Source organism: Cupressus sempervirens, chromosome 5, assembly GCF_028749045.1.
Source record: "Cupressus sempervirens isolate cs-2001-9-10 chromosome 5, ASM2874904v1, whole genome shotgun sequence".
Classification (NCBI taxonomy): Eukaryota; Viridiplantae; Streptophyta; class Pinopsida; order Cupressales; family Cupressaceae; genus Cupressus; species Cupressus sempervirens.
Window position 1 is genome coordinate 512,936,635 of NC_143122.1, and position 121,896 is coordinate 513,058,530.

Here is a 121,896-nt window from a genome sequence, read left to right on the forward strand (position 1 = left end):
GATGACTTTGTATTTAGTAGAGAAGGCTCTTAAATTAAACATTTTGGAGGAAATAAGGCAACATGATTCATGGGAGTTATTGAACCCCCTATTCAACTTAGACAAAATAGGAGAGAGACCCATCATGAATGCTAAGGTAGATAGGGAGGAGGGTGATGGTATTAATCATCAAGCAAGGCACATAGTCAAAATGACAAAGGATTGGATCAAGAAGCCTTTTCAACTTGATCCAATACCTAATACTATGATATTTCATGCTCAAGCCCACCCAGAGAAAGGTAGAGGGAAGAAAGTTACAATTACTACCTTTGTGGCCCAATCTCTCATTAGGCTAGAGACAATATACCAACTTGACCGCTTGGATGGATACTATCATCCTCCAAAAAGGAAAGGAAAGAATAAAAGGAAGAGAACCTCCCCTCAAAGGATTGAAATAGAATGGGGTGAAGCACAAGCACCTTCATAGTAGTAGGAGGAGAATGTACAAGGGTCTAAGGATACTAGAGCTTCTCAAGTCTATGATGAACCTCAATTGCCTCCCTTTGTGTCCAACTAATCAGAAGAGGGAGAGAGTCAGCAGGTTTCTATTCCTCCTATGCAAGAAGAGCCAACATCCCCTTCTGCTTCCACAAAACAAAAGAGGATTAAAATTCAAATCAAGAAAAGGAAAAGGGTGACTAAGAGGATGGTTCCTTTTCCATCTATTCCAAAGACCATACTAGAGGGAGAAGAAGATGAAGAAGAAGAGGAGATAGATAAAGAGGAACAAACTACCCCTACAAAGAAGAACCCAGCTAGATAGAGCCATAGAGCAAGAAATGAGAAGAAGTACCATGGGTGCATCACCATCCACCCCAACAGGACCCTTGGAAGTCTCTTCTTCAAAACATGAAGTACAACAGTGGGTGGATGAGCATAGTGAAGAAGGTGATGACATTTTCAAAATGCCAAATTTTGATTGTATGCCTATCAGAATAGAGTTAATTGGGGATAAGATCAGGGATACCCCTATAGGTGAACCTCAACAAGAATACTAGATGCAGATGCCACCAAACTCACAGGGTCCTAATCTTACTCCCCCATCTCTACCATAAGTCATGGTGGTAGATAAATGCTTGATTACTCCTCCACCCCAAAGTTCAAAATAGGAACAGGTTCAGAAGGAACCATCACAAGGGGAGGAACCAGAACAAATGGTGATTGATGAAGTGTTGAAGGAGGGAAAAATGGTGGAATATTCTCAACCACCTTCCCAAGACCCTAAGGTGCAAGCTATAGGGTCTACTAAAATAGAGACCGTAGAAGGAGAGCCTTCACAAAAGCAAAACTCTGAGGAGGAGCAATAAGGGGAAGGAGGTAGCAAAACATACTCCTGTTTCCTTGAGATGTAGGTCTTCGAATAAGCACATCCCAAGATGTCTCTGAAAGGAAATAATGAGGAGTACCAAACCTCAATTCTGTACCAATGAGGAGGACATTTTTGAAATTGTAGAGATTTTGAATAAACCTGAGTCCCCATTACACGAGGTAAGACCGTTGGCATTTGTCACCAATACATGGGACCAGGAATTGTTTGTATAAGTGGTTGTCCCTCCTGAAGACATAGATGTAGAAAGACTTGGTCTGCAAGATTACCAACTCAAAGAGGTGATGTTGGGAAGACCCACATAGGATACAACCCAATTGATGGTGACCATGGAAATCAAAGAAGTCTTCAGGAGCATGGAGCAAGAAGAGGTTGAACTCTGAACACTTCAAAGGTAGAATGAGATCCTAAGGGGATATTTAGCCAAAGTGGTTGGTCCTCTTGATCTTGAGCACCCCGAGGACACATTGAATATCATACTTAAAGAAGCGGCAGCTATACATGTAGATCCATTTTTGAAAGCTTGTGAATAGTGGTGGGAAAGTTTTGAGGATAAAGGAATTTTGATAATTCAGGGGAACCTAAAGTTATTGCATACTACATAGGAGAACGTGAATAAAATGGTAGCAATTTTGAAGTAGGACTTTAGCATTATGGATGAGGTAAGGGCCTAGAGCAAGGACTTACAAATTTTGTAGACAATAAAGGGGTAAATATACAGAGTTTTGGTAGATGTGTACACTACTGAAGAATTAGATTTGATCGATGATTGGATAGAAAAGATTGCTGATAGTAATAAAGTAATGGAAATATTACATGCAAAGATTCATAGGCTCAAGGACCAAGTCCAAGAGCAAATTTTGGAAGCAGAGAAGCATTACAGTGATGCTAGCCTAAGGATTTTTGAGGATGAAGAATGGGAGAAGTTTTTTCCTATAGAGGTATTAGTGGAAAGTTTTTAGAAGATTTTTGTGGAAGCTACTAATGATGAGGATATTTGGCAAGCCTTCAAGACTAAAGAAGCTTTGTTAGAATTGGATACCAAACTTGAGGATTTTGTTGACACTCAGATTGAGGTAGACAATTTTAGGCAAAAGGTCAAGGACAATTACGAGGCTTTGGATTTAGTAGATGCAGCTAAAATTACTAAGATTATAGAGAAATTCAAGGGCAAACATCCAAACATAACTTTGGGATGAACGGGAACAAAACCTAGATGCCAAAATTTCAATTTTGACACTCACTAAAATTTTGAGATTTTGGACCATTTCGAGGTGTGCAAGTTCGCAGGTGCGCAAGTCCCTAGCTCTGTAGGTCCGTAGGTGCACATTTTTAGAAAGCTCCACCAACAGTTAACTACCAGTTCTAAAACTAGAGCTTTCCATGCATTGAAAGTACATTCTGACGGTAGCTTGACTTTGAGAAATGCCTAGTAAAGAATTAGCTTCCAACTTCCAAACACTTCCACTTCAACTCAGAGCTTTCTCATTCTTTCTTCTCTCATAATTCTTTGTTTTCAAACATGTAAAGGCTCATGCATCTAATTAATGAATAAAATATGGATGGAGTCCTACTTAGCACCAATTAGATTGCAATTTTTATATAATTAGTTTATTTTGTTAATTAAAACCAGTTTATTGCATGAATATATCTCTCACTCTCAACACAAATTGAGGAGATTATTTCTTATAAATACCCCATTGTAATATGTAATGAGGGCCACTATTATTTTGCAATAATATTATGATTTTGGTACTCACATTAGGAGTGTAGTAATTCTTGCCTAAATGTGTCATTGTTTTGTGAAATATGTTCATGGGATTATGATTGAGCCAAAGGTGTATTGCTTTATTTTTGGTTGTGCATTTCATTAGTTCTAGTGTTTGTTATGGTATTGACAATTTTTTTTGCATAACTAGCTTAAGAAGAAATCATCTAATTATACCTGCATAACTTTTCATCTCGCATGAGCACACTTTCTATGGCCTTGTGATTTGATGAAGGGTGAAACATCATATGCTCACTAAGTTTCTCATCAACGATTGCATTAGTGGAATCAGGGAAGCATTGCTCCTCTTTTCATTGGTTATTTATCAATCTCTTTGAAAGCTTAATTCGTAGACATGTTGTTCTCCATAACTTATGTCCATTAGAAATTTTCAATTTTACGTTATTTGCTTTAAAGTTTTGTTATTTGCTTGGCTAACCCCCTTGTTAGAATAGGAATTCATACTAGTTGCATTGTTAGCTTGCATTCATAAGAAAAACATAAAAAATACAAAAACATAGTTCTTTTCTGTGTTATTTTGAAGCAGCGTGTAGATTCTTCATCTCATCTAAAATCAAAACGAATCAGCAAAGGCCTCCTTGTGAACAATCACATTTATCTTCAACTGAATGGATTCTAGTAGATCATGAGATCAACCTAGAACCTTGGAGTTGATTCACAAAAATTAGCTTTTCAAGCAAGAATTCTTGATGTTTAGCATCATGCATAATGACAGCTCAACAAAGTTAATGATTAAAAAAATTGGTATACCTAAATATGATTCATCCAAGCAGGAAAAATATTAGAGCAGATTTGTGTCTTTGACTAACCTCATAATTCTATACCAAATAAGGTTCAAGTTTACAAGGTATTTATATTTTCATTTTGGGTATATATAATTGTAAAATATAGTAATGGGATTAGGTTATAATACCATATTATATATATATATATATCAGAAGATGTTTTGATTAAACAACTTTGAACAAAAATATCTATATATCACAATGATATTTATCACAATGAATATATCATAAAATAAATAAGGATAGATGATAAATTTGTTAAGAATTTTTTTTTTTAATGTCATGATGAATTCCTCAGTTAATATTGATAAAGACATTATATTTTCATGAAATTCCATAGTTTATAATGGTGTCAAGATTTCTCTCTAAATTTGGTTAGTTATGTCTTTTTATCAATATTTTGAATTGAGAATTTTCTCTTTTCTAAGTATCAGCCAAATACTTAGATGGAAATATTGACAAAAGAATTATCAATATTTTTTCTCTATATTGATAGTGTACAATTCTACGCAATGTTGTCAATACTCCTCCTTCATGTTGTTTGGTGGTTTTTCATTTCTTTATTCTTTTGTAACTTGTCAATACTCCTCCTCCATGTTGATTTTTGTAACTTGTGATTGTAGAAAAATATTTCTTGTGGCTCCCTCACTTCCCTTGTCCCTTTCTAAAGCCAAAGAGAAAATTTTCAACTACTATAAATTTTGCATCAGCAGGTAGTGGACTACTATATTCAACAAGACCTAGATAGGTAGTTATACATTATATTTCCATTCCAAATTTGGATTTTCATGATACCTCTATTAAATAGCTAAAGTCGCAAAAAATTATAATACATCACATCACAACAAATTATAATAGCTGAAGTCAGAGAAAAAATTTACATAAGTGTTATATTTTAATCTTCAAACATAATCAAACCCAAAATTCTACATCAAATTTTCTTTGATCTTCAAATGTAGTCACATCCAAAATTTCACATTGAATTTTCTTTGATGTTGGAGTATAACCACATTCAAAAAAATTCATAGATTTTTCTTTTATCTTCAAATAGAGTATGCAAATATTTTCTATTAAGAATATAATCAAACCCAAATTTTTGCAAAAATTTACATAGGAGTTTTTTTCAATCTTCAAATATAATCAGACCCAAAATTCTACATCAAGCTTTCTTTGATCTTTGAATATAATCACATCCAAAATTTCACATCATTTTTTCATTGATGTTGGAATATATAGACATCGAAAATTTAACATAGATTTTTCTTTTATCTTCAAATAAAGTATCCAAAGATTTTTTTCATGAAGAAGTTATCTTTCAGAGCATGTTTGTAGGATTGCTAAGCCAATTGTCACTTAGCAATTTCTTGGCAACATCCATGCTTGGGAAATAAGGAGGCTCAAAATATATCTTAGTGAGAGGATCATAAGTAGCTGAATATGTTGTAAATCCATTCATTAATTCAACCCTACCCATAATATCTTTCAGAGCATGTTTGTAGGATTGCTGAGCCAATAGTCACTTAGCAATGTCTTGGCAACATCCATGCTTGGGAAATAAGGAGGCTCAAAATATATCTCAGTGAGAGGATCATAAGTAGCTAAATATGTTTTAAATCCATTCATTAATTCAACCCTACCCATAACAACAATCACAAGCTGTTGATAAGAGAAGAAGAAACTTCTCACTACAGCTTCAATTTCCAAAAAGACCATCAACAAATGAACTTTTTCGTCATGATGATGAGCACTTTGATGTTTCTATTTTAATTTAAAAACTTCATGAATGATTCTTAAAGCCTAGGTTCACCCTTTGGATTAGCCTCAACATCCACAACTTTTGGCACAAGTTTTCTTATATCCTTACAAGCATCCCTAAGGCTTCTCAAAGCAGTAGAGTTAAGGCAATATGCACCATTGGTGACATTGATTGCACCCCTCTTAGAACCATTCAAAAGGCATAGAAAGTCATGTGGATCAACCAATAGGTATAGACTTTAAATTTTAGCAAGCAACTTCAAAATCCTTTCAATGATCTAGTAGTCTTTGGATGCTCCTATGGGATCTCCATGGTTTATCCTTTGATATATTCTCTTCAATAAAACATTGGCTGAAAATAACCAACCCTCAAAGACCTAATGGATGGTATAAATTATGTGATCCTCCTCTACATTTTGGATTAGTGGAAATGATCATTTCTTGAAGGAATACAGATATCTTGGCTGCAAATCCTATCATACTCAATAGCAAGCTTCAATGTTGGGTTTTCCTCCCTAAGGCCTAATGTGAAAGGAACTCACTACATATGAAATTCAATTTCAAGATGTATTCTCTTTACCTAAAAGGAAAATAATATGACTAAAAAATACATTGAGATGCAAACCTTTGAACCTTTATGAATGATAGAACCTCCTTAACAAAGATGATTGAAGTAAACTATTAATTTAAATGTATACTTTCATTTTGTGAGACCATTATTTCCAATTTTTATTATTAGAGAATATGCAGTTGAGAAATATTGGTGGGTGTTTTATCCAAAGAAACAATTTGTCAAATCTTAAGTTGTATATCCAAAGATTCTCTACAATTAAGAGTGATGTATTAATCACCCAATCACATCAATCACATGCATTATCATAAAATTGTAATTGATTGTTCATATTCAATTATTCTAATAGAGTGCCACTAAAAGAAAACAATCCATTACTTAAACTGAGAGCCCATATTTTCACAATCCAAAATATTTAAACACATGTACCTAAATAAATCCAAAGCATTCTCAATTACTAAGACTTCTAAAAGAAAGATGCAAAACATAAGCTTCCGCCATTGCATCATACAAATAATTCAAATAGGGACACAATTCTTGAAAAAGATTGAATCCGGCCATTACATCATACCCATAATTAAAACATTAAATTCTACCATTACTTCATACCTAGAATTAAAATAGGGATGCAATGCCTGCAATATTTATAAATATTTAAATTCAGTATTATTCTCTTGTCCAAATTTGGATACATGCAAATACAACATTTTAACTATTTGGGATGTACAAGCAGCAATTTGTTTTTATTAATTCAATTATCCATCACAATTGTGATGACATGTTTTGATGGATAGTCATCACTCCTGCAGTATAACTGTTGCAATACCATCACAACTACGATGGATAGTTCTGACATTTAGACATCACTTACACATCACAGTTTTCACACGGATGCCACAATTGCAATAGAGGATTATAAGATTAAGAAATCGTAATTATGACGATGTAGTGTCACAATTGTGATAGTGTTAGCATAACCTCTTGCCCCTTCCTTCCTTCAAGTTATGATAGTTGTACCCATCATAATTGTGATGACACCCCTTTTCATTGCAATTTGCAACAAAAAAGTCCAACGAGAGTCCAATAGGAGTCAATTTTTGGTTATGAAGCTGGGTGAAGGGTGGGTATCACAATTATGATGGCCTTTCATCATAATTCGGGCCCAAATGTAGTAGTGGTGCCTAGAAATTGGCATTAAGATCTCTGAAGGATAAATCAAAAAAGGTTGTCAAAGACAAGTCCTCCTTGATTTTTAAACTCTTCCCCACATAGAATAGTAGCAGAGATGAGGTTTCCCCTCCTCTAGCAATTACCCTTTGTCTTGAAGTTGGCCCAAATAATCCATATTACATTGCTGAAGATACTCCTATCATACCAAAATTTTATTTCCTAAATGAAGGAGAGAGACTTCATGATTATTCCCTCCTTGTTATCCCAAAAAAATTTGATAATCTAATTATGGATAGGAAAGAAGATCTTCCAGCTAGTTTGGAGAATAATGTGCTAGACTCCAATCTAATTCAACAAGAGGATAATTGAATTATAGAGGAGGTACAACCTAGTGCTACTCCTAAGGTTGGATTTGGGGAGTATTCCAAGATGGAAAACATGATAGAGGAGGACTTATATGTCTTTTTTGCAGAAAAAATTAAATATAGGAGGAATAATAATCAAATTTCTTTAGAGAATGGAGAAGTTGCTAAAAAGAAAAGGGGAATACCTCTGAATACTAGTGGAAATACCAAATCTTTCAAGAGGGCCAAATCCAAAATGCTTGAATGCTTTAAGGGGTTTCAAACCCCAATGGACACTGATAAATAAATACTTCTATGGATAAGTTGAAACTAGCTTCCTGGAATGTTAGAGGCTTGGAAAATTTAGATAGAAAGTACATTGTCAAAAGATTCTTAAAGTGAGCCAAGAATATTGATATTCTTTTAATTCAAGAAGTCAAGGCAGTAGGCTTTACCCTTAAAATTTCTTTGAAATGCATTTGGAAGGATGTGACTGTTGATGATAATTATTCAATTTTATATTATCATTGTTGTTACACAAATTTTATACTCTTACTGAGCACTAGTAGTGGGAACTGAGCTTAGAAGACTCCTATATCAGTTGTGCAGAAGACAAGTTTAATAATCTAGTTGAAGCCAAGAAAGGTTGGTCACCAAAGGAGTTCAATTGTAACTGAGTTAGAAGTTTAGTGTAAATCGAGTCAAATCAGTTACCAAGGAACTTAGTGGTAATCGAGTGACTCAATTTTAGTTCAAGCCAACCTGCATCAAAATAATTTTCTTTATTTTTATTTAAATTGTTTTCTGGATTTGATTGTGTGTGTTTTTTTACCATCAACATTCTAGATCATACTACATGATCCATCATCAGGATGAGAAAGTAAATTGTTTTCTGGATTTGATTGTGTGTGTTTTTTTACCATCAATGTTTCAGATCATACTAAATGATCCATCCTCTATTCCTCTACTCTTGCACTTTCTCATCTTGATGATGGATCATGTAGTATGATCTGAAATGTTGATGGTAAAAAAACACACACAATCAAATCTAGAAAACAATTTATTTACAAATGGATTGTGGAAATCTGATAATGTTATTTTTATTTTTTTATGAAAGCTAACTCAATGTATGTTAATTGGTTATTTGTAAGGATATTCAAACTAGATTGACATTGTATTTCATATATATGAAATGTCAAGTTGTGGATTGAATAGGGTGTAAGTGTTGAAGAAGACAATATGTGAATAGAGAAGGATATCTTATTAAGGGAAGAATATCGAAGGAGCTGCAAAGAATATTTTGATTAGGAAGGATCTAGAGGATAAGCTATAATAGTGATTTGAATCTACAATCCATTTGCTTCATAAATCAGGTCAATCATTGTTACTCTCTAACAATTATAGTAGTGAAGAATTTCTTAACAGAGTTGACTTAATAGTCATTTTGTAAATCCTCTAGAAAGGTGGCATTTCTAGATTAAAGCATCTTAAGACCTCTAACAAGGCCACTCCTAATAGGGTGATTTAAATCCTTTAACAGGGTCACACCTAATAGTGTGTTTTGTAACCTTTAACAAGGTTGGCTCCTAACAAGTCTCACTTCAAAACAGTGAAAAGTTGTAACTAGTTGCATTGGTGGTTTTCCTAAATTGGGTTTCCATGTTAAATCTTGGTGTCTCTTATATTCATGTTCTTTTCTTATTTCTTTATCTTTTTGCAACTAAGTTGATAAAGGTTAATGCACATTAATATATCAGATTGCTTTGTTAATCGAGTTACAGTGGATTTCTAGTTCTAACTGAGCTATGAGTTTCAAGGAAGTTTTTGTACTGACATCTAAGGGATTTGGAATTGTTTTAGTGGTAACTCATTCACCCCTTCCCTCTCAATTACTCCTCATAGAAATCTAACAATTGGTATCAAAGTTGTTGGTGCTTGTAGAAAAGGTTTCAAGGACCTAAGCTAAAGATCAAGATGTCTTATAGAAGAGAGATTCCTAAGTTGATCAAAGATAACTTCAAAGCATGGAAGGATCTTGTGAAGATGCTTTTGGGAATAATTAGAGACACATGCCTAAAATTCCTAAACACCAAGTATGTGTCACCTCCTAATATTTGATTGTGGATCAAATGGTATAAAGGAAGAATCACAATACAATGATGATTGAAATTTCTTCTACTCTCAATTATGTTGAATTTGATGAAGTCAATTATTGTCCTACTACTCATGAAATGTGGAACAAGCTGCAAAAGATCTATGGAAGAGATAACAATGTAAGGAGAGCCAAAGCATAAAGTTTAAGAAGTTAATTTGATCAGATGAAGATAAGAGAAGATGAAAATATTACAAAATATAGTAAAGGAATCAAAGCAATTGTAAGTGCAATTAGAGCCTCAGAAGGAAAAATAGAAGATAAAATTGTAGTCAGCAAGGTGTTAAAAAGTCTTCTTCCTATTTATGCAATTAGAGTTTTAGCTATTCAAGAGATGAGATGTGATCCCAAGAATGATATAACTTTGGATGCACTAGTGGGAAGGTTAACATATTTTGAGTTTTGATAACTATCACCCTAAATATCAGAACATGGAATCAGCTTTTAAGGCCAAACTAACCCTTGATAGAAAGGGAGGAAACTCAAAAGGAAAATAGTCTGATAGTGAAGAAGAAGATGAAGAATTGGATGATGATCTTGAAGCCATTGAAACCCTACTTTCAATGAGGTTACCAAAAGGAAAAGGTAAATACAAAGGCAAAATTCCATTGCTTTGTTTCTTTTGTGAAGAAGTTGGTCACATTGTTGCAAGATATCAAAACAATTCACTACATTGCTTGGTCTCTACACTCTAATTTTCCTCTAAAAAAATTTCTCTTCACCTATTCATGTGCATAGATCTCATGAAATAGAATTAGGTCATAGATCCTCCTTAAATAGATAATTGGGTGAACCATCTAGATCCAAAAAAATGATCTAGAATCAATTCTTATGTCATTTAGTCCTTACATTTTCTGATTAGTAAATTGTCTTGCCTAGGGATTAATAATCTCCCTTTAAATGCATAATCACCTCCTTGATTACCCCATCAATCTTAAAAACAAGCTTCCATCTTGATAGAAATGATTAACATAGGATTCAGTGTCATTCCTAACAAAAATGTGAAACTATGTTACTCAACACCTACATCACATTGATATTTAGCATAAATTGTTTCTTCATGTTGTCCCTCGGCCTTAACTATGCTTCACATGAACTGAACAATTGGACCTCTATATCACTCAACATCCACTATTATCTTTGACTAACTCACTAATCACTTTTATGTTTGATAAGCTCGATAATCATTTGAGTACTTGATGACCATTAACTTTCTTGGTAATAACTACTAATCAGAGTGTTACTTGAAATATGTACAAGTCTTCATTCCTTAGCTCAGCCTATGTAGGATGACTTGCAGTGATGAAAAAATAATCCTACCTTATGAATGACTAAGTTTTTGACACTAATAGACAACATGGCTTAGGGATCAATAGTTCTCTCTAAGGAAAATAAAATTGATGTTGCAAAGACCTATAGTAGATCTTATCAGAAGGGGGCAGTTCAAAGATAAAATCATTACAGATAATCCCATTTTATGTTAATTCTGAAAATTGTGAGGAAAGAGAGCTTCATCATGAATAAGAAACTTCAGACAAGAGTATGGAAATACAACCTTGTTGATAAATTCCTAAATTTTGAAAACAATCTACCAATACAATTACAACCTTTGAACATGGCCAAAACAATTTATTGCCCCTTGTACATCCTGAGCTTATAGATTGTGATTCACCTCCTATTCTTGAATTAGATAATTTTCACAATGATGATGCAATAATTGACTATCTTGGTATTGAAGATCACTTATCATTAAGAGATCACAAAGCATGATTCTCTATTGAACTCAATGACATGGCTTACTTCAATAAGGGTGCTAGTCCTTTTAGTCATAAAAATATGAAAATAATTAGTAGATCTAATGGTGAAAACTACTTTGTAGCAATATTAGATCCAAAAATAGTAAAAAATTGAAGACATGTCTGAGGGTGAAAACCTTTGTGAGGCTCCTAAGGATGAAAATATTGATACTCTTCTTGATTATTTCTATTGAAAACAATCAACAATACTCATTGAAAGAATAATGCCCATTAACATTAGAAATGGGAAATCTCAATGTATTCTAAAAGTAGCTACATCTTTGACAGAATAAGAAAGGGAAGAAATTCTGTAGTTTTTTATAGGTAAACAAATCAAATTTCCATGGTCATATCCTGATATGCCCTATTTTGACTCAAATCTAAATATAAGTCATTTATTTATAGCTCTAGGGGTTAAACCAATGAAACAAAATAAAATTGGAATGACACATCCACATATTGCACTTCTACTAAAAACATAAATGAAGATATTATTGGATACATTCTTTATTAGAGAAATTGATTATGCATAATGGATATTGAATATTGTTTCAGTATCAAAACCATACAAGTCTATCAAAGTATGTACAGATTTCAAAGAGCTTAAGAAGGCTTGTCCTAAAGATGACTTTCCTTTATCAAACATTGGTATCATTGTAGATCTTATTGAAAGACATGAAATTTTATCTTTAATGGATAGATTCATTGGTTATAATCATATAAAGATTGTACCTAAAGACCAAGAAAGTATTGCTTTCACATTTTTTTTGGGAACCTGTTGTTGGAATGTCATGCCTTTTGGACTAAAAAATGCAAGTGATACTTATCAAAGGGCTATGACTATGATCTTTTATGACATGATGCATACTATAATGAAATATTACATAGATGACATTCTAGGTAAGTTAAAAATAAGGTACAATCATTTGCAAGGGCTAGACAACATATTCACAAGAATGGAAAAGTACCATGTTAGGTTGAATCCCACAAGCTGTCTATTTGGTGCTACATTTGGAAAATTATTGGGATATATAGTTTATGTAAAAGGGATAGAAGTTGATCTTACAAAAGTAAAATCAATAATGGAGATGCCATGCCTAAAAAATATAAGTCATTTAAGATCACTATAAGGGAGATTGTAATCTACAAGATGTTTTCTCTCACATTTTGCTGACAAAAGACATCCTTTTATGCACCTATTGCATAAGAATTTACCATATGAATACAACACTATTTGTGAAGAAACCTTTGATAAAACCAAGTAGTATTTGACAAATCTAGTGACTTTGATGTTTCCTATTCTAGGAAAACCACTTCTATTATACATATTTGTGATTAAATATTCTTTGAAAGCCTTATTAGAAAAGCAAGATCAAGAAGGAAAAAAGAAGGCTATATATTATAGTAGTCATACCCTAGTGGGATATGAGCTTAATTATTCAAAAATTAAGAAATCATGCCTTATAGTAGTTTTTTCCTAACAAAATCTATGAGATTACATGTTATCTCATACTTTCAAGCTCATTGCAAAGATTGATTCCCTAAAGTATCTATGCAATAAATAAGCATTGAAAGGAAGAATAGCAAACTAGGTTATGGTATTGAGTGAATTAAAAAAGAGCATGTGGATCAAAAATCCATAAAGGAAAAATTCATTGTGGATCAACTAGAAGACATGCCATTATTAGATGAACTTCTTATACATGATGAATTCTCAGATGCAAAGATCTTGACATTATCTACAAAAATATAAAAAATTATGCTTTGATGGATCACATACCTAAAATGGTTCAAGATTTGGAGTATTATATATTACACCACAAGGATGCAAAATACCAAAGTTGTACAAGTTTTTATTTCCATGCACAAATAATATGGTAGAAAATGAACCATTAACTGTAGGAATTAAGATGGCAGTGAAATGAAAAATAGCATAGTTGAATTTGTTTGGAAATTCCTAGCTAATCATTAATACAATTAATGATGAGCGTCAAACTAAAGATGATAAGTTATTACCATATAAATGTATGGTGGATGAATTCAAATAGCATTTCATAGTGATCACCTTTGAGTAGATTCTAAGATAGGATAACAAAGCTATAGATGCCATAGAAACTATTGCTTCTCTTCTCTATGTGAATGATGCACGAGACCATTTTGAGTTCTCAATAAAACCAATTTGTCTTATGCTTCTTATGATGATCCTAATTCTATAATTATATGTAATATTTTGTGTCAAGATCCATCCCTCTATAGAAACATATATTCCTATCTAAAAGATAGTGAACTACCAAAAAATCTATATTGAAACCAAAGGTATAAATTTGTCCTCCAAATATCTCATTATATCTTAATTGTTAATACCTTGTATTGACGAGATTTTGGAAGTACTCTCCTATATTGTCTTGAATATGATGAGTCTCAAACTACTTTATGAGAGGTACATGAGGGTATATCTGAGTCACATTTGAGTGGTCCTTCTTTACCTAATAAGCTCGTGTGTATAGGATATTGTTGGCCTACTATGGAGTTAGATTCCTTTAAATTTGTTAGAAAATACAAAAAAGTATCTAATACATGGGAATCTTATACATGCACCTTCTTAGGAAATCTATATTTTTATAACAATGTGTCCATTTAGTGAGTGGGGATTTGACCTTGTGGGGGAAATTCATCTATCCTCTTCCAAAAGCCACATATTTATCATAACCACAATAGTTTATTTTTACCAAATGGGTATAGGCTATTCCATTGATAAATGCCACTTGAAAGCAAGTTTTCGTGTTCATCCTTAAATATATCAGCTCTCGATATGGTATTCCTATGTCCATAGTCATAGATCATGGAAAAAAAATTCAAAATAAGGATATCAAAAATAAGTCAAACTCTCAAGCTCATTGTCACATGAAAAATTAAACACATTTGCCTATGATTTTCAAAGCAAAACTTTTTGGACAACCTCAATTCACCCTTAGTTTTAAAAAAATGTTTAGGAGAGGGATGACATTCACCCCCCAAAAATGCAAACATGTGTCACACACTAATTCAATTTTTCCAAGTATAAATATGCATGGCCATATAATGGAAAAACCGTATTCACCTTGGAAATTTTAGAATACATGTTTTCATTATGCGGGCTTAGCCAAATATTTTGTATGCACTATAATATTCCCATAGAATTCACCAAAAAAGAGTGGTATAAATGCATTCATAGATTAGTAGGTTATCTCAATTACAATCAATAACGAAGTCTCAAATTCTCAAATTTTTGAGATCATTGTCAAGTGAGTCAAGAGTATGATGACTAGATTTTAGAAAAGTTGACTAACTCAAACCCCTATCTTTATGTTCTTTGTAATTTTAGTTCATTCTTATTTAGTAGATACAAGTTATATTATTAGTCATCAGCTATCAACTAGGACCAGTGACCAGGGAGACCAAGGATATCTATATTTTATAGTGTAGGTCATACAACTAATTAATACTATTTAGATAAATATATAGAATAGACTATTGTTGATTGTCACTTTTTGAATAGCTTGAATTTTATGGTAGCCTATATTTCTTGGGAGATGTTTGAAATGAACAAGGTAAGAGTCCTACATGTGGTGGAAGTCAAGAAAGGCCAGCCACGTACACTCATAGAACCTTGTCATCAAATTTTAGGGGCCAAAATAAGGAAGCTACAACATCACAAGTACATTTACAAGATTCCTAACCACTACCACTGCCAGTTCCACTAACACATGTTGAAGAAGTTGGCTAACCTGATATCTTTTATCATGATGAACTTGGAGAAGATATTTAGTTAAATACCCAAAGTATCAAATATCTTCAAGTCAATATCCAAAGTAGCCAAAATAATATAATAGGCTTGGACGAGAATTCCAAAGATGTCAATGGCACATGACTAGGAAATGGAAAAAGGAAATACAATACAAAAAATGATGCAAAATCCAAAAAGATTGGAATTCGGATCTATTGATCAGGAATTTTCAAATAGAATAGGCTTTAAATTATCCATTCATTAAACATGTATACAACCCAAAAGAAGGTAAGCCTCTGATAGAATGCAATTGTACAATATGCACAAGGACAAATAAAAGGGAAAAGAGGTTGAAACTAAAAATTGACACCATAGAAAAGCATATGGGTAAAATTTATGAGAAGAAAATCATAGATGGAGTAGAAAAATCAATGACAAGATGGAAAACCAAGGAGGAATGTCAATATGTTAAGAATGCAAAAATCTTAGAATTTTAGGAGAAAATATACATGAAACATACTGAAATAAAAGGATCCATTGAATCTCTTCTTGGAAAAGCAATGGAAGTTGAAGAAATGTGTAAAGTTCTTCAGTTAAGTGTTATCTTCTATATTTTGAGAAAAGGGTGTAGCTTTACAAACTACCCATCATTGAGTAGTTTATTATACTTTGTGAAAGTTTGTTATTATTTGAGGAATCACTGGTTAATAAACAATGAATGGGAATGGGAAAGTTTTTTTACTAAGGTTGAAAAGGAAAATATCAAAGAAAAAGTTATAGAGTCAAATTTCATTGCATTATCTTTAAATGAGATAACAATAATAGACAATACTTCTTGGGTATGCATTCATGTTTATACTATACACAATTTTTTCCGCCAACCCATTCTTCTAACTGTTGTTAAAATGAAGGATAATTCAACATGTGAAAACATATTTGAACTAGTAAAGAGTTCTATAATTGAATATGGAGGTATAGATGAAATGAAAATTTCCCAAAAGTTGGTGTACATTGGAGTAGATGGAGCTTAGTAATACAAGGTCACAAGAACAGTCTTGTCAAAAAGTTAAAATATTTTCTTGCACCTTATGTTGTTGGCATTCATTGCATGGCCCACATAATGAATCTAGCTTTTGGAATTATCAGCAACTCTCTAGAAATATACAGAGTCAATTTTTTAATCAAAGAGATCTATAGGAACTTATGTTGAAATCCTAAATGATTCAGGGAGTTTCAATAGTTTTTCAAGGGACTAAACTAATGGGAGAAGGCTTCTTAAGGATAATTATACCTAATGGATCTCTTTTGATGGACCAACTCATCAATTTTTTTCTAAATATACATTAGTTCTTGGTATAATGGAGTCAACTTGCAATGATTAGGGTGGTTAATAGAAATATGGTGAGCTACTTGAAAGGTTAAGTAATGTAGAGACACACTTAACGTTAGCAATCATTCTCCCCATTCTAGAGGAAATGAGAAATATAATGAAGTGCACAAACTATTCTAAATGAAAAAAGTCATGAAAAAATCTTCCAAGTGGTGAAAACCTATAAATAGGTTCTACTTGAGACCCTTGCACCTATGTCTATCAGTCTTACTATTTCACAACACATTTCCTAGCTTGGAATTGTCTCTTGTCCTCATCTAGGGAAGATGACTTCTTAACTTATCAAGGTCTTCTTGTGCATTAGGATTTCTTTGGAAACTTGTCTAATAGTGTTTCTCAATACTTCTTGAATACTTTACCTATAGTATAGGATGCTATGATGTTTCTCACTATCAAATATGAGTCCTGAAGAAATGGCCATGTGACATGCACACACATACTTAAACATTAAACTTGCTAAGATATTATGAACTTTATCTTTTCTTTGTGTGTTGTTTATGAAAATTTCCTTGCTAAGTGTTTTCCCCCTTATAGTCTTTCAAGGATGTCATGGACTAGAAGACTGGGGGCATGGGGCATGTTTTACTTTTTTTCTAATTGTGGGTATACTTTGTTAGTCTAAGGTGTTGAGAGCATTCGTGCTTGTCCTACTTGACACTTTGGACCTACAATATATAATCCTTGTCTATTTTTGTAAGACTGCACTCAAGGGTTATCATGACACTCATGCCTTGATACAAATGTAATCTTGCTATACAAAACTTAGGGAATCTAACTACATTAGTCATCTTGAACTACATTTCTTTGATGCTTAGGTTGGATTCCCATATTTCTATCTGACATAGATCATATGCATATCCTCATAGTTATACTAGTGATGATTGTATGAACTTTTGATGTACCTAATAATGCTCAATGATGAAATAAGAGTCTAAATTTTTTGTTTCCCTTGCAAGTAAACCATTTTTGTGTACTATTTTGAATTAAAGGCTCATTCTACCTTAGTCTTTTATTTTGCATACAGAGAGAGCTCTCTCTTCATCTTTCATGGACACATCAACTAATCATATTCATCTATTCTTAAATTTTTCTCTCAATCATGTCTTGCATTCCTTGTCGATCATATCCACTTTCTTGCTTCTTCTATACCTGTCATCACAAGGGGTTAATCTAATCATCACATCTCATCTATCCAAATATCACATTTTCAAAACATGATTCTACATCATATACATGAGAGCTAAAACTATCTATGGGATAGATCCATGAGCATGTAAACATGAACATAAAACTGAGCATACATAAACATGAGCAAGAGTTGAAACATTAAATGGAAATGAAAACAAAAGTGCTTAAACATCCATTGCATCGGCATAAAATGAGACAAGTACACAAGGAAGATCGATTGAATCTAGTATCTCATATATATAATGATTAATTGAATACAATATGGAATCCAAAATTTGGATAATTGTCTCAAAATACATATGATAAACCAAAAGGTGTCACATGGACATCAACCTAGATCTTCTCCTAGACCTGAGGCTAACTCCCACCCTCTGGGTTTGGTGGAGGTCATGGTGGTGGAGCCTATCTCCCATCTAGTGGTTGTACAACACCCTCTTATCTAGCTTCTCCCTATGAATAGTCTAGGAGTCTTTGTCCAAGTGACACCACACTTATATATGCAGCATAGTAACAAGCCATGCATGCCCTATGATGCTCTAACTCTCACTGCACAACATCTCGCTCCCTACATAGCTCCTCACTTTGTGCCAACTCATCAATGAGATGTTGATCTCACATGGCTATGGTGATCTATTTTTCTTGTATCTCAACCTTTAAGGCCCAAATCTAAGAATCTCAACCATCCTCTAGTCCATCCCCTCTTGCAGGTTGCTCTTGTTGTGGCTCTATCCTCTCCACCTTTTTGTGTCTTCATGGACACTCCTCCTCATCCTCCTCCTCACTCTCCTCCTCTCTCATGGCTTGGGCCCACATCTATCTCATCCCAAGTCCTCAAGAAATACTCCCAACCTCCATCTATCTCCCATCTCTACCTCTATCTCCACCTCTACCATCATCCTTGTCATCTCCTCCCTACCTTGTTGCAAGAGGTAGTGTATCTAGTCATATAAATTGAGAATGGATGCCTTTGCATCTCATAGAGATATGTCAGATCGTCCCTTGCATCTGCTAAGTCTAGTCAGTAGTTCTAGAGCTCTTGCATCAATGTCATTATGTCCCTCAAGACCATTTGGTAATCCAGCATGGGTAGTCATCCCCAATCATCCTCTTCACAAAAGTGGGCATATGTAGTGGTCTCCATCAAAATCACCTACCTCTTCCATAAATATATCTAGACTCAAGTGATGGGGAGCCAAAAATATGCACTAAGTTTGTGCACTTCTCTAAACCCTTCTATCCAAGGTATCCCATAGATTGGAACACTTGAATGGAGGCTTAGAGCTCACTATCCATGGAGTGCAAAGGTGTGTTCTTGTGCATATGATGATCTCTAAGTTAACCCTTGAGACATAACCCTTTCTAGTAAACCATGCAATGGGAGAATCCTTAGACAAGAGAAAGAGTGCAATGTCAAAGGGATTCTCAAACATGTAATGCAAGAAATGAGCTAAGCTAGAATGTAATGCAAGAGTGCAACTAGACTAAGCCAAATGAGAGTGTTACAACCATTGTTAATTACGCTATATGATCTAAGCTATTGCAAAGGAAATTAATTATTCTAAATGAATATAAGCTACAATGAAGGATTCAAGAATGAGATAAGAGGAATTTGTCAATAAGCTTGCAGCATAATATTACCTCAACATGAGATTCTTAGAGAGGAAGAGAGCTTTCTCTTTTAAAGGTAGACAGATGGTTGAGATCAAGATCAAGAAATAGATCATCAATGGTGGGGATTGACTTTTTACATGATCCATGTGCAAGATCAAGTCAACCAATGAGAGAGAGTTGAATTTTCATGTAAGACAAAAGGCTTTCTTTTAATTTGTAAATAGGAAAAAACTTTATGTGTGCACATTAGATTGGGTTAAAAGAATGGGGTCTTTTATTTACTTAAAAGGGGAAATGTTATTTTAATCAAATATGAACTTAGGATATTATAGTAAAACTATAGGTTAAATCAAATAAATTTATTTTGTAGTAATTTGACCTAGGAAAATGATTAAATAATTTAACCAAAATGCTGAGAAAGGGGCTAATAGTCTAGATGACCATTTTTAGGTGATTAAATTTTCCCTTCTTTGACTAATGTGTGATCAATCTGGGAACACATGGCATCAAATAATAAAAAAGCCAATTAGGTATCAATAGATAGAGAGATCTTACTAAATAATGAAATATGGAATGAGATAGCAAGTTCAAAATGTGTAGCCTGATAGCGATAGTACTAGACACTAGGAGAGAGAAGTGATATTAGGAATCAAGAAGAGTACTAACACTAAGAAAAAGTAGATAGATTGAGAGTGGATGAAATAATCAAGCATATTCTCCTAATAAATAGATAGTTGTAGAAAGCAATGATAGATTATTTCTACCCCCTCAAGATCAAAATCAAAATAAGGTAAAGGGAATGTAAAAATGAGAAAGATATGAGAAAACTGAGATATAGAAAAGTTCATGATGATAGATATGTGATTAGAACCAAAGTGTGACCATAAGGAAATGATAGAATGCCCCAGTTTGACTAGAGCTTACCAAGAAGGATAAAGTATGTGAATTAGGTCAAATCAAGCAAAAAGATGGTTTAGAAGTGAAAGATGTGAATTGAAAATGGTATGTAGTGTAGAAATGATGAAGACATGGAGAAATGAAGATGCATAGACTTCAAAAGGTCAGCTAATTGCATAGAAGGGAGAATTTTGAGATGTAATTTTGACCATCAAGATGAACTCAAATTTTGATTCTGATCCACAAAATGGATCCAAGATGTTGAAATTAGCCAGGAGTACAATTTTCATGGAATTATGAGGATTTTGAAAAATGGGTCAAACTGAGGCCAGAGGACTATATAAGGGGTCCCAAGGTCATTTTCAATTTATTTTCCTTTTGTGTTTTTTTTGAGATCTTTTGAGTGATTTTGAGAGAGAAAAATGACTCCATGAGGTATTATGACCCACGAGCATCATTTTGAGCATAGCAGATTGCACAACTAAGCAATGAGTATGAGGCCCTCATGAGTGTTAAAACATTTCACACTTTTTGAGCTATTTAACATGTTAATGTGTATTCATGATTTTTTTGAAAAATATCATGTGATACTTTAAAAGTATTGCACGAAAACTCTAAGAAGTATCGTGGGATACTTTTGCTACCCAAATTGTATCACATACTTTGAGAAGTTTCATCATATCAGGCATACCAAACTATCACATCACATGGTGCAAACTCTCGCATGAAAGACAAGTATCGCATGGGTATTGTAAAAAGTATCACCTGACTATTATGAAAGTGTCACATAGTTATATGTTGAGATTTTTTACATTTTAAGAAGTAGATTTTTGGGTGTGAGATTATTGTTTTGATCTACATATGATGTGACTTGAACTATCATGACTGGTATTGATGCTTTGATGTTTTCTTGACTTGATTATGTAGATGATTTTTCTAGCATTATTGATCAAAGCCCCCAAGGTGGTGGTGCTACATGTCCTCTATCATATAGAGAGAGATGACAATGTCACTATAGATGCTATGGGATTCAGGTGGTTACTGTGCATGCCCCATATTTGAGCAAACCACAGATTATTGATTGCATTAGCTGAGTGGTGGCATAGTGAGCATAATACTTTTGATTTTCCCATTGGTAAGGTCACCATTACTCTTGAGGATGTGTATCACATCCTTCGTGTATCATGCCACCGAGATCTTGTAAGTATGATTGTTATGTTTTGATGTTTGTTCATTTTAAGTTTTTGATTTCTGTATGAGGTGTGTTGATGTGAACTTTTGCATGTCATAGGTTTATTACAATTAGACCCCGACAGAGGGTCTATGTAGTGCCTCTTATGTTTGTAGTCTATACCTTGTTATATTTTGATTCGAGAGATACTTGTACTCATGTTATTATTTTTGCATTTGAGATGACCTAAGGGTCGAATGTTATACTTTGATTTTAGTATCATAGATGCCATACTACTATGTTGTTTAGTTGATCATATTTTCATGTTGATGCCATTTTAAGATGACAATATGTTATGTGATGTTATCTAGTTTCCCAGTATTTGGACATATCTCTAATTATGTATGTGATGGATTTAATGCTATGGTTATTTACTTTATCCTTACTTTGTCATGTTTTATGTGAATGTGAGTATGTAAATGGATTATTTCAGTATATTAGAATAAATGGTAAAATCAAGTATTTAATGCATTTATTACTTTGGCTATGTCATTATATGCAATTGTACTTGATCATGTGTTTTAGTGTGCAAGATTTATATCCCTAGCAGTGATACATGGAGTTAGTGATTTGGCTATTCATATTTACCAATGTCTGTGCAAGATTTATATCCCTAGCAGTGACACATGGAGTTAGTGATTTGGCTATTCATATTTACCAGTGTCGTCCATGTATAGTCAACATATCTTATTTTAATGTTTTCATTAAGCCCTCCAATGATTTGATAAATCCAAACTCATTTGTATTATGTGATTAGACCTATGAACATGTCTGTGCATTTAGAGGTTCACATTGTCACGAAGGTTGTTAAGGAATTTTTGTGATATTTGGGTTTTCAGGCTTTATTTAATTATTTTTTAATTTTTGGAAGCTTTGCCATAGATGAATTCCAATTACTTGGAATAGCCTATTTTTTTTTGGGTTAATGTGGGGTCTAACTAATTTAACTGGTTATTTACACTAATTGATTATTCATTCCAAAAGTGAATAAGTATTGAAAGAGGAAATTAATTCTTCACTTCTCACTTTTAGAAATGGAGAATTTGAGAGCTTTTTCCAAAACACTCTTTTGGAGGATTACATTTCTATTTTTTGTGAGAGCTATGGGTATGGGATCTTCATGAGGTCAGTATCATTGGATACAACTTGGGGAGACCTTGCTTTGCCATAATTTTTGGTAGCTTCTACAGGTTATTTACTTTATTGGATTATTTCTTGTTTCTGCCAATTTTTCTATTAGGTAGGGCTCTCCCATTTTCATGTTTCAACTCAATTTCTTGTTATGTTTCTAGTAGTTGTTTGTTAGGAGGCTGAGAACTATGTTTCCCTCCATTTTTATTTGTTGGTTCTGCCCGGCTGGTTGAGTATGAACATTTTCCCTATTTTTGGGATGGGGGTTTGGGTTTTTTGCATGTGTTGGTCATTTTTGCATATGGACTCCAAACCCAAATTTTATTGGATTTTCGTGGCTTTCATTGCCTAAGACCAAATGAGTTCTATTTTTTAAGTTTTCTAGTTTTGGGGTTTTTACCTCAATTTGTGTGTTGCCCAATTTTCTTGAGTTTTCTTGGCATGATGTTGGTCATGGACTTGGATCATCCATTGGGATGCTAGTTAGATTATTGTTGCACTTTTATGTCGCATTGGGATGTGTGTCACATCCATCGTCCTAAGCCAATTTTTGGTTGAGCAATATTTTTATTATGTTCTCATCATGTCCTTGTCTTAAGATCTTTGTGATGGTGGTGTGCCACACACAAGCATGTGTGAGTGCATTTGTCGGGTGATTTATGAGGCCCAATCTTCTGTGGTATTTCTTGGAGTTATGATCATTTGGGGTTGGGTTGGGAATATGCATTACTATGGGCACTCATTGTTGGATGAGCATGGGTAGGGTAGGGTAGCACCATGGAGGGGGCTTCTATCTCTATAGCTTGGTGACTATTTCCTAAGGGTTGGCATGTAGAAGTTTTAATCAAGTGATAACTAAATAAAAAATTGGGTGGTAATAAAACTTAAGATAATAAAATGTTTAGTGCAAGATCCCTCTATTGGGGAGTTGAGTCACATGATCTGAGCATGGGCTTTTTGATGCTAAGAAACTCTCCATGTTGTCAGCCCCTACATAGTAACCCATTGAGTGTCTGACCAGGACCTATAGTACTTTCATTCTCTCATAATCTTGGTTTCAGTCATCATTACTATCTAGCGTGAGTGTTAACCATGGACATTTTATGTATATGTGTTTATAGTTGGATCATCATCTCCATCAATTCAGTAGGAGTGGACCTATGACTTTCACATGGTTGGGAGGCATAGCTACCTATACTACTGCTAGGGACCGATGTATAGAGATGGTCTATTTTTCCAGTGCGATTGTTGCTTGATGTTTTCACTTGATTCTTCGAGTTCCAAAGTATGCTTTCTTGTGATTTATGCTTTAGTTTGGAATGCTTGGATATCATGTTTAGATGAAGTTAATTTATTTTACATATTCCCTTATTATGTTGTTTAGCATGTGATTGGATGATTCTATTTTCTTAGTTGGAGTATCTATTTCTTATTGGATTAGCATGTTAGATTTCATGTTCTTATGATGTTATTACACTTTAGGAGTGATATCCTCATAAGATACCTTTGAATATCAAGTTGGCAATTTTGGATGTTACGTATAGGGGAAGGCTAGGACCTTCAAGGTCTCATGATGCTATTATGGTTGGGAGGAAATGTTCATTTAGTTTGTTGTTTCAGTACATTGCAATGTTGCTTTCAATTCTTTCCCTTCTCTACTATGTTTAGATGGTTAGATGTAGTTTTCATCTTCTTGTTATATTGTTTGAGTGTCTATGCTTGTGGATCTGGTACTCCCTGGTGTAGAGGTTTTGACTTCTTGTTTTATCCCTTTGTTTTTCCTTGGAGTATTTGTTTCTTTTCTTGGGTGACTATGTATTAGCATTGGGTGATACATATAAAGTATCGCATGCCCAAAGAAGAAGAATCGTCCAATAATAGAAAGTATCACATGCCAATAGGGAAACTATAATGAAATACTTTAAAGTATCACACACCCTTTGAGGAACCATTGTGCAATACTGGTAAAGTATCACATGACATTAGGAGAAGTGTCACCAAGACTTTAAAAGTATCACACAGCTTCTTGAGAAATGGCGTACGATATTGGAAAGTATCACACAGTGTTGCATGAAAGTGTCACCTAGGTCCTTGGGAAAACCTATTTGGGTGGACAGCAGGAACTTTTTGGTTTGTCAAAAATTTTTCTAGAGGTGATTTGACTACCCTCTATGACGTTCTTGAATCTCTTGATTTTGGATTTTGAATTCAAAATGTTTCAAATTCGAAATCATTTGCATTCTTTTGTGGTTAGTCATTTTGGTCAGTAGTGGTATTTTGGAGATCCATTGGTGTTTTTTTTGTTTAGTCTTCCATTTTTATCTTTTTGATTTGTGTATGTTGTATGTCATGTACATCCATACTTGTTTTTTTTTTTAAATCTTTCCTTATAGTTATCCTTATCTCAAGGATCTCTAGGTGAGGCATTACAATATATTGGTAGTACAATAATTGTTTGAGGATGTGACTATATTGGATTAGAATATTTGTTGGGAGAGACTCATAGATGAGTATAGGTACCAAAATCCCTTAGCCTATCTCATTTTTTCACTAGTTGTCCAGGCTTTGATCAATGATAGGGGCTAGAAGGTCTTCCCTCTAGGATGGGGTTGATTGGTTTCTAATTTGATAGGTTGACCAAGATGGATGGCATGAGGACCCACTATTTTAGTACATATGTACCATGAATTACATTAAATAGTGTACCAAGATGGTTGGACTTGGGTATATGGCACAATTCTAGCATGAAAATGTGTTTGGGAGAACATAGCAGTTATACAACCATAGGTGCAACCATGGGAGCATAGCCACCCGTTCATCTATAGATACATAGGGTTCATCCCTTAGTCTTACAATGGGGATGTGATGTACTACTAGTGTTTTCTTGATGAGATTATATCTATTGTCTAGAGTCCATATTGACAGTCTGCCCAATGGTCAAATGTTTGGGAGCTTGAGTACATGCATAATAGAAGCTCATTGGTGGGGAGGCACTCTAAGATCATCGAGTAGTTTGTCACCAATTGAGTCTAAAGTTAGTTTGGGTAGAGACAAGTGATTTTGATGGAGACCACTACATATTCCCTCTTTCATGGAGAGGAGAATTGGGGATGGCTGCCCATGTTGGACCACCAAACATCCCTAAGGGACACAACGATGTTGATACAAGAGCCATAGGACTACCAGCAAGACTTAATAGATGTAGGGGCTGATCTAACATATCTTTATGAGATGCAGAGGCATCTATTCCCTTGATTCACATGACCAGATGCACTAAATGTGGTAGTAAGGCAAGGAGGAGATGGCAAGGATAATGATGGAGGTGGAGGTAGAGGTGGGAGATGGATGGAGGTTGGGATTAGTTCCTAAGGACCTAGGGTGAGATGGGATAAGAGTCTAAATTTTTTAAACCAAAAATGTACACTAGGTTTGTGCACTTATCTAAACCCTTCTATCCAAGGTATCCCATAGATTGGAACACTTGCATGGAGGATTAGATCTCCCTATCCATGGAGTGAAAAGGTGTGTGCTTGTGCATATGAGGAGCTCTTAGCTAAGCCTTAAGACACAACCCTTGCTAGTAAACCATGAATTGGGAGATTCCTTAGACAAGACAAAGAGTGCAATGTCAAAAGGATTCTCAAACATGCAATGCAAGAAATGAACAAAGCTAGAATGAAATGTAAGAGTGCAACTAGACTAAGCCAAATGAAAGTGTTACAACCATTATTAATTAAGCTATGTGATCTAAGCTATTGTAAAGGAAATTAAACTATTCTATGTGAATCTAAGCTAAGATGAAGGATGCAAGAATGCGATGAGAGGAATAGAAGTTCTCCACAAAAGCTCCAAGGAATCTGTCAATAAACCTATAGCATAACATTAGCTCAAAACAAGATCCTTAGAGAGGGAGAGAGAGATCTCTTTTAAAAGAAGAAATATGGTTGAGAACAAGATCAAGAAATGGATGATCAAGGGTGGGGGTTAACTTTTTGGCATGATCCATGTGCAAGAGAAAGTCAACCAATGAGAGAGAGTTTACTTTTCATGTGAGACAAAAGACTTTCTTTTAATTTGTAAATAGGAAAAATACTTTATGTGTGCACATCAGAGTGGGTTAGAAGAATGGGGTCTTTTATTTAATTAAAAGGGGATGTGTTCTTTTAATCATATATGAACTTCAGATATTATAGTAAAACTATAGGTTAAATTAAATAAATTGATCTTGTAGCAATTTGACCTAGGAAAATGATAAAATATTTTAGCCGAAATGTTGAGAAGGGGGATAATAGTCTAGATGACCATTTTTAGGTGATTAGAAATGATACTAGATGGATCTCTTTGGATGGACCAGCTCATCAATTCTTTTCTGAATATCCATCATTGTTTGGTACAATGGAGTCAACTCATGATGATTAGGGCAGTCATCAAAAATTCGGTGAGGTACTTGAAAGGTTAAGTAATTTAGAGACACTCTTAACATTAGTAGTCATTCTCCCTATGCTAGAGGAAATGAAAAATATAATGAAGAAGATCCAACAAAGATTTATATATATTTTAAAATATAATATATTGTGTAAAATCACATACATGGCCCTCGATAATATCTTTAGAAATCAAGATTCATTTTCTATGGATGAAAAACTTTCAGGGTCGATGAGAATCACACATTTGGATAATCCTAACAACTTTTTAAAGATTGATGAAAAGGGGGAATTATGTGCCAATATATGGGGTGTTGAGATACCAATGCACTACTATGGAAGGCATGTATCCACGAGGGAAAAAAAAAAAAAAAAAAACCCATGTAGCCAAAATAAACTATTACAAGGTAAGTATTTGAACATGTTTTTGAGTCTATAATGAATTCTATTAAGGATATTTCTTATAACCTTTCCTTAGAAAATAGAGAAAGACTACCTCAATGCAAATTACTTGAATCAATGTGTATTATGTTTCCCCATTATTGGAGTTTAAGAAGTCCTAAATATTTTAGAGATAAGTTATCAGTTTTGATAGATCAATTTTGTAAAAATAAACAAATCAATGGGGTAACTGTAAATGGATTTTTAGATGAATCTCATTTGAGAGAGAACTCTCATCATTTTTCCATTACAATGAACAAACAATATGATCTTATGTGGAACCCTAAAGAAGAAGGGTCAGTAACCAACCTTTGGATAAATCTAGCTTAGAGAAAAGTGTTGTGGAATTCAATATCAAAATTTTTCAAGCTTGTTGAATTATGTTTGACCATAATATTGGGGTCTATGGAGGATGAGAGAGTTTTCAGTGCTTTAGGATTCCTAAAGTCAAAGGTAAGAAATAAACTAGACAAGAATTTTGAAAATTTTCTAAGGCTATATACATCCATATACGAGGTCAATAATTTTCCTTACAAGAGGACATTCAAATTGTGGAGGAAGAAATGCCAAAGAAGAGGTTTGGGGAACATGTCAAATAATAAGATCACTAACTCAAGTAGTGGTACTGGTATTGGTAGCATTTATGTTGATGTTGAGGATCAATCAAACGAAGGAATGTAGACTGGAGAAAACATGGAGCATGATGAAGGACTGTTTGAACTTGATGGCAAGGAATTCGAAGACTCAAATGATGAGCTATTGTCGAAAGTTTAACAGTTATGGTATAATGTGTCAATTTTGAATTTATTACTTATTGGTAATTACTACAGTCTACATTCTGAATTTTGGATAGTATTCTCTAAATCTAATCATGATTCATCTATCATGATAGTAAGTTATATCATTTTCTAAATATCTACTATCAAACAAACATGTACATTTAATGTTAGGTGATTCCATGAATCAAGATTCATTCAAATTTTACCATTACTATTATTTTTTATTTGCATGATTATGCTCATATGATACATTGTTATGATACAATCCTTGATGATTTTTATGAAAATATAGCAATTCAAATGATAAAATTTATATTCATTCTCATTAATTTTTAACACATTATAATTGATAAAATTCAATGAATTCAATTTACAAAAGTTAAATTTGAATACCCAATTTCACAATCATGAGTTAAAATTACTAAATTCACAACCATTACATTTAGAAAATGACCTTGAATTCCCTTATATATAAATATAGAAATAAAGGAGCAACAATAGCTTCAAGTCATTTTGCCTCATGGGGAGATTCTTAAAGTAGCATCAAATTAAATTTCAAAAACATTTTTTGCCTTTGCATTTGATAGGCCTATTAAGAAAAATAGCATTTGGATTCTACTATATTTATGATGTTCAAGAAACAAAGTTAAAACTTTAAAATAATATCAAACAATTACAAATAGAAATAAATTACATAACACATAGATGATTAAAATTGCTTTCCAAGTTTTGCACACTTTGATGGATGTCTTATGATATGATTGAAGATTTAGTCAAATTTTTTAGGATGTTGAATTATGCTTTGTTTGGAGTTTGAACATTTTTTATGTTATAGTAGATGACCTTTAACTTTGTCATACTTCCATATTTGGAAGATTTACTTGAAAGAAATACTACATCAAATAGTGCATTCAGATTCAACAATGGTTTGATGCAATTTAAAATGTCTTTAGGATTTGAATCTAGAGGAAACTTGACTACTTCAGACATCATTTTGAACTCCAACTCTTTTTGGTAAGCTTCCCTTCCAATAAATTTCGTTGATGAATTACTAGGGAAAGGATTAGGAAAACCAAGACTTATCATTAATTTTTCTCTGTCATCCATCTTGGTGAGCATTCAAGGCTATGTTAGTGTCATCCATTTTTGAATGATAGCTAATGATTTTACTAATCCACTAATGCAACCATGAACTCCTTGGCTGGCCAAATACCTATCACTATGTGTGTTGATTATGTGTATAATCCATCTTGTAGTCTTTGCAAGCTCAAGAAGATCTTTTTTTTCTCAATCTTCTCTTTGATACTCCCACAAATAGTTCTAAATCTTTGATGCAATTCAAACCAATCACATGGCCTATTGGTATTTTCCATAATTTCCCCCTACATTTTTTCTTTAATTAGCTTGACTAAAGTTTTAATTCTCCATTTGACTCAAACAAGTTGTTCTCGTAGGTTGTGATTATTTTATTTTCCTTTTGTACCTCTTGTAACATGTGTGACAATTAATTTTCAAGTTGTTTCTTTATTTCCTCGACTTTCTCTTCCCCTTGTTTTGTTTTTTCCCTCTCATTGTCCAGTTCCTTATTTATGTTATTGATTGTATGTCAACCAAACTCCAACTTCTTGAAAAATATCTACTGCAGATGCTCTTTCATCCTCAAGTTGCTTATTTGATTCTTGCAATTTATCCCTAAGTTCTTTAAATTTTACATTTGCATCCATATTAACATGATTCAGAGTATTACTCAATTTCTTGTTTATCTATTTCAATTGTTCCTTCAACTTCTTGACCTTTTCTTCTCTCTATATATTTATATCACATAGATTTGTATTACTTTCTTCTAATTGTTCCTTCAGAATTTTCATTTCTACCTCCATATTTTCTAGTTGAGCTTGTACACTTGCTTCTTGAGAGGAAGCACTTGTAATCCTTTTCTCTATTTCTTTGCACCTACTATCTATTGATTTCTCATTTTTCTTTGCATTTTCCAAGTCTTCTTTTAACTTTTCAATTACCTTCTCCAACCCTTTGTTCTCTTTGTCCATCTTGAATAGTGAATTGTAGACCATAGAGTTGGTCTTTTTTGCCACACTGACTTTGTCCGCATTTTTTATTTTAGAGAAATCCATAAATAGTGTGCTAACATGAAAATTGGATGGATTTATCTCACTCTTTGGTGGATTATTGTCTAGTTGTGGGGGAGAAACAATCATAAACTCCATCATTTCTATATTTGTGTAATATGTTGGAAATATCCTACTCAATGTAGGTTCATGAGAATGAGCCACCTCAAGTACATCCTTCTTGAATGCCTTATTAAATTTTCTATTATTTTTGTGGTTTCTTGAAAATATGTTACAAAATTATTGAATTTAAAATTTGGGTTTGTTGATACAACACAATTTTTGAAAGGAGAAAGAGAACTTACAACATTGTACTTGTCTCCACCAATGCTCAAGGTTGTAATAATTGCATTTTGAGGATTACCAATGACATCACCCCTTCCTAATCCTACCCTACTACCACTAAGAAGTGGAGATTTTGGATTGTTCTAAAGGTTTCATCGTGATAGAATTGTGGATGGCATTGTATCAGTATGAGTCTAAAACCTTTTGCTTCTTTGCACAGTGACCTTCAACTACAATATTCTGGTCCAATTTCAGTTGTATCATTCTTTTTGAAGATAAAACAATAGGGAGGTTAGAATTCCACCATGGATGAATAATGGCATGGGTTCATCTTTTTTTGAATAACCTAATGGATCATCTAACTCATCCCCAATGATTGGTTTATGAATAGGTTTTGGTGGCTCTGGTATTGGGAGTGGATAACAAATTCCCTAACCTATTGTGCCCAGCCCACCATCACCTGTATAACCAAATTTCTCTATCATATTTTCCCCAATGCTATATTTTTCCCTTGTCTATTAATTAAGTACAATATATTGTCTAGTTGAATCAAATGCACTCCTACTAGTAGTAGTTGGAGCAGTGGATTCAGTAAAACTAGTGTCAATGCCTGTGGTAGTGGATGTAGAATCCTTACAAACCTCATACACATTTTCTTCATCATCTGCATCATGTTGTTTTGATGGTGTATCTGGATGCTCATGATCCCATGATTTTCTAAATGTTTCATCATTAGGCAAGGCTTTAAAATTTATAGAGGTCTTAGGTTCACTAAGATTCTTCTTCATTTCCCAAAAAGTATTACTTTTTTATTGACACCAATGTGCAGCTACACAATCTTTATTTATGGCATCTAGAAGATGATTTTTACCTGGATAATATACTATCTAGTAGAAATTGTAGGATTTCATGGGCTACACTTTTTCTTTTTATCTGTGCAATTCTTTAATTTGTGCTGACAATTCCTGTATTGAAATATTATTTTCACTAGGGCATTTCTCCATCTTTATTTTGACCTCTTCCCATGAGTCCATGTTTTAAAATTTTCAATCAATGGAATACTCTTTTTTATACATTTACTTGTGGAGTTTCCATTCTATACAATCTTTGTGCCAATTATGTTTAGTGGATCATACTGCCAGTGTTTGCCAACATCAAATTTAAAAGTGTATGAAACTCTTGTACCACATTTAATATTCTTCTCTCAAATGTGAACCCTCCACATCTAACAAGAAAGGAAGGAAAAAAAAATTTCTTTGTGGACTATGAAAGAGTACAACTGTGCTTTCCATCTATTGTGCATATTCTAATGCAAATACCCTCTTTGTCACATGTATTAGAATTTTGTAGGGTTCTATAGATGAATTGTAAAATCTTAATACAATGCATTCTTCCATAGAGTTCCAATAAGCCAATTGAATTTGACTTCCCAATTGAATTAATCATTTACAAGACTTTCAAATGTTGATGATTAGTATGATTTCCTCTAGAATAGAATTCCTTAGTGACTTAAATGCATAAATTTAGGAATGAAATATATGATTTATGGAGGGTCCTCTTGCAAGAGGCATTTTTTATTTGTAGGTTTTTCCCAAGGATGGTTCCATTCATATATTTCAACTTACAATAATGAAAGTCTTTTTTCTAATATTTGGAAATGATTTTTATAAGATAAATCATTTGGATTGTGCTTCCTTATGAATTCCATTGAATATGTTATGGAATCATATTAGAATTTTATGAATAGAGATATAAGTGTAATTTTATGATTTGAAATTACACTTATCTTCTCATTTTGATTGATATTACACTTATCATCGGGCATTGACATATTTTATAGACCAATACAATCTACTAAAACCAACCTCCACCTTTTTAGCTACCTTATAAACATAATAAATTGAATTTTTTTCTTAATCCCTTATGTGTTGAATTTGAAAACTTACACCATTTTTGCAACTTTAACATGCATTTCACTTTAACATGTATTTCTTATTCCATTACATCAAATAGCCTCTTATTACCCTTTTAGACTCAAACATTAACTAAACTGTAATCTATCGTTGAACCCATCTATTAGACCTTGTTATGCCTATTTTTCCCATATTGGTAACCTTGAACATTTTGACACATTTTTTATTCAAACTTCATTCAAATGGCTCTAATGGACATGGTTAATTTGTATCACTTTTGTAAAGTGATAGAGATCCATCACTTTCCCCATAAAAATATTGAAAGCACCATCATTTCACATAATCCTATCTTTAATTGATATATTGAAGGATGTGTGGTGAGTCATGTGTTGCTTCTCAGACCCAATTGCATTTGCAAAGAGATTGCATTTATATGTTGACAATATTGTCAAGCAACATTGAAAATGTTTTACATTTTTCAACAAATTACACCCAAACCATTTCAGACCTCATATAATAGGTGCAATATGACTTGAAAATGTTCGCAACACCTAAGAACACCAAATTCTACCTTTACTCCTTGACCAATTTGACCATGATGGCTTATATATGCAACTCAGGCCAATGGTTTTATAATTTGGGTCATTATTACATATCACATATTCCATAAATCTGTATTTTGGATTAAATCTATATTTTGGATTAATTTCTTTTATCTATCTTGATTTCAAGAAATGTAGAAGGAGGTGCTTGGTTTCAAGCAATGTAGAAGGAGGCCCTAGTTCAATATGAAATCTTAATTGATATGCATAGGACATCAAGTGGAATTGAAGGCAACATGTTTGCATTTTTGATATAGTTCATTAATATAAACGTGTTGCATTTTTTTAGCTCTGCCTATTGTCCATGCATATGGAATGTTGTTGCATGCACATTCCTGATTCAGAGTAGTTGAATCATATTTTGGATGGAAGGGAGGGAACCAAAGACATATGGATGCTTGAGTGGCTACAAACAATGATTCTTCACTATTTACATTCTATTACTAAGTTCCTTTTTTTTACTATTGCTACATTCTACATTTTGATGTTATTAAAAGTAATGTTTTGTTTCTTTTGTTGAAATGTGTCATGCCTTCATTCACTAAAATTGATCTCAATTAATTGCAACCATATTGGTAACATGATGATCTTAGTCTTCTTAAAGTTTTTATTATAACACTAATTGATCATGATTTCGTTGTATTTGGTTACAGGGTACCAAGCAACAAAAATGATAAACTTAAACTGGAGTGCCCAAGTTTGACAATATTGATACTTAACGTTTGTTACTACACTAACAATCCCTTTTATTAATTTATAATATGGTTAAAATATTAGTGGTTTTAATTTCCCTATTAAAAGCATTTAAGTTATAACTTATTTTTGTATCATGTCATTATTGTCTCTCATAGTCATTATTGTCATTATTGTAGATGGGGATGCTCAAACTTTGAAATATCCAACATGGTTGGATCATTTTTGTAAAATGACTGGGATCAATCACTTTTCCCATAAAAATGTTGAAAGCACCTTTATTGCACGTAATCCTATCTTTATTCTAGATATCAAAGAATGTGTGGTGAGTCATGTGTTGTTTCTCAAATGTTTGTTTCACTTATTATTTCATAGCAATCTTTGTTTTCTTTGGTAAAAATAAATTAGATTGCAATATGTGCAGGATTTTTTAAAAATCACAGGGTGAATAGATACTTTTTTACTAACAAGGGCCAAGTCGGAAGAAGTTTCCAGAAGATATTTATTCCTCCTAATTCTTCTCAAGTAGTATTTAATTCAAATTAAATATGATTAGTAATTGATTCTAATCAAGTGCTTGAGTCTAATTTTCCATTGAAAGATTTTTTAAAAAGTAAACAAAAAGGTATTTTTGACCAAATTCATGCATTTTTATGTTTATTAGGAGTCTTCTATGTTTTGACATGCATTTGGAGGCATTTGAAGACATTTAGAGTGAGAATCAATAAAAGTTGCAAAATTGACAATAAATAGTTGGCATGCAACATTTTTTGTTGCTGAGCAACTTTTGCCTTCCCAAAAAATTGCAAAAGTTGCTCAGCAACAAAAATTGTTGCATGACAACTTTTTTTTGTCAATTTTGCGACTTCTATTGATTTTCACTCTAAATGCCTTCAAATGCCTACAAATGCATGTCAAAACATAGAAGACTCCTAAAAAACATAAAAATGCATAATTTTGGTCAAACCCTGGTATTGACCAATGTTGACTGACCTAGATCTTGACCAACAATTATGATTAGGACATTATAACTATTCAATGCTACATATTAGTTAGGTAGATTAATGCAGAGTGCACATAATAGAAACTTATATTAACTTGGTCAATCTTCCAACATACACAAATGTACCATTGAGTGGAACAATGATCACTAAATATGCAACTCCGATATTAATTCGTACTTTCACTTTTCTTTCTTAGTTTTCCCTTTTACTCCTAGGGTCTTCCTTCCTTGATAGTCACAAGAAAACTCAAATGATAACTCAAGTCCTAGGGCACTCGAGAATTTTTCAAATGATGGATTTATCATAAATACCAAAATCAAAACTCTTTGTATATTTTGGATGCACAAATTGCAATTTTGTGGCTCTTAGCCTTCTTTCCAACGAGGTCTCTCCTAGAAAATTTTCCTCTAAAACAAGGGAAAGGTTGTGGACTCAGAAACTTTTGTGGTGGATTCAACCTACTCAAGTGCAACACTTTCACTTCCCCAAATACAAAATGAACCAATCTCACTCTTGCAACACAAATACTTACAAACAACACTTGAGCCTAATTGATCAAATTAAGCTAGGGCTTGATAGAAATGTTTCAAATTGAATGCATGAAATTGATCCAGTGGCTTGGTGATCTTCAATAGACTTAATTTGACCCAATACATCTAAAATATCAAGTGTAATTAAAAAATGACATACCAAATTGTTCAATTATCAACTACTAGTTATCTAGCTGCATTCAAGAAACAAAATAATGCACTGACACGAACCATGAAAATCAACCCAAGCTAGGTTATATGGTAAATGTGTTGTATCTTGATTTAGATCCTTAACTTCCAACTTAGTATCCCACTTCATGAATTCCATTATATCTCTCTCTTTGTGGAATGAAGCCTTCAAGGTATGGGGGGGGGTGTTGGCTTTTAACAGTTTCCAGGGTCTTCTCCTTGTGGGAATGGTCACATGAGTCTTAACAAGGGCCAAGTTGGAAGAAGCTTTTGAAGCATGATTTTTCATGAAGTCTCAAGAAAGGAGGGGTTGTGGTGGACTTCGATAAGAATTTCCTCAGAGAGAGGTACTAGGAGAGGTCCTTCTTTGAAAGTTTTTCATTAATTTTTTTAAACATGGCTATTGTCGACATTTTGATGCCTAATAGTCACTATTTTGATGATGCCTAAAGTCAATAGTATGACAAACTCATGGATAAAAATCTCAATGTTGTTGATATTTTAACACAGCCTGTCTTTGAGGGTATGGCAAGCTCATCGATAAAAATTTCCTAAATGTCAATCTTTTGACCATAACTATCATCGATAATAATTTTGTAATTTTCAAACTTTCAATATTTCCTACTAATAGTTTGACGCTACCCCATGACAAAGATTGGGACAATTTTTGATGGAGTGTTCTTTCAATATATCGACAACCTTGCATTACATCAAAATTTTGACAAAATTATAGTGATGATATTTTTCAACCTTTGAGCATCAAAATATCGACCAATGCTTGTCAAAAAATAGGTCCAAATTTACTAGTGACATTTCATCTTCATATATATACCTAGTATATCAAAAAGAGATTGTGGTTTCCCTCAAAAAGGGAAGTGACAAGCTTCAAACCTTTACATTTCAAATTCATACACTTTTTGATAATATATTTTACAAAATAAACCCTAACTAAATCAATCATTCTTCATGTAACGCTTCTTTTATCCATCAAAAAATCCCAAAAGCATTGAAGTTCGAATTTTTTTATACCACCATATTTGCAATTTGTTCTTCAGAATTAGTAGGGTCGACACCCATTTCAATGAACATTTCTTGGAGGTCTGTCTTTTCCTGCTCTTTTTTGAGATCTTTGATGGCATCCTTGAGATTAGTAGAGAGAACCTACAAAGTTGCAATAAGCCCATTAGTAAGATCACTTTGTTCCTCATCCTCCTCCACAGTCAAATCTAGGATGATAAGAGGGCTTGGATTTTTATTTGATGATCCCTCTTCCATAGGCAGTCCCATTTTTGGCAACCTATGTTTCTAATAATGAAAACCACTGACCAGGATGTCTGTAATTTAAATAATGTTTTTTCAACCAGATTGCACTATGCCATAAATACAATAGGACATTCCACATACGTGTCATCCTATGGAAACCTCACTTTCTTATCACTCTTTGATTGAATACTAAGCATATATTTTGATAATTTGACAATTGATTGGAAAAACATACAATTAATTTCTAGTTGTTGATTCATTTCTAGCACATTTGCCAATGCAATATAGATGTTTTTTCACTAGATAGGAAAATTTTCCTAATCAAACATATTATTTTTCCAATAAATGGGAAAATTTTCCTAATTAAATATATATTTTTTCCAATTGGGAAAAACTGTCTAATCAAATATATATTTTTTCCAATAAATGAGAAAAATTGCCTTATACAATATATATTTTTTCTATCAAAAGGGACGAAATTACCTCAATTTTATGAAATTTTGTAATGGTTAGAGAAAAATAGAATCTAAAATTAAACTTTTCTTGACATCGAAAAAAATTGCCAATAGAAATTATTTTTTTCCCCGAAACTAATGTTGGATTCACCATGAATTTTTTTTTTTTTTTGGAGGGGGTTTCTTAAAGTTACCCCTATCTCGAACTCTCTAGCCTCCACTCTAACTATGACACTCAAGAAACATGTGCTTGTATAGTTGTGAATGATACCTATAATTCAAACTCCTCTTGGTTGTGTTGTTGAATATAGGGGTCATCATGTCCAACATCCATATCCTATAGAAAATAATGTGTCGGGTCCTCCTGTGTTGACCTCTCTACCTCCTCACCAACCATCTACACTACCTCACCCTCACCCTATGGTACCTACACCTAAGAAATTATTGGTCTCTTATCTGATCTATGTCCTTCTGGTTGTGGAGTTGATGTGTACCTATATCATCTTAAATTAAAATTTCTCTAGTTTAATGAAGGTTTAACACCTATTTAATTTGAGATCATCAATCTTCTTGTGTCTTTCATCCCTTCTCTTTTTTGGGCTTTCTTCTAGGTGTAATTGGGATAAATCCTATAATAGATCATCTTTAAAGCTCCTTATTTTACGGAATTAAGCTTGAGGTAGGATCTATACTCCCAGGTCATTCCTTTCATCCATCTATCCACTTAGAATCTACTCTTACCACTGAAATAGGATTTCCTTGGGATCTAGACTAGATTTTTGAATTTTGAGACTTATTTGGAGTCTTGGGATAGTCCTGAGGGTTTGTACACATGATCATTAGGAGAGAAATCCACCCCTAACCAATCAGGGACATAATTTTCCCTTGATGAGGTATTGTCTTCAATCTCCTCTTTGGGTCCTCTGTTCTAGAACATTTGGGGTGGTAATATATAGGAAGGTTAGCCTACGAGAGTTATTCAATTATAAGCTCTATATAAACCCTTTCATTTTCTCCATTTTCATGTCTCATTCTAAAGTATCGAAGCACTCAAGGTGTCTAGCATTCAAGTTTCAAGCCTTCAAGGCTTCAAGCATTCCTCCATTGAATATTAAGGATTCAAGCATCCAAAAAATTGAAGGATTTTATCTTCAAGATCTTCTTCAATCCATTCAATATCCTTTATTGCATATTCTCTTGGTCCAAATCCGTTGGTGAAATAAGCACATTGCATTTGATTCAAGAGACCCATCTTTTGTAAGGTGAATTTGTACATTTTCTTTACATTCATGCTATTAATTATTTCATTCAAGGTTAATACCTAAATTGGGTTTTGACCAAGGCAAACTCCCCATCAACAAAAAAAATCCTTTTTTATTATAGGTTACAAATATTGAATTGATGAACATGTTGTAGATTTGAGTACCCCTTTTAGCTTTCTACATAACTACAAAATTAGAATCAGCATCACTCACTATGATCCCATTTTCCCCCTAAAGATCCAATTTGCCCCTGACTATTCACCAAAAGATTTATGGGTTTTGTTTGTTTGGCAATTTTAGGCTTGTAATCTAATAATGATTTCCTTTCATTTTGATCAGTACAACAAGCATAAAACATACATTAAAGATATGTTCTTTATCCTCATTGTCCTTTTAGCATATTTACATATATTTGTAAACACCTAAAAATTGTCATCTAGACTATTAGCCCCCTTCTTAGCATTTTGGCTAAATTATTTAATCATTTACCTAGGCCAAATTGCTAAAAATCAATTAATTTGATTATAACCTATAGTTTTGATTATACTATCCTAAGTTCATTATTTGATTGAAAGAGCATGTCCCCTTTTAATTAAATAAAATCCCCCTTTCTTCTAACCCACTCAATGTGCACACATAAAGCATTATTTCTATTTTTAAAATTAAAAGAAAAGACTCCTTTTGTCTCCTTTTGTTTATTGGTTGACACACATGGATCAATCTTATTTTCAAACTCCACCCTTGATCTTCCATCATCTCGATCTTGATCTCCACCATCTGTATGACTTTAAAAGAAAGAGATCTTTCCCCCTTAAAGGATCCACACTCTTGAGTACTGCTATGTTGTAGGTTTATCATTTGAATTCTTGAGAGATTGTAATGCCCCGCCAAGGGATCCAAAGAATTAACCTAAAGTTTCACTGAGTTTGGTGACTTTTTTTTTTTTTGAAACATGAAAGTTAAACCATACACATAGTAATGGAAGCAATAATAACATTCAACTAAAATTAATCATAAACATACATAACAAGTTACATTCTTCAAGGATCCCTTAACATTGAATCACATCTAATTTAACTATTATTAAATTTCCCTCTAATACCACATCCTCATGAAATAATAATGAAAATTCCAATGTTCCTAAAACAATATACTTTTGTTCTGAATGTTCCTTAGTAAATTACATTTCAGAATGCTCAATCATCCACTATACATGTCTCAGGGTATGAAAGGCTTAAAAGAATATACATATATGAGAATAAAGTACATCATCCTATTTCTAATCCATGATGCAACAAAGTAAATGAAACCAAATACCATACATGATACATCATCATAGAAAATATAAACATCCATCGTAAAAGTTAACCATATATCATCAAACATAATTGACTAAGTGCACGGTTCCTCCCAATCGTAAATAGCATCATTAAACCATCATGGGTCCTAGCCATCCCTCTGTGCGTAACATTCCAAATCACCGAAGAGATCATTGGTATTAACATAGTAGGAATGTCACTCCTATATCATACTACATCATAAGCAGAAAGAAATCTAACATGCAAGATAAAACATAAGATAACATTATCTAACAGATGCAAATCATCGATATAAGGATACGTGACCACCATCATAATCAAGAATGCATCATCCACGGTGTCTCAGACGGATCTCAAATGGTAAGAGTGAAAAAGCACTACCACCCGACCACGTGGAACCTAAATGGTCCACTCCCATCATGTTGAGGAGATAATCTCAAGTCCCAAAAAAGTTATCAAATCACATAGCACAATACTCTCTAAGTCCAAGAATCCTAAAAGTATACTAACTCAAAGGTTCCAATCACAAATCGACATCTAATCCTAGCGGCACACAAAGACATGTAAGAAACCTACTATGTAAGCAGGAAAGTTTCATCGCACGGATCATGCTAGAGTTACCCTAGTAGTCTCCTAATAGACCCTGGCCCCCTAGTGATCCCTATGTGGCCACTAGTACCCTCTCATACAGATGAGGCATACTACAGAATGCAAGGTCGCAACCAAGTGTTCTCTCTACTCCCATCCTAGTCTGTAGTAGCACTCGATGCATGGAAAAGAACAAACAATTATCTTATTAGGTTCATTAAGTCAATATTAGGTGTAATGTTTTCAATTATTAAAACAACTTACAATGAGTTACCCTGGCAGCCTCTTAGGGCCCTGGCCCCCATTGCAAGCCACTTCCCGACACTACAAGTAGATAACCTACCCTAAGCTCATGGAATCACAAATCAAAAAATCACCACAGTCCTTTACAAGTGACTGGAATAATACCAAAAGATAATCCACAATAAGAACATCAAATCTCCATGAGCAACTGAAAAGCATCCATTGATAATCATGACCACAACAGTTCTCAATCGGCAACTGAAGGTATCACTGACAATCACAATATCCATTGGTTCTCAACAAGCAACCAAAAAGTATTTCAAAGTAATACTAATCAAAGACTCCAAAATGGTTGAGTCAAAACATGTCACAACATGACATCGTCAAGATCAGATAAACAATTCAATTCCATACAACTAATCGGTAACTCATAAAGGGTTACAGATATCACAGCTTACACAAGAAGACTGAAGACAATATCAATCAACATGCCCTCACATAACCATGGTTGAGTTTAAAAAGATCGAGATCAAAAGACATCATCATGACATCACAATCATAACCCCTGAGCCTCTGGTAGATGCCTTATAACTGGTCAACAATCTAGTCAACCCAAAAAAACCCACAACAGATAGCATAGAGATAACACAAAATGCAAGCACATGTTTTAGTTTGCTAAAATTACATAGTTGATTTAAGTGTGGAGGTCTCAGTGTTCATTTCCAAATTTAGATATCGAGTGGAGAAATTTGCACATTTTACCTAACCCGTGTATTTGTTTGATAGATAAAAGTACTTTCTCCATAACCCATTAAATCAATTTCTTAAATGTTCTAGGAATATACGTTATATGATATTTTGGTAATGAATTATCATTTTTCAAATAACTCAATTTCTTCTCTTGAGAATCCCCAAAATAATAACTTAAATATTTCATTTATAACATTCTCATTAACCTTAATTTAGACTAAATTCTAATTAAGTAAATTGATTAATTTAAAACTATATTATTTATTTAAAATCTAATTAACTTGGATATTAAAATATCATTAATATATATTATATATATACATAAATATACATATATATACATACATATATATATATAACAACATTTTATATTTATATATATATATGTATATATATGTATATGTGTATATATGTATATATATGTATATGTGTATATATGTATATATATGTATATGTGTATATGTATATATATGTATATATGTATATATATACATATGTATATATGTATATATATATACATATATATACATATATACATATATATACATATACACATATACATATATATACATATATACACATATACATATATATACATATACACATATACATATATATACATATATACACACATATATATATACATATATACATATATATAAATTAACATATAACAATTTTTAATATTCACCTATGAAATCGATTCTCAAATCGTATCATATCTTTTATCAACATTAATATAAAAACAATGTATATTGTACATGTTGTGTCCTACATATTGGCGTCGCTATCAAGTGACAATGTCATGTAATCCTACCTTTGCTGCAGGGCATGCGACGGCAGTCGCAATACCTGCGACAGTAGGCTAGACTGTCGGCGGTCTTAAAAGGGAACGGGGTGGGGTAAAACCTCCCCCCCCCCTTCCCATCCTTTTATATATAAATTTTTATTTTTATTTTTATTTTCAAATAACTCAATTTCTTCTCTTGAGAATTCCCAAAATAATAACTTAAATATTTCATTTATAACATTCTCATTAACCTTAATTTAGACTAAATTTTAATTAAGTAAATTGATTAATTTAAAACTATATTATTTATTTTAAATCTAATTAACTTGGATATTAAAATATCATTAATATATATATATATATATATATATATATATATATATATATATATATATATATATATATATATATATATATATATATATTATATATACATACATATATATATACATATATATGTATATATAAATATACATATATATACATACATATATGTATAACAACATTTTATATATATATACATATATATATATATATATATATATATATATATAAATATATAACAATTTTTAATATTCACATATGAAATCGATTATCAAACCATATCATATCTTTTATCAACATTAATATAAAAATAGTGTATATTGTACATGTCGCAGCTTGCATATTGGCGTCGATGTCAAGCGATAATGTCGTGTAGTCTTGCCTCTATCGCAGTACCTGCGACAACAGGCTCGGCTGCCGACAATCTTAAAAGGGAACGGGGTGGGTTAAAACCCCCCCTCCCATCCTTATATATATATATATATATATATATATATATATATATATATATATATATATATATATATATATATATATATATATATATATATGTATATGTATATATATATATATGTATATATATATATATACATATATATATATATACATATATATACATATATATACATATATATATATATACATATATGTATGTATATTATATATATGTATATATATGTATGTATATATATATATGTATATATATGTATGTATATATATATGTATATATTTATTTTTTTTTTTATTTTTTTTTAAACTTTTTTTCAAAAACGTTTATAACATGCACAGTTCGGATTGTTTTAATATGTATTTTCCATTGTCACATTTTTTTAAAAATAGGAGTTTTTAAACATATATATATATATACATACATATATATATATACATACATATATACATACATATATATATATGTATGTGTATATATATATATATATATATATATGTATGTATATACATATATATATATGTATGTATATACATATATATATGTATGTATATACATAGATATATATATATGTATGTATATATATGTATATATATATATGTATTTATATATATGTATATATATATATGTATGTATATATATGTATATATATATATATGTATGTATATATATATGTATGTATATATATGTATATATATATATATGTGTGTATATATATATGTATATATATATATATATATGTATATATATATATATATATATATGTATATATATATATATATACATGCAATTTGTTCTCAAGCATTACTGCATTTTTTTTATAAACATATATATATATATATAAAGAGAACATATACCTAATTTTAAACAAATAGGGCTTTCCAATTCGATGAATTGAGAATTTCTTCTAAATAGTAATTGTTCTCTAAATTTACTCATTAATTCTTTTAAATAGGTTTGTCCATATGCATCTGAAACCCTAGCCCCATAGTTTCCTCAGATCTACGTATATGAACATTTCTTATATAAAATTTAACTACTCATGACAAAATGCATACAACCAAGATATTCAATATATGAAAATCCTCATAAAGCATTCAGAAGACACGAAGAAGATAGGAAGTGCAAGAAACGAAATATCATATGCCAAAATCACAAGTGTCTACCTGGACACTAATGCTAAATCACTTCTCTTTAGAAACTGCAGAGAAAGCTCCTTCCTTCTCCAACGTTCCCGAGTCCTCCAAGCACGATTTCCAAGCTTCTAGGAGTGCCTAAATATAAAGAACTCTTAGGAAGCACCTAGAATGTCTCGAGAAACAACCAGAAGATGTTGACAACTAAGCACAAGTCTTTTCCAACCTTCTAGATGAGTCACAAGGTTGTAGACACCATGTGCTTAATTTGTGCGCTAACTCCTATGTTGTTGACATACGTGCAATCAAGAGGTTCATTTACTCCTAAGTAGACTTACAACTTTTATTTTAATTCTTTTATTATTTCTATTATTATTATTTATTTATTATTTTATTATTATTATTAATTTTAATTTCTTTTATTTAGTTCTTTTTCTCAATTAATTCCCCATTTAATTAATTAAAATCAAAATCAAAATTTTATGACATTATATTAATTCTTCCAAAATAATTAAATTATCAATTAAATCTTTTAATTTTAGACTTAATTAATAGAAAATTTACCAAAGACCTCCAAAATAAAATATGAAAATCAATCATAGAACAATCCATACAAAATCAGTCCAAAGGATTAAAATCACAAATTATGTCATCCGACACATTCGGAAGGTAAAACATCTCAAATACTTGTCCTACATCTCTAGGACAAATGGTTTAAGGGTTTAGGATTTGGACTCGAGAATTTATCTCCCCTCTCTTACCATTGAGATAGTGCGATAGGGTACGCTCATCTTGGCAATTCAGGGAAGTTGATACTCGGTACCTACAACCTGCATAAAAACTATGCATGTACATACTATATATATATATGCTAAGCTAAATAGACAATGGTAGTTTGTGGTGCATCGTGTAGATCCCGACTAGCAGGTGACTACGACTCCCTTCCTTAACCACATCATAAATGCCATACATAAGAAACAAACATGCACACCATACACATGCAAGTATGAGGTAAGTATCCATAAGAAAACACATGTGATAATAAACCATCTAACTAATCATCATCAATAACTGAAAGCAATGTAATAATCATCATGCATACATGAAATGTAGAGTCTAAGTAATCACATCATATATCAACTGAATCCATAGCACAAAATCTGATAGTTTCAAAACAATGCTACTAACCATCAACATATAACTAGTCTAACAGAGTTCGGCCATGATAGCAACAATGTATCTAGAAAGATGTAAACGAGGGCAGGCACTACAGAGATTTTGTCAATAACTTCCATTTTCTTGTCTACATTCTCTCATCCATGGCATTTTAGCATAGTTGTATGATAGCTTAGCTTCCTTTACTATAATCTAGCTCACATATCATAATAGTTGGATTTGTAACACTCTCATTCTTGTTAATGCAACTACACTTTGCATATTCATACTAGTTTAGTCTACATTTGCATTGCATTCTTGAGACATTCTTTGTAGACATTTGCATTCTTGCATCTTGTCTCTAAGAGAACCTCTTGTTGCATGGTTTACTAGCAAAACATATTTCTAAGGTCCAGCTAAGAGCCCTCACACATTCAAATATACTTTCTTGCACTCCATGGATAGGGATCTCTAAGTTGGCATCCAAGCATTCCAAACTCATGGAATCACTTAGATAGAAGGGTTTAGTGTGTGACACATTTATAGTGTACATTTTTGGCACCCACCATGGATCTTCTTGCACAAGGAGATTTTTCTTTGGCAATATCTTCCAAAACAATATTTCTCAACACTACCCCCTTGATATCAAGTATTTCTCAACACTTTTCAGATACTCTACCCACAATCTAGGATGTTGTGATATTTTCACTATGAGAATCAAGTCTTGAAGAAATGGCCAAGTAACTTACACACACACACTCTTAAACATTTAAATGGTTGAGCTATGATGAACTTTATCTTCTTTGTGTGTTGTCTATGACAATTTCTTTGTAAAGTGTTCCCTCCCTAATAGTCATTCAAGGATGTCATGAACTAGAAGACTGGAGGCATGGGGTATGTTTTACTTGCTTTCTTCTTGTGGGTATACTTTGTTCATCTATAGTGTTTAGAGAATTCATGCTTGTCCTACTTGACACTTTGACTTATAACATATCATCCTTAGCTATTTTAGTAAGACCAAACTCTTGGGTTATCCTGGTGCTTATGCCTAGATATAGGTGTAATCTTGCTATGTTAAACTTAGGGAATCTCATTATGTAGCCATCTTGACTTACATGTCTTTGATGCTTAGATTGGATTTCCACATTCCTATATAATATCGATCATATTCACATCCTTGTAGTTATACTAGTGATGGTTGTATGATCATATGATGTACCTAATAAATGCTAAATGATGAAATTGAAGATATTGCCAAAGGAAAAAAGGAAAATGCAAATAGAATGTAGAAAATGTAAGAAATGCAACAAGATTAAGAGTAAAACTAGGATTATTTGCACCATGGTGGGAGCCAAAAATGTACACTATAAATGTGTCACACTTTAAACCCTTCTATCTAAGTGATTCCATTAGTTAAGAATGCTTGGATGTCATCTTAGAGCTCCATATCCATAAAGTGCAAGAAAGTATATTTGAATGTGTGATCCAAAAGATATTTTTACTAAAATTTGAAGTATCTACAAAACTCCAATAATTAGTACCATGTTGATGTCCTTGAAATTTTGAATCCAACACAACTTAAACGAACAAAAAAGGGAGTATGTATGCTCAAGTTATGGCCAATCAAAGGTTGGTCAAACCCTAGGTCAAAGGTTGTCAAAAAAGAAAAATTTTGAATTCCCCAAAATTGGTCAAAGTTAGCATCAAACTAAAGGTCTCGTCAAGAGCTTTCCAACGATGTTTGTTTTGATGAAAATGGAGTCTAGACACAAAAGTTATCCTCGATCAAAGTCAATTGACCAAAAGGGATGATGTCATCACTCAGTGACATGGCATGTCCATATAGATGATGTTAGCTAACCAATCAAATGATGACACATGGCATGACAAGTGGCTGAGGGTGACATGGCAGTGTACAGTCATCAATGACATGGCAGAGGGAAAAAAATTGGTTGCAACACGTGTGATGACAAGGTAGTCCATGTGGCATGTGATGTCATCAATTAGCTAGCAAATTTGTTAAGAAATGGTGCAGTGGATCGAACCTGTGACCACCAGTTCCCAAAAAAAATTTGGTGGTTGTTGCACCACCGGTAGGAGGTTAACACTATACTTAGAAAAAATTTATTTAAAGTTTAACCACAGCTAAACTTGGAAAGGAGGCTGCCAACGGGGTTTGAACCCATGACTGATCAGTCATTACAAAACATCCTCCATCACTATAGCATTTATAATGTTTAACATATATGTTAAACATTGACATTTTTTATTTAAGCTATAACAAATTACTTGCCACCTTATATTTTAAGGTTTTATTGTTAATTTTGTTGCCACAAATTGGTAAAAACCCAAATTCTAAAATGGGTAAAGGGATATTACAAAGGTGTAATTAGTTAAAGGCCCTATTATTGTTTTTTTTTTTTTGTTTTAGCCTATTTTAGGCTAATCTTATGTAAAAATAAGGGGGGTAGGAGGCCTTTCAAAGCCGTCCAGATTATTCAATTCATTGGAATTTGGAAGAACGGCCAAGTGATGAGAAGGAGGGAGAAATTTCTAAAGGATATTTTTCAGTCTCATACATTAGAGCATAGTAATGTTGTTGTACTTGAAGGGGTTGATATTGTAACACTTTGTACTTGATTTTAGAGTTAATTAAATCGATCTCCCAATTGGAGCAAGACCCAGAGACATAGTCTTGACAAGGCAGACTCTGATATCAAATTGTGTTGTGCCTCTTCTCTCTCATATTTATTTCTATCAGTTTATTATGTGTTGTTCTTTTTTGCATTTCAATTATGTCAAATTACTTTAGTAAAAGCATAAAATTAACTTTACATAATTGGTTATAATTCCTCTGTAATAGCCCTAGATTCTTCTTCTTTTTAATTTCATGGTTTGAAATACATAGCCATGCATTTATTGCTTGGATCGAGAAAATACATCTAAATTTTGGGATTACGTTATTAAACTTGTAGATCCTAAATCAAATCAAGTTTGGTATTAGAGCCTATTCACGTGGTGAATGTTAACTAGGTTGAAATTGAAACAAGGAGAAAGTTCTCTTGAAAAGTTCAATCCAGAAATTGGAAAAGGAAGAAATTTTCCATGAGTCATGGCATCTTAACAAAATCTTCCCAAGTTTGATGTGGAAGCCTTCCAGAGAGCTTTAGTGTAATTGAAGGCTTTGGTGGGCATTCTTCTCCAAGAAAGGCATGAATGACAATTGAGAAAGGCAAACAAGGTTGGGAAGAAGGAAGAAGCTCAATCTTCATCAAAAGATGACAAAGGCAAAGGAGTAGGAGGTGGTAGTGACCCTCCTAAACCTCCATCCCCATCTTCTTCATTTTCTTCATCCTCTTCTTCTTCTAATTCATTTACTTCTTCTAAAAAAAAATGTGTGAAGACACCTTTCTTAAAGGTTGATGTGAAATTTTATTCGCTTATATATAATGGTGAATTAGATGTAGAGAAACTAGATAACTGGCTTAACTAGATTGAAGTGTACTACAAGGTTCAAAATATTTTGGATGATTCTTCCAAAACCTAGCTAGCTACTCTCAGAATGGGAGGTACTACATTAGTTTGGTGGGAGAGTAAGATCCAAGGTGATCTTGCTACACACAGTAAAATCATTTCATCTTGGTATGAATTTACTTCTACTTTGAAGAAATAGTTTTATCCTTTGGGTTATATGCAACAAGTCATTATGGACTAGCAAAATCTCAGGCAAGGGAAAGGATAGTCTATGCAAGAGTATACATAGGTGTTTAGGAAGAAGGCATTAACTCTTGGAATTCCTCTTTACATGCAAGATACTTTATTAAAGTATATAGGTGGAATGCATTCTTATTTGAAACATACAGTATTGATGTTTAGTCCTTCTAACTTTGATAAAGTATGTGTTCAAGAAACCCATATTGAAGTAGGTGGAGGAAAGATAAGTTTCAGTTAAAAGAAGGAATTTGTTCCTCTTGAAAGCATCAAAAAAGGAAAGATAGCAGCCACAATGAAGAAAGAGAAAGGTGACAAGCCTACTTGTTCACATTGCTAGAAGAAAGGGCATGTGGAAGAAAAGTGTTGGAAATTGCATCCAAAGTTGAAACCAAAGTGGTTTAAGAAGGATCAAGGGAAAAAAAGAAGTCTTCAACTGTTGTTCAGATCTTGGATTAGATTCTGGTGATGAGACAACAATATCGGCTGTAAGTTTGAAAGGTAATGCTTTTGTGGATTCTACCACTAATATTTCATATGCTTCCACTTCAAAAAGTCATGATGTTTTTGAAGATAGTAAAAGGTGTGGACCTTTTATATATAAGGGTGATTTCTAAGAATACTAAAATTGACACATTGATAGATAGTGGGTCCCAAGTTAATTTGATTTAAAAAGAAGTTGTTAAATAGTTGGGATTAGAAACTAAGCCTCACAAAAGGCCTTATCCATTAGGTTGGGTGTGCAATGATAACAGATTGCGAGTCACTAAGCCATGTAAGTTAAGATTTGCAATAACATCTAAGTTCATAGATGAGGTTGAATTTAATGTGGTACCACTTGATATTTGTGGGATTGTGTTGGGTAGCCCATACTTATACGATAGGAAAACTATCTTCTACAGGGAATATCACAAGTATCATTTGTTTAAAAATGGAATCGAATACATTATAAGAGGTCACCACAAGAAGAATGAAGGATCAATTGTAAACACATGACATTTGAAAATGATAGTAAATGAAAGCAGTAAACTAACTCTCATGTCTTTAGTAACTAGTGAGGATCAGAAGCAAGTAGAATCAAGTCTTTAGCCAGTGATGGTAAAAGAGGATTTTAAGGGTTCATTTTCTAATGATGTTTCTGTACAAGAGGTCCAAAATGTTGATACTTTTTCCATTTCATCAGTTATTTTAGTTTTGTTACTTCTATTTCTATTAGTTGGTACTATGTGGGTGATGGATGTAACAATGAATAATGGTGGATATATGGTTGATTGTATTAGCAGTGCTGTCATTCTTCATAATGTGTGTGATGATTCAAATATTCAAAATTCCAGCAATTTTTACAAGTGATACTAGACAAGTGAGCGAACATACCCTTGCTTTCATTCTTTGTAAAAATAAACTTTTGAAGGTCCAAAAGCTCTTTTTTAGTGGGGAGGCTTAATCCAGAGGATATTGTCACTAAAATTTGAAGTATTTACAAAACTCCAATAATTAGTACCATGTTGATGTCCTTGAAATTTTGAATCCAACACAACTTGAACGAATAAAAAAAGGAGTCTATTTGCTCAAGTTATGGCTAGTCAAAGGTTGGTCGAACCCTAGGTCAAAGTTTGTCAGAAAGGAAAAATTTTGAACTCTCAAAAACTGGTTGAAGTTGGCAAAAAATTGAAGGTATCATCAAGAGTTTTCCAACAAAATTTGTTTCATCAAAAATAGAGTTTGGATGTAAACATTATGCTCAGTCAAAGTTAGTTGACCAAAAGAGATGATGACATCACTCAATGACATGGCATGTCCATACAAATGATATTAGCTCACCTATCAAATGATGACACATGGCATGATAGATGGTTGAGGGTGATGTGGTAGTGTGCAATCATTGATGACATGGCAGAGGCAAAAAAATTTGGTTCAAACATGTGTCATGACAAGGAAGTCCATGTGGCATGTGATGTCATCAATCAGGTAGCAAGTTTGTTAAGAAATGGTGCGGTGGGTCGAACCTACAACCATCGATCCCCAAAAATTGGAAGGAGGTTAACACTATACTTAGCAAAATTTTATTTAAAGTTTAACCGTCATTAAAATTGGAAAGGAGGTCACTGGCAGGATTTGAACCCCCAACCAGTCGATTATTACAAAACATCCTCCACCACTATGGCATTTATAATGTTTAACATGTATGTGTGACAATTTTTATTTAAGTTATAACAAATCACCCGCCACCTTATATTTTAAGGTTTTATTGTTAATTTTGTTAACATGAATTAGTAAAAAGCCAAATTCTAAAATGGGCAAATGGATATTAAAAAGGTGTAATTAGTTAAAGGCCCTATTATTGTATTTTTTTGTTTTAGCCTATTATAGGCTAATTTTATGTAAAAATAAGGGGGGTAGGAGACCTTTCAAAGCCATTCAGCTTATTCAATTCATTGGAATTTGGAAGAATGACCAAGTGCTGAGAAGGAGGGAGAAATTTCTGGAGGACATTTTTCAATCTCATACATAAGATTGTAGTAATGTTGTTGTACTTGAAGGGGTTGATATTGTAACATTTTTTACTTGATTTTGGAGTTAATCAAATCGGTCCCTCAATTGGAGTAGGACCCAACAAACCCTAATATCAAATTGTGTCGTGACTCGTATCTCTTATATTTCTTTCTATCAATTTATTATGTGTTGTTCTTTTCTACATTTCAATTATAGCCACACATTTACTACTTGGATCAAGAAAATATATTTGAAATTTTGGATTAAGTTATTAAACTTGTAGATCCTAAATTAGATCAATGTGTGAGGGCTCTCAGCGAAACCTTAGAAATATGATTCTTGCTAATAAACCATGCAACACGAGGTTCTCTTAGAGACAAATGTAAGAATGAAAATGTTCGCAAAGGAATGCCTCAAGAATGTGATTCAAATGTAGACCAAAGTAGAATGAATATGCAAAATATAGCTATGTTAATAAGAATAAGAGTGTTACAAATCCAACTATTATGCTATGTGAGCTAGATTATAGTAAAGGAAACTAAATTGACATGCAACTAAGCTAGTGATGGTTGTATGATCTTATGATGTCCCTAATAAATGCTCAATGATCAAATTAGAGTCTAATATTATGTGTTTCTTGCTGATAAATGTGTCACACTCTAAACCCTTCTATCCAAGTGATTCCATGAGTTCGAAATGCTTGGATGTTGTGTTACAACTCCCTATCCACGAAGTGCAAGAAAGTATATTTGAATGTGTGAAGGCTCTTAGCTGAACCTTAGAAATATGTTTCTTGCTATTAAACCATGCAATGGGAGGTTCTCTTAGAGACAAGATGCAAGAATGTAAATGTCCACAAAGAATTCCTCAAGAATGCAACGCAAATGTAAACTAGTATGAATATGCAAAATGCAGCTATGTTAACAAGAATGAGAATGTTACAAATCCAACTATTATGCTATGTGAGCTACAATATAGTAAAGGAAACTAAACTATCATGCAAATATGATATAATTCCATGGATAAGAGAATATAGACAAGAAAATGGAAGTTCTCCAAAAAAGCTCTCAAGAATTCAAATGGGAAACCTATAGCATAACAGTACTCAAGAATATGGATCATTTGAGGGGGAAAGCTCTCTCTTTTAAATTCATACATATGGTGGAGATCAAGATCAAGATGATGGAAGATCAATGGTGGAGTTTGAAAATATGATTGATCCATGTGCATGCACAAGTCAACCAATAAACAAAGAGTTGACTTTGCATATGAGACAAAAAGATTCTTTCCCTTTAATTTGCAAAATAGAAATAATGCTTTATGTGTGCACATTGAGTGGGTTACAAGAAATGGGGATTTTAATTAATTAAAAGGGGACATGCTCTTTTAATAAAATAATGAACTTAGGATAGTATAGTCAAAACTATAGGTTATAATCAAATTAATTGATTTTTAGCAATTTGGCCTAGGTAAATGATTAAATAATTTAGCCAAAATGTTGAGAAGGGGGCTAATAGTCTAGATGGTCATTTTTAGGTGATAATATTTGCCCCTCTTTGACTAATGCATAATTGATCTAAGAACACATTATGTCAAAGAAAATAGAAGCCAAGTAGGTAGCAATGGAGATATCTGATTCCAAAGAATGAAATGTAGAAAGAGATAGCAAATCCTAAATGCACAGCTTGATAGCGATAGTACTGAACACTTAGGAAAGAGACGATGTTAGAATTCAAGAATAATGTTAACACTAAGCAAAGCAGATAGATCGAGAGCAAATGTAAAGATCAAACATATGCTCCTAAGAAATAGATAGTTGTAGCAAATGATAATAGAGTATTTCTGCCCCCTTGGGATCGAAATCAAAATGAGGTAAGGGAGATGCGAAAAAGAGTTGGATATGAGTAAATCATGTTGACAATTGGCTAATAGTGATATGTAATTATTGTCATTTATGGCAACACATGATGTACATACTAGTAGGAAACCTCATAAATTAAGATACTTAGTGTTTGGTAATCAAAAAATTGTCTAAGTATAGAATTTGATTTACAACAGTGTATTGTTTTGTTTGTAACATGTTGCAGACATCGTATTATGACTAGAGAAGTTACATGGAGATAGTATACATGTTGGCGATGATGAGTATAACCTCAGAAGTTTGTACAGACTGTATGGAACAAAGATAATCATGTTTTGATGAAACAGAACAATTATGGAATTGAAGGAAAGAATTGTTTTGTTTACAAAACTATTACTTGTCTAATTAGGGCTGACATCCTAGATGTTTACTCTAACTTGGAAAAGTGAATTATGGTCTTAGCTAACCCAACAAGTTTGTGTAAAGGCATAGTATCTATGCAAAGGACTTCTTGCGATAAGAAATGTGTATTGTGTAAGCGAAGTTCTATCTTGTAAGATTGTGAAGTGAGAAAACTTTTGTGAAAGTGATATATGTGAAGTATTAAATGAGCTATCTAGTGATCAGAGATCAGAAAAGGAAGAAAAATAATAGTAAATTACTTGTTTGAGTAGTGAGCTCTTCTTGTAATTTAAATTGTGTGTTTGGGTAGTGGGCTCTTCTTACATACATTATACTACAACTCCTAACAGGGTTGGAATCTCCTAACAGGGATTCAAAGTCTCCTAACAAGGACTACTTATACTAAATTTACTCATTAACTCCTAATAGGATCCATCCTCTAACAAGGAACATATATATCAATATATATGTTTTTATCCCCATTGGGGTTTTCCCTTGGCCAGGGTTTTCCTAGTTAACAAAATATGGTGTTATGAGTTATCTCTATGCATTGTTACTATTACTATTCAATATTACTTTATTGCTTTGTTATGCATGGTTTAAAGTAAGTAATAATATCCAATTGGTGACTAAAGTTTGTAGATTACTAATTCACTACCCCTCTCAGTAATCCCTATTTCTAACAAATCAAGATATAGCAAAGTCAATGATGATAGATAGATGATTAGAACCAAATATTGAAGAAGTGAATTGAAGAAGATATGAAGTGTAGAAATGATGAAGACATGAAGAAATGAAGATGCCCCAAAGAAGATTCAAAGAAAAAGGTTAGCTAACTACATAGAAGAAGGTAGAATTTTTGAAATGCAATTCTGACTATCAAGATGAACTCAAATTTTGATTTTGATCCCAAAAATGGATCCAAGATGTCAAAATTATGTGAAAGGTCATGAGGTTATATAGATGTGATGATAAGATAGCAAAGAGATGAAGTGAAAGATCAAGAAGATGAAAAGAAATGATGAAGAAGAAAGCAAATAGGGTATGAAAGTAGTTAGCTAATATGTTCGAAAAAAAGATGAAGAGAGAGCTCTCCCCATATGCACAAATGCAAGATTAAGCTAGAAAAATGAACCTTAAATGCAAGCTAATGACCAAAGTTGAACACAAAGGATAAGGTATGAAGATTAGATCAAATCAAGTAGTAAGGTTATTTTAGACATGAAAAAGTGAATTGAAGAAGATATGAAGTGTAGAAATGATGAAGACATGAAGAAATAAAGATGCCCTAGCGAAGATTCAAAGAAAAAGGTTAGCTAACTACATAGAAGAAGGTATAATTTTTGAAATGCAATTTTGACTATCAAGATGAACTCAAATTTTGATTTTGATCCCAAAAATGGATCCAAGATGTGAAAATTATGTAAGAGGTCAAAAGGTTATATTGATGTGATGATAGGATAGCAAAGAGATGAAGTGAAAGATCAAGCAGATGAAAAGAAATGATGAAGAAGAAAGCAAATAAGGTATGAAAGCAGTTAGCTAATATGTTCGAAAAAAAGATGAAGAGAGAGCTCTCCCCATATGCACAAATGCAAGACTAAGCTAGAAAAATGAACCTAAAATGCAAGCTAATATGCAAATTGGTTTACCAACAAGAAACACATAACATTTAGACTCTAATTTCATCATTGAGCATCTATTAGCGACATCATGAGATCATACAATCATCACTAGTGCAACTATGAGGATATGAATATGATTGATATCATATAGGAATGTGGAAATCCAATCTAAGCATCAAAGACACGTAATTCAAGATGGCTATATGATTAGATTCCCTAAGTTTAATATAGCAAGATTACACATGTATTAAGGTATAAGTGCTAGGATAACCGTCAAGTGCGGTCTTGCAAAAATAGTCAAAGATGATACGTTTGTGAGTCAAGGTGTCAAATAGGATAAGAATGAATTATTTAAACAATGTAGATGAACAAAGTATACCCACAAGAAGAAAGCAAGAAAAAATGCCCCAAGCCCCTAGTCTTCTAGTCCATGACATCCTCAAAAGACTATTAGGGAGAAAACACATAGCAAAAAAAAATTGTCATAGATAGCACATAAAAGTAGATAAAGTTCATCATAACTCAGCTGGTTAAATGTTTAAGTGCATGTGTGTAAGTCACTTGGCCATTTCTTCAAGACTTGATTTTGATAGTGAGAAGTATCATGACATCGAAGACTATAGGTAAACTATTTGAAAAGTGTTGAGAAACACTTGATGTTAAAAAGGGGGGGTGGTGTTGAGAATCATTGTTTTGGGAGTTGCCAAAGAAACCCTAATGCACAAGGAGACCTCAATAAGCTAAGAAATTGTGCCCCCAAGATGAGGACAAGAAACAATTCCAAGTTAGGAAATGTGTTGTGGAGTGAATGATTGAGACTAATAGACATAGGTGCAAGGGTCTCAAGTAGCGCCTGTTTCCAAGTTTTCACCACTTGGCTTATTTGTTTAGGACATTTTTCAATTTTTTGTATTTTGTGATTTTTTTTGGTGATACAACAAAGTTCCTATTACTATTTTTTCACTAAGATGATCAATTTTTAGGATTTTTTCAAGATCAATAAATATGTACAAAAGAATTGAGTGGGAGTGTCTAAGCATAAAACTTCTTTAGATGTAGGACACTGATAGGCTCTGCCAGTTGTTCCCCTTCTAGAGTACAAAGATGATAAGCACCAGACCCAAATAACATTGTGATAATGTACGGTCCCAACCAGTTAGGTTCAAACTTCCCTTTCTGTTCCTGGCTTTGTTGATTTTTAGGGTTTTCTCTAAGCACAAGTTCACCTACTTGAAACTCATGAGGATGAACTTTCTTGTTATACTGAGTAGACATGCAGTTTTGCTAAGCCCTCATATGATCAAAAGTAGCCTTGTGGCTTTCATCAAGAGTTTCTAGTTCATGTACTCACATAGCCCTATGGTCTTCATCGGTTATAAACCCATGTAATGAGACTCACAATGAGGGGATCTCAACTTCTAAGGAGAGGACAACCTCAAAACCATAAGACTAAATAAAAAGGTGTGGCCCCTTTAGAAGTAAAAATGGTAGTTCTATAGGCCCATAGTACTAGATTGATCTATAAGTTCTAGTCCTTTTTGGATTTGTGAACCATTTGGTGCAGGATTTTAAGAAATGCTTTGTTGGAGGCCTCAGCTTGGTCATCGATTATAAACCCATATAATGAGACTCATAATGAGGGGATCTCAACTTCTAAGGAGAGGACAGCCTCAAAACCATGAGACTAAATAAAAAGGTGTGGCCCCTTTAGAAGTACATATGGTAGTTTTGTAGGCCCATAGTACTGGATTGATCTGTAAGTTCTAGTCCTTCCTAGATTTGTGAATCGTTTGGTGCAAGATTTTAAGAAATGCTTTGTTGGAGGCCTTAGCTTGGTCATTCCCTTGAGGGTAGTAGATGGAGGACCAATGTTGTTTGATTCTAAATTTCTTGTACAACTATTTGAGGTCCTTATTCTTGAATTATCCTCCATTATCAGTAACAATGGAGGAAAGAATGCCATAATGACAAACAATGTGGTTAAGTATAAATAGGGAAAAATGTTTTCCTGTAGCAGCAAATAGTGGCATAGCTTCAACCCATTTGGTGAAACACTCAGTCATTGTGATGATGAACTTGTGGCCACTAGAAGAACTTGAATGGATTTTTCCTATTGAATCAAAAGCCCATTTTTGAAATGGCCAATATGTCACAGAGGGAATAAGGTCACATCCAGGAGCATGAATTAAGTTACCATGAAGTTAACATTTCTTACAGGACTTAGCATAATGAACAATGTTAGCTTGCATTGTTGGCCATTAATAACTCATCCTAAGCAATTTCTAAGTAAGTATAAGGCCATTAGAATGTCCCCACAAATTTCATCATGGACTTTAGCTAGTGCCTTTTCAGACTCTTCTAGCTCTAAACACCTAAGAAAAGTTTTGTCTAGACTCATCCTATATAAGTCACCAAAGCCCAAAGTGTAATGCGAAGCATTGTACAGGAGTTGGCATTTTTGGTTGTGTGTGAGGGTTTCAAGAATAACCTAATCATGCAAGTAAGAGAACATAGCCACATAGTGGGAGGAATCATGACCTACAATAGTAAAGATCACATGGTTATCTAAGGAATCATAGGCAGGATGATGTAGTTCTTCCACCAGGAACTCAAATTGTGATTCATGTTCTTCTAACTAGAGGATAGATGCTAGAGTAGCATAGCATTGGCAGTCTTGTTTTCTGCTCTAGGAATTTGCTAGAATGTCACAAAATAGTTCCTTAGAGCATCAATCAACTTCTTATAAGGTATCAATTTGTTTCTTACAATATCTAGCTTTAGTGTCCTACATTATATTAGACATATAAGAGGAGTAACTGAGAAGGGAGGGGTGAATTAGTTACCACTAAAATAATTTATATTCCCTTAGATGTCAATAGAAACTTCTTATTAACTCAAATCCTTACACAGCATAGTTAGAACTAGATATTCATTGTAAGTTGATTAACAAATCAATCTTGAGATATTAATGTGTATTAGCCTTTAGTAACTTAGTTGCAGAAAGATAAAGTAGTAAGCAAATAACATGAACACATGAGACACCAAGATTTAACATGGAAATCCAATTTGGGAAAACCACCAATGCAACTAGTTACAATTTTTCACCCTTTTGAAGTGAGTCTTGTTAGGAGTCAACCTTGTTAAAGGTTAAAAAACACACTATTAGGTGTGACCCTATTAAAGGATTTGAATCACCCTATTAGGAGTGACCTTATTAGAGGTCTTAAGACACTTCAATCTAGAAAGGCCACCTTGTTAGAGGATTTACAAAAATGACTATTAAGTCAACTCTGGTAAGAGATTTCTTCACTACTACAATTGTTAGAGAATAATAATGATTGACTTTATTAATGAAGCAACTGATTTACAAATTTAGACCATTGTTTTGGCTTATCCTCTAGATTCTTTCTGATCAAAATATTCTTTGCAACTCCTTAGATGTTCTGTCCTTAATCAAATATCCTTCTTTATTTGCATCTTATCTTCTTTCACATCGTCATATTTCAATTCACAACTTTACCTTTTGTATATATATGAAATCCAATATCAAGTTGTCTTGAATACTCTTACAAACAAATAATTAACATCCACTAAGTCAGCTTGCATAAAAATAAAAATAAATGAAACTATTCTATTGTAGGTTGCGTAATATTGAAATTGAGTCACTCAGTTAACATAGAGTTCCTTGGTAACTAACCTAACTCAATTAACACTGAACTCCTTTGGTAACCAACCTGACTTTGTTTACACATGAATCTTTCAATAACCAACCTAGCCTGCTTTACACTTGATCACTAAACTTGGCTTATTCTGAACTTCTTCTCTATCAATACTAGAGTCTTCTGAGCTCAGTTACTACTAGTAGTGCTTTGTTAGAATGCAATATTTGTGTGACATCAATGACAATATACAATTGAGTAATTATTTTTAAAACATTCATCTAGAGTTTTCATGTATTTTGATATCATTCTCATGTTCTCCCTAGATCTATCTTACATTAGTGCTCCTTACTTATTTGGTTAACACTAATCTTTTTAAATTCAGTCCTCTATAATTGAGATTGAAAGGATTTTTCTCCTAGATTTTCTTCCTCCTATATTACATGCATATGTGAGGTGGTTATGTGATGAACTTAGTGTAGATACTCAAAAATGGTTCACATCTACGGTTTAATCACATTTTCATACTAACTCATCTCATTTTCTCATTCCACTAATTCTAATCTTTTGGCCAACTTCATTATGTTTCAATAATATCTGCCATCATTTGTATTCTCTTTCACATTAATTGTAGATCATTTTGGAACCATTTCAACATCATCAAAATCATATCAAATCAAATTAGAATCATATCAAATCAGCTCAGAATCATCCCAAATCTACCCAAAATCAGTCCTAATCAATCCAAAATGTGTCAAACATTCCAAATCTATCATCATTTGTCAAATCCTAGGCATTATCATGGATCTTAATGCCTTGAAAATCTATCAATCTATCAAACCTATCAATTAGACCTCAATGTTGTCATGGCTCTCAGTGCTAGGTCAAACTATCATTCACATCATCTTATCTTTGACATTGTTGAATCCATTAGTGTCAAATTTTGATATCATCAAATCAATTTAATAAGATTGACAGTATCTGTCGATGTTATTATGATCAACCCTATCAACCAATCTCGATCATGTAGCATTTACAATGTTAGTTAAATGTTGCATATCCATGTCATGTGTCCTTGGCATGATTATCAATATAAATCATCATTCAATTTAACCATGGCTTTGGTCTACCCATCATCATCCTAGTTGATCTACATAATTTTTGTGTTTCATCCTTTACTTATCTAATCAAATTTGGCCAATCATCTACTAATTTTCTCTATAGGATTAAATAATCCATAATTTAATCCTATGTCATTTTAATCATTTTCATCTCAAAATACTAATTATTATTCCTAATTAAAATCATCAATTAATTAATTTTATTAATTAATTGATTCATCATTTGCAAATCATGGAAATTCACAATTTTCTAAGTTTCATTTTCCACCCATTAATTTCCATTTGTATGGAGTAATGGATTTTTAATTCAAATATTCTACATAATTTTGACATCATTGTGATACACAAGCATCTTAAATCATGGATTCTCCATCTACACTTGGCTAAGAATTGTCATAGTCCATATACTCTTATTCCTTGTGCATATCTATATTTGGCCATCATTGCCGTAGATTCTTCGCATTAAGTGGCTTTGAGGTGTCACATGACATGTCATAGATCTCTACCATTTTTATTCATGTTGACTTCTGTGCATCATACAATCTTACATTTGGCATATTGTGATATATGTATCATGGATTCTCAAAGGAATCTCTTTCCAAGTTGCATATCCAAGGTGACAAGCCCAACATTCTTTTCTTCCATGTTGATTATAAATTGAGCATTCTTCCTCTTATTTTTAGTCCTTAAGCCCTTGATTTTTGGTCCTAACTTCTTAGTCTCTTTATGCTTCAAATTACTTCTTCTAGTACTCTCATATCATTATCATTATCATAGACTTTTGCTTCCTAATTGTGTGCATTATAGGCAATTGGAGCTACATCATATGGAGAAGAAAGAAGGACATGGGAACTAGAATAAAAGAGGGGGTTTTAATTTTGTGTTGCTTTCTTTGTTTATTTGAATTTCATGGTAGACTAAAGGGTATCAATGTATGTTTATTGAGTTTTTGATTTTCTCATAGTATGTTAGATATTAGACCATTTTCTAGTTCTACACTTAGGTCTCTCACCCTTGATTCACATTTCCAACCACACAATACCCTATTGGTCTAATCATTCCATCATGAGTTCTCATTATCCTATTCCCTAGTCCATCTCCACAACCATCAACTGTAGTGCCTGCCCCTAGTTTGCATTTTGTTATCATTGCTGAACTATTTTAGAGCTAGTTTCATGTTGATGGTTAGTAACATTATTATGAGATTATCAGATATTGTGCTATGGATTCAGTTGATATGTGATGAGATTACTTAGACTCTACATTTCATGTATGTATGATGATTATTTTCAATGTTTGCAGTTATTAATGATGATTAGTAAGATGATTTATTATCATATGTATTTTTTTATGGATACTTACCCCATACTTGCATGTGTATGGTGTGCGTATTTGCTTTGTGTGTTTGCTTTTGTATGGTGTGTCTGATGTGGTTAAGGAAGGGAGTCGTAGTCGCCTGCTAGTCGAGATCTACACGATGCACCACTTTCTGTCATTGCCTGTTTAGTTTAGTATATACTGTGCTTGTACATGCATGATTTTTATGCAGGTTGCAAGTACCGAGTATCGACTTCCCTGAATTGCCAAGATGAGCGTATCCTATCACATTATCTCAATGATAAGAGAGGGGAGATAAATTCTCAAATCCAAATCCCAACCCTTTAAGCCATTTGTTCTAATTGAAAAATTAGGACAAGTATCTGAGTTGAGTACCCTCTGAATGCGTCAGATGATGTAATTCGTGATATAAACCCCTTGGTTTGATTTGTATGTATATTGGCTATGATGGGTTTTTCTTATTTTTACCTTTGTGAGTCTGAGTATTTTCTATTAATTAAGCCTAATTAAAAGATTTAGTTAATGGTTTAATTTAATAAAAAATTAATATGATATTTTGATATTTATTTTATTTAATTAATTGAAAAATTAATTAAATAAAATAATTAAATTGGAAGATAAAAGTTATAATATTAAATTTAGAATGTGACATTATTTATTTTAATAATAATATATTTGGAGCTCATTTTTAAATAGATGACTAAATAATATTATTGTTAAAGCTAATAAATATTTTAGCAATAAAGTTTTGAAAAATGAAATTTAAAAGTGAAAAATATATTTTAAATTATTAACAGATTCTAAATCTCATATGATTAAAATATAAATATATTAAGATTGAAGAGTGGAGATATTAAAGTTAATGCATGAGACTTAATAAATAAAATTGGAAAGAGTAAAGTAAATTGGAGTTATAAGCTTTCATGAGAATTAACATGTGTCAACAACATGGGGGTTAGTGCATCAATTAAGCACAAGGTGTCTACAATTCTATGACTCATCAAAAAAGAATTGGAAAAGACCCATGCTTAGTTGGTGACACCTTTCAGCGGTTTCAAGAAGCATTCCAAAAGTTTCTTGAGAGCTCTTGATATTCAGGCATTCATAGAAGCTTAAAAAAAAAGCTTAATGAAAGCTACAAGTTTAATGGAAGCCACGAGTTACAAGCAAAAATAGAAGCTTCAAAGTTTACATGCATGGGAGAAGATTCATATGCTCATATATTTTCTACTTGCTTCTATGCTCTTTTTAGCACTTCTAATCACTTGGAGGATTCGATCGACTTGGATTCTTGGAAGAATTGTGAATGATGGAGAAGGAAAAGATTTTCTATGGACTTCTGAGGCATGGCAAATTAGCATCAGTGTCCAGGTGCACTCGTGATATTCTCATATTTTCTTTGCACTCTTTCTCTTCCTATCTTCATCATATCTGTTTTATGTGTCTGAATACTCTCTATGATTGAATCTACTATTTGAAATTGGAATCAAGATATTTTATTTGGTTGAGAAGAAAATAATAGAAAAATCTTAGATCCAATTAAGGAGAAATAATTAGATCTTAATCAGGTTTGGGTTCGAATTTATATTGTGAAATTAGATAGACGAGATTTGGAATTTAAAAAAAAAATTTATGGTGAAAATTCGAATGATTAGATGTAATCTTTCTCTCAATTATATTTTTAGATGCATATGAACAAACTCTTTTATGGTTAAATTTAGAGAACAATTATTTAAAGAGAAAATTCTTAATTCATCACAAATTGCCCTGTCGCTGCCTCTTGGATAGACCCGAATTCAGTCATTCATAACTTTTTATCAGGATCTAATTTATTCGATCACTTCGGTCAGAATCGGCGCAACTTGGCCCTCTCCAACATATTTAAATTTCAGCCTGATCCAATGGTTCATTAGGGAGATATGGCCGTCGTACTGGGACTGTTTATTTAAGAATGGATGTCTCTTCATTTTCCATAACCAAGAATTCTTTATGCTTAAACTTCACAAAAATAATATATCAAAGTAATATAATTAAAATTTAATAATTATTTAATTAGTCTAAAGACTAATAAGAATGTTCTAAATGAATTAATGGAAATTTTTAATGGAAAGTTTATGGATGGAGTTGATGGATAGAGATATTAAATTCAATAGAGAATGGATGACTTTTAATATTAATTATTTGATGTATATTAAATACTATTTAATATATAGTTAAGGGGTGGTAAAAGTGTTTAACAATGATTATTAAGAGACTCAAATTTTAATGATATTGGATTTAGATTTAAATAAGAATTATTATATTGATAAGGAGTCATAGTTACATTATAACATTGTTATAACATAGCTACGATTTGAATTATTGATATGCCTTAAAAGTTAGTTAAATAATAACTAATGGGGCTTATGAAAATATAGTTTGATGAGTTTATTATTTATTAATGTTTGTTAGGTCTAACAAACTATTAATAAATAATGATTTAAATAGTTATCAACAAATTTGATTAGAGATAATCTATTGGAGAATATTTAATGAATTAAAGATATTATTGCAATCTTCCCTTATTAGAATTTTATTAATATGCATTAATTTTATATGGTCTATTATCTAATCCAATTAAATCAAATTTAATTAAAATTAGTTAATAGTAGAAGAAGTGTAGTTAATTATTAGTCAATCTAAGTAAATGGATTAAAAAAAAAGAGATTTTAATATAGTTATTTAGTGGACTTTTTATAATGTATATTGAATACTATTAAACAATTTTAGAGTTGTTTAATGAAGATGATAATGCTAAGAATTTGAAAATTATTCATGTTAAAATCTACAATGAGTCTTATTGATTTGTGATAGAGATCTTTTTCAAACAACTTTTGTATAGACAAAATATTATTAGAACAATTAGAAAATGGAGTCTAATGGTTGATTTTAATATTGATTAAATAATTGTAAGATGATATGTTATATTATGTTGATTTAAATTTAGAAATTCTAAATGATATTGGATTAAGATTGAATTATTATGTTATTGGTTAATACGTTTGAATACCTTAATGGTATTAAAAGTTAGCTAATGAAGTTCTATGTAAAAGTTCTCTAGATTGATTATTTATAGTTGTGATAAGTTTATTATTTATTAATGTTTGTTGGGTCTAACAAACTATTAATAAATAATAGTATAAATAGTTTAAATAGTTATCAACTAATACGAGCATAGTTACTCTAAAGGAGATTAGTTAATGATCGAAGTACTGTAAAAGATATTAATCAAATTGAATTGGTTAATAATTTGGAGGATTATCAGTTAACTGAATCAACATATATAGGGAAAACTTATTTGAGATAATAATACCTAATATTGAAGATTTATTATAACTTGTTATTATTAAAATATAAATGAGAACATTGTTGCAGAGTGATGTATGTGATCATTAAAGATTTAATAATAAGATTCCTAATATAGCTTGTCATTAAATATTAACAAGTTATTATTATTAAATTATTAATATGATCATTTGAGTATTGAATTATAGTTGACTTTTAACTTACAGAATTCTAGTTAGTTATTAGTCAACTGATGTTAATTAGAACGTTCTTATGATTATACAATTATTAATTAAATCAATTAATGAGAGTTAATTAGATTTAATTAATAATTAAGTTATGTAATAGAGATTTATTTGATATAATTTTTTTAACGAGATTGTAGAATATCTATATTGAAGTTGATAGGTCTTATTCTTATGACTTGAATTATGACTTTAGATATTGTATGGTTGTCAACGATGGTAACGATTAAATTCAAAGACTCAAATTTTAGTAATACTTAATTAAGTTTCTAATTGAAAACTAAAAATATGTTAATAGGTCATGGATGGTGTACTTATATTAATGGATTGAGATAAATAAAGTTATAATCTTTTATTTGAAGAATGATAATTGGTCCTCTTATAATATAACAAATAATGATCTTAGAAAAGTTGAAAGGTTAATCAATTAGAATATGGATCATTGTTAAATAAGAGAACAATTTAATTAAAGGTCAATGATGATCAGTTTAGTGAATATTTATCTTTAAGTTATTCTTTAAATGTAATTCTTATTAATAGAAGAATAATGTTATTGGGGAACAAACGGGTTGACTTGTAGGTCAAATGATGAAATTTAAGACACTTGAAAATATATTTGGAAACAGAAAACTGGAAACCTCTACACTTGATTCAACTATGTAAGATAGCAAAACCAAAACATGTGTTTGATCGTGTATATATTTGCAAACAGAAAACTGAAAACCTCTACACTTGATTCAACTATGTAAGATAGCAAAACCAAAACATGTGTTTGGTCCTCTTATAATATAACAAATAATGATCTTAGAAAAGTTGAAAGGTTAATCAATTAGAATATGGATCATGGTTAAATAAGAGAAAAATTTAATTAAAGGTCAATGATGATCAGTTTAGTGAATATTTATCCTTAAGTTATTCTTTAAATATAATTCTTATTAATGGAAGAATAATGTTATTGGAGAACAAACGGGTTGACTTGTAGGTCAAATGATGAAACTTAAGACACTTGAAAATATATTTGCAAACAGAAAACTGGAAACCTCTACACTTGATTCAACTATGTAAGATAGCAAAACCAAAACATGTGTTTGATTGTGTATTTTTTATGCTTCTTGTTTTGGGTTTCTCGGTTGACTAGTGTTGACCAGTCATAGGTTGTTACCAGAGGCTCGGGAGTTATGAGATGTGTTGGCATGTTGATCTTATTTGGTCTCGATCTTTATAAGCCCAACCATGGTAATGTGATCGTATGCTCTATGAAATGTTTGTATTTACTTATTGTTATTGTTCATCAGTCTTCATGTGTGAAGCTGAGATGTATGCGTATGAGACAATTGAGCTAATCATTTTTGAGTCATCGATCAGTTATCTTTGGATTACTTTCTAGTCACCATGATGGGACTAAAATGCGGATTTATTTTTGATGATGTCATGTTATGACATGTTTGACTCAACCATTTTGGAGTCTTCGATTAGTATGATTTTGAGATATTCTTGGTTGCTTGTTGAGAACCAATGATTATGGTGATTTATTTTGAGATATATTTTAGTTATTGAGAACCAATAGATACTTATGATTATCAGTGATGCCTTCAGTTGCCAATAGAGAACTGTTGTGGTCATAATTTTCTATAGATGTTTTTCGGATGCTCATGAAGATTTGATGATCCTTATCTTGGAGGTTTGATGATTTTTATTATGGATATTTGATGCTTTTATGCATATTTGATGATTTTATTATGGATTATCTTTTGTGATTTTGAGATTTATGATTCCATGAGCATTAGGGTAGGATATCTGCATGTAGTGACAGGAAGTGGCTTGCAATGGGGGTCGGGGCCCTAAGAGGCTGCTAGGGTAACTCATTATAAGTTGGATTAATAAGTGATAACATTCACACCTAATACTAACTAAATGAACCTAAAAAGATAAGAGTTTTTGTTCTCGTCCATGCCTTGAGTGCTTGTATAGGCTAGGATGGGAGTAGTGAGAATGCATGGTTGCGACCTTGCATTCCATAGTATGCCTCGTCAGTATGAGAGGATACTAGTGGCTGCATGAGATCTGTATGGACCCGTGGAGTTTAGCTAACTACCAAGGTAACTTGTACGAGATAAATGCAATGACACTTTCCCGCATGCATAGTAGGTTCCTACATGTCTTTGTGTGCCTCTGAGAATTAGATGTCAATTTTTGTGTGTGATTGGAACCTTTGAGTTAGTATACTTTTAGAATTTCTGGATTATAGGGATTTATGCTATGTGATTTTGATAGCCTGCTTGGGACTTGAGATTATCTCCTCAGCATGGTGGGAGTGGACCACTTAGGTTCCACGTGGTCGGGTGGTAGTGTATTTTTACTCTTATTATTTGAGATCCATCTGAGACACCATGGCTAGAGTATTCTTGGTTGGTATTTATCTTCATTCTATTCTTGGATCATTATGATTGATGATATACCTTATGATGGATGTATTTATTGGTATGTTTCTTATATTGATGATTTGCATATGTTAGATGATGTTACCTTATGCTTTACTTTGCATATTAGTAGGATGTTATTAGGAGTGACATTCCTACTATGTTAATAGCCGATGATCTCTTCGGTGCTTTGGAATGTTACGCACGGAGGGATGGCTAGGATCCACGATGGTCTAATGATGCTATTTACGGTTGGGAGGAATCGTGCACTTAATTTATTTTGTTTGATCTTTATGATGGATGTATATGTCTTCTATGATGATGTATCATGTGATTATCTCTATTTTGATGTATCATAGATTGGAATAGGATGATGTACCTTATTTCACATATGTATATTCTTTTAAACCTTCATACCCTGTGACATGTACAGTGGATGATTGAGCATTTGGAAATGTAATGTATGAACATTGGACTTATCATTATTATTCATATGGATTTTGTATTAGATGGATTCATGTATGTTAGTTAGTTTAGATGTAACTCAACGTTAAAGGATTCTTAAAGAATGAAATCAATTATGTATGTTATGTTTACTTTTAGATGGACATTGCTATTGCTTCCGTTATTATGTACAAGTTATATGTGGTATTTACTTTCATGTTATAAAAAAAAAATGTTACCAAACTTAGTGAAATTTTAGGTTAATTCTTTGGATCCCTTGGCGGGGCATTACATCAACTCCATCTCTTCTACCTCCACATTTCCTCCTTCATCCTCTCCTATCTTCTCTATCCATTGAAGGTGGCTCATTTGGTGAAGATATATTGAGGATAGGATGAGCCTATAAATATTTTTGGCAAGCTATCTTAAGTAACTAGTTGGATGCTTTCATTAGTGGAAAAACTATTCTTATTTAAGTTCACTTATGGAAAAGATATAATATTGGTATGTTAGCATGAAGAAATTGTCTAAGTAGGAAAAACATAGTACATGCAAATTGTTTTTTTCAGAAAGCTTCATTAGATGCACCTATAGAGCTATAATTTTGAAATATGGTATAATAAGGATTCTAAATGATATGTCTATTTTTTCTTATGATAGTATGATAATTGGCTTAGATTTTGGATGGAAAATTAGTTAGTAGTTTGATATCGCAGAAACAAAGCATGTTAGAAATATGATCATTTTGTCTTAGACATTATACGTATGCAATACACTCTTAACAAGGTCAAAACCTTTCACAAGGTACTTTTGATTAGTGGATCACTTTTTAGGTACCATCCCAATTGGGGTTTTCCCTTGGGCAAGATTTCCCTAGTTAACAAAATACGATGTTATGTGTTTCTTTGTGAGATTCTTGTTGTTTCTATTTAGTTCAATTATTTGTGCATGTTTAAGTTTACTTTATGATATCCATATTTTTGGAGTACTGATTTACACCTCCCCCCTCTTAATATTCCCTATTTCTAGCAATTGGTATCAAAGCTTAGTTACTCAAAAAAAATTAAAAACTTGAGAGAGATCCCTATGGATTTAGAAGATTTGTAAAGAAACTATGAGGAAACTCCTGAGGAATTAGATTATGCTAATGATGAAAGAAAAAAGTTAAAAATAAATCTTAGAGATGTACATGATTTTATCAAGAAGCTAAAAGATCATATTGAAAATTCAAGATCCAAGAGGAAATAACTAATAGATCAAGTTAAGGAACCAGATGTAGTTGTCAAGATGAAAATGGAGAACAAGATACTAAAGCATGAACATGAGATCACATCACTAAGGATGAGTATGATATTAGATAAGTGAAAAGCATAAGCATATCTAAAAATTGAGGTCACAAATATGAAGTCATGACTTACCAAGGTAATATTTTAACTGGAAGATACAAAGTTGAAGATCACTGCACTTGAGAAGCCCAATAGCATTGTGAATGAGAACTTGTTCAAACCAAGCAACATGTTGGGAATTTATATTCAAGAAATAATAAACTTGATGAGTAGTTAAAGGAACAAAATCCTAAAAGTGATATGACATGGATTGGTTATATTAAAGGGGAATCTTTTAGAGGATCAAAGATCACATTGGAACATGAAAATCAATTAGAACCAAATCAATCATCAGATTAGATCAACTAGACTAAAGATCAAATTAAGAGACCTAGAGATCAAAGGATACCTTTCAAAGGTAGATGTTATGCATGGAACAAGTATGGAAACGTGAATAAGGATTATAGAAGTAAAATGAATAAAAAACCCTTTGTTGGATACTATTTCAAAATCTTTATTTATGGATACAAATCACATGAATGCGAGAACCCTAATCAAAGATCAAATACAAGGACTAAAATGACATAAACAATACCTTTGGGAATAAATAATGCCATCACTAATGGAGTTATGTGCTACAAATACAATAATTTTGGACACATTGCTAGATATTATAGATTTTAAGTTAAGTAATTTACACCTAGGTATGGGAATTTAGTTATTACATATCATATTTGAAATAAATTGTGAAAAACAACTAGATTATATATATCTAATGGATTCATACACACTATGAGAACTCCTAATGTTAGGATGAACAACTTTGGTGGAAGAAATAATGATAATGTGAAAAAGCTAGTATTGATAAGAAATTTGTAAGAGAAGGATATATGAAAAATACAAAAGTGTGGATGGAAAAGCTACAAGATTGCACTAGGAATAAGGTAGATGCAATTCCAAATACTGAACCTTCTACTTCAACCTAAATTATCTATTATATCTAAAAGTGGAGAAATTCACCAATAAATTATCAGACCCCTGAATGTAAGAATTAAGGTATGCAAAGTTGGTTACAATTATGTCAGGCATTATAGATCTTAAATCTTAGTTTGCAAATGCTAATTTGACAAATACAAATATCACTAAATACTTTGGTGTATACTATGAGTTTTCATCAATTGTTTGTAATTTTATGGATTAAAATTAATAAAAGTGATTTTGAAAGAATTTAAGGGAAAAATTAGATTTATTCTTCACCATTCAAGCTAAGATAACAAGTAGAGATCATGAGAATTGATTGTAAGGTGAATTGGAGGAGTTTTCAAAGATTTTGTTGATGCCCTAGAAAGATTTTTAAAAAGATATTTAATCTATTATGAAGTGAATTTGAGCTTTCTATTACAGTTAATTGTGATGTTAGTAAGTAATGGATAAGCCCCAGTTGTGTGACATGAAGTATAGGCCAAGGTATCAATTTAAGGATACACCCCTTTATATCAAAGGAAGATGACTTGTCAAGCACATTTTCTCAAACCCCTAAAGATTTTTTACATGTTGAAGATATCATGGCCTACTTTCATTACAAGTTAGAGTCATTTGGAGATGGAGACATAGATTTTGACCTAGATGAGGTGTATAATAATGACAAGACCTTGAAACCAAATCTTACTCACCTAACAAACCTAAACATCATGCAATATGTTGATTATGAGGAATTTGAAGAATAGGAGTGGATCAAAATCATTTTAAGAAGAATTTACGATAATATGTTTTGGTTAGGAGATCAACCTACTATGATAACCAAGGAACTGATACACCTAGCAACTAGACTAAATAATGTTGGTACAATTCCACTAGCCACTAAGTTAGTGAAGAAATAAGTTGAGAAAATCACATGCACAAAATTTCATAGAAGAGAAATGGCATTTTTAGACATAAGGCAGAGGGATGTGAGATTAGTTGCAAAGATACTTGGGTATAAGATGTATTACAAAACAAGGCACAATTTAGTTGTAATAGGAGTCATTCAGAAAACTCATAAGATGGTTATAGATAAATAATATTTTGATGTATGTGAGATCATAAGGTGATAGTAACTTGAGAATATAAAGAGAATAAAATATGATTAACATCAACATTTTTTATTCGGGTCATTTCTCATATATATTATTTCATATCATGCATCAATTTCTTAATATGAACCCTAAAACATGCACTAATGATAGGTATACCATTGACCTGATCTCAAAATGTTATAACAAACAAGATAAGGGAAGAATCACAACATATATCTTGGTTATGATTAAAGGTTTTCAGATGCAGATAAAATAGAGGTATAGTATTCCAAGGGAAGTAGTAGAAAAGTATGTAGAGACCATTTTATTTATGGTAGAGATGGATTATAACTATATAGAAATAGTTGATCCAAGAAATATCTTTATACCTCATATGTGATATGAAGTAACACAAAAACTATTAGAAGGATATGTGAAGGTAATGCTAAACTCACCTAGAGACACTACATGTGAGATATGGGGAATATACTAGGAGAAATTCAGCTCAGTAAGGGAGCAACTTTATAGTGACACCATAAAGATAAAGGTAGAAAAGATGGTAGAAAAGATGTCTATGCAAGGAGGAATGAGAAAATAAGAATGGAAAGAGGTCAAAAGAAGGTAAGAGAAACTTATTCCAAAGCCAAACTTGAGGGAACAAATTTTGAAAAGAAAAAGGGACTTATTTTAGAGGTTTCAAACACCATAGAAGATGAATGGATTGAGATAAAAAAATATCAAGTTAATCCTAAAAAAAAAATTATCCTAAGGAGAACTACAAGGTCTACACCTACTGTGAAATCAAAAGAACAAACCAAGAGTGAGCCCAAGAAAGCTTTAAGACAAAAGGAAAAGGGCATGGCCCCAACACCAAGAAACAAAATATTATAACAAAGAATAAGGGAAGTAAAGAGAAGGAAACCAAGAAAGATCTAGAATCAAATATGAACATAGTGTTGTGGAAGATTCAAGAGAACTAGAGATAGGCTTAGAAGCACAAAGAAGAAAATAGAAACTAGATATAAAGAAGGTTATTGCCAGAGTTGAAAATGATAGGAATTTGGACTAGAATCAAAATTTTTACTAGAGGTTTGATGAATAATAGCAAGGTATGCTTAAGAATTAAATTATAAAGCATTCATTGAAATTCAAGAAGAATGTAGTACAAATAAAAGGTGGTATTATAGATCATTTGTTTGGCAAGTTAGAAGAGAAGAGACATAGAGAAATTGAGGAAGTTAATAAGATGAGAGTGGCCAAAGTAGGAGATCTTTTAACCTTAATCATATTCCAAGGAATGAATAATAAGGGAAGTAAAGAGAAGTAAAGAGAAGGAAACCAAGAAAGATCTAGAATCAAATATGAACATAGTGTTGTGGAAGATTCAAGAGAACTAGAGATAGGCTTAGAAGCACAAAGAAGAAAATAGAAACTAGATATAAAGAAGGTTATTGCCAGAGTTGAAAATGATAGGAATTTGGACTAGAATCAAAATTTTTACTAGAGGTTTGATGAATAATAGCAAGGTATGCTTAAGAATTAAATTATAAAGCATTCATTGAAATTCAAGAAGAATGTAGTACAAATAAAAGGTGGTATTCTAGATCATTTGTTTGGCAAGTTAGAAGAGAAGAGACATAGAGAAATTGAGGAAGTTAATAAGATGAGAGTGGCCAAAGTAGGAGATCTTTTAACCTTAATCATATTCCAAGGAATGAATAATGTTCTTTAATAAGTAAAGCCTAAACTTAAAACTAAGATAAGACATATTAAGTAGATGGAAAGATTATACGATAAGGTTCAATTTGATTTTAAGAATCACTTATTCATGTACTTAAGGACCCTAGTCCCATAATGATGCAACCTATGAAAATTTCAGTTGTTATTTCAATTAATAAACTTATTATTAAGACAAGAGAAGATGAGGAAACAAAACAATTTGTTAGCAAAGTAAAGAAACTACACTTTTATATCATTAGAGTAGCTATTACATTAGATGTAGCACCTGATGAGGTGGAGAAGAACAAAGATAATGTGGAAAACACAAATGATATAAGAGATATTAGAAAATTAATGTCTGAAGTAGTTAGTATATGGCAAGAAATTTTAGTGATAGTGATAAAGAAAAGGACAAACAAGAAGAGGGTAAGTAGGATGAACATAAAGTTGTAGAGGACCAATATAAAAAAAAAACATAGAATTAGATTAATAAAAAATTCTATATGTGGAAAACAAAGATAAATGTTTATTACCCACAATAGGTGATTCCATTAAGGGAGATGATCATATCACTATAGTTGGACAAAGTGCAATAGAGGAAGCAAAAGTATATACTCAACCTATTAATCTCATATTGGTTTTGACAAGTGAGTGTCAACACGCTTAAGCCATTTACTCAATTCATGCCAAACTAGTAATACATGTCGAGCACAACACGGACATATTAGACCATGTCGAGTTGCAATGAGTATCGAGTCACTCATGTGTCAAGTCACTCAAGTGTTGAGCAGATAGACCATGCTGAGTGATTCAAGAGCCAAGTAAATAGTGGGTGTCAAGTAATGTAGGTGTTGACTCATAGTATACAGAATAGTGCATGTTGAGCATTAGAGACTTCATATGCCATGTGACATAGTTAATATAATGGCACAAAAAACTATGTAAACCATTTTTTATCTAACTTAAGGATAGATTATGATCTTTTAGAGATAAGGACAACCCTATATTTTGATTCCCAATCCAATTACATGCAGCCAATCAGAAAATAGGAAGGTTTAAGTGGAAAAATGAATGAATCTCAGTCATAGATTCATACCTAACCCTAAGCCACCTAAGTCTTCTTAAGGAGGACGAAGCCCTAAACTCTTAATCGATGAGTAAATGATCAAATTGGAGGAGTGAATTGTTTGCATGCAGAGCATTCAAGATGACTTAGAAGTAAGAGTGAATTGCAAAGTTAGTTAGAGAAGAATAGATGATAGAGAAAAGGATACAACATTGAGACATCTGATCGAGAAGGATCAATTAGTCACAGGAAAGCAAGTGCCAATCGCAAGATCTATGTTGAGACATTTTAATAGGTGATTTCAATTAAATATCTTAACAAAGTAGTCCTAATAGGATGTATGAAATCCTTTAATAGTGTGCTTACTTAATTATAATTTGAAGTCCTTTAACCAGGCACACTTCTAATAGGGTGTTGAAATAATCTAACAAGGTGAGACCTAAAAAATTGTGTAAGCCTTTAACAAGGCAGACCTTTTAGAGGGTAGACCATGATTCATGGTCAAATCATTGTAACCTTCATTGGATACACTTAGTTTTACCTTCTCACTTGGAGGGTTTCTAGGTAATCATATCTAGTGTTATGTGTGTGATTGATTACATGTTTACATGATTTAGATGCATATACTTTATGTGTTATTTTAGCTTATTTGCTCATGCATATGATGAATGAATGGTAAAAAATTTATAGGTCCAAGTTTAAACTCTTGATTCACACCCCCCCGCCCCCCACCAAAAGTTTACTCTTTCTTTTGTAATTCCAACAATTGGTATCAAAGCCTTCTTCTCTAGAAGAGAAGCTTTGTAGCTTCGAGGAAAGATCTTGAAATGGAAGTTTACAAGTTGGGAAAGACTATTGAGAACCAAGATATTGAAATACATCTCATACTACATCAACTGAATGAGGCAAGAGAGGAACTAAAGAAATCCTTGAAGAGAAGGAAAGAGATTGCTACTATAGAGAATGATGCACTATACAAAGAGATAGACACTACCAAGCTATTTGCAAATGGTGACTCCAATGAATTTGATGCAATAGTTGCAAATCTAATGGAAAAGAACAAAATCCAAGCTGAGGAAATCAAAAATCTCAAGCTAAAGAAAGAATCACAAGCTATACTACTATGTGAGGTGACTAAACAAAAGAAGAAGGCTATAGAAGACAAAGCCATGGTTGAAGAAGACAAAAGAACTATGGAAAATAGATTGGAAAAGAAATCAACAAAACTAACCAAGATTTTCAACATGCAATTGGATACTCTAAGTCAAATGATGAATGCCAACTATGAACTAAATGTCAAGGGCATTGAGATAACTACACTGAAGTTGTAGAATGAACAATTGCAGAGTGACTTGAAAAAAGAAAAGAAATTTTTTGAAAGTCTCAACAAGCTAAATGAAGCCATCAAATACTTTGAGCGATTATTGAGAACCCCTAGGTCCAACAATGATACATCAAGATTGGGTTACACAAGCACTAAAGAAGGAGAATCATCCAAAGTCACTGAAGAAAGGAACATCAAAGGTAACAACTCCAAACCTACTTGTCATAATTGTGGGAAGAAAGGACATATTACTAATGTGTGGAGCAAGAATACAAATCAAAATGTCAAGCCTAAAAACATCTCATTGTAATAAGTGCAAAAAGCAAGGCCATCAGGCACATGAATGTAGAACCAAGACCATGCATAAACAAAGATTTGAAGGTTATTGCTACAACTGTCAGAAGTATGGACATAGAGCTTTTGAATGCAAATCTAAATCCATGTGGTCATCAAACAAGCCAACAAAGGTAAGAAATAGTAGGAACTTTTATAATTGGGATTATAATACAAGATATAGTTGTCATTATTGTCAAGAATATGGACATGTTCTTGAGAATTGCATTAGGACACACTTCAGTGTTAACTACAAAAGGTGGTTGAGTCAAACTACATGTTTTAGCTATTTGAAGACTAGTCACATTAGTAAGCATTGTCCAACAAGGTCAAAGGCACCAAGTTGTGAATTTGATAAAGGAAAAGGAAAGGCAAATGTTGAACACATCAGAGATGAGATGAACAAGACATGGAAAAAGAAGGATGATTGCAGCACATCAAATGGAGAAGGGATCACTTCACCTAATGGGTCAGGTGACCACAACTCATCAAACTAGGCAATCAAGAGGTATGTGGGACTGATATTCAAGTATTATATCATACATCAGTTCCAAAGGAGATAGTACTAAAAAGACTACATTAGCATGAATAAAGATGTAAGATGTTGTTGAAAATTCAAGTTAAATCTTTAAGTTTTTCATGTTTTTACCGAGCATGAAATGTTTCCTGTATGTGCCGAGTGGAATGTTAGTTGATGCTAAGATGCCAGACTATCTAGTTAATGTTAAGCTCATAGTAGCTATCAAGTGATGGAAATATCAATGGATATTGAGTAAACTTGAAAATAGTCATTACCGAGCTTACAGCTATTTAAGCACTTACCATTAAATGTAAGGTTTTCGAAGGGTATATGATCAATTTTTGCTAATTATTCATAATTTAAAATTCAAGCAAGAGCAAGCAGAGAAAAAGGTAATTCAAAAACTAGTTCAAAGTGTTTGCAAAGATTTTAGCAATGATCTCACACCAGTTTATCAGATTTCACAATGTATTTATCATAAGTCAGGTTACACAATTTACTTTTTCTTCAACCCTAGTTTGAAAAAATGGCATCTAGTTCAAAAAGTGTTGAAGGGAAGGAGGTTTTGAATGTTCAACTTGTCGGTAATGAAGTTAAGAAATCCATATTTAGAGCCATTTCTAACATAGCCTATAAGAAAGATCCTTTTGGTGCATTGTCAATGATACTGCCAAATGTAATTATGGTGCAAGATGTGAGAAAGTGCTATAATTGCAAGATAAGAGGTATAGGAGAAATGGAGATAAGAGATGCATACAACAGATTGTGTGAGAATGGTTTTTTGAAGGAGAATACAAAATTGTTGAGAAAAAGGGTTTGACATGAGCCCTAGATTTTCCAAATGTGTTTAAAACTGAGTGGATAAGAATTGTACTAAGTCAAATTCATGATGGTTCTTTATGGCTAGAAGGAGGACCTATCAAGATCACCAAGAGAATAATTCATAGGGTTATTGGCTACCCAGCACTAGATCAACCAAACACACTCAGAAGTGACTCCAAGGAAGTAATTGAGAAGAACATTGGAGCAAAATAGAATAAGAGAGGTATGACTATAGATACCATCATTGATCCACTGCTAAAAATTTTTTTAAGGGTAATATAACACAAATTATATCAATGAAGGAAAGAATAAGGATACCAATTTATTTGGTAGAACAACACTATAATGACATATGCTTTCTTGTTGATGTTGATTACACTTTTGTGCAAGCTACAACACCAAGGGTAAGATGGTTAAGACCACTTGGGCATGCAATTAATATTGATGAAGCCTTAGTAGCCATCATAACACTACTAGTAGAGGAAATAGATAAAAGTGCAAAGATATTTGGCAACTATGAGATGGTTAAATCAAAGATTACCATGGAGTTGAAAACTACATCATCCATTAAGAAGAAAGATAAGATAGTTAAGAAACTAAAAGCCAAATTTGGAGAAGGAGCAAAAGAAGATTAAGAAGAAGAAGAGGAGGAGGATGAAGAGAAAGAAGAAAAAAAAACTCAAGCACCTCTTGCATTGACCCAAGGCATGGGAGAAGACAAGGAAGGGGTGGAAACTAAAGGTGCCAAGGGAGAAGAAACTTAGGAAGCACCTACTCCTACTGAGCCAAAGAAGAGGAAGGCTAAGGTACAGCCAGTGGCAAAGGCAAAGAAGATTGTCAAACCTAGTCCAAACAAGCCCATTACTCCTACCACTAGAGCCAGCACACATGCTACAACTCAAAAGCCCAAGGAAAAGACCAAGAAAATAGAGCCAAGGTGGCCAAGAGCAAAAAAGACAAAGAAGAAAGTATGTGGCACAACCAAATTTAGATAAAGAAAGGATAGAATCAGATGAAAATAACGAATTGAAAGTGGTAAGTCATAATCCCCTATCTGATCTTGAAAATTTATGTGAAAATATCAAAAGTAATGCAGATTTACCTGGTTTGAAACATATTGATTTTGATAAACTTGGAAAAGAAGAGAAAAATCAAGTGGAAGAGGCATTATATGCCATGATGTCAAAGTTTAAGAACACTCCACTAGAATTTTCCAACTCAATACCAAAATGTTTATATGATATTGTTGAGAAAAAATGGCATTACTATCTAAATTTTGAAAAATAAATTAGAGAAACAACATTGGCTCAAGTGATGCCAAAGTTGATAAAGGGACAGATTGCTAAGGTTGTCAAGAGATATGCAGTTAGGTTTACACCTAAATGTAGAGCCTTTAGCATTCTTCAAAATAACATTGAAGATGTGATTAAGAAATCAACCCAAATATGGAAACTTATATATGGGTTGACCACTGTGAAACAAGGAGAAGCTAACCCTTTAGAGGGTAAAAAAGATGATAAGGATGATGACACTGATGATGACAAGCAAGATGATGATATGAAAGATGATGGTAAAGACAATACAATTGGAGAAGAGATAGAAAAGCAAGATGGTGACAAGGCAACATCTAAGCAACAATCTGAGCAACAATAAGATGAACAGAGTGTGCAAGACACACAAATGCCTAATGTTAGTCCTCCTCATGACACAAGTGTGACAACTAAGACTATAAATATAAAGGATGTTTTTGATGCTTCAAATTATAACATCAATCCACTTACTATAGAAGACCTAAAGAAGATTCTAGACCAATCTACATTCCAAGCTAAACTGTGTGAAAATCCAATTTTGGTTAGTGTAGAAGAATTGTAAAAGGCAGCAATTGAGGTCACAAGGGAAAAGGTGAATACACAAGAACCACCTTCTATCATCCCTTTAGTTACTAATGTATAAATTTCAATTCAAACAATAGCAGATACATCTACTAAGGTTGATACAAGTGTCAAAGTTGATACTATTGAGAAACAAGCAGAAGAGAAAGATACTGTAGGTCAACAACGAAAAATAGGACAAATAGATTCATTTGTACCTAAAGCATAGGAACAAGGTGTTATTCAAGTCATAGTGATAGATTAGGGAAAGCTTGAAGAGAATAAGTTAACACCTAAGGTGAAGGAATAGGAAGTCATTCAAGCACTGGTAACCTTACTAGCATCTAGCACTCCTACACAAGCTCTTTAGAAGTTGGGCATAGAAGCCATTCCATTATAAATCTCAGTGCCAAGCCCCCGCTCATCAAAGGTTGATAAGGTAATTCACTATGGAGACATAAACCTTGATGAAGAAATTATGATTCCAAAATTTGACTGTGATACTATGACATTGGAGAAAATAGGCATTTTCTAACAAGCCTTAGAAATGAAAAAGCATCAAGAAATGCTTATGAGAGAACATAGGTAGAAGCAAGCACTCCAACATATTAAAGACATCTTTTGAGATGCATTCAGCCTACCAACTTCTAAAGAGACCAAGCCATTGATAGAACAGCTAACAAATATAGTGGAAAAGGTTAGTAATGAAGACCTTGATACAACTACAAAACTTTTAGAATGATCTGAGAAGAAGTTTCAAGGAAAGGTGAATGAGAAAATATCTAGTGAAATAGCACTGACTCAAGTTGCATTGGCAACAAAGGTTGAAGATGTGAAGAAGGTACTTGAGAATATATTCTCACTGTACACAAAGTTATGTGATCCTACACTCTTCACTCAAGAGACTAGGAGTGATAATTTGAGTTTGGAGAGAAACCTCAACATATCAGGTACTAAGCTACTTGAGAACCTAACTTAAAGTGAGAAGTATTTTAGAACATTGCTTCAAACACAAAGTCAATTAGCTCTAATGACAGTAGATGAGGCTAGCATAAGATCCAAATTGATATGTATATAGGCATCCCTTACCCCACACATGGAGATACTGCACAAGGAACTAGGTTATGTCGAGACTCTACTAAAGAAAGACCCCAAACTTTCTACTTTAGATGGCCTAGTGCACCTTGTTGTTGAGCTTGTAATCCAAATCAAGCCATTGGATGTTGCATGTGACAACTGGGATGCAGCCCTCAAGATCATAATGGATGTCTGTAAATCCTTTTTGGACAAACACACTATACGTGTATAGCCCATTTGACATAAGTGTTAAAAAGGGGGAGAATAAAGAAAGAGAGAGATATAACAATGAAATAACAATAAATGGGGGAGAATAAAGAATGGGGGAGATTCATTTTTGGGGAAAGTAGCAAATAGATACAAATATCAACTAAGATAGAGCATATCAGATGAAAGAGTATCGAATATAGTGCATTGAAGTCAAAGGGAGCATAGATTTTGGATACAAATCAAATACATTAACTCAAGGGGAGTTATCAATTTTGAGGAATATAAGTTATTGCAAAATTTTGGAAATTTTGAAATTTTGTATGTAAGTCGAGTCATGGATATGTTATGCTCAAGAAGACTAAAGTTGATTATGTATATTAAAGTGTTTTTGACACTTATGTCAAAGGGAGAGATTGTTGATCTCAAATTGGTTTTTATGAGTGTCAACACACTTAAGCCATTTAATTAGTTCATGCCAAACTAGTAATACATGTTGAGCACAAAATGGAAATATTAGACCATGCCTAGTTGCAATGAGTGTCAAGTCACTCAAGTGTTGAGTAGATAGACCATGCCGAGTGATTCAAGAATCGAGTAAATAGTGGATACTGAGTAATGCAGGTGTTGAGTCAAAGTATATAGAATAGTGCATGTTGAGCATCAGAGACCTCATATGCTAAGTGACATAGTTTTGACATATTTGATTGTAATGGCACAAACAACTATGTAAACCATTTTTGAGCTGACTTAAGGATAGATTACGATCTTTTGGAGATAAGGACAAATCTATATTTGGATTAACTATGCAATTACATGCAACCAATCAAAAAATGGGAAGGTTTAAGTGGCAAAATCAATGAATCTTAGTCATAGATTCATACCTAACTTTAAGCCACCTAAGCCTTCTTAAGGAGGATGAAACCCTAAACTCTTAATGGATGAGTGAGTGATCAAATTGGAGGAGCGAACAAGATAGTTTGCATGTAGAGCATTCAAGGTGACTGAGAAGTAAGAGTGAATTATAGAATTAGTTAGAGAAGAATAGAGGATAGATAAAAAGATACAACATTGAGACATTTGATCAAGAAGGATCAATCAGAAATTGTGTAGAGGTGATCTATCATCAGGAAAGCAAGTGCCAATCACAGGATCTATGCTAAGACATTTTAATAGGTGATTTCAGCTAAATCTCTTAACAGAGTAGTCCTAACAGGTTGTATGAAATCTTTTAATAGGGTGCTTACTTAATTGTAAGTTGAAGTCCTTTAACTAGGCACACTTCTAACAGGGTGTTGAAATCCTCTAACAAGGTGAGACCTAATAGTCTTTGTAAGCCTTTAACAGGGCAGACCTTTCACAAGGTAGACAATGATTCATGGTCAAATCATTGTAACCTCAATTAGATATACATTATTGCTGTAGTAATGAAGATTTTTGGGTGTCATTTCCACCCCATTTTTACCTTCTCATTTGGAAGGTTTCTGGGTAATCATATGTGGTGTTGTGTGTGTGATTGATTACATGTTTACATGATTTAGATGCATATGTTTTATGTGTTATTTCAGCTTATTTGCTAATGCATATGATGAATAAACTCCCAATTCACCACCCACCCGCCCCCCCCCCCCCCCCCCCCACTGTTTACTCTTTCTCCTTGTAATTCCAACACAACCTTCTATTGTTGAGAAGAGGTTAGTTGAAAAAAAAGATTTTTCCACACCTTCAATACAAAGTACATCATTGCAAACATTGTTGGCAATTAGTAGAATGTCTAAGTAAGACACTAAGTTAATCAAGCAAGACATGGATGAAGATAGTTTAATGCATATATCATGGTTAGCTTATGCCAAGGCAAAGGATAAGTAAGAGAAGAAGAAATAATAGCACAAAATGATACTTGAGAAAGATGTGGACATATTGCAAAAGACATTACCTATACCAACAAAGCTATAAGAAACTAACATTGTAGACAACCTTGGTTGATTGATGATTTTGATGATCATTTCACAACCTTTACTGAGATAATAATGATAATTGAACAACAAGAATTTGATTCATCTTAGATTTAGAAAGTATTTGTGCACATTGTTAATGATTTACAAGTCATTAATAAATCCATAAAGGATGTTAGATGCTAAATAGAGCAAGGAAAATAGATATAAATTGAATGTACTAGATCATATCAGTATGTTAAAGATGTTAGAAAGTGAATTAAAGAGGATGAGGGAAAGCTAGGACAACTAACTAATGAGTTTGAATAGAAGGATCTAAGTGTGATAGAGATGGATAAGAAAGTAAGATATTTGATGTTATTCACACTTTATGAACTACAAAGAAGAAAATCTTGGGGAGATTCAACTTATTTAGAAGTTTGGTAATACCTAATTTGGATATGATACATAAGGAGTTGGATACACTAAATGCATCAAAGAAATCATATGACAAGTTCACTCCTGTGGACTTAAATGAAGTGGAGATAGATGCATATGCCTTTTGTGTAGTTATACAAGTAGCATAATTAGTAAATAAATCATGGGATGTTGAATATGAAATCTTAAGGAGAAATTTCTCTTATCTAATGAGGTATGTGAACTAAGAATTTTTTGGCACCACAATTTTGACATGTATATACTTATGTGATTCTCACATTTTTCCTTGTTGTCAAAGGGAGAGTGAGGACAATGGAAAATACATAAGATATATGTATGTATGTATGTATGTATGTATATGAAAGGGGTAGAAAAAATATGTATACATGTATAAAATGGTAAAGTTATGTATAAGGGATATAAAATTTTGATTGGCCACAATTTTGAGTTTTTGAAAACTTTGGACACTTACCCATATTTTGGCTAAGTATTTCCATCAATGCCAAAAGCAGAGATTGTTATAAAGTTGGATGAGGTAATTGGTTGGATTTTTTCATTAATGACAACACTATGCTTAATTAAGTTTTCTTATATTGAATATATAATTTTGGTATGTTAACATGAAGAAATTGTCTAACTAGGAAAAATAAAGGACAACCATATTGTTTTTGTCAGCAAGCTTCATTGGATGTACCTACAAAGATATAATTTTGGAATATTATATAATTAGTAGTATGAATGATGTATCTATGTTTTCTTGTTCTAGTATGACAATTGGCATAGTATTTGGATGGACAACTAGTTAGCAATTTGATATCACATAAATAAAGCACATGAGACAATATAATCATTTTGGCTAAGGCATTGAATTGACTTGTTAATTCAAGGACTTAGGAATGTAGGAACAACATCCTAGGTGTTAACCCTTACTTATAATATTTTAGTATTATGTTTTGGTAATGTGTTGATCAATTATTCAGGCTAACTAAGCATAGGAGTGAAGGAAAAGGGTACAAAGGCAAAACATTTTGATAACAAAAATTGCCAATAATTATGTTATGTTATGTGTGAGCTTTTTTATATTGGTTAGATTATATTTTGATGATCATAGTAGATAAAAGTTGTATGAGCATGACCAAATGCAAGGAACAACAAAGGAATAATCAGATATCTTAAATATCAGCATAGTCAACTTTTGTTATTTCTCTATACTACTTGTAAAGTTGTATATTGTTGTAGAGCATTAAAATCATCATTTTGTAATATAAATCCTAACATAGTTGAGGCATTTAAAAAGGTATTAATCCTATAATAAGGATAGATACACTAAATTTATGTAATAGACTCCTAACAAGATTAAAACCTTTCACAAAGTACTTTTGATTAGTGGATCATTTTGTGGGTACTATCTCCATTGGGGTTTTTCCTTAGTTAGGGTTTCCCTAGTTTAAAAAATATGGTGTTATGAGTTTCTTTATGGGATTCTTATTATTTCTATTCAATTTAATTTTTTATGCATGCTTAATGTTAATTTTTGATATCCATATTTGGGGAAAAATGTTGGAATATTGATTCACCCCCGAGCATTCCCTATTTCTAAAAATTTCTCTCATACTCTCATGTAATCCCTGGATATATGATATTACTCCCCATCAACCATGCCTAAAATAACATTTGATAAAACTCATGTTAGGCATCCTCATATGATGACATCAACCCCTAGTCTCACTCCTCTAGATGGGTACATGTAAACTTCTCATATGGTGTCATCGACCCCCGGTCTCACTTCTCTAGATGGGTATGTGCAAACTTTGTAACCCCCTAGGGCATCCCCTATAGCCTTCCAAACTATCTGAATACCTGACTCACTAATCGCCTCTTTAGTATATGTGGCATCCATCTAATCAACCATTTGGTCTCAAAGCAATAACCAACTCCATCTCATCATCCCATTGCTTGCAATATAAGTACAACCTCTATGCAAAAAAATCCATTATGTCTAGTGTGTATCTCTAGTGATCTAAATGGCCTAGCTTATGTTGGGACTAAATAGAAAAAATAAGATGAATATACAACTACCTAAGATCTCTAAATCTTATATGAATTGGTCATGTTATAACTATATGCTTCCATGCTCGTACATGGAGTAGTGTTGCTCCTACAAATAATGAGGCTCCTTTATGTTATATAACATAATGTAAGTCATGATATAAGTGTGCCAACATACATAATCCACAAGAAAATTGGGTACCCTACTCCAACATCCTACCTAGAAAATAAAAAACACACGTGATCTTCTATTAGGACATGCATGTCCAAAAATCATCCCTGCTAAAATTGTAGGTAATAGTTATATGATACTACCATGTGATCATAACTCATCTCATAATCATCCAAGTCATCATCCCCAAATACCTCTCTACACTCTACCAATCCACCATGCAGATCATACTGCACCATCTCAGTAGTGGTAGGTCATCTAAGGATGTAATATACATCCTCCAAGGTGACTATCATCTCCCCCTTTAGGAGATGAAATGTGCTAGTCTCAGAGTGCCATCTCTTTGCAAGTACAAGATTGTCCCCAAACTAAGGTTAATGTAATGCATGATGTAATTCACAACATGCAATCAATAAATAATTAGTCTTATTCAGGTATGACCTTAAAGTCTATTTAGCGGAGAATTGTTCCCTCAACATCAAAATATCAAAGATATCCTCCTACAAAAAAATTTTAAAACATGAAATTAAGCACCAAGAAAATATAACATAAATCATGATATAACTATTTTACTTTACAACTAGTTCTATCACATGTTTATTAGAGAAATCTATTTGTTTGTCTCTACCTAATTGGCTAACTAGCACACTTTTTGACAGTGATGCCAAATATAGTCAAAATAGTTTATCATTATTAAAATAGTCAAATCATGATCACAAACCTATTATTTCACCTAATCTCACAAGTTTCTAGGGTTTCTTTCCTAAAAAGACAAATTATTAGCAAATTTGAATATATGCCCAACTTTGTGGCATATAAGCATAGAATCCGTAATTTGATGCACTCAATTCATAGATGCATAGCAATACAAATTGTATGCATAGGTTCGCTAATTATATGTATTAAATTAAAAAATTTGGAACATTATTTCATGCATGAGCTTCATCCGTCAACCAATGAGTAAATTTAATGAAAGCACACTTCTATAAGACATCTATGAAACCCTAATAGATAAATGTGCAACGACACTTCATTACTTCCTGCTACACATAGATGTCATGTACATGTGCATTCATGCACCACAACTATACATTTGTTTGTGTATAAAAAAAATTCAAAAAAAGATACTACAATTATAAAAAAACCCTACCAAAAATTCTATAAAAATCTATCAAATCCATTTACAATTCAAGCTAAATCTACAAAATCATAGAGAGGGTTTGACAACCATCTTTGTGTAGTTGACTAGTCTTTGGTACCTCTTGGACTCGCTCAAATTAGTGGTCTACAATAAAAAACAAAATCTTCGTTGTATCCTTTTTTTTAAATTACCTATTTCCATGTGTGTAAATGATGATTCATTCACCCATTTACTCCATATATATACATGTGGTGACCTATTTTGTTGGGAGTGTTGTATGTTGCATATATCTATACCCTCTTCCAATCTTTTCACTTTTCCTCTATGATTCCTTATTGAAAGATTGATCAATGTCATTTCTAAAAACATTATTATTATTAATCATTCGAGGGGGCATCCTACTAGTCCATATCATCTAAAGTCTTAGGGAAATGGCAACAGGGTCATAATAGTAGTATTCTTTGAAGCAATGTGACAAACACATTATTTCAAAGAGGGGAAAAATGTATACACTTAAATATAGTCAAGTCAATTAATTAAATATTTTAATAATGGCTATATGTCTTCCAAAGAATGAGTCATAGGGAGACTTTCCTTCTTATGGAAAAATCCTTGCCACATCCCCTACAGTCTAGTGATTGTTCAAGCAACTCCACTAGGTCAAAGATGACTCATAGGAAACTTATCCAAGAGTCCTCATTGAGAGTAGGGTCTCACCACCCTTCTCTTAATGGTCTTTGTGAGATGAGTGACATGTGTCTTCCTTATTCCTGTCAAACACCTTTGTGTCAAGGTGAGAGGAACATGTCTCCTATTCTTCTTCTCAAATAAAACCAATTCCCTATTTATCTCAACCAAGTCAATATTAACCATACACTTGTCCACCTTTCACTCACCATTGTTGGATGGTGCCACCTAGGCTAGGGCCTCATTCAAATCTATAAAATGAATTGTCATTATTAGCTTAAATCTAATTTAGCAATCATAAGCATTCTTGAGCATTCTAGTAATCTTGAGAAATCATTTACATAAATTTTTTATCATGGAAATATTATTATCCTAGTTCATCCATCACTTTCCATCATTCCATCTTGTTGTTTAAAATCATTCTAGGTTTATTTGGCATAGAATTGCATTGGAATTAATAAATCTCCAACACCTTCAAGCATGGAGTTGGTTCAGATATGAGCACTCACCAAGTCAAGAACTCAAAGATAGAAGGACAATGGAGGAGGCACATTGCATTTGGTCAGTTGATGTAAAAGTTTCATCTTTAGTTTATTTTATTTGCAATTTTTCATTAGGTTTTTATTTTTTAAATTATATTTATTTAATTATATTCTATTATGCATTCATAATTTTACATACACCAAGATTCAACTAATATTTTCCTAATCTTGCATACCAAGCTTTAGTATCTTTCCTTAATCCATATAAAGATTTTTTTAATCAGTGAACCATGTTGTTATGATTATACATAGTAAATCCATTAGGTTGTTTAACATAGAATTCTTTGTCAAGGTCTCCATTTAGAAACACCAATTTGACATCCATCTAATATACCTTGAATTTTTTGTAAGAAACACAAGAAAGAAATATTCTAACAACTTCAATTCTAGCAACATGTGCAAATGTCTCATCAAAATATATACCTTTGATGTGTAATCATCCTTTTCAAACCAATCTAGCTTTGTTTCTAACCACTTCACCATTTTTAATCACCTTGTTTCAGAAAGCCCATTTAGTTTCAATAATATTTTTATCTTTATCTCTAGAATCCATTTTTTGTTATTTTCAATATGATTTGATTCTTCTTTTATAACTTTAATTAAATTATAATATTTGTAGGCTCCATTAACACTTTTAGGTTCAACTTGTGAAATCAAACAAATTGCTCCTAGCAATCTTTCTTCTTGTCATAAATTCTCAATTCTTATTACCAATAATATGATCTTTAGTATTATTAATATTTAGATACGTTTGAGTCTTAGAGGCATGTGACTCATCAAATTCAATTTCATTCTCAATCTCTTGAACCAGACCTTCCTTTTCTCCATTCCAATTCTATTTTTTTCTCCTATAACCTATATTATGTTATCTCCATCATCATTGGATTGATTATTTTTCAATCTCTCTTGTATATGAAATCATTCATTAACTTTCACATTAGCACTCTAAAAAAAAATATTCATCCTTTGATTGTAGCATTGGTAGGATATACTCTTAGTAGAATAACAAAGAAATCATTACTTCTAGGATCAAGTTTTCCTACGTCATTATCTCTCTTTATGTAATATTTTCTTCCAAAATATATGAAATACTTAACTATACATACATGGCCATACCATAGCTCATAAGTTATCTTACTAGTTCTAAGCTTTATCTAAACTTTGTTCAATGTGTAGATTGCAATAGTAACTAATTATGTCTAGTACATCTAAGACACTTTCCCTTCCAACATCATAGTCCTTGCAATGTCAAGGATTTCCATATTACTTCTCTTTTCTATCACATTTTTTTATGGGTTTTAGGGGAGGACATCTATATCCTTGTTCCATTTTCTTTGCAATATGCATTGAATTCTCCAAATGCAAACTCTCCACCATGGTTAGATCTCAAACATTTCAACTTTATTTTAAATTCAATCTTAATTTTGAGTTCAAATGTCTTGAATTTATCAAAACCTTTTGACTTTTCTTTCAAGAATGAAACCCATATCGTTCTAGAGTAATCATCAATAAAAATAATGAAGTATCTCTTAGCATAACAGGTCCTTATATTAGTAGGACCACATAGATCTATATGAACCAAATCTGAAATCATGGTAGTAGTATATGTCGTGTTCTTAAAAGTAGTTCTTGTTTGTTTTCCCATAGTGCATTCCTTGCATAATGTGTTAGTAGGCTTCATCAAACTCGATAGATCTCTCACAACATTAGTAGTACTAATTATCACAATATTATCAAAATTTACATGACAAAATATTCTATTTGATAACCAAATGCCATTAATCATATTCACAACCAAACATCTATTCTCTGCTAAATTCAAATGAATTACATTACCTTTGTTTTTTGTTCTAGATGCAATCTCAATTTTGGAATCATTTGTAATAGTTCACATTCCATCCTTAAATTGTAGATTTTAACCTTTGTCAACCAATTGTCCTACATTCAAAAGATTATGCTTAGTCCATCAACAAATAAAATATCATTAGTATTAGTTTTACCATCAAGATTTATTGAACCTCTTCCTTTTATAAACATATAGACCCACCAAACATCATCCCAAAATGTTTGCAAGCTCAGGTTCAATAAATTATTTCTTCACCAAAACTCTTCTAACATTATTCATCAATAAGAACACTATCTGATAGACATATATGTTGACATCAATGATGAAACATTAATGTCAAACATAACCAAAAATAATTCCTAACAAGAATCTCTTCCAACATCCAACATGAATAAATTATCACAATCAATCATAGTCTTTATAAACCATTAGTGAGTCATGGAAACTTCACCCTTTGACTTCTTTTGGTCTAAAACACCTCGAATATTATGGCCTTGTCAAGATATGCTCTTCCTCTCACACCAAAAATTCAAACATGAAATGACTTCAAAATTAAGAAAACCTAAGGATATTCTACCTCCTCATCTTGGACCAAGACTCCTTCATACACCTAATATTCCTTCTATATATGCTTTAACTGAATAAGAAATCTAAACATCAAAGCTATTTTAAGAAATAATAATAAATACATGATAAATTTTAAGAGTATAAATCAAACTTCACCAAAGAATATACCATTATTTTGATGAACAAGGAATTTCCATTAAAGATTCAACAATACACTATTGTGGCTTACATACCAAGGAAAATCAAAACTGTAATCTTGATGGCTGGAGCGGCCAATTTTGGAGCAGTGAGCAGGAAAGGTGGAATTCTGATGGAAACACAACCCAAGATGAGAATGAACACACCAAGAAAAGGGGAAATATTATTATCAGTGAAAATCTGCTACTACATTCAGTACAAAGAAAATAGACCCAAATACATGCCCTATGGGCTTACAATAGACAAAAATTGGAGAGAAATTCTCCTCATGGTGCCTTCTCCCAAACTCCACCAAGAACTACCTTTAAAATGCTAGAAATGTTCTTAAATAGACCCCAATTCATTTAGGGTTAGGAATAAATTCTAGAATATGCTAGTTGGAATCTACCGCCAAAATAGAAGGTTCCAAAAATGTCGTTAGAAGTCAGTGTAAAATTAGAAGAATTCGGAAACGATAGCGCAACTTCCGGAAGGCACAACTCTTGAACTAGGATTCTGATTGATAAACCGTTTACATTTTTGGAAAGCTCTCGAAGTGCTCTATAGAACTATGGACCAGCTTTGCTCATCCCCCATTTTTTGATCATGTATGAGGTCATTTAATGCCTCAAACTTGACTTTGAAGCACTCTTAGGAGGTCTCTAGGAAACTTAAAACTATAATAACTTTCTAACTGTAAAGCCTTTTGACTTGATTCTTTTTTTGGAGCACTTTAAATTACAAGTATAATCATCTCTCCAAATTAAACCCTATAACTCATCATAATTTTGTCTTAATTACAAAATAACCCATTTTCTACATTTACACATATCCCAAGGTGCTTAAAAACTCTAACCCAGAAAGAAAATAGTGGAACTATGAGAGTTGGAACCTTTATTTGACCCAAATGGGTATCTAGAAATGAAAACACATTAAACAGAAACTATATCTAAGCATATTTTTTGGGTGACACAGGATTGCCTTTACACCACTGGATGCTCCTACATCAAACACCCAAGGTAGATCGAAAAGTGACCCTGTCACTTACTAGCTGGTAGAGGGAAACCCAAATTGGAAACCTTCACTATTGATATCCAAGTTGATTTTTCTATTGGTTATCCTTTCCACTTCATTGGGTACTCTTCATACTACCTATTTCTGGTACTCTTACCCACACGACTATCCAGAATCTTTTCTATCTCCTCCTTAGAAGTAGGAATTGGACATGGCTCCAACATCAACCCCTCATCTACACCATCATCATGATATTTTGTTAAGTCTAAAATGTTGAAGATAGGACAAACGTGAATCCCATTTGGCAACTCCACCTCATATGCATTTCCCGAGTCATGTTTCTTCACAATTTTGTAGGGGCCAAATTTCTACATCTTCAACTTCTTGTAAGTACCCACTATAAATCATTCCTTTCATAAGTGTACCATAACTAGATCCCCTACTCAGAACTCCTTATGTCTCCTCCTTTGATCTTCCCTAGCTTTATATTGTTGATTCATCTTGGTGATGTGTGCATGGACCTCCTCATGTAGGCTCTTGATATGTTCAGCAAATTCTTTTGCCTCGACACTTGTCCTCTCTCCTTACTCCATCTACCTTAATTCTGGTGTAGTCTTTGGGCTACTTCCATACATAATTTGGAATGGTGATCTACCAGTACTCCTATTTACAAAATTATTGTAAGAAAACTCTACTTGTGGTAGAATCAAATCTCATCCCTTGGGCTTATCTCCCACTAAACACCTCAGCAAATTGCCTAGACTTCTGTTTACCACTTTTTTCTATCTATCTATCTACAGATGATGTGTAGAACTGAACTTCAATTTCATCCTTAACTTCTTCCATAAAGTCCTCCAGAAACACCCCACAAATTTAATATCTCGGTTAGAAACAATACTCTTTGGGAGACCATGTAGTCTCACCACCTCTCTGAAAATCAAAACTGCAATATGTACAGCATCATGAGTCTTGTGGCATGGGATGAAATGTACCATCTTGGACAACCAATCAACCACCACAAATATTGAGTCATTACCCCTTTGTGTCCTTGGCAATTCGAGAACAAAATCCACACTTATGTCCTCCCAAGGCTTTGATGGAACAGGCAATGGCTGATAAAGTCTAGTATTGCGACTAAATCCTTTGGTTGCTTGACATACTTGACAACTCTACACAAATTTCTTCAAATCCTGTGACATTTGAGGCCAAAAATAATGTTCTCTAAGAATTGCAATGGTCTTGTCCTGACCAAAGTGTCCTGCCATCCCCCCACTATGTTTCTCTTTGATCAAGTTTTCCCTTATGGAACTCCTTGGAATGCATAATTGACTGCCCTTGAACAATATACCATAGTAAATCAAATAATCTAGCCACCTGGTTCTGTCTACAGTAACAAGTTCTTTACAAGCCTTCCATGCCTCAACAAAATTAGGATCCTCCAAGTACAGATTCTTGAGTTCATCAAACCCAACCACTTCAACTTGCATTACTCTAAGCAACAACTATCTCCTACTCAATACATCTACAACCCTATTAGACCTTCCAATTCTATGTTTCAACACAAATGTATAGCTCTGCATGAACTCTACCCACTTCATATGTCTCTGGTTCAATTTACCTTGGCTATTTAGGTATTGCAATGCCTGGTGATCAGTATACAAGACAAATTATTTTGGTAATAAATAATGCCTCCATTTCTTTAAGGCCTAAATGATTGCATAGAACTCCTAATCATAAACAGAATACTTCTTCTTTGCATCATTCAATTTTTCACTAAAATATGCAATAGGCTTACCTTCTTGGCTCAATACAGCCCCAATAGCACTGCCACTAACATCACAATCTACCTAGAACATTTTACTAAGATCAGGAAGTGCCAACATAGGTTGTTATATCACATTCTTCTTCAACAATTCAAAACTCCTTGTAGCTATTGTAGTCCATTTGAACTCTTTTCTATCCCCCCTTATTTATTTAGTCAGGGGTGCAAATATGCCACTGAAATTCTTAATGAACTTTCTATAAAAACTAGCCAGACCATGAAATGATCTCACCTCAGTAGCAAACCTTGGAGTAGGCCAATCCACAATGGCTTTTACCTTCTCTGGATCCATTTTGAGACTTTTAGATGATACAACAAACCCCAAGTAGACTAACTCTTTTTTTACAAAGCTACACTTCTTCAAATTAATCAATAATTTCTCTTCTCGCAACCTTTCAAGGACACTATGAATGTGCAATAAATGTTCATCCAGAGTCTTGCTGAAAATTTAAATATCATCCAAATAGACAATAACAATTTTTTCCAAGAATTTCTTTAGTACCTCATTCATAAGCAGTACAAAGGTGCTTGGCACATTGGTCAGTCCAAAGGGCATGGCTAACCACTCATATAGACCCTCCTTGGTCTTGAATGCAGTCTTTGACTCATCTCCCTCTTGTATCCATATCTGGTGATAGCCACTCTTGAGATCTATATTTGTGAAGTACTGAGCTCCACTCAAGCAATCCATAAGATCATCCATTCTTGACAAAGGAAATCGATACTTGATGGTTATTCTATTTATAGCTCGAGAGTTTGTGCACATTCTCCACTCTCCATCCTTCTTTGATGTCAGTATTGTAGGTACTACACATGGACTTAGGCTCTCTCAAATCAAACCCTTCCTCAATAGCTCTTGAACTTGTCTATTTAGCTCCTCAATTTCAGTAGGAGTCATCTTATGAGCAGCCTTGTTAGGAAAACTAGCTCTAGGGATTAAATCTATCTGATGACTAATCTACCTTACTGGTGGAAACCCTAGAGATGATATCTCCATACTCACTTAATAGGCCTAAAACTTCAAGTGGAATTTCACTATTACCTTCCTTATCACTTCTAGGAATCAAAGCATAACACATATGCTAATGTTTCATACCATCCAAAAAAATTCTTCCATCAACAAGACATATCCTAACACTACTGCATACCTTTTCACCTTCCTTTACCAGGGGCTTTAGTTTGTGGTGAACTCCATCCTTTGTCAGATAGTATGTATTTGCATGACCATCATGTACAACATGCCTATCAAATTGCCACGGTCTTCCCAACAATAAATGGTAGACATCCATTGGAATAATGTCACAAAGAACTTCATCATGGTAACTCCCAATCTTGAACTCACCAAACATTGTTCACTAACTAGGACCTTATGATCATCCTTCACCCAAGTAATCTGATTGGGTTGGGGGTGTTTCTCCCTCTTGAACTTTAGCTTAGAGACCATCTCCTCAGACACCAAGTTATCAGTGTTGTCACCATCAACAATCATATCACAACACTTATCCCTGCACTTGCACCTGGTATGAAACAAACTCCTCCTTTGTCCAAGTTTAGTCTCACTTCTTAATAAGATCCTTTCATTTACGAGAACCTCTCTTATTTTTGCATCCTCAGAATGTGATGACTGTGCATCCTCGTCCACATGACCAACCCTTGCTTGACCATTAGCTCTCCTATCTGTCCTTCCTTGTCTTTGAGGGCATTCAAATGCATGATGACCTTCTTCATTGCAATGAAAATAGGTACCATGGAAGCCTCCTCTTCCTAAGCCTTGTCCACGTCCTCTGCCTCTTCCTCTCTGATCTCCAAAGTTTTGATCATGGGAGTGGTTGAAACCCTTGTTCCTCTGGTTCCTGCTAGTATCCACATCTTTATTTTTCTTATGGGTCTCATTTTAGCCTCCAAATGACCTACCACCACCACTTCCTCCTTGATCGCACCCTCTTTGCCTTTCATAAACTTTTTTTTTAGCTTCTCTTCAACTCGTAGGGAAAATTGGTATGCCTCTTCAATGCTAGTCATTCTAACTAGACTTAACTCCTCCTAAATGCTAGGTCATAACCCACTGAGGTAACGAGCAACCTTCTCCTTATTAGCTTCTGCATGCCCTTCCCTAATAAGAAGTTGATAAAATTCCTCTGTATATTCCTGGATAGATTTTCCTGCTTGTTTTAACCCTTGTATTTTTTTGAACAAATCAAGCTTGTAATCAACAAGTATGAACTGCTTCTTTAGTTTTTCCACCATGTGATCCCACCTTGCAATTTTCTCCTTTCCTCTTCTATTCCTTTCTAGCTGAATCCCTTGCCATCAGATTTTGGCATGGCCTTCATTTTGGCCTTTGCAAACTTAACCCTCTTTGGGTCCTTGATATCCGCATACTCAAAAGACTCCTCTAGTTCATTGATCCAATTGATCAACTCATCTAAGTTTAGAGTTCCCAAAAATATACCCACATCAATTTTAGGTCTTTTTCCAAGCTTAGAAATGGCCCTAAAAATCCTCTCCTCTGCCTGCTTTAGGACTTCCCGTTTGCCTTCCCCTTCTTGTCCAATATTTTCTTCTTCTTCATTTTCTTCCTCACTTTCATTACCTGCAACAACATTCAGTCCTCTATGGATCTCCTCCTGCAATGCTTGAACTTGTCTTTGGAGGGCTCTAACCTTGGGAGTGATGCAGAAGCATCCTAGGTTTCCTTGTAATCTTGCACTTTTGTTCATTCTACCAGTTACTATCGAGTTTTCAGTTATTACTGAGTGTCAGTTTCCAATTATTGTCGAGTTCTAGTATATGTTGAGTTGTCCAGTATGTGTTGAGTTATCCATTATGTGCCGAGTTACCCAGTGTATGTTGAGTGACTCTTCATGTGTCAAGTTGTCCAGTGTGTGTCAAGTTATCCACTATTTCCCAAGTTACCCAGTGTATGCTGAGTGACTCTTCATGTGCCGATTTTTCCTGCTTATGTTGAGTAACAGAATTTGGACATGATTTCTGCGAGCCGACTTGTAGGATTTATTTTGGTTGCGACATTTATGTTAAGATCTTTTCTCTGGATGTGTCCAGACTATTGTTGGGTTGGCCTTCCTCTTATTTAATGTTCTAGAATGTTCTGTAAGCCATTTTGGAAAGTATATATAGAGTGTCTAGGCTTAGAGTTAGGAAATATTTTAGAGAGGATTGAAAATGAATGCATGTGTCTAGAAATGTGAATTTAAAGCTGGATCATGGATCTAAAAGTTGTATTTTATATCTAGTCGTAACCCAGAAGGCCTTACAGTTGGGCATATATGAAGATATTTTGATGAATCAATGAGAGTGTTTTTCTCTTCTTCCTCCTTTGGTGGTTGTTCCTTGTGTTTGCTTCCATTGTGTTAACTCTTGTAGGGTGGTTCAGATAGTTGGGTGAGCCTTTGGCCCTAGTTATTCATCCTTTGTCTGCATTAGTTGGTATCAGAGCTTAAGGTTCATCCTTGTGGAGATTGGATCATGTAGAACCCTAATTTGAATTTGGTTGTAGGGTGAAAGATATATGGATTTGACCTATAACTTGTAGAGGGTTACAATCTTGTAGGAACCTGATTTGTAAAGATGGTTCGTGGTAGAGGAAATAATGTTGATAATGCTATATTGGATCAGTTGAGACAAATTGCAGCCAGATTAGATGTTGTGGAGACAGCCCAGAGGAGAGGAGCACATCTTGATGATGTAAGTGATCATGAAACAACAACACCAAACCATAATCTAGAACCTTAAGAGGATCAAGATGAGAAAAGATTGTTGCGAGTTTTTTCTAGGGGAAATTCAAAGCCTGTTGTAGAACTTGTTCCTTATGATGGAAAATTGGATACCAATGCTATGCTGGATTGGATCTCTGATATGGAGAAGTTCTTTGAGTATGAAAAAACTCTTGATAATAAAAAGGTGAAGATTGTAGTCACTGAGTTGAAAAGTCATGCATCACTATGGTGGGAGCACCTACAAACTGATAGACAAAGGAGAGGAAAGGAGAAGATCAGAACTTGGCCAAAGATGGTGAACAAGGTAAAGAAAAAATTACTTCCTACTAATTACCAAGTTAGCTTGTTGAAAAAGATGAAAATTTTGAAACAAAAAGACATGATTGTGAAAGAGTATACTGAGGAATTCTATAGATTGGACATCAGATTTGGACATGTGGATGATGATGTTGAGAAAATTGCAAGGTACATAAATGGATTGAGATCTAGAATACAAGATGAAATAAGTTTTGTGAAGTTGGAGAGTGTGGAAGAAGCATACCAATATGCTTTGAAGGCTGAGGAGATCTTGATAAAGAAGCATGAACAAAGACAAAGAGGTCAAGGTGGAAAATTCCAGAGAGGCAGAGGTAGATCTTATGGTGAAGGTGGTAGATCTGAAAGTTATGTGTAGGATAAAGGCAAATATAAATGGAAGAATGATAACAAAGGCAAGACCGAATAGAAAAGTGGTAATTCTTACTGAGGAGGCACTAGTTCTTACCGATGAAGAGGTAATTCTTACTCTAGAGGTGGATTTGATGGTAATTATTTTAGATGTGGTAAAGAGGTACATACATCTTTTGAATGTAGATCCTCTAAAAGTAGGAAAGGTAATAGAAATTTTGTGATTCAAGAAGATGATGAGGGTTCAGCAAGTGGACCTGAGGCTAAAGAAAATCTGATGGTGAGAAGAACCTTATGTAATAAGGGAAGTGATGAGGAACCTATTTTAAGGAGAAGTCTTTTCAAGACCAGATGTAAGATGGCTAGAAAATGTTGCAAGGTGATTATTGATAGTGGAAGTTCTACAAATTTGGCATTACAAGAGTTGGTTACCAAGTTGTAGTTGTAGAGGCTGAAACACCCCAAACCTTATCATGTTTCTTGGATCAAAGATGAGCATAAGATATTGGTAAGTGAGCAATGTCTTGTGAAGTTCAAAATTGGACATTACTTTGATGAAGTTTTGTGTGATATTATGCCCATGGATTGTCATATTTTTTTGGGTAGACCTTGGCAATATGATAGATATGTTGTACATGATGGAAGATTGAATCAATATACTCTTTGGGTAAATGGGAAGAAACAAACATTGCTACCTTTGATTGAAAGTCCAAATGAGGTTAATTGTACTATTGCAAAAATTTGCATGGTTAATGGGAAGCAATTTGAAAAGGAAATGAAAAGGAATCAAGTCTATTTTGTCATAATTCTTATAGGACTGAGTGTTCGTAGTAATGACCAAGCAGTAGAAGATAGTAGTGATAGCCGAGTATTACTAGAAATTACAGAATTGCTGAATGAATATAAAGACATTATTGCTAGTGATATTCTTGATGGTTTACCTCCAATAAGAAGTATAATTCATTGTATGGATTTGATTCCTAGAGCTAGTTTTCCAAACAAAGCACCATATAGATTGACACCTAAAAAGAATGAAGAACTTAACAGACAAGTGCATGAGTTGTTGCAAAAAGGTTTGGTTAGAGAAAGCTTGAGTCCATGTGTTGTACTTACTATATTAGCACCTAAAAAGAATGGAGAATGGAGAATGTGTACTAATTCTAGAGCCATTAACAAGATAATAGTGAAATACAGGTTTCTTATGCCGAGGATGGATGACATAATAGATTGTTTGAGTGGAGCAAAGTATTTTACCAAGATTGATTTGAAGAGTGGCTATCATCAGATCAAAATCAGAGAAGGTGATAAATGGAAGACTACTTTCAAGACAAAAGATGGTTTGTATGAATGGTTGGTTATGCCTTTTGGTTTGACTAATGCACCTAGTACTTTCATGAGGTTGATGAATGAAGTTCTAAAAAGATTTTTGGGTAAGTTTGTGATTGTTAATTTGGATGATATTTTGATATCTAGCAAGACTAAGGAAGAACATCTTGAGCATATTAGACAAGTATTGCAGAGGATGAAAGAGGAAAAGTTGCTAATTAATTTGAAAAAGTGTTCTTTGATGCAAGAGGAGATTGTGTATTTGGGATTTGTGATTTCAGTTGATGGGTTGAAGATGGATCTTGAGAAGGTTAAAGCAATTTTGGAGTGGCCTACACTTGAGAATGTGGGTGAGGTAAGATCATTTCATGGTTTAGCTAGTTTTTACAAAAAGTTTATAAAAAATTTCAGTGTTGTTTGTAATGCTATGATTGAGACAATGAAATGAGATAAAAAGGAATTCAAGTGGACACATGGAGCTAATAAGAGTTTTGAAACATTGAAACAAAAGGTTGTTGAATTACCTGTATTAGCTTTACCTAATTTTAACAAAGTATTTCAAGTGGAATGTGACACAAGTGGTAATGTAATAGGAGTTGTATTAAGTCAAGAAGTTAAGCCTATTGCTTTCTTTAGTGAAAATTTGAATGATGCTAAAAGGAAGTATTATGTGTATGATCAAGAGTTTTATGTTATTGTTCAAGCCTTGAAGAAGTGGAGACATTATTTGATTCCTAAGGAGTTTGTGTTGTATACTGATCATAAAGCTTTACAATACTTGGAAAGTCAACATAAATTGAATCAAAGACATATGAAGTAGGTTGAGTACTTCCAAGTTCTTGGTTTTGATGAAATGAAAGAGTTGTATGATGTTGATCCTGATTTTTCTAAGGCATGGAGAGAGTGCAAAGCACCAAATCTGACAGATCACATACTTAAGTATGATGAATATTTCATTCAAGAAAGTATGTTATTCAAAGGTATTTAGTTGTGTATTCCTAGAAGTCCTATGAGGTTGAATTTGATTAAGGAAAAGCATAGTGGTGGATTAGTCAGATATTTTGGAATTGATAAGACATTGAATTTTTTGAAAGAGAAGTATTATTGACCACAAATGTATAAGGATGTTCAGAAATTTGTAAAGAGTTGTGGAGTTTGTCAAGGGTCAAAAGGAGTGAATCAGAATATTGGTTCGTATACACCTATTACTGTTCTTGAGAAACCTTGGACTAATATCAGTATGGATTTTGTTCTTGGATTACCTAAGACAATGAAAGGGTATGATTCCATATTTGTTGTAGTGGACAGATTTTCTAAGATGGCTCATTTCATACCATGTAAGAAGACATCAGATGTTGAGCATGTTGTTGAACTTTTCTTTAAAGAGATTGTGAGACTGCATGGATTGCCAAGAAGTATTATTTCAGATAGAGACAGTAAGTTTGTTGGTTATTTTTGGAAGACTTTGTGGAAAAAGATGGGTACTGAGTTGAAGTTTAGTTCTACATTCCATCCACAAATAGATGGATAGACAGAGGTTGTGAATAGAAGCTTGGGTAATTTGCTAAGATGTTTAGTTGGGAATAAGCCAAGTAATTGGGAGATGGTATTGGCACAAGCTGAATTTGCATATAATAATTTTGTGAATAGGAGTATAGGGAAGACACCTTTTGAGATTGTTACTAGAATGCATCCTAGAGGTATATCAGATTTGAGAGATGTTGCTGGTGAAGAAAAGAGAAGTGTTGTAGGAGAAGAATTTTTTGATTTTATGAAATCTTTGCATAAGGAAGTGAAGTTGAGGTTGGAACAAAGTAATCAGAAGTATAAGGAGAATGCTGATAAGTCTAGAAGACATCATGTTTTTGAAGTTGGTGATGAGGTAATGGTTCATTTGAAGAAAGGAAGATTCCCAATTGGAACATACAATAAGATGAAGATGAAGAAGTTTGGACCTTGTAAGATCTTGAAGAAGTTTGACAGTGGTAATGCTTATGAAGTTGAGTTACCTGATGACATGGATATATCTCCTATATTCAATGTTGTTGATCTATATAAGTATCATGAGTTAGATGATGAAGTTTTTGTACCTGATGATTATCCTAAGAAAAAAATTAAAGAGGTTAAATAGGTATTGGATTAAAGAGTTGGTAAAAGTACAAGAGAAAAAGACTACTAAGAATATTTGGTGAAGTGGAAGAATAAACTAGTTGAAGATGCTACATGGATTTCTCAATCTGAGTTGGATTTAGCTCAGGTTGTGACACTTGCATGATTTAGGAGAATCATTTCTCCAACCCTGGTTGTCTGATGCAGGAGCATCTTGGGTTTCCTTGTAATCTTGCACTTTTATTTATTTTGCCAGTTGCTACCGAGTTTCTAGTTATTGCTGAGTGCCAGTTTCCAGTTATTGTCGAGTTCCAGTATGTGCCAAGTTGTCCAGTATGTGTCAAGTTATCCAGTATGTGTCGAGTTACCCAGTGTATGCCAAGTGATTCTTCATGTGTCAAGTTGTCCAGCGTGTGTCGAGTTATCCAGTATATGTCGAGTTACCCAATGTATGTTGAGTGACTCTTCATGTGCTAAGTTTTCCTACTTATGTCGAGTGACAAAATCTAGACGTGATTTATGTGAGCTGACTTGTGAGATTGATTTCGATCATGACATTTATGTTAAGATCTTTTCTTGGGATGTGTCCAGACTATTTTTGGGTCATCCTTCCTCTTATGTAATGTTCTAGAATGTTTTGTAAGCCATTTTGGCAAGTATATATAGAGTTTCTAGGCTTAGAGTTAGGAAAGATTTTAGAGAGGATTGAAAAGGAATGCATATGTGTCTAGAAATGAAAATTTAAAGCTGGATCGTGGATCTAGAAGTTGTATTTTGTATCTGGCTATAACCCGGAAGGCCTTACAGCTAGGCATGTATGAAGATATTTTGATGAATCAATGAGAGTTTTTTGCTCTTCTTCCTCCTTTGCTAGTTGTTCCTTGTGTTTGCTTCCATTGTGTTAACTCTTGCAGGGTGGTTCGGATAGCTAGGTGAGCCCTTGGCCCTAGTTATTCATTCGTTGCCTACATTAGAGAGCAACAACTCTGGCCCTTCAACCACATTCCCTTCATGGAGGCATCTTCTTGTCTCAAACCCACAACCACACAGTCCTAGTGCAAACTACCTCACAGTCGGCGCTCTGTTTACACACTCAGGAACACTTGCTTTGATACCACTTGATGGAAACACAACCTAGGACTAGAATGAACACACCAGGAAAAGGGGAAATATTATTATCAATGAAAATCTACTACTACATTAAGTACAAAGAAAAAAAACCCAAAGACATGCCCTATGGGCTTACAATAGACAGAAATTGGAGAGAAATTCTCCTCATGGTGCCTTCTGCCAAACTCCACCAAGAACTACCTTTACAATGCCAAAAATGTTCTTAAATAGACCCCAATTCATTTAGGGTTAGGAACACATTCTAGAATATGCCAATTGGAATCCACCACCAAAATAGAAGGTTCTAGAAGTCTCGTTAGAAGTCGGTGTAAAATTAGAAGAATCCAAAAATGGTAGCCCAACTTCTAGAAGGCATAACTTTTGAACCGAGACTTCGATTGATGAACCATTTACATTTTCAAAAATCTCTCAAAGTGCTCTATAGCCTTATGGCCCATCTTTTCTCATCCCCCATTTTTTGGGCTCGTACAAGGCCATTTAGTGCCTCAAACCTGACTTTGAAGCACTCTTAAGAGGTCTCCAAGAAACTTAAAATTGCAATAACTTTCTAACCGTAAAGCCTTTTGACCTGATTCTTTTTTTGGAGCACTTTAAATTACAAGAATAATCATCCCTCCAAATTACACCTCTAACTCATCATAATTTTGGCTTAGTTACAAAATAACCCATTTCCTACATTTACACATATTCCAAGGTGCTTTAAAACTCTAACCCAAAAGGCTAATGCTGGAATTGTCAAAGTTGGAACCTTTATTTGACCCAAATGGGTATCCAGAGATGAAAACACAATAAACAAAAACTATATCTAAGCATTTTTTTAGGTGATATAGGATTTCCTTGACACCACTGGATGCTCCTGCATCAAATTCAGAATTCAAATTGAACCGAGATTGGTGCAGGTCTCTTAGGAGAGGAAGGCCAAGGGGAGAACATTGTGGATGAAAGTCAAATTAGGAAGGATCCCGATGGAGTTGAAGTACCTAGGATTCAGGAGGGACCCAGGTCTATGGTTGCTATCAATATTCCTACCAAAAAGTGGTCAAGCTTGTTTGGAATCAAGCTGACGAGTAACTTCCTTGCCTCCGGTCAAGAATGTTTCTACTTCTGAGAAAGGTCCATTTATCTTGGAAATCCTGACCAAATCATAGATATGAATATCTCTAGAATGGATCATACCCTTGTGTGGAGATTCTTGGGAGCTAGACCAAATATCGAGATTGTTAGAGCCTTTGTTAAAAGGAAATGGACTTTGAAGGGACAAGTTGATATTGTTGCAATGTCAAAAGGATGCTTATCCTTATGCTTCTCCTGTGATGAAGATAGAAGAGACATTTTATATAGTGGACCATGGGTTGTGGGTAACAATACAATGATTTTACAAAAATGGTCCCCTAACCTGAAATCCCAAGATGAATTGGTGGTTCAAGCCCCTATCTGGATCAAACTTAAAGGATTGCCTCTTGAGTTCTAAGTTGATGATATCTTCCAAGGAATTACTGATACCTTTGGAGAACTCTTATCTATGGACCTAGTGATAGTTTCAAGAAGGAGACTAACTTATGCTAAAATCTGCATGGGGGTCATTCAAGGGGTTGATAAGTCGGAAGACATTACACAAAGATCTAAATCAGGAGCCTAACAGTACAAGATTGAATATGAAACCATCCCTTTTGCATGCTTCCATTGTAAAAAATTTGGCCACTAGGTGAAGAAGTGCCCTACAAAGGTTAGCATTCTAATTTTTAAAAATAAAGAATGGGTTTGAAAAGGCTCTAAAGATGATGAGGTTGTGGAACAAAACCAAGTTGTGAAGGAGACAAAAGAGGATAATGTCTGGGCTCAGGCAAAGACTCTCCAATTGAGTAAAATTAATGAGAAGGAGATCTTGGAAAAGGATGCAGTTATTCCCATTAATAATCTAGAGATTAAGGATATTTTTGATGATGATGGTAAGAATAGAAGAATGGTAATAGTTGAGACTAAGGATATTTTAGAAGTAGAAATTTTGGGTGACTGTAGCAAGAATATTGCTAATAGAACAATTTATATTATCAAGAGCTATAGGAATGTATTATTCTAGGACTAAGTACCAAGGATAATAGGAGTTCACCTCATAGGGAAGGACCGTTAAAGGACATCTCACCCAAGTGGGGGGATGCATAAGATATCTTTAGAGCTTTGATAGATGAGGAAGAAGGTATTGGAGTAGAATGGATAGATGTGAAGTCTAAAAAGAAATTCAGAGCTAAGAAAAAGGACGAGATTAACTTTAAAAATAACAAAGAAAATTCCTTGATGAATAGGGGAAAAAGGAGTACCAAGTTAGGGGATGTTATTCATTCCCTTACTCCAGCAAGAAAGAATAACAAAACAGGGGAGCTAAGGAGTAAAGAGATGAGGATGTTTCCCTTACTCTAAGAGGGAAGTGTATCAAAATAAGGGATATTGGTCAAACCCCTATCCCATTAGGGAGACCCATTAATCTACAGAAATTTTTTTTGGAGACCAACAGAAGTATAGCAAATGGTAGTCAAAGGACTATCTTAGAATCAAAATCATTCCATAAGAAATGAAGATTATTTTACGGAATGTAAGAGGGTTCATAATCCTCATAAGAAATATATGGTTAGGAACGTGATTAGAGATGATAAACTGGATATTGTTCTTTTATAGGAAACTAAGATGCTAAAAGATAAAGTTGAAAGTTTGTTTTTGTTTAAAAGTGGTAAGATTTTAGGGGGTGATGTTGATGGGGCCTCAAGGGGTATGGTTGTTTTATGGAATGATAATAATATTCATAGGTAACTTGTATCACATATTAGGAATATGATCAATATTAGATTTTTTAATGCTAAGGATGGAACTTCATGGGTGCAAACTAATGTTTATGCGCCTAATACAAAATGGGGTAGGAAAGCACTTTGGATTGAACTTTCTAACCAGAGAAAGAACTTTGCAAATGAGGACTGGGTCATTATGGGTGATTTAAATACACCATTGAAAGAGAATGAGAAGATGGGGGTAGTCAAACCAATTTGGACAACATAATGGATTTGATGGAATTTATTGATTATCATTTACTACATGACATGGATTTGCAAGGTGTTGACTATACTTGGATGAATAGAAGGTTAGGTAAGGATATCATCCAAGTAAGACTTGATAGAGCCCTTATTATTAATTATTGGTTTCAAATTTATAAATGCTCCTTAGTAGCTCATATGAGAGTAGGTTTTGATCATTGTCCCATTTTTCTCCTGGTTGACCCTGTCACCATTAAAAAGCACTATACTTTTCACTTTGAAAAAATGTGGACTTTACATCCTGGGCTGGAAAACCTTATTAAGGATTGGTGGGGGATTCATGTCGAGGGAACAATAATGTTTAAAGTTGCTAAAAAGATGAGAAATATTATAGATAATATCAAAAGATGGAATGGGGAAACTTTTGGGAATATCTTTGACAACAAAAGTAGGATTCTGGAAGAATTAAAAGTGATTCAGGATAACATTCAATCTGAGGGTTATGAGAATGTGTCTAGGGAGGAAGAGGATTTGAAATTGATTGAGTTGCATGATATTATTACCAAGGAGGAGATGTACTAGAGGCAGCGGTCTAGAAAAGTGTATATTAAAGAAGGGGATAGGAATACTAATTTTTTCTATATGAACACTTTGAAGCATAGGATGGATAATAAAATTTCCTGGTTAAATTTTCATGGTTTTTTTAGTGATGAGGATGAGGCTATCAAAAGGGAAGCCATGAGTTTTTTTAGTGGTTTGTTGGAGAGAGAACACAATCTTGATAAGGAAAAACAAAAGGAGTTTCTAAAGTGAATTCCAAAAAGCATATTTGAAGATCAGAACAAAAACCTCACTGCCATCCCTTCCAATGTTGAAATAACTAAGGTTGTTTTTTTCCTTTGAGGGAGACAAGGCTCCTAGTCTAGATGGTTTCCCTTACCTCTTTTTTCAAACTTATTGGCATATCATTCAAGAGGATGCGTTTAGTGGAGTTTAAGAGTTCTTTGGTTCTAGAAAACTTCTTAAAGAGTTTAATGGTACTTTTTTGGATTTGATATCCAAAAGCTGGGGGCTGATAGCATGGACCAATTTAGACCAATTAGTCTTTGAAATTCTTTATAAGATCATCTCTAAAGTTCTTACTCTCAAGATTTTGTCTTTATTACCTAGTCTAATTTTGAGACAAAAAAATGTGTTTGTTCTAGGTGTAATCACCTAAAAATGATCATCTAGACTATTAGCTTCCTTCTCATGATTTTGAATAATTTAATTAATCATTTACCTAGACCAAATTGCTAATAATCAATTAATTTGATTATAACCTATAGTTTGAGTATGCTATCCTAAGTTCATTATCTGGTTAAAAGAACATGTCCCCTTTTAATTAAATAAAAGCCCCCTTTCTTCTAACCCACTTAAAGTGCACACATAAAACATTATTTCTATTTTGCAAATTAAAGGAAAAGATTCTTTTTGTCTCATATGGGAAGCAAACTTCTATTTTATTGGTTGACGTGTGTGTGCACGTGGATCAACTTCACTTTCAAACTCCATTGTTGATCTTCCATCATCTTTGTCTTGATCTCCAACGTCTGTATGACTTTAAAAGAAAGAGCTCTCCTCTTGTCAAAGGGTTCATCCACCTTTTGAATATTATTATGTTGTAGGTTTTCTAATAGGTTTCTTTGGAGCTTTGTGGAGAACTTCCATTTTCTTGTCTTCATTCTCTCATTCCATCACACTCTAGCCTAAAGTCATGTTGCATGTTAGTTTAGTTTCTCTTTTGCAATGATTTATCTCACATAGCTTAACTAGGTTGGTGATAACACTCTCATCCTTGCTTAGAATAGCTGCATTTTTCATATTCATATTAGTTTATTTTACACTTGCATTGCATTATTGAGGCATCCTTTGTAGACATTTGCACTCTTGCATCTCATCTCTAAGAGAACCTCCTATTGCATGGTTTACTAGCAAGAAGAGCATTCCTAAGGCTCAACTGAGAGCCCTCACATTTGAATCATACTCTCTTGTACTCTATGGATAGGGGGCTCCAAGCTAGCATCCAAGCATTTTGAACTCATGGAATCACTTGGATAGAAGGGTTTAGAGTGTGACATTTTCTTAGAGTACATTTTTGGCACACACCATGGGGGTTATCTTGACACTTATGCTTTGATATAGGTGTAATCTTGCTAAATTGAACTTAGGGAATCTAATCGTATAGTTATCTTAACTTATATGTCTCTAATGCTTGGATTGGATTTCCACATACCTATTGATCATACTCATAACTTCATAGTTATACTAGTGATGGTTGTATGATCTCATAATGTCCCTAATAAATGCTCAATGATGAAATTAGAGTCTAAATGTTATGTGATTCTTGTTGGTGAACCACTTTGCGTATTAGCTTGCATTATAGGTTCATTCTCTAGCATAGTTTTTCATCCTTGCATATGATGAGAACTCTCTCATCATCTTTATGTGGATATATTGGCTAACTACTTTCATATCTTTCTTTGCTTTCTTCTTGATCATGTCTTTTCATTTTCTTGATCTTTCGCTTCACCTTTTTGCTATCCTATCATCACAAGGGGTTAATCTACAAATCACATTCTATCTATCCAAGTGTTACATGTTTCAAAAACATGAGTTTATATCATACACATGAGAGCTAAACATTATACATGAGAGAGATACATGAGCATATCCACATAAGTATAAAAGCAACACATACATGAGCAAGAAATAGAAATAGAAACATCACATGAAAACTTAAAATATTGAAACATCCATCAAAATTTGACAAGTACACAAATTTTTTGATCAAATCCAGTATCTCATATATATCAATGTGTCACAATAAAAATACAAATGTGAGGTCCAAAATTTGGATACCCATCTCAAAATACATGGAGTACACTCAAAACTGCTAGCCTAGACCTAAGACTGACTCACACCCTCTACCTGTGCCTCTACCCATATTTCTCTTTGCTACCTTAGTGGTACCTCCTCCTCCTCCTCCACCTCCACCTCCAACTCCCTAGTAGCCTATGCCTATGTCTATCTCCTCCCAAATTAGGAACTATCCCCAATCTCCATCTGTCTCCTGCCTTTGCCTCCACCTCTGTCTCCTCCATGTCCCCTGCTATAGTTAGGGCATTTGGCTCTATAAATTGAGGAAAAGGATGTCTTTGGATCTCAAATAAGTAAGTTGGATCTACCCCTACACTAGCTACATCTGGATGATAATCCCAAGGAGTGCACACTAAGGTTGTTGTCTTTTAGATAGTCATCTAATAGTCTAGCATGGGAAGCCATCCTCATGCCTCATCTGAGTGGAAGCAAGCATAGGTAGTAGTTTCCACTAAAATCACCTGTAGCTTTGCAAGCTAACACCATACCTAGCTAATCACAAATCTCTCCATGACCTTTGAGTGCCTGCCTACGAATGGTTTGTTATATCGCATATACTCTAACTCACAGGCATTAAACCATCTATGGCACTCTTGATAGGGCCACCATGTGAAAGTTTTTGAGTTATCAAAAATGCATTGGTAATATGTAATATCACCACTATGGGTCTATGGGAAAAATCCTATGTATCCAAAAATATAGGGTTGGCTCCGCTCCCGTGGCTGCACTGTGGTCAGATCAAAACAATGTGCTCCCATGCCCAGATCTGTACTAATACCACTGTGCATGCCCAAGAGTGACCCTCATGGTACACTATCTCATGTAGCTCATGATACATGTCTGCAAGAATAGTTGGGCCCCATGTCATCCTATGAGGCTATGCAATCAAAACTATTATCAATCGACCCCATCCTAGCGAGAAGCCCTTCTGGCTTCTATCTATCACCAATGCCTAAGTAACTAGAGAGCATAATAAACATGGTAGTGACTAATCACTCTCATACTCATCAATGATTCACTACCAACTCAAATGATGATCTAAGATGGTGACATCGTGAAACATCTACTACATCATTGCTTGCCCCTCTGTTGGGGTCTAATCATAGTACACTTGTGACATATAACCAAACTTGGCATCAATATCTCTCGCATCAATATCAAAATTTGAAAGGATAATAGAGAAATCAAACATACAACTCATTGGATCACCATGGCAAGGTACTCGAAGGATGCAATACACATCTTCTAAGGTGATCGAGGCCTCTCTAGTCAACAAGTGAAACATGTTATGCTCATTGTGCCACCGCTCAGAAAGTGTAGTCAACAATCCATGGTTCACTTGTATATGGGGCATCCATATAACCCATCTCAACTCCATGCTAGCTATGGTGGTAGTCTCATCATCTGTCACATACTCTATAACCCGCAACCCCACCACTTTGGGGGCTCTGATAAGAAATGTAGGAAATACCATCTACAACACAAGACACACAAGCATTAGTATCACATCAAAAACATGAGCAACATGCACAATTGAACATAAAAATGCTTTAAAATAAGTTGTGAAACATTTCTTGCTATATGCAGGCGATATAACATGTTGATTACATATCATGCAATAATTCTTGATATACCCGTGCAATACATTTTTTTTGTGCAACATTTCACACCAGTTCATGCAACAAATGGGTATGTTCCATACGATATAGTTTTTACTACTCAAAGAATATATTTTTCAATGTGAAGTATCATACAATATTTTCTAAAGTAACTGTATGATACTTTTTAAAATATCACATAATATTTCATATTTTACTTCTAAAACTTGCAAAAAAAGCTCAAAAAAGAGGTAAAATTTTGAAAACTTACTAGTGCCTCGTAGTGGGTTGGCCAGTTGTGCAACTAGCTACACTCGAAATAGTGTTGGTGGGTCAGAATGCCTGCTAATGCCATTTCCTCTCTCCAAATCACTCTAAGCTCTCCAAATTCACAAAAGACAAAATGAATTTGAAAATGACACTTGGACCCCTTTTATAGCCTTTCGACCTCATTTTGATCTAATTTTCAAACTCCTTAGAATTCCACAAAAGTTGTTCCCCTAGCTAATTTTGATGTTCTAGATCCATTTTTAGGATCAAAATTGAAATCTAAGTCCATCTTGATAGTCAAAATCACATTTTAAAATTCTACCTTCTTCTCATAAACTAGCTCACCTTTTTAGGTCTAATCTTCAAATATTTACTAGGGCATCTTCATTTCTTCATGTCTTCATCATTTCTACACTTTATATCTACTCCAATTCACATTTTCATGTCTAAAATCACTTTTCTACTTGATTTGACCTAATTTTCATGCTTTATCCTTCGTGGCAACTGTGGTCAAATAAGGGCATTCTGTCATTCCTTAGTAGTCATTCTTTGGTTTTAATCATATATCTATTGTCTTGGACATTTCTATATCTTGATATGGTCATATATTGCTCATTTTTGCATTTTCCTTACCTCATTTCAATTTCAAACCCGAGGGGGCATAAATACTCTATCATCGCTTGCTATAGCTATCTATTTCTCAGGAACAAATGTTTGATCTTTTCATTTGCTCTCGATCTATAATATTTTCTTGATGTTAGCATCCTTGCATGAATTCTAACATCATCTCTTTCATAGTGTTTAGTACTACCACTATCAGGTTGTGCATTCAAGATTTGCTATCTCTTTCTACATTTCGTTCTTCAAAATCAAATATCTCTATTGCTTACTTGGATTCTATTTTCTTTGACATAGTGTGTTCCCAGATCGATCACATGTTAGTCAAAGAGGGGCAAATGTAATCACCTAAAAATGGTCATCTAGTCTATTAGCCCCCTTCTCAACATTTCAGCTAATTTAATTAATCATTTACCTAGACCAAATTGCTAATAATCAATTAATTTGATTGTAACCTATAGTTTGACTATGCTATCCTAAGTTCATTATTTGATTAAATGAACATGTCCACTTTTAATTAAATAAAAGCCCTCTTTCTTCTAACCCACTTAACGTGCACACATAAAACATAATTTATATTTTTCAAATTAAAGGAAAAGACTCTTTTTGTCTCATATGGGAAGTCAACTTCTATTTTATTGGTTGAATTGTGTGTGCACATGGATCAACTTCACTTTCAAACTCCACTGTTGATCTTCCATCATCTTCATCTTGATCTCCACCATCTATATGGCTTTAAAAAAAAGAGCTCTCCCCTTGTCAAAGGGTCAATCCACCTTTTGAATATTGTTATGCTACAAGTTTTCTAGTAGGTTTCTTTGGAGCTTTGTGGAGAACTTCAATTTTCTTGTCTTCATTTTCTCATTCCATCACATTCTAGCTTAATATCATGTTGCATGTTAGTTTAGTTTCTCTTTTACAACAATTTATCTCACATAGCTTAACTAGGTTGGTGGTAGCACTCTCATCCTTGCTTAGTGTTACTAATTTAACATACCTTCTAAATTGCTATGTTATGCTTGCCTTTATATTGGGCTAGGTGTTTTTAGTTGCTCAACATACATATTGTAGAATGAAATGGATATCGAAAATAAAGTATAGAAATCAGTAAACAAGAAAATTGATCACTTTTTATTCGAGATACAAGTACTAGAACAAATCATTTTATTGAAATACTCAAAAGTTATTTTGATAAGGTACAAAGTGTTCAAATTTTACACAGTACTTAAATGCAATGCATTCAAATACCACACAAACATTCTTAGCTCCTAACTTAATATCTGAATAAACACACTATATAAACAAAAAAGTACTAATAAGATAAAGGGAAAGGCCTCCATTGCCTGAATGGAAGATTCATTATTCTAAATGTTGAAGGAGTGAGCCCACATCTCCATTTGGGAATAACCCTGCAAAAAATGAAAGAAGAGGAGGGTCAGTTCATATGAACTAAGCAATGGAAATCTCTCTAGTTATCTTGACACTATTGTTCCTACAACATGGTTATTCAGATAACTATATTAAAAGATAAGAAGGAAAGAGAGAAATATGAAAGTAAAATAGGTTTATACTAATGAGTTTGTTTCATGTGTAGATACAGGTATGAAGTTTGAGGTTGTTGAAGGATCTTGCATAAATTACATGCCTGAAGCCTTTTGACTAAATCATGTAGAGGCCAAAATTGAAGGATTGAGGCTATTGAAGGGACACACATAAATTACAAGTGTGAAACCTTTTGATCAAATCATGTAGGGGCGAAGACTAATGACATGGGGAGACTGTTGATGGGGCATACGTAAATTAGAAGTATGGGACCTTCTAGTTGAACCATAATAAAGGTTTGAAGACATGAGGAGATTGTTAAAGGGACATGCATATGTTACAAGTATAAGCCTTTCAGTCAAATCATGGTGGACACATGGAATTCTTAGTCTACAAGCAAAAGGAATAAGATCTTTACAAATATATGGGCAAGAAATAAAAGGTTTCAAACAACAAAGATTTTATGAAAAAAATTGTGATATGTAATGAAATTGAATAAAGCTACAATAATTAATGCAATAAAGCATAAGTGTTTTTTTTTTACAGCCATAAATGTTTCGGATATACAGAGTAATCAATTGTCATTTATTAGTGGGTAAATCTAAAATATCATTAAGGAATGTAGTATGTGATTTAACAAGTATTTGCTATGGGAAAAAGTGTATGTGCTGAAGATAAATATCATATTACACGGTTTGGGGCATATTTTTTGGATAAGCAGGGGATATCATTAAATGAAGGTGGTTTCTCTTCATCTACAATAGGGAATATCATTAAATGGAGATATATTTTTTACAGCAAGAAATTTCCATCATAGCTCGTGAATGAAATAAAGTCCAGTTAAAAGAAATCAGTAGAACATGACACGAGATGTATTTTCCAGAATAAGAAAAATAGGCAACAAGCTACAACATAAATGGATGGAATGTGTTAGATATTTTAAAATTAGATATTCGATATATATGCATAACATAAGGATTTCATGAGTGTTCTAAACCAGGTTAACATCAGGAGAAGATTACATTTTTTACAAAAAAATGTCAAGTTTTCGCAGAAAGCATCTACAAAAATTATAGTAGCAAATGTCAAGTCCGATCATGAAAATATTAAAAAATGGAATTCATTACAAGAAAATTAGTTCAAGTTACAACAAAGCTATAAAAAATGCAATACCTCTAGAATTTGTGCCATGAGAAGGAAAATCACTCAGAAAATAATCTGAACAACAAGGCATTGATCCTCAATAGCAGAAGCATCAAAAGAAGTCACAAAACGTGAATAACAAGTATGAGATGGAATCTAAACCTTGACAGATCTGGCCATAAAGGAGACCCAAAATTCACATTATCAACACTAGCTAGCTCTATATCCATAAAAGCCATGAACTAGAAAAAAAACTAGAACTGAATACCATGAAGGTGAAGCCACAACATCAGCAAAGAATTCTCAAATCTTGCAAACAAAAATTAAACTAAATATCAAAGGGAGTTTATGCCATCACCAGAAAAGGGGACTCACAAATATTATACAATATGGAACCTGTGCCATTAAAAGAAGTAACCCTCTAAAAATCATCACATGAAATTGAGTCATGGCTTCAAAAAAATAAAATGTGAAACACATTATAGATATGGCATCCAAAAGCCATGAGAGAAAGGAGTAACTCACGGTATCAATATCAGAAGAAGAATGGAGTCCAAACCCCATAAATCCATAACCAACAACATCATATCTCACAGTCTCATGCTCGAACACAAACAATGACAAGAATAACCTATCATAACACATAAACCCATGAAGGATAAGAAGCTCATGGCACTCAAACAGAAGAGGAACTCATGGCTAGTAGAGGGTGCTAGACCCAACAAAAATGGCATCCAAACTTAGCCATGAAGAAGCTCATGCCAAGTATCAACCCAATGATATTTGTAAGGAGAAACACGCCCAAAATCAGCATAAACATGTTGTCCAACATCCATTGCAAGCAAGAAATCGTAGAGAAAATACTCACGATGGCTAGGGTTTTCAAAACCTCATTTCCTTCCTATGCATGAGTCACCAAATGAATTAAAACAAAGAAAGTGTTTTCCCTTTTTGCCTTTGGTGATATTTGTTTTATTTGATAAAATTTTGGGTCCATGGTAGGGGCTTTTGATTTTTGATTTTTTGAAACTTTTAAAAGCATTTGATATAACTTTTATATATATTAAATAAATTATGTCTATTTTAATCATTTAATACATATAAAATTCATAAAAAATATTTTATATTCTCTTTCTCTTATATTCATTAACATTAATGTGTTTAAAATTAATAAATAAATAATGTTAATTATTAGACACATTAATATTAATAAATATAATAAAAAGAAGAATATTATTGTAAAATTAATATATCAAATGGCTATAATTATAAAGCCTTTGTTATTATTAATTATTATATAATGGAGTTACGGTGACTTAACAAATTTTGTTAATGCCTAAATGAAAGGGGAGAAGTTCAACGGCTAATTTTGAACACAGAAGTGAAATTCAATTAACTCTTTCATGTAAATACAAAGAGTTATATTTTTAGTAGAGATGGACTGTTTGAGTTAATTGAACATTACATGTAGTAATGAAGTCAAGTATGGAGCTATTTTTGGAGGCTAAGGGTAGTTTGAGCTTCCCATGCAATGATGGAGCACTTTAGTGCTATTTTTGGTAATTTATGGAGCAGTTAAGGCCAGTTTTGCATGCAGTTCATTATGGGGGCTTCTTTAATGCATACTTTTCATGATTTCAAGGAGTTTTACATACTATATTTTTGGGTTACTTGTGAGATCTGAGTTAGGGTTTTATGCATGACTTTGAGGAGCTAGAGATGGTTTTCCAGTTATCTATCAGTTGGACAGGTGGTTGAGAGTAGTTTTTAGAGGCTTCTTCATAGTTTGTATCATTTTTTACTTATTTTTACTAGGCATGATCTTGGAATCTGAATTAAGGTTACGAGCTCTATATATACAACATTCACCGCATTGTGAGAGATCTTTCAGATTCAGATTTTTGCACATTACAAATTTTGAGTTGATTGTAAGGGCAATTTGTAGTAGAGGTTTTTCAGCATTGGTTGTATAGATTCAACGGTTCCTTCTCATTGATTCTCATGCAATAGTGTGGATTTTTTACTTTCATGTTGTGTTTGCCTTCATTTAAGTTATATTCCTTATTGCAGATTTGAATCTTGATATGTGTGATTACAGGTCTTTATTTCTGTCCATTGTTCTTTTTGCAAAAAATTGGTAAATCTTAGGTTTTCCTTTCAAAGTAGAAGATTATGGTCCTTACATAGAATCACTTTTGTAGGTGCGAGTTTGTCTGAGTATTGTGAATCAATTGTTTCTTGCATAATTTGTGTTGATTTTATTAAAGTTACATTCAAAACCATTGGTGTATCACCTCATTTAGGTTAGTATTCATTATTTGTCATTCACTTCTCATCCCTTATCTTGCATATAATTTAGGTTTTTTGGTGATCACTATTTAGGAACCGACTTAGCTTTCGAAGATTCATCTCTCATTTTAGGACAACCCACCACCCGAGAGAGTTTCCATGTTTCAACAGGATGGCTAGATTCTACATCTTGTTATAGGCACAATCCTAATTAACAACACTTAGAATAGTTGTATTTTTCATATTCATATCAGTTTAGTTTACACTTGTATTGCATTATTGAGGCATCCTTTGTAGACATTTGCACTCTTGCATCTTGTCTCTAAGAGAACCTCCCATTGCATGGTTTACTACCAAGAATAGCATTCCTAAGGCTCAGTTGAGAGCCCTCACATTTAATTTATACTCTCTTGTACTTTGTAGATAGGGAGCTCGAAGCTAGCATCCAAGCATTTTGAACTCATGAAATCACTTGGATAGAAGGGTTTAGAGTGTGACACTTTCTTAGTGTACACCAGGTAGGTAGACTTTGGATCCTTTTATCTCAATACATGAAAATATTCACTTCCCCACCAAATCCAAGAAAGAAGGGTTTTTATTAAAGTTGGATTTATCCAAGGCTTATGATAGGGTGGACTAGGAGTTTTTAAAGTGTGGTTTGGAAGCTTTTGGGTTCAGTAAAAGATTTTTGGAGTTGGTGCATATGTTGGTTTCCTCTACCACCTTTTATGTTCTTGTTAGTGAATCTCTGACTCCTTTCTTTGGGGCTTCTCATGGATTAAGACAAGAGGATTTTTTATCTCCTATTCTATTTATCCTCATGGTTGAGTTTTTAGGTAGATTTGTGGAAAAAATAGTTCCAAAGGGGGAATTTGCGGGTTTAAGACCTTCTAAGGATTTAACCTGTTCTCATCAAAAAATTTGTGGCTGATTCAATTATGATGGGAGAAGCCTCAATCAAACATGCGAGAAATATTAAAAAGTCTCTTGAGGATTATGGGAAGGCTATAAGATAGATTATTAATTAGAACAAAAGCTCTATCTATTTCATTAACGTTAATGTGAATAGACAAAACAAAATTAAAAGAATTATGGGATGTGAGGTTGGCAATCTTTTCAGGTCATATCTTGATTTACCTCTTTGTCTTGACCTGCCTGAGTCCTTCTGGAGATCCCTAATTGACAAAATCCATTCAAAGTTAGCTGGTTGGAAAGGATCCCTCCTTAGCCAGGCCGATAAGGTCATTGTTCTAAAATCCACTTTATAGAACATGACCTTGTATGCTTTGAGTGTTTTTAAGATACCTAGGAAGTAGGCTTTGGCCATTGAAAAAATTCAAAAAAATTACTTATGGACTGGTATGGAAAAGAAGAAAAGAATGGTCTTGATTACTTGGTATAAGATTTGTATGCCCATCAAAAAAGGAGGGTTAAGTCTAAAAAATATTAATAACATGAATGATTTTTTACTTGCTAAGCTTATTTGGAGATTACATAATGAAGAGGGAGAATGGAAAGATATAAGGAATGATAAATATAATAGGGAGAATAAAGGCTTTAATTTTTTCCTTGGTAGTGAGGATACTCAAGGGGGTTCTATGATTTGGAAGCATGCTCAAAAAAATAAGTAGATTATTAATAAAGGGGTAAGATGGAAGGTTGGAAATGGCAAGACTGTTCAATTCTGGGATGACATATGGATTCTTGATCGTGATTTGAGTTCTAATTAGAAGTAGAATGGGTATATGGATCAATGCGAGACTATTTTTGGGACTTTTGTTGCTAATTATCGGGAAGAAGATAAATGGTTGAACCTTACCAAAGTTGATGAAGCTCTTAATGACCTTAAGAAAATGTTGAATGTTGTCTTTTTAGTTCATGAGAAGGATACTTTAATATGGAAATTTAATACAAATGGATTTTTTTTGTCTCATCTTTGTATGATAATACATTTGAAGACTATCATGTGCCTTGCTGGGCTAAAGCCTGGTTTAAAGGCTTGACATCCAAAGTTAACATATTTTTTTGGATCTTATTGTAGGATAAAATTCTTACGGTTGACAATTTAATGAAGAAAGGTATGTGTCTTGTTAGCAGATGTTATCTTTGTAAGGAAGAGGACGAGTTAATTAATCATTTGACCATTCATTGTGTTTAGAATAGATTGACAAAGCTAATCAAAGAAGGAGATTGTTGAAACCAGATTGAAAGAGCAAGATTGTTGAAGAAGACTATGTGTTTCAATCATTGTTTTGTCACTAATGTCAAACATCTTATTTGCTAGTAAGACAGTTGCTTATAAGATTCGAGTACTATCACTTATTTGATTGATAAAGAGGATTTGATCAAAAGATGTAACAATAGCACCTAAAAGAAAGGTTGAGTTATGATTATGTAATGAAGTACAAGAATTAGTTAAGATAATGATAACATAATGTATTGATAATATACTTAAGGTTACAAAGGCTGGTTACACTAAGAAAGTTTAGAAGAACAAGTTACACAAAGTTTGTTTGCCAAGCTTGACTGAGTGGATAGTAGGTGCTGAGCAAAGTCAGTGCAAGCTGAGCAGAAAATTAGTTGGAGCCAAGTAAAATTTCATTCTAGTGTATGCTGAGCAGAACAGTGGATGTTGAGTAAAATTTAGTTGATGTCGAGCACTAGAAAACTTTAGTTCATGCTGAGTAACTTCATAGTGGATGCCAAGAAATGTAGTATGTGTCGAGCATCAGAAGCTTGACAATACCAAGTTGATGCATTATGTAAAAGATCATGAATTCAATGGATCTGAGTTGACAAGTTTGTTTCTTCCAAGATTATGCAAATCGGGTGGAAGAGCTAGTGGCACAAAATTTAAGGTAAACCATTTTTAGACAAATTCAAAGAGGATTCTAGGAGAAGTTTCTAGAAGAGATATGAGGTGTGGGGTGGATACATTGTATCCTACCTAATACATCCAAACCCTAAATTGGATGATGGAGAATGAGGAGAAAAATATCTTAATTCCATAATTATAGGAATGGTTGGTCATGAAGCAAGGTTGTCATGTATGAGAATCTAAGGAAGATAAGGAATCAAGGGTTTTGCTTCATCTAGTGACCTAAAAGAAGAGTTTGTAATGGCATGTTAAGAAAGAAGGCTTAAGAGTATGAATGCTTGAAGGGTGAACAAGATATCAGAGCTACAAAGTATGAAGGCCAAGTATAATTAAGGACTAAATAGTGATCTGTAATCTACAAATAAAGTTGTAAGTTGTATCAAATCAAAGCCTTAGTGTTACTCTCTAACAATTGTATCAGTCTAGGGTAAATCCTTTGGATTAAGGTTGACCTAGTAGTCATTTGTAAATCTTTTAATTGGGTAACATTCAAAGTGAATGGTCTAAAGTCCTCTAACAAGGCTCACTCCTAACAAGGTGATTGAAATCCTTTAACAGGGTCACATTTAACAGTGTGTATTGTAACCTTTAACAGGGCTGGCCTTTCATAGGGCAACACTTTAAAAGAGTGAAAAGAGTAGCATGTTACTGCTGGTTTTTCCCAAATTGAGTTTCCTTGTAAATCATTGTGTCAAGTGTGTTGATGAATCTGTTATTTTTCATGCTTTACATTTTTGCAAGTTGATTTGATAGTAACCTACAAGTTTTAAGTGATTATATATTCTTATGGATGCATGCATGATGAATAATGTTTTATGGGTTCACTAAGCTATGAAAAGTTTTATTTATACATTTGGACCTTAGATAATTGATTCACCTGACTCCCCCCCAGTTATTCTAAAATATTCCAACATGTTAGTATCAAAGCCATCTACTTAAGAGGATTAATTTGAAGGTACTAGAAGCACAAAGATCAAGATGTCAAAAAGATAATTACCCAAGCTCAATAGAGATAACTTTCTTACATGGAAAAGTTTGATGAAGCTACACCTTGGAGGACTCAGAGATCATGCACAATTGACCATTTATGTGGAGCATGTTGATCCTGTTGGTGCCCCAACTGCTGAAGATATGAAGAAGTAGAAAGAACACAACCTGTAAATGTTGGAGATTGCCTCTGCCCTAAGTATGCCAAATTTGGTGATATCACAAGTCTCGACAATATAAAGAAAATGTGGGATGCCCTAACCACTATCTATGGAGGAGACACAAATGTTCTAAGAGCTAAAGTTGAAAGTCTCAGAGGTAAGTTTGATGATATGAGAATGGAAGAAGGTGAGAATATTGCTCAATATGTTGAAAGGATAAACGAAGTTGTTAATGCAATAAGAGGAGCTACTGGTAATATAGATGATAATATATACTAAGCAAAGTTTTAAGGACATTATTGCTTATATATGCTATTAGAGTTTCTCCAATTCAAGAGCTGAGATATATTCCAGGGAATAAACTATCACTTGAAGGTTTGGTAGGTAGACTCACTACTTTTGAGCTATCTAACTTTGATAATTACAAACCTAAGAAGATTGAATTTTCTTTCAAAGCTAAAGTTTCATTAAAGGAACTTGATGAGAAGAAAAAGAAGAAGTTGTAGGATTTGAGCAAAAGAGCACAACAAATCCATGAAGCCCAAGAAAACCTACATGCAGAAAACCTGTCATGGAGAAGAAAAAGACAAGAAGAGGCAAGGGTTTGATCTGAAAAACTTAGATGAAGAAAATATTATTCAATGGGTCTTCATAATGAAAAATACAAAGAGATCAATCCTTATAAAAAGAGATTGAAACTCAAAAAGGGTAACCTAAAGCCTAAAAAAGCTATGTTGCACAATATAATTAATAAAATATTAATTATATGCACCTACAAGATAGCTTAAGCAAACTAGAGTAATATGTAACTTATTTAATTAAATCAAAGTGATTTAATTAGTAAGTGCGAACAAATAATTACTCTAACACCCCCCTTAAGCGAAGCTCAAGAAGTAAGCTAACATAGCACAACTGTGAAAGCAAGAAAATTGGGTCCTGGCAACAAGGCCTGATCAGGTACCCAATCACAACAAAATCTCTATAAAGAGGATAAATAGAGAAAACCACATGGGAAAAACCCTACTCAAAAAAGAGATAGCAAAGAATGTTCTAGAAGAAGGAACAAAGAGATTAGAAGAGAATCACTGAAGCATGAGGAACCGCAAAACTCTGTCAAAAAGCTAATCTGTAGAACCTCCATGGAAATAGAAGGCATGAACCGAGTGTTTCTATATGGTAGATAATCCATCTCACCGAAATGCATAGGTAGCCAGCCACTGCAATTGCCTAGTATGTAGGATCAAGTACTAAATACATAGCTCACACCAACAAACCATCAACCAAAGAAGCATAGAACAATAATATAACCCCCCCTTAATGCAGGTAAGGTGACAGGCAGCTGAAAAGGTGGGCCAAAGAATCTCCTACAACATAGGAACCAGACACATCAAGAGTGAGGTACAAACACCAATAGAGGCACATGTCATTGAAATTGCATGAGGCAAAAGAGAAAGAGGGCCTATAAGTGGCAAACAACTATCCCCCCCATGGCACTTTATAAAATAGTGCGAGTACAATGAATCACAATGATGAAAAGCATCCCGAAATGCAAGAGTGGCACTTTATCTCAGTGCATTGCATAAAGACATTTACAATGAATATCAACAATGATTAGAAAAAAACATAAGGCTGAAACAACAGAAGGTAGAGCCCAAAATGAAGCAACAAAATTGATCCTCAGACCTAAAACAATCAAGATACCCATCAAAATGCTAAAACACAAAAGACTAAATAGGATGTGCCTAGAAAAAAATATGGACCAACAACCAGCATCACTAGAAAGAGTGTACAAAGAACTTTCCAGTGATATAAAGAAGTCCAAAAACACAGATTCGATGCTCAAGATATGCCTCCTAGAGTGCAAAATAGAACATCTAGCTTTGACTACCAAAATAGGCAACCAAACTACATCAAAACCCAAAAACACCTATACCATCATCTCCATCTTAAAACCAGCTTTTTGGCACATTTTTTAGATCGAAAAAATACGTCTGTATGCTCAAGTTATGGAGAAAAAACCACCAAGCCCTCTGAAATGCAAAAAAAAAAAAATTTTAATAAAAAAATAAAAAACAAAAAAAATCCACAAAAAAAATGCACTGCCACTTGGGTGGAGGCGAAGCTGAAGAAGGCAGCAGAGCCGCTGGTGGCCGCGGTGGTGGGTGGGAGTCGCCACTAGCGGCGAGGCCACTAAGCGGTGACGGTCACCAGAGGCACTGCAGTCAACGGACTGCCGACAACTTACCATAGGCGGTTATCGCTAATCGCTAATGGTCTCGGTGACTGTAGGCAGTTTTTAAATCACTGCGGCAAAAAATGGCCATTAAAATTTTTTTTTGCAATTTTTTAGATTTCACAACACATCAGATTGTGTGTAGAGGTCGTACAACAAATTTTTTTGCCTCCCATATCAACGTTGTCCAAATCAGACAAATTTTATATCAAAAGGGGGGTTTTGACACCTTTTGGATCCATCTGTGATATCTGT

General features: G+C 33.4%; 1 pseudogene; it reads right to left on the reverse strand.

Moving 5' to 3' along the window:
- Positions 1 to 5,422: 5,422 nt before the first annotated feature.
- LOC149556956 (nematode resistance protein-like HSPRO1) lies at positions 5,423 to 116,628 on the reverse strand (annotated as a pseudogene).
- Positions 116,629 to 121,896: the final 5,268 nt, after the last annotated feature.